At 27.9% G+C, this 144,179-nt stretch overlaps 6 protein-coding genes and 2 non-coding genes across 12 annotated transcripts; 3 read left to right on the top strand and 5 right to left on the bottom strand.

The window, feature by feature from the left end:
* Nucleotides 1-26,354: 26,354 nt before the first annotated feature.
* On the bottom strand, nt 26,355-26,436 carry Trnas-aga (transfer RNA serine (anticodon AGA)). Its single transcript has one exon. It is a non-coding gene; the product is annotated as a tRNA-Ser (tRNA).
* Nucleotides 26,437-64,748: 38,312 nt separating this feature from the next.
* Nucleotides 64,749-88,585, bottom strand: LOC132940502 (hemocytin). The gene is made up of 51 exons (XM_061008150.1): nt 88,235-88,585; nt 86,672-86,719; nt 86,560-86,612; nt 84,588-84,660; nt 84,393-84,520; nt 84,155-84,320; nt 83,858-84,081; nt 83,204-83,401; nt 82,829-83,101; nt 82,627-82,775; nt 82,129-82,549; nt 81,805-82,045; nt 81,263-81,746; nt 80,660-81,062; nt 79,311-79,705; nt 78,831-79,009; nt 78,582-78,762; nt 76,085-76,206; nt 75,892-76,012; nt 75,668-75,811; nt 75,238-75,487; nt 75,055-75,174; nt 74,789-74,948; nt 74,438-74,726; nt 73,679-73,859; nt 73,546-73,611; nt 73,177-73,418; nt 72,648-73,087; nt 72,264-72,558; nt 71,997-72,192; nt 71,755-71,912; nt 71,525-71,683; nt 71,034-71,459; nt 70,076-70,967; nt 69,869-69,996; nt 69,668-69,793; nt 69,147-69,355; nt 68,774-68,979; nt 68,524-68,712; nt 68,319-68,449; nt 68,121-68,243; nt 67,755-68,058; nt 67,393-67,686; nt 66,970-67,338; nt 66,776-66,889; nt 66,494-66,706; nt 66,298-66,401; nt 65,909-66,223; nt 65,660-65,809; nt 65,323-65,599; nt 64,749-65,224 (listed from the first exon to the last, which is right to left on the bottom strand). Exons 1-51 carry the CDS (start codon nt 88,399-88,401, stop codon nt 65,043-65,045), a joined length of 11,478 nt encoding a protein of 3,825 aa, XP_060864133.1. The 5' UTR covers nt 88,402-88,585; the 3' UTR covers nt 64,749-65,042.
* An 8,155-nt stretch (nt 88,586-96,740) lies between these two features.
* On the bottom strand, nt 96,741-96,824 carry Trnal-uaa (transfer RNA leucine (anticodon UAA)). Its single transcript has one exon. It is a non-coding gene; the product is annotated as a tRNA-Leu (tRNA).
* Nucleotides 96,825-97,616: 792 nt separating this feature from the next.
* Nucleotides 97,617-106,972, bottom strand: LOC132940149 (mediator of RNA polymerase II transcription subunit 1). Of its 2 annotated transcripts, XM_061007589.1 has the most exons (10): nt 106,652-106,972; nt 106,373-106,515; nt 104,266-104,399; nt 104,007-104,142; nt 101,750-101,996; nt 101,475-101,667; nt 101,206-101,407; nt 100,805-100,982; nt 100,515-100,737; nt 97,617-100,455 (listed from the first exon to the last, which is right to left on the bottom strand). In XM_061007589.1, the coding sequence occupies exons 1-10, from the start codon at nt 106,674-106,676 to the stop codon at nt 97,926-97,928; spliced, it is 4,011 nt and encodes a 1,336-aa protein (XP_060863572.1). In that variant the 5' UTR covers nt 106,677-106,972; the 3' UTR covers nt 97,617-97,925. The 2 variants fall into 2 exon arrangements, with proteins under 2 accessions (XP_060863572.1, XP_060863573.1); XM_061007590.1 differs by lacking the exons at nt 104,007-104,142; nt 104,266-104,399; nt 106,373-106,515; nt 106,652-106,972 and adding an exon at nt 102,067-102,082.
* Nucleotides 106,973-107,128: 156 nt separating this feature from the next.
* Nucleotides 107,129-128,143, top strand: LOC132940145 (solute carrier family 2, facilitated glucose transporter member 1-like). 4 transcript variants are annotated; one of them, XM_061007582.1, is made up of 12 exons: nt 107,129-107,444; nt 121,273-121,379; nt 121,458-121,562; nt 121,691-121,851; nt 124,743-124,867; nt 124,986-125,126; nt 125,255-125,392; nt 125,510-125,685; nt 125,921-126,139; nt 126,222-126,324; nt 126,391-126,559; nt 126,687-128,142. In XM_061007582.1, exons 1-12 carry the CDS (start codon nt 107,396-107,398, stop codon nt 126,742-126,744), a joined length of 1,551 nt encoding a protein of 516 aa, XP_060863565.1. In that variant the 5' UTR covers nt 107,129-107,395; the 3' UTR covers nt 126,745-128,142. The 4 variants fall into 4 exon arrangements, with proteins under 4 accessions (XP_060863565.1, XP_060863566.1, XP_060863567.1 ...); XM_061007583.1 differs by lacking the exon at nt 107,129-107,444 and adding an exon at nt 107,456-107,680 and having other exon boundaries at nt 126,687-128,143; XM_061007584.1 differs by lacking the exon at nt 107,129-107,444 and adding an exon at nt 116,918-117,022.
* LOC132940146 (transmembrane protein 107-like) lies at nt 110,171-116,614 on the top strand. The gene is made up of 5 exons (XM_061007587.1): nt 110,171-110,938; nt 113,350-113,504; nt 114,530-114,597; nt 115,747-115,847; nt 115,933-116,614. Exons 2-5 carry the CDS (start codon nt 113,412-113,414, stop codon nt 116,088-116,090), a joined length of 420 nt encoding a protein of 139 aa, XP_060863570.1. The 5' UTR covers nt 110,171-110,938; nt 113,350-113,411; the 3' UTR covers nt 116,091-116,614.
* LOC132940148 (uncharacterized) lies at nt 121,540-124,536 on the bottom strand. Its single transcript, XM_061007588.1, has 4 exons — nt 124,118-124,536; nt 123,765-124,020; nt 122,232-122,723; nt 121,540-122,104 (listed from the first exon to the last, which is right to left on the bottom strand). The coding sequence occupies exons 1-4, from the start codon at nt 124,360-124,362 to the stop codon at nt 121,922-121,924; spliced, it is 1,176 nt and encodes a 391-aa protein (XP_060863571.1). The 5' UTR covers nt 124,363-124,536; the 3' UTR covers nt 121,540-121,921.
* A 7,774-nt stretch (nt 128,144-135,917) lies between the features above and the next one.
* LOC132941218 (27 kDa hemolymph protein-like) lies at nt 135,918-143,955 on the top strand. The gene is made up of 6 exons (XM_061009162.1): nt 135,918-136,645; nt 136,818-137,041; nt 141,591-141,712; nt 142,515-142,669; nt 142,809-142,959; nt 143,032-143,955. The coding sequence occupies exons 1-6, from the start codon at nt 136,606-136,608 to the stop codon at nt 143,264-143,266; spliced, it is 927 nt and encodes a 308-aa protein (XP_060865145.1). The 5' UTR covers nt 135,918-136,605; the 3' UTR covers nt 143,267-143,955.
* Nucleotides 143,956-144,179: the final 224 nt, after the last annotated feature.

The following is a 144,179-nucleotide window of genomic DNA, read 5'->3' as shown; positions in this document are numbered from 1 at the left end:
AAACGTATCTGATAGAAAAACAAAATGCAATTGTGTACAAATATTGATAAATATTAAAAATTAGTTTTTCATTATAATCAAATGTATTGGTTTTGTCTATTTGTATACAAAATATATTATTAAAACTAAAACTTATTAATTGAACGATCAAGATTTCGAGTTTATCTTTTACTCTTCGGGATGGTAATTATAAAGTATCATATTATAAAGTATATTTTCCGTGTATATTAAAAATAATAACATAAGGATATGACAGCAAAAAATTGAAATGGATAATGACGTCTTGAGTTGTCCATCAATAACAACTTATATTATAATATTCATGTCTGCACACCCGTTCTAAATACTATTTACGATACAATGCACGGTTATAAGGATTCCAATGGTCACAAAAAACGTTTTAATTATTATTATTAAAATATTAAATATTTGCATTATGCGTGCACAATATAAAACACGTAAGGAATGAGACTGATCGATCATTCTATCAAGACATTATTATAATAGGTAGGTATAAATGTATAATAATATTATAAACCATGGTAAACTAGTCATATTAATGTTCCCAACGACAAGTTGAATTACAGTTATATAGGTACCTATATTTATCACCCTGCACGGAACATTTAATTATTCATTTGAATTGTATTGATCACAAATACAGGCTACCGATAACTATTTACTTTTTACATTATTATTATACTAAAATATTAAATATAGATATTGGATACCTATAATATGGCTATATTTACCTATACATATGTATTAACATAGTACATAAATATTATTATAGTCCATATCTTATTTTTACGGGGGTCATTTATTAAAAAAATATATCTTAGTAAACGCAATTTAAAATAATATAGATTAGAATATATCCCCTAATTTAAGAAAAAGTCCTAAATGACCGAGTTAAAGCTTTGTTCGAAAATGAGATACATTTTATTTAGATACATTTTACATTCAACGATCAGCAAAAATAATCAAGCCCATAGAATAAAGTATATTGAACTAATTAGTTTGTTGGAAAGTATTCCATTTTAAAAACTTTACTTGAACGTGAAGTTCATTTTTACACGATTAACATGCATATTTTGTGTTAGTTAATTTATTTTATATTGACAATAATAATTGTAAAAATAAGTAAAATAATTTGTTGTAAAATAATACATAGGTAATTAGGTGTATAGGTCCTACAAAAGGTATAACATTTCATTATTTCTTTTTTTACTTAACATTCGATACAGTTACCTATCTTCTATCTATAATTTAAATTATAGGATATTGCAATATAAATCCATAAAAATCAAATTATATTAGCTGAGACGTGCACGGTCTGTTAATTATTTTTCTTGTGGCAGTACCAACATTCAATAATAATCATAAACTTTTGTACCGCTAACGAAATTGATAAATATTATTAGCATTATTGATTAGTGATTATAATATTGTAAAATAATTGTATTATCCATGTTAACAAACAGCGTTGTGTATTCTTGAGCTCTCAGTAAAGCGACAAAAAAAAAAGAATATATTATTATAATATAGAAAACAAAAAACAGTAAATCCGAAAATAACATAAAATGTACATAACATTGAACCGAATGGAATTAAAATTCACGACGAATAGCACAATAATAATAATAATATTAATAATTGTTCGATTAAATGGTAGGAATACACACTTCTCAACACGCACGTGAATTTGACAAATGGTATAATACTATAATGTGAATGCATAGCATCGTTTCATAAAAACAACGGTAAAACAAAAATTCGATTGTGTTCGTAAAAAATGCAATTCTGAAATAGACGTTTTATTATTATTATTTTTTTTGAAGTATTTATGATTTATTTATGGTGGGTGGAGAAAAAGAATTCACGTTGCACGCCGTGGTTAGAACAATATACGAACACATTGGTACGGTCTTAACATTCCGGTTAGGTACGGTAATCGAGAGATGGAAATACGAGGGATTTTCTAGTGGCGCTTAATCGTATGCACAACTTTCCGATGCATACGATTGACGATTGTACGAATTAATTTTACTGGTCGGTAGGAGGGTTTCGGTGTTTCCCGACTGATTGAAACAAACTAATTCGGGTCGCGTTTGTTTGTTTTGTCCGTAACGTTGTTATTGAATTACATAAGGATCGGCCGAGCTCTTCTGGGACATGGATTCGAACGCGCGTGTTCCTTTTCCCGTGTAAAACAACTCGCACGTCTCCGGTCCTTTGGCGGTGGTTCGTTAAAATTAAAATATGACCAAGTGGTTTCGATGTTATTTATTTATTGTTATTTTTTTTATTTTTTTAACTATACGAGTACAAAATTCCAAACAACCTCCATAAATTATTCGTTTTCTGGAAAAATAGCTTTGACTGCAAAACCACACGAAAAACTCGCACAAGGTCTACTAATGGTACGACCTCAGAACATAATATACGCTCAGCATAATATATACCTACAATATATAAACTATTTAATCTTATTTTTTTTTACACCATCGGTCAAAGCCCCCCGCTGAACGTATTTTAAGCGTTTCCAAGCACACGAATGTTATATAAGTACCTACCTACCTACCGCATTAAACCATAATGTAATATTTGTAAGTGTCGTATAATTGTACACGCACAGTTTCAGTAAAATTATATTATATAAATCCAATCGCATGACGTACAAAACCAATTGATTATTAATCTAAACCTTACGAACAATTGATAAACCATTTGTTTCGATTTTATACAATAATAATTAGCAGGAACTCAATTTTGAAGATAGGTAGGAATTATTATAAAGAGAACAGTTTTTAGTTTTTATTAATGGTTTGTTTAATGATGCGCAACATTTTAAGTGGAAATAGATTAGAACCGATATAAAAAAGTAAGACCTTTTAATTTTATCTTAATTAAAAATTAAAAAAATATTAAATTTAACTGAAATTTCGAATATCAATATTGAGTATTTTCTAATAATTTTATTATAACAAAAAATAAAAAATAATGAACCACTCTGTTGTATAGTCGAGTATATCTCGTCATTGAGTAGACCATACTGTAATAGTGTAATGGATGTCTTAAATTTGAATTCAGTGATAAATCATTGCATACAAAAAACGATTCTGAAAGGTGAGTGGTGACGGTTTGTGAGCTTATGTTGCCAAGTATATATTTTTATATACTGGTATTAGTAACTTATTTTACTATTAGAAATGCGATGAATTGAATTATTTTAATCATCCCATTTATTATATCAGTGGTTATTGTAATAGTTGAATTAAATTTAAAATTAAGCTTAAAATTAATCTGAACATTTTGAAAATTATATTATGCCTTGTAACTTGTAAGGTATAATAATATATGTAAAAGTTTCAAGTAGGTAGTCACGAATATTTTTGAATTACAAAAATATTAAGAATAACTTTAAATCGTTATTTTTGTTTACTTAACGAATGTCATTCAAATTACATTTAAATGTCTTTAAAAATAAATGTTGCGTGTATATTTTTTTAGATTTTATTTTTCGTGTATTACCTTGTATTACATTTTTAAGCCTACGCTATGTTTAAATTGAAAAATTTTCTAAAAAAATTTCAAATTTTGACGATTTTGACAAATTTTGAACTTCAAAAAAAAAAAAAAAAAACGTGGATATGTTTTTTAACACTTTTAAATGATTATAAGAGCAACTTAGGTATATGGGGTATTGTATTAAATGTTTAAGCATTTTTACAAAGCCCAAAAATTATGATCAATACTTTCAAAACCAAGAAAATTACAAATGCCTATAATTATAAATAACTTAAAATTACTATAAATATTTTTTTAATTAAATCTAAACTTAAAACTAAACTTTGGTTTGTACGTGACTATTGAACTACAATATGTAGTTTTTAAAATGCTAAAATTACAATGTCCTTTGGTTATCACTTATCTGCCAATAAAATAAATGAAAAAATTACGTTTGACATCGAAATGCAAAGGAAATAGCTTCCAGTTATCTAATTATTTAAAAATGTATTTCGATTACAAACGAATATTGTGTTTCAGAACTTTAAAAATCTTCTTCTGGTATAAAATGCTGAAAAAAATAACAATTAATAAAAAAAGTAGGTATCTATAATTATTAATTATGCTGAAAATGACTTATTGCAATTATAAAGCTTATAATAAAAATAGATAAACAAGCAAGATAAAATTTTCATTTTTATTACTACGATGTATGAAATTAATTTTCTATTTTAAAAACATTGATTTATATAGCTTCCAAAAAAAAAATGAAAATTGGTTTGAAATCCGCGCCTTATTCACAACCTAATAAATAATTTTTTTTCACTTATAACAAAATTATTTTACTCCGTTTATTAGATATTGTGTAGCTCAAATAACCTACAGCTTTACTTATACATTTTACATAAAATGTAATCGTTATTGTTTCTTTTGATCTTTTTTTTAAAAATTGACTTTCCTCGAAACAGTTGAATCACATAATATTTTCGTTTAAGCTTTAAAATTAATTTTCGTTGTTTAACAGGTTAGTTGAATTAAAATAAACAATCTTTTTAATTACCTACATCCAAGTATAACATAAATACCTATTCAAAGTAATAAGTACAATGTAACAATAATGTCGTTTAATTTTAGTTTTATGTTATTATATATGTGTATAATATTTTATAAAATTTATTGTGTAAATATTATACAATATATACTGCTCTGTATCTTATATTTTAAATATTATATTATAATTAATACTACTATAATAGTATTTAAACTAAATTTAATAGTATTATGTGCCAAGTAAGTTTGTTCGAAATATTAATTAGCTAACTTTACTATTTGGATTTTTTTTTCTTCAAAAGATTTAATTACAAACATTAGGATCTACCTGGTATAACTACGTACATGGTAGATTTCAATACTTAGAATAATTTTTTTTAGACTTAATACAATAAATATTTCTAAATATAAAATGTACCTGTGTACCTATAGCACCTATTTCACATTTATATTGTATGTGTTATTTGTATGTTTGGTATAGTTAAGTAGGTATTTAATATTTATTATAAATGAAATATCATAATAATGTACAATTACTTTTTATTAACGTACATTTTATCTAAGAACAGCATTATAATGTATTTTTAATACTCATTGCTAGTACATTTACATTAAAATAAACATTATTTAAAAATATAATAATATAAAGAAGTTTCATAAGGTATCTATTTGATGTTTCATTAAATATTATTTTTTTAAACAAATTTAATTTATTTGTAATCCCAGATAATTTAAAATTCATAAATATAAAATAATATTTGCTTTTATCAATCTGAACGTTTTTGATATTAATTTTAAATTGCTCATCGTGCATGATCAAATACTGTATTTTATAGTATTAAAAATCTTAAATTGTTATAGTAACTGCTTATAAGTTAATATAATTTTATGAAGTACAAACTATAAATCTTCTCTGGGGTATCATAATAATAATTTAAGTATATTTTATAATTTTTTACATACCAGTTAGTTTTTTTATTTGTTGAAATGACATAATAAAAAAAAATACTTTTATAATGCTGTTCCTCCGTAATGGGTAATTTATTTTGAAATCTTGTAAAATTCACATCGTAAACCAGGAACCTTAAAACTTTTTACCGATTCTTTTAAGATTATAATGTAACAGAAGTAACTATTATACAATGACAAAACGTATTTCACGTACGTTTTCCAAACTCCCAAGTCCTCACATTCTTCTTAAATGTATAAAGAGACTAAAGGATGGAGATTGGAGACACATTCGTAAATATTCCTGAAGATGTGTTTTTACTTTTAAACTGCCTAAATATATTTAACCTAATATTTCACGACCACATAAACTTATTTATTTATAAATAAATCATAATCACCAGTAGTTTGATTCTTTTTGTTTCACCAACATATTTCTTAAACGTTTAATAAAAATATTTACTTTCAACTAAAAAGTAGAAAATAAAAAAAAATTTAAAAACACACTTTTCCATAAAAACATTTTAAAAAAAATATTTTAAAAATTGCACTAAAAAGACAAAAATAATTTTCTGTACTTAAAAATAATGAAAAATTTACTGATGAAAAATTTAAAAGCCAAGGAAAGTCTCACATACACTTCTTTGTTCAATCATGTTTATAAGATAGTGACTGGGAATATATTATGTCAAGTGTAAGAGCACCACACACTTTTAAATTTTTCATCAATAAATTTTTCATTATTTTTAAGTACGGAAAATTATTTTTGTCTTTTTAGTGCAATTTTTAAAATATTTTTTTTTAAATGTTTTTATGGAAAAGTGTGTTTTTAAAATTTTTTTAAATTATAAATATAGGTATTGTGCACATTATTAAATAAATTATTGATGAATACTTGGGTGGCCAGTGATCACCCATCGGAAAATAAGCAACCGGTTAAACAGTTTAACTTCTTAACAAGTGACAACTTACTGGTGTTCGTTCACTCCTGTCTTCCAAGTTGCAATAAGTCATGAACAAACTAAATTTCATTTCAAATTAATTTATTAGCTTATATTTTTATTTTATTTCATTTACTTATAAAATGTTGTTATTGAAACTATACGTACTTATTTAATAGGTATTATAAAATATGGCTTAAGTATTGAATCCATTTAAATAAAATATTAACGTTTACTTAATAAAATTGACCCGTTGTTCGGTATTGCAAATGGAATGTTGTCATAATAGTGTTTAGTTAATCGGTATTTTCTTTTGTCTTTACAATATTTGTAACCACAATGCGGAAGAGGGTATATTTTATAGATTATTGAACAATGTTTAATTATAAAACAACACTGTAAAGCCTTTTATAATTCTGTTTTAATTAATTTAAAATGCTCAAATTATAATTACAAAATATGTTTCAACACGTAGAATCAAACATGGAAATTTGTCAAACTCAAATGCACAGACCGGTTTTATTTCTTTGATAAAACGTCTACGTAATGAAACTGTGGATACCACTATATGTTTTTGCAATACAAGTTTAGAAGTATAATTTGGGTGTTGATTGTTTTTCTCATTTCACTCGTTTCTGTATTTCAGTTTTTTTTTTTGTTTTTTTTTTAAGTAATAAACAAAATAATATTACATTTATTATAAATAATTATTTAAAATATATATTATTTTTATTTACTAAATAACATAGTAATATGTATGCGTTTGATATACATAATTATAACTAATGTTGCATATCATGTTACACAGTTACACTCCAAAATCAAATATTAGGCGAATAGGTAGGTACAGATGTAGAAAACATTTTAATTTTGTCTTTTAGATGTATAAAATAATTAAAAATGTTTTCAGATTCACTAACATATTCTAAGAACTTTATAATAATATAGTATAATAAGCAACAACTATCGGATCATATTATATTTAAATTAAGACAATAAAGAGCGTTAAAATTAGACATACATTTCTGTATGCGAGTATAGGTAGTGGTAGGTAAACAAATATAAAAATATGTTTTTATCCGGATAATAACGTTGCACGTAGAATTTCATACTACGTATTTATGTTCACTATAGTTACATACTTACATATTATACAATATTGTGTCTAGCACTTTATTTTTCATTGGTACATATTATACCAGTATACCACCATCCTTCCATACGTGTTCAATATAATATTGACTGTGAGATATTTCAGGCAGCCTCGACCTTTTTGATTTGTTCGGGTGGAGGACAGAGCCTTCAATTGACTGTGTCCAAATTTCGGGTCACGCGTTTCACACGGTGTGTTGTAAGTTCAGAATTTTTATATTTGAATCGTGAGTGCGATACTTCGCTCGCGCTGCTATTCGTCCACGTCGTGTTGTTGGGCTCCTGTTTAGTGTTTCTAAAACGTAACGTCTTACGTATCCGTTTCACGTTAAAGATATCTGTTTTAAGCCGCTTACACTTGCCGGAGTCGCTTTGCAAAGGTTCTTTCTCGAGTTTAAACTCGGAAAACCTTATACGGTTATTCCGCGTTCTTTCATTGCATATATACATTGTATATATATTATATAAGATTCCAGGCCTGCAGTCATATTATGGATCAGCACTGCATTTATTATTATTCTTTCGATCGTGTTGAAAAGTTTTTATTTTATTAAATGTGTTCTTAACATCAAAATTGAACATGATAACGGTCTTCTTAACTAGGTTTTTTTTATCAGCTCACAGAATTTCAGACTAAACTAATAACATTTTCTTCTGAAATATCTCGAGCATAGCGTATATTATAGTGAACTCGAATAATAAATTCTTTATTGGCGAATATGATCTTTAGAGTTTCTGTCTATCATTCAATGACCAATGTTACTTTCTGCGTTCTCTTTACATTCTTTTACAAGTATAACAATATTAATAATAAGTCATATTCGTGTACTTTGTGAACTCACTTCACCAAAGACGATTCAACTTTCGCTTATCGATTTGTTCCAAATCATATGAAATTGTTAATATATACGAGCATACCACTCAGCTTATCACCGGTAAGACCACTTATAAAGTATTATTTGGTAATTTAATATAATATAAGTATGTCTTACGATAGTATTTTGGAGAAAGTATCTCTTTGCCATAAAATCAGTTAAAAATATTTTTTGTGTGTTATGTGTGCCCAACACCGAATCAACATTTTTATTTATTGCTACTATCACATAACGGTTAACTAGTGTAATGTATATTGTAATAAATTATTATTTATCATGTTAACATACGTATATATTATATAATATCAAAGTATTATCATTTGCAGCGATCGTTCTCTAGTTGAAGATTGTAAGGTAAATCGGGTGGTAAGCAGGCGGCGAAGGTCCATTGCACGCGGTACATAATGTACAATCCCGCAATAATGTATAATGTTGTCGAATAGTTTGGTGACCGCCAGCCATGCCGTTCAAACTCCGCGCGGAAAAGTATGGCGAAACTAAATCGGTCCGGTGCAAAATGTCACGGGTTTCGTTTTCCGACCGGTCTTCGCATACTTATGCGCTATCCCGAGGACCGCATACCACGTTAACATTGTTTATTAACCAAGTTCCGGGATAGTTATATATTCGGCGGTGGCGTAGGGACAAAACGTTAATTGCCAAACACGGAGGGTGGTGGCCCGAGTCAAACAGTTCTCAGAGACTCGAACGCGTGGGTAGGACGGGATATGTATAACTGCAGCCTGTAGAAAGATTATTATTACTATTATTACTATATATACTACTGTTACTACTATTATAGTACTATTACTACCACTACTGCACGGTACCTACGTGCAGAAATTACACGCTCAATTAGCGTTTTCAGATGTGACCGGAAACCACGCGTGCACCAAAGATACCACACTGTGGCGTGGTGTACTATACTTATATAACATTATGTTATTGTTATACTGTTGCGGTCGACAAGGCCGTGTCCGGGCGGGTGTGCGGTTGATTCAATAACGTCCGCGTTTTATAATTGTGTTATTATTACAGTACGATACAAAATGATTAATGGGTGTGACGAGAGTGATTAGCTTAAAAAATGTTTACTTATAAAATTAATGCATTTAGCGTGCGCAACGGCTACCGCGGATTTTAAACGCAGCTGCTGCATAGTATAATGTGTTACGGGTAAGATCCAAAGACTGCAGGTGACTGGTTCTCTGGCTTCCACCATCAATAAACAGATACAACAAATAAATAATTATAAAAGATCACTCTTTTTTCCTCTATCGATATCAATATCTGGGATGGGCACTCCAGTATAAGAAATTTATGATATTTTTTAATTTACTTAAATGTTAATTGTTTTGTTTGTTCTAACCGGCTAATCTCGACATTAGCCCGTCTATATAGTATCGAGGTACCTATAGGTTATATATAACACTTATATATATTTGTTGACTTGTTATGTTATGGATTCGTGAATGCAACTTAAGTCGCATTAGTGTACGACTATACTACTATCGTATTCGTATATCATATTATAATATGTTATGTACACATGTTTTGGGTTAAGCGACAATGACTAAGCCAATACAATATTCATTTTTAACGCACCACACCTATATGTATATGTATATCCGCGGACTGTGACCTGTCCGTAACTGATCACACTACATTAATATTGGGCAATATTAAATTATATGGTATTCGTTATTATTTATACAATATACATGTTTTTGTAAATTAAAGGCATTAGCAACTATGTGCGTAATGTATCAAGTTCGCGTTGCACCTCCATCGAATTTGTCAAAGTCAATAAGTCCAAAATAACCAGTAACGATATATAAATAATGCACGTCCAGCCAACGGCAATATTATTACCTATACGGCTATACAGCTATACGGCTATACATAATACATAATATACTAAACGCATTGAATTAACTAATAAATAGATGCGATTAATAACACGTGGCGCGGTGTTTCAGTTTGAAATGTACAAAATTATTTTAATAAATACCCAACATTCGTCAAAATAAAAATTATACTTAAGTGTACTCAAAAATTATGGTCTATAATAACTATCCCATTTGCTATTAGTCGAGGACAAAAAACTCGAAAATTGTAGACAGACATACGTCTATTAATATCACTGATACAACTGTGATCTTCGACAACAATTAAAAAGTAAAAGTACCTATAGCACTAAATATCTCATTCGAGTGATCACGCTTCAGTCTTCGGTCTTCAGGCTCATCATCCTTTGCGTGGAAACATACCTAACACTTTCTCTGTTCGACCAGCTATAATAGATATATTGCTAATAATATGTATTATTATATGCCGCGTTCCCTGTTCATTATTAATGTAAACAGTTTGTACATTCGTAGCTAACTTATGGAACGCGTGGCCCAGAGTTTATAGCCATTGAATAACATGCAACATACTCAACGATTGATGTGATTATAATATTCTTGTCTAATCTTTCACACCTCACGTGCCCATATGGATGTAAGGTTAACTAGTTCGAAGGAAACTCGTCGTAATTAATTATATATTATGTAAACGCACAGTAAGCATTTTAGCTGTTGACTGTCATAGTCACTGGTGACAACGGCCAATGGGGTAGATATTGTTCTCACTATCTTAATGGCGGTCGTGTTGGCTTTTAGAATGTTGATGGGGAGTTGTTCAACCGAGTCAATATTATATTATATTGTATTGTATAATATTATAATATAGTATTAGTAATATAGTATAATATACATTACACTTATATCAGTATATGTTATTAATAATATTCACGTATCAGTATATCGCGTTCACCAGCCTCAACAATATTATTCTTTATAATGTTGTCCATATTTTTTTTTAAATTTTAGATAGGTAGGTCAGGTATTTAACACTAAATTGAAATATTTAGTTATTTAAGTACATATCAACTTTGATTTGGTTTATTGACGTTAGTTTAAAAAAAATAATTTTAAAATATCCATAATATCAAAATGTATACAGAAAATCATTGGGTTTATTTTAATACGATTTAAATATTGACTACCTAATTTATCAATTTACAAAAATAAAAACATCCCGTGTTAGGTATTACAATAGTTAAGTGTACTTAAAAAATATTCAAAATGTACAGGTATAATTACGATTATGAAAATTTTATATCACTGTTTCAGCAGAAGTACTAAAGCTTACGTAAATGCGATTATACTTTCTCCCCATTAACGTTTAAACATTTAAAGAACCATTGATTTGAAATATTGTATGTTGTTAAATTGTACGACATAATTTTTATCTATGAGTAAAAGGTTGGTAGTTCGTGAAGGCAATCTGGACAACTTTGAAAATATTTTTAATAAACAATATTTACGGATGGCGTATATGTATTGATTAAAATGCTATGTGAATATTATAATATAGTGTTAAAGATTTATGAACAAAATGCAAAAGACACGTGGAATACCAACCGATTACGAAAAAAAAAATCCTAAAAGGTTGGAGAGCGCAAAAAAAGGAAAAACCCGTTTTTGGAAATCATTCAACTACATTGAATTTGGAAATGAGACGGAGGGGAAAAAAGGTTGAAAATATTTATTCAAACGTCGATTTCCAAACGTTTTACACGTTTAACCCCCTTTCTTGGCATAAACTCTATTTTAGCCTTTATTGAAACACGGTCATACGTGTGCCCTTGGTCGTTGGCGTAGTTCCCTCGCGGGACTTCGCGCGGGATCATGGCCGCGGAATAATTGTCGTCTGTCCCCCGTTGACAATTGTCACTCAAACTGTCGCTCGCAAATAAAATACACCATCATATGATATTGCAGCACCCACCCGTAATATTATACGAACCTATAGTAGCTAACTACCTATACGTGTATTTTTGTCAACACATTATTCACGTGCAGTCATTGTATACGCTCTCTTTACCGTGCGAGTCGATAAAGCAATCTTATTAAAATAAATAAAAATTGTTGGTATTTATCGTCTACCTATATAGACACTAGCTCTCACACATACGCACATTCAATATTTCAAAATCATACAGTACCACCCCTCGGGAAGAGCTCCCTGGAAGCGGTCCAACCACATATCACATTCTTTTTATCCATGTCTTTTATCATTTCGTAATATAATAATATAGACCTATCGGCGGGTGCGGGACGGGGGGTCGTTGTGGAGAAAGCTGTCCCGCCGGGCGACTATATATAATATTATAATATGTACACACACACACCACAAAAGTAGCATATTATATTATTATTATATAGTATACGGCATAGTAGTAGGTATATAATGTATGTATAGGTTAGTGCGTGTTAGGAGGGGATGAGGGTGAGAGAATAGCGTATAAATATATAAGTAAAAAGAAATAACAAAAAATCCAAGAATCTTCGCGCGTTGCTTTATCGCCACGCGCTCGTAAAATATTCCGGTCACGTTTTACCCGTGGAAAATTGTCCCATATTTCATAATACTGCAGCAGCAGCCATGGTGTTTCTGTCCACGATGTCTTTTGCACATATAGCCCTTTCCCGTGGCCCGTAAACACTCCTTTATTATTCACGGTGTGCCGACAATAATACTGTAGAGCACACACGCGCGCACACGAGGTTTTTTCTGTGTTTTTTTCGATTTCACTCCACTCGGCGGCCGCCGTTTGTATACTCGTGTGGTTTGTGTGCTTCCAACACTTGTACCTATACATAGGCCATAATTACGCACATTTTATTATATTGCTTGGTTGCGAATTATATTATAATATAGGTCGGGACGTCGGGTAGATGCGAACATATGGGGAAATTGATAAGCGAAGTAGGTACATCTGGTTTCCCTGAGATTATTTCACAAATCACTTGTAAGCTATTGTCGTTTGGCTTTACGAGTTGACAATTCGTGGGGTCTGGGTCAAGTCTTTCACCTAATGCGTACCGCGCTCATGAGTCCAAAACCCTTTACGTCGACGGATTATCGCGATGTTTGAATAATACGTATATAGTTAATCATATTTTTTTGAATCGTCAAAAAGAAATCCATGCACCGTACCCGATGGTCAATAATATTGTTTTTATTATTGGAGCATTGGACAATGCATATATTATACTATAACGTAGGTTCTCCAGGGCGTTTCATCGGTTTTTCGACAGGTATTACGTGAGTCCACCGCGTTTTTACGATATCACGATGCAATGTAATTGATTAAAACTCTCCAGAGTGTCTTGGGAACGGGTTCGTCGGTCGTAGACTGCAATCAAATTAAAAATAGATATCTTAACCATGTTACATACGAGTAACTACAGTTCAAGCAACACGCAGGATTACATTTCGAGTAACCGACTAAGTTAATATTCCCGCAAGTATAATCAAAACTTTTCGTTCAACTTTACACTGTTGGTTTTGGCCTGCTACCGAAGTATGCGTTTTAATTTTAAAAGGTTGTACGAATTAATGAAACTTTTTACGAAAAGAGTCTTAAGTCTTTTTAACTAGGTACACATTTAGTACATTTAAGAATTAATTGAACTAATTTTAAAAACGTATAGGTAAATCCTATTAAAAAGTATACACGTACTTATACATGTTTTATTTATCTCTTAATTAAATGCTTTCATAAAACGATAAAGGTCCTAACTTTTAATAGTTGATACGCTCATATTTTAATATATTATAGCGGTAGTCTTGTAAAAATAATAAATTACCATTGGCAAGCATTTAACCATGGGCACAACATATCATTATGGAAATATTTTTCTAAGTTAATAGGTACTGTATTTATTATGATAGCCTAATTTAGGACAAATATGGGAAAATAATGTAATGTGTACATATTATTTATTATATTCACTAATTTAAATTCAAGTATTAAAAAAAAAAAGATCAAGAAATTATAGAATGGTGGGGTATGCAGAATACCACAGAATAACCGTATTAATGGTTAATATATAATAAATATTGATATTATAAAATAAAATATTCAGATGTTTATAAATATTTGCATATAGTCAATTTGACTTTACCATAACTTAGCTATTAATAACGTATACATCTAAATAAAACACACAAATTATATTAATTCAAAGAGTTGTATTTTATTAGGTACATAAATAGTAGTGAGATGTGCGAGTACCGATATTATATTTACATAAAGGGAGATTTTTTTTCTTAGCAATCGAATATAGGTACTTAAATAATATTATTATAATATTATACATGTTTAAGGCGATGTAATTCAAATTATTAAAATCCAGCCAACAAAATGTGAAAATCAGGCTTATATATTATTAATCATTATATAAATCCAAATTATCGAATGAATATCTTATATGTATAATGTATAGAATGGGACTTGTCTATATTTTTGCTAATGTCAACAACAATAACCTGCAATCAAAGTATATAATGTTATATTTTCTTTTTAAAATGTGTCTGTATTGACAAAACTTTAACAAACAAATGAAAGCGTTGGTGTTTTGTGTTTGACAACTTACTGAATACTGACAAGACTTTGGTAAAAAAAAATGATTGATTAAATACATATGCTGTAGAAAAAAAATAAATTACTTTTGTCGTGTGAGTGCGTATTTTAATAAAACTATTAAAATTCATAAAAGGCAAAAATGTATTAAAACTGTTCCAAGCAGTAACATCAGAAAATATAACTAAAAACTAAAAATACTCAAAAACTATTCTTCAAGTGTAAAATCCAAAAATTATTTTAATTGGTGAACTAACCTGAAAACAAATTATAAATTATTTTAGTTATACTCATCCCTCGACAATAATTGTACATTTTGTATACATTTTCAATACACTCGTATTCAATGCATTACACCAAAATATTTACGATTATTTGTCAATTTTATACTACAATAATATAATGATTTACCATTATTAATATTACTTAAATTAACATTAAAAAATTGAATTATTATGAATAAATATATTTAATAGGTACTAATACACAGAATTTGCCATTTAGAGTGACCAATAATTGCAATAATGCAAGTACCCATATAATATTTTTGATGAAATAAATACATAAATTAGTACATACAGTTAGTTGTTGTTTATCGATATAGTATACAGAACACGGATACTGCAGGGATATGAATTGAATTTTAATCTTATCGAGTTTAAAACGAATTTAATCCATTAATCATCGTATTTTTTTTAAGTAAGCTTGAGGAGAAATAATGGAAAATAGCTTGAAACATGTCTGTCAATTTGTTAGATAAGTGGTTCTCTATAGTATATTATAAAGAATGTGCAATTTGTGTACAATCGCGTTTTCTGAGTTAAATAATTTATTACAAAGTTCAAAACTATTAATCTAACGACTAACATAATATTCACTTATTATTCTTTTTCAGTTTTTTTTCGTATTACCTACTTATAAAAATATTACAAAAATTAGATTTTAACTTCTCTAGCTTTAAACTTCAATGATTATCTTGAATTTGAGAATTTTATAAGGTACAATTTAAAGAGTTAATGAAGAGAACAGTTTTATAAGTTATAACTAGTTATCAAAGATGATCAAAGAAACAAAATACAAATTTCTTACAGGTACGAAAATGTATACTTAATGGAAACAATAAGTTACTATATTCATTGACTAACTTCCATACAATTTTGTAGTCTAGTGGAATTGTATTTCCATTGCGTGAAATCATTCAATATTTTTTTTTTTTGTTTATAAATCGAAAAATATACGTCGAGTACACCAAAGTATTTCCTGGAAAATCCGATTACTATAGAAGTGGGAATGTGAAAAGAAAATATATAATAATCGGATTACCAAACAAACGTATTTTATTTCTCTATAGCATAGTGAAAAACATATTTACTTTTTCCTTTTTGCGTTTAGCACCATTTTCAAAAAATAACCACTGTTAACCTAAGCTGCTAAACAAAGACAATTTCTAAGCTGAGAAGTAATATAATAATTGGCAGTGTTTTTGAGAAATAATGCTTTCAACGTATAATAAAGTGAAACTAAAACATTAAACCTTATATTTTAGGATACACATATTTATATTAACATACCTACTTAAAATGTAAAAAATTATTTTATTTTATTTTTCAACATTTGAGTACTTTTTTAGGTAAAACATTTGTTTGATATTTTTCATTTTGATAAAACTTAAATGATTATGTAATATTTATAACACTAAAAATAGGGTTATTAAAATTAAATATTTACGGGTTTATTTTGTATTACACGGATAATTTATGAAGTAATAAGGAATCGATAAACCTTAAGACAATGAATCTTGTTCTATAATAAAACAAATTTGAGTAATATATTAGATTTTTCGGAAATCAAGATAAAGGCGTAATCAACTAATTTCAATATGCGTGCTAATCTATAATTAATATACGTAATAAATTGTAGAACTCATCAATAATGGGATTTTACGTGATGGAAAACGAATTAATTTATATTACCCAAACACATTCATTACGTCGTATTTTTGTTAGCGGTGAAAATTGTGAATATATTTATTGTCTATATACCTGACCAACCTAAACGACATAATCACTGAGCTTTAAACGGAACTACGGAAGTAATATTTTAGGAGGTATCCGAAGTAATTTAGAGTAACGTAATATCATATTATAATTCATGTTTAATTTCAAGGTTCAACTACTGCAGTGTTACTGATGAAGTGATGAGACTTAAGCGCCAATAATATAATATATATATCACACACATTTTAGATTAATACTAGCATAATCAATTTAAAAAAAAAAAAAATAAAACCATTTACAGTGAAAATCTTTATTTTCTTATTCTTAGTTTTTACAATAGAAATAAAAACTTTGTAATGTCAACACTAACATTATAATAACTAATTAATCAACTAGGTACTCATATTATAATGATGAATTGCACTATTGATGATGACTGAAATATGAAGTTAAATACAATCATATAAAATTATTAGTATAATATTTACACTTTATGTACTAAGTAGTAACTGAAGGAACATTATACTAAACGATTATAAATGAATACCAGGTTCGAATGTTCGATCAGTGTTAGACAATTATTTTTGGTGAAATTAATTGGGGAAATCCGAAACGTCTTTAAGTATGCAAGATTTGAGGGATTTGATTGTGTTAATAGAGACTAATGATGACTAATGATGGGAGTATATTAATTGGTGATAAACGAAATTTGTACAAATACTAATTTATTACTACAGTTTTCTTATTATCGACATAACTTAAATATTTTTAAATAATAAAAAAACACAGTTTTTTTTTAACTGCACTATTATAGTATTTTATTGGGAGAAATTAAATAAATTTTAATTTTATACATAATAAATAAATTACGCTGGTAATTACAGTGTTATATTTTTTAATCCCTTAAAATTTAAATTGATATGAAACCAATAAAACAAATTACTATACTTACTATTATTAAGATTTTCTTTCTGTAACATAGTTATAAATAGTTATACATAGTATAGAAGAATATAAACAATAAAAATATTTTTTTTTAAATGTTATATCATGAATGTTTGTAATAAACGACAAAACTTAATAAGACATTATAATATTTTGTTTACTATTTTAAACGTAATTGCATGGCATTTGGTACCTATTAAAACATAACGAAAATATATCAGTACCTATAACATTATGTCATTGAGCAATGGGATGTAGTTTTAATTTGTAGATAATATGCTCGAATCGTATATGGTCCTGAGCTTGAAAGTACTACCTATACCAGATTCGTTTTTCAAAGTTAAGGTGCTGAATTATTTTCAAATTAATTCTATCACTCTTGTACAATGTACAAGCTTAACCCTTGGGTATTAAGAGCAAAACAGTTTTAATCTGCACCCCGAACTCTGGCACTGACGTATTTAAGGAGAAGTTGATTAATAGACGAAAACGAAGAAATGGTATCAGGGAACGAGAACCAACGTGAATAAACGGGTTATGGCGGTGTTAGGGTGTCGGGGACCATGGAGGGGTGGAAGATTCACCTCCTTTTTTTCGATACATAAAAATTGAGATTTATTCACAAATGGCGACGGTGTAATCCTACACGGAGAGGCATTAAGACAGATTTGGGATTTTAAAGCGTCTGCAGCAAGTTTATTGTACACTTGGGAACGGGAAGGGTTGTAGTTTCTTAATACCATCACTTTAAGTAGCATTGGCTGTATAGTCGTTGTTCAAGTTTACCGGATCGTTGATGAATTCAGCAATAGTTTATTATACAGCCGGCCAAACAGTTCAACGGGCATAGTCCATTCGTTTTCGACTGACTAAAAATGTTTTGAATCAGCAGACGACAATATTTGGTCGTTATCATATTATTATATCTCCTGATAAAAGTATGTACAGAACAATATTATGATTTGCGACGTAAACGAAAATTACGACAAAGTCAGTACTACAATATCTAATATTATACTGAGTGGTGTTAGTGATATATAATAATATTATTTTTTATGTATGTTTAATGAAATCCATATACAATTTTAGTGTGAATCCCACCATCCCAATAATAATTTAAATAACAATAACAATAGTATTTTAATGTTATGTAAAATATATCACCGAGGCACTATTTTGCAAATTTACATAATTATACATTTTTATTAATTATTTTTTTTTTAAATAAGATTTAAAATATATTAAGTGAAAGTTGTAACTCATGACTTAAATTTAAAAACATTTTTTTTACCATTTTATTGTAATTGTAATGTTATTTTTTTGCCATAAATATCATACTTTTACCGTGTAATTTTATATTTTATACATACAAATTGTATATGAAAATATTTAAAGGTAATTTATTTAGTTAAAATTCCGTAATTTATTGCAAGATTAATAAATTAAAAACTATAGAATTGGTTTAGGCGATTTTAAGTTTCTGAAATAAATGCATCTGGCACAAATCCATTATATGTTTCCTGAGCATTGTATGCGTATTTTTTACTGAATTCATTTTATTTATAATGATGTTAAAGTGAACTGTATGCATTATAATAATATTGCATAATATTATATTGTATTTATTCTCAAATGTTCGTACTAGTAAATTTTTATGGTTCCATAGTTTGAATTCACATAAATATTTAGTTCGAACAGCCAAAACTATTGTTATATTTGTTTGACTTATTAACTTATATACCGATGCCTATATCGACTATAATAAACATATTTTAGTCATAGGTAAGAGCACTAAAGTTGTGACGTTCTAACTTGTTATAATTTGTACAACTTAATGATGGTACTTATATAATATTCAAGCTATAACAATTGACTATAAATACAACTTACAACTTACAAGTAACTTTAGTATTATTTATATTAATGTTTGTTATATAAAACAAGAATTTCTAACCATTGCGGGTTATAGCTTATAAATAGTTATAATACATTATACATTGTATAATATTATGTCTGTATTTCTTGTCTTCTTAAGTGAAATTCATAAATACTAACAATAGAGTTTTAAAATGTATGTAGGTAGGTACATTTTTTTAATGAGCTTTTTCAAATTTAAAGTTTTTTTTATGTGGTTATGATTTATTTAGTTTACAATATTTTTACTTGTTCTTACGTATTTTTGCTGTTACTTTTCAAGTAAGTCTTCTTAAATTTAATAACGTTTTTACCATTTTTCTTTTCTTTTTTTTTTTTAGTAGGTAGTTATAACAAATAATATTTTGTATTTGCAATAATAAGCGTGATTATGATTTAGGTTCGCATTATAAAAGCAATTAGAATAACATTTTAGTATCTATATAAACCGTTTTAGTTTAGTTTATAAATGTCTTTCAAATGAAAACTGGCTTTTACGAGTGAAATGGCTCCCTTTTGAATATTAATTTCTTACATTTGTACAAATGCATATTATTTATTATACATATATAGTTAGGTGTATTAATAATATAATAGTTGTAATATGTTTAGTCAATATACTCATAAAATATGTGGCTATATAACACGCTGGTTAGTAGTCAGTCAGTCCTTTCAGGTTTTGAGTTTAGATTCTCGTGTGTTAATTTTATACATTCTTTATTCCTTAACTTAATCAATCTACATGGATATTAAATTTCTCTACAAAGATCAAAGAACATATATTATATGGAACATATTGTTTCCGTTTACAAAATATTAAAATATTAATATCAAGGACATGTAGTAAAACATTATTAACTTAAATTTGAATTTGTACAAAATAAAATAATTATATAATTTCGAAAAACTATTATGTAGGTAAATAGAATAATAATATTGTAATCAGATCAATAAATTATAGTAAAAAACACTTCTGAATCCTTTTGTTGCAATTGTCCATAATGATCGTATACCGAAAAGGGCAAAACGCCGGCAATCGTACTCCACCCACCACCGTACCAAATATAGTGGCCAACAGATAGGTGTGACAGGGGTACAAGAACCCACTGCCACATCCGGTCACCGGACTGCGAATGTGTCCAGCGTGTGTGCTCATGTGGCCGCCTTCCACGTACACTCCGCACTCTCCAGCCGCTGCTGACGACGACGGAGTGCAACAAAAGTCAGAACAGTTCGGCGACGAGTACCTACCGCATAATATTGGCACTTCAAGTTCTGCACCATTTACCATCCGATCGACATGTGTGGGTCGCTGACTCGGTGGTCTGCCTGCACTGGTTGTGCGTGTGTGAAGTCGGCCGACTCCATAAGATACAATGAACTGGAAACGAGCAGCTTATCACGGCCACGAATGTATGTACAAGAGGTAAAGTGCGGGGGGGGGGGGGGTAGCAATGGACACCCAGTTTACAACGATGTGTGTTATTTTCGTGTCTAGAAATATGTTTTTCTTCAATTTCGATGGGGGTTTCTGGTAAAAAATGTGATCTAGTTGGTATACTTTTCGGAGGTCAAAATTGAAAATTCTCGGTACTTCTTAAATAATCAGGAAATACAAAAAAATATACCTACCAATAAAAATAATAATAATAATAATTGTATATTTTATTAATAATAATTGTATATTTTATTACTAATAATTGTTAAGATTTTAGTATTTATTATAACTTAAGTTACTAAAAAGTTATACTGTCTTCGTTCAAAATCATTTTTTGTCATTTACAATGATTATGATTTGTTATTGAATTTACATGTCATCAATACTACTGTGCTTACTCAATGACGATTTGCACACGACTTCAACTGTGCAGCAGAGCAGGGCCATCAAATTTTCACCATTTTTAAATTCAAATATTTAATGTTATTCATCATTATTAAAACAACAAATACAACGACAAAATATACACTTTGTATATAACATGTATAATAAAACATTTAAGATAAAAAAAACTTATTTACTAAATGATATTTATAAGAACTACAACACAATTTATAATAGGTAACCTACACAGGCACACTATTTAGTGGTTTCTTTAAACGTTTATTTTATCATATAATAACATATATAAATATACATTTATTTATTATTAAGTAGGCATTTCATGAAATTTATTTAAGAATTTTTATTCACTTGAATGTATTTTTAATGTAATTTAAAAAATATAATATGGCTGGCTATATAATATATATGTTATATGTACCTATAGGTTATACGTAGTCTTACAACGAATGTACACTAAAAAAATCAATCGAGTAGGTACTCACATAATAATAATACATTTAATACGTAATGCAATTTTTTTAATATTTAAATTCTACTTGGATGATATTCATATTTTTTATACAAAATTATGCAATTTGTAGTAATTATTAATTATAATCAAAATTATTGGTACTTTATATTTTATTTTATTCTGATAAAGGAACGGGACAACTTTCTGATAAGATTTCTATATTATGTTCTGTTGTAATATATACCTACATAAACAACTACTTTGTGCATCGTACTTTTGTTCTCTGTTCAATCTAAGAATTATTTAAATATTTAATTAAAAGATCTAATTAATTGTTATTCCGACTTATTCGTTTAGTATAATATTCTTATATAGGTATCTACTAGCTATATAGTATTCAGATTATATTTTTATGTAAAATATAAGCTATTCAGTTATTTCAGGTTCAGCAAATTGTTGGTTTCTTGTTCATAATATCTAATAGTCCAAGTTAATTTAAATTTAGTTATTTAAAAATATGTATCTTTATACATTTATTTTTATTTTTACAAATGAAAAAATTAAAGTTACCAAAACATATTATTGAATTATTATTCAGAAATTGTTAAATTACTGTCAATATTATATAGGTAATATAAAATTAAAATTACTAATTCAATAATGTTGTGTAAAATAATTATTTCATAATTTCATATAAACTTTCTTTAGTCTTACAAAGTTAGAAAATACTTATTGTTATGCATGTGTAATGTGTATGGAAATATATATCATTTTAAACCCCTTACAAATAATATTTTAAACTTTATAATATTATACATTTAAAAAAGTAAAATAAAATTATGTACAAAAACTATAATAGATTTGAAATTTTAGAAACTAACATGTAGAACGACAAAGGAATTATAGAACGGAAAACATGTATATGTACATGAATCGGTTGTGTAAATATTCAATGCAAATGTGGCCCAATCGTATACAGAGAGGACGAAGGCGCACATAATTAAGATACGATTTTAATTACTTTTCAACCCGACATAGAGAGACGTTTGAATTTGAAATGATAATTATTATGTATAGCAGTATAATATGTTTCCTGTAAAAGAGGTAAATTAAAACATAAAATTAATTTTAATATATTTATAATATTTTTTTTTAGCATTTCATAAAATATATTCTCCAGCATATTTAATATTTGCATAGATAATTGATATGCTATATTTCTTATTGTATTTTATATGAATGTCTTAAAAAAAAAAAACTATTTTAATTAAATCGTTATATAAGGTCATTGTCGTTATAGTAAAACTAAAACTAAAACTTTATTTTTAAAATATGTTATATACGTCATATGTGAACCAAAAGTTAGTAGTTGAAAGTAGTTTGTAACAAGAAATAATAACAATGATTACATCAATCGAATTATATCATGATAACATTTTGGTATCACATTATTACGACATTGTATTAATATATTTATTATTGTATTATATCAATATATATTATCCTCTCGGGCTTCAGCTCTCGCATAATCTCGTTCCAATACTGTAGATGCGGAAAATTTATCTCAAGATGAAATTAAACTTTAAACACACATTTTTATTTCTTTACATTAAAAATTATATGATAACTATTGTCTATTGTTACAATAAAATAATTAATGAATTGCAATACTATTACAAATATTTAATAAATGGGGTCACACTGTCACCATTTCAATCATCGCTCGATGATCTGTTGAATATATAAATAAATTAGGATAGATAATAGTTCGAATTGTTATAATATTTAGATAATGTGTAACAAATATATATATATTTGAAAACTATTGGGTTTTAATTTTTATATTAATCAAATAAAGGCGTTATTGACATTATTAACATTATATTTAGAATTAATTTTAAATTTGCAGTAGGTATTTTTACTCTTTTACTTCCATTACACGGACCTATTATATGGACCACATTTTATGTATGAGTTGAATATACCTACTTCAATATTAATTTTGTATTTGCTTAAATCATTAAAAAAAAAAAAATTGTATGGTTAAATAAATATTTAGTATTTCTATTCGTGACCATTCGTAGGTTATACAGGGCCAATATTATAAATAATTTATAATTATCAAATTTTAAACTGACTTCGTATATACCAGCTATGGAGTAAAATAAAATGTGTCTACAATATGTATACTAAGGGTAGTCAATATACTATTTCGACTTTTAGTTCTTAGAAAACATTAAATAAAAGATTAAAACAAAATTGATAGTTACCACCAACAACAGTATTAGGTACAAAATATATTCAAAAAATAACTATTGATCGAGTAAGCAAATCGATTCCTCGGAAAGCGCGAACCACTGTGGCTGCCAAAAAAATTTACAATCAACTTAACTATCTGCTCGTCTAACAAACTCTTTAAAAGAATGTATTTGGCAGCTACAGAGAAATCTGTTGATTTACTCACCACGTGCATTGCGCACGGGTACCTATATATTCAGTTTATTGGATTGGTTATCTATAATACATAGCAGTAAATAATCGAAGAGGGATTATTGCTTGTCATTGGAGTTTCCATGGCTTTTTTTTGGAAAAGGTATCTTTATTTCAAAAATGTATAAACATATTATTATAATGTAATGTTGCACGGAAAAAAAAACAAAAAAAAAATAACCCCTATATTTGGTATACATAAATAGGTTTTTAATATATCATTCATTTTGAGGGAGGTGCCTATGACATATATTGGTACCTTGACTAACGGATTTTGTTTTTAAAGTTTGATCGAAAGAATTCTTCTATATTATTTGAATTACAGATAGATAAATACTATAATATTATATTGGCACCTATACAGCTATACTTATATAAAATGAGACGTAATTTAATTAAAAAATATTTATAAAGGTTCATTTTATGATGAATGTACAGTTAGTAGTTTAGTACTGCAATATAAATCATACTACATCTATTTCTATACTCAGTGGCGGCTATTGTCATTTACTATAATATGTGTATCAGTCGGTATTCTTGAAATATATAGGATAGCTGCCACTATCTAAACCAATATGTAATATGTATTATAAATAATTATAATTAAGTATTTAACCATAGTAATATTATTAACTACAGCGAGTGTACATGCCTTTTGTTAACATTATTGCATGATTAAAATATTAAATATGAATTTTATAATGGAATTATATTTTTATTTATATTATGTAATATATAAAATATACTATATACATACATCATCTAACAAAAATCAATGTAATCTTATTTCGAAATAAATTTTGTTTTTGAAACATTAAAACTCAATCGGATAACCAGGCAACTTTTCAAATAGAATTTGTGTTGATATAATATAATAATAAAATAATTGTACGCGTATATAATATTATTACGGTTTATGGTTTTTAGATTCTTCAAAGTTTCAATTAATTTTTGTTTACATACACTTTTCAAATACTATCAGCTTACAGCGAACTTATTAATTCTTGATTTAAAATTGAAGTAACATTTATAGAGCCAGCGCGAGGGAAGTGTAGGAAGTGCGACCGTACAGGGCCTTACGCCCAGTGCGACGACAATGGTCCTCAAGCTTCTTTTATGAGACTTGTGAGTAGGGGGACGAATTTAAGTAAATTAAAAAAATACACATGTTAGTCCTTACTCGATAGAAAATCGCATAATATATTTTATAAATAAAAAGATGAATAGTAATTTTTCCACTGTATAGGAACTTATACATATTATACAATTTTTGTAAGACCTAACTAATTGTTTACCTGTTACTCTCGTGTAGGAACTTACTAATTCCCTGTAAATCATACCATCACTCGCCGGCATTGATTAAACTGATAATGATCAATAAATAACAATATACCTACAATATTAAGTTACAACAAAAATATTCACATAACCAACCCAGTACCTAGGTACATCATTTAAAAAGCACGCATATAGAACTCTTGTCATTACTCACTAATAAGTACTGAGAATAATATTCTGATTAATGTTTTTTTTATTCTTTAATACCTAAAAATTGAAATATATTATAACTAAATTCTAAAATATTAAATACCTATATAGTAGGTATAGGATAGGTATACTGAACAATTGTATCATAGGTATTAAAGAAATTTATTTTTAATTCTAACTAGAATATGAAAGGAAGATACAATAGTAATAAATAGTTAAATTCAATAATAAATTCAAATTTGATAAATAATTGAAACAATTAATAAAAAGTAGATCGCAGTCGGTAGGATTCGAACCTACGCTCCCAGAGGGAATCTGATTTCTAGTCAGACGCCTTAACCGCTCGGCCACGACTGCCCTGTGATAGAGGTTCGAAAAATACCACTATTTAAATAATTTTACCGATATCAATCATAAAGATTTTAATAATTACTTATTAACTAGTCGGTTTGTTTAAAATGTATAATTCTGTAATAAAATTTTAAATTTTAATATCCACTTACTGAAGACTTAAAAATGTTAAGTCTCTCATATTAAGTTGTTCTATATCATATATAAATTTAAAAAGGTGGATAAGTGGATGTCGCTCTGCTGTACGGTAGGTTACAAGTGGGTCGCTGTAATGGATGGTGTTAAATTTGAATTCAATGATATAATATCATTGTATAAGAAAAACGATTCTGAGCGAAAACGGTCAGTCAGCCATGATTTTACCAAGTATATTTGATGATATTATTGTGAATAAAGTAATTTAAATATAACCTATTTACGTGGAGCCTTGTTTTAAATTTTCAATCCTTAGCCATAAAAGTTAAAAATTTATAAATTTTTAACTACAAAATAATTAATAAATTATAAATTTGATAAATGTTGTCAAAATTTGAACTTTAAATGCTTATAAAAAAAAATTGTGCCTATGTATTTTTAATATTCTTCAACTGCTATTAGAACGATATATCAGGAGCCTTATATTAAATTTTCACGCTTTTTTACCCAACAAATAAAAATTTATTGATATTTATAGAAAAAAAACTAAAAAAATTGAAAACTGACAATGTCCGTAAACAGCTCAAAAAGAGTCAAAATATTTTCAACATTTTATGGTGTATAGAAAATGCTAATATAAACATTCAGTGAAATTTTCAAGTATCTACAGTCATTCGTTTTTTAATTACAATAAAATAAGAAAATTGTTACATGAGAAATCGAGTAAATATCAAATGTTGTAAAAATATAAATTTCAGACGCTCATAAAAATTTAATTTAAGTTTCTTCTAGACATTTTTTTTTTGATAAAGGTAGACAAACTTATGAGTAATCTTATATTACATTTTCAAATCTTAGATTTGAAAAGAAAAATTTTTATGAATTCTCATCAAAATAATTTGCTATTTTTCGTGATTTTTCCGTATTTTGTCAAAATTTGAACTTTAAATGCTTATAATTAAAAACTGTGACTAAGGATTTTTAATTTTTTTCATCTGCCTTTGAAACAATAACCTAGGAGCCTTCTATTAAATTTTCAAGCTTTTTTACTCAACAGATAAAATTTTATTGATATTTATAGAAAAAAAAACTAAGAAAATTGAAAACTGACAATGGCCGTAAACAGCTCAAAAAGAGTCAAAATATTTTGTAAATTTTATGGTGTATAGAAAATGCAAATATAAACAACCAGTGAAAATTTCATGCATCTACGGTCATTTGTTTTAGAGTTACACCAATAACCAAAATCGATTTTGTTAAAAATCGATTTTGCGTAAAAATTCCCGTTTTTCCTTAATTTTTCTTTTGTTTTTCACATCGCTTTTGAAAACTACTGGGAAATTAAAATTTTGACCTCCCCAATGCACCAACGATATTCACTTTCCCATCGAACAAGATACTGAAGTCGAAAATCGAAGCATTATTTCGACTACTTATCGTGTACACAGACACAAAAATAAAAAAATAAAAAAAAATAAAAAAAAAAAACACACATCATTGTAAAATCAATACATTCATCGTTTCACTCAGAATCTAAAATATCGAAAATATGTGTGCAGTTTATTTGTCCATCTACTAACTACTTTACTTAGAATCATTTATCGTATACAATAAATAATAATTTATTGAGTTTATTGAATTGATTAAATAAATTAAACTTAGGTACTATTCATCAAAAGCAAGCTCTCCATTTATTTTATAATTAATTTTTAAAATAATGGCAGATGGCTGCTGTTCACGCGAGTAGCTCATGGAAAATGAGGAATTGTTTTTTTCAGTCACATTATTTTCCACTTTTACTAAGAAAATATTTCATTTATAAAGTAGATACTACACCACTTTTACTAAGAAAATATACATATAGTACTTTATATTAAGTATTTTCTCATTATATTTTCTATAGACTTTTTGGACAATATTTATAAAAGCAAATATTACAATTATTTTTCATTTGTTTTTAGGGGCTAAATTAAATACAATTTTGAGTAATCTAAGACGCTATAATCCACCTCCCACCGATTTTCACCAATGCACGTAGATGAAATATTTGCAGTCTATTATTTTCAACAGTATATTTTTTAATCTCTTTTGAACTTTAGTATGTACATGAATTTTTACTTAGGCGTTGTAGTGTCGTGTATTCAGATATGTATTTATAATTGCGGTGATTGTTTTTATATATTTTAGCATTTTATTGGTGCTTATAAAATTAAACCTTATAATTAAATTTGGGAAATTTGACAAATTCGGGAATCAATAGTTATAGTAGTTTTAAGTCCTTATATACCTATAATAGTATAATCTATGAATCCGTTACAGTAACCCACTTGAAACCTACTATACAGCGGAGCGACGTTCACTTACCCGCTTTTTTCTACTTTAAAAGCCATTAAAATAGTAACAAATTATCATAATATTATTAGTAGTAATTTAGTACTATTATATTGAAGTATTTTAAGTAGATCAAAACGTAGATAGTTAGGTACTAGATATTAATATATAGGTAACCTATAATACATTATTAAAAGTACCTAGTGCATAATACACATAAAATGTATAAGAGTTTGATACATTTAAATATCAACACAGCTTTTTATAATTTTTTTTACTTAATACTATATATAATATGTATGTATTTTAAATTGTAAATAATTATGCGTTTTGATTGGTAGATAATAGGTATTTATAAATTATCATAATCATTTATATTACTTAATATATAAATAATAATCATCTGTAATTAAATTATTTGGAATACGAGAAGATAGGTACTATAGTGTATACATTAACTGTATGTCATAGTCATATTTTATAATTTTTATAAACAAACATTTTGTACTACGATGTAATATTTTATTTTCCTATAAGAAGTCATATAATGAATGAGAAACACGCACATAAAAGGCAGTAATTTTTAGATTATTTGCAATAACATAATTCGAAGGGTATAGTAAGTTTTTATAGACTTGGATAGTTGGATGAAATAAATTACTTTTGTATGGATTTGAAAATAATATTCCTTCATAAAACTTTTATTCTAAAATTTTCTAGTATAAAATTCAATCACAAAATTGAGTTTTCTCATTTATTTCTATAAAATATTTTATTTTATTCTTTAATATGGCATAGATACCCGATTTGAGTGATTAAACATTCAATTTTAAACTTAATTTAATTTTACATTTTGATCGCTGTATAATAATTATAAGCTAAATATTATTTTCCTAAATGTTATAATAACGCATATATTATTCTATTCATTATTAAACTCTCTATTCACTGGATAATAATTGATATAACATTAAAAAAAACCTAAGACAGATGCGTCTGAAAACTTTTTAGTCATTAATTTATAAACAGAGAACTTTTTTTTTTTATTGATATTAATCTCGCATTGATGACTTGGTCATTAGCACTACGACTACATAGATTTACGTTATTTTAATCACATATTTATATTGTAAAAGTTTTGTACGAACTACAAATAATAAATTTAAAAAAAAAACAATTAATTTTACCTATATATTCAATATTGTGAAAAAAATTAAATGTATTAAGTTGGATAATATTATGTTTATATTATTTGATAGGTACAGCAAGGCGGTTCACTAAGCATGCTTCCTACCATTTTTTTTTTGAAAGTTTAAACAAGAGGTACATTTTTTCAATTTATTGGTAATTATTTAGAATTAATTGTATCTACATGCATTAGTGTGTGGTCTCCAACTTACTAACTAGGTATTATAATATTATAACAAATTTTACGTTCAGAAGTGATTTTACTCTGGTATTTTTAATATGAGAATGAATTGGTCTATCGTACAATTTAAAGGTAAATATTAATATATTATCTAGGGTCCCACGTAGGTTTTTTATGATGTTTTAATTTTGAAGTAATTGCTATGAGCATTTAAAAATGTGTACATCAAGTTCATCAATTTTTAAAACTTAATATGTTATAAATTATAATCTATTTAACTTTTTTCTATGCCTATATATTATTTACTTTGTCAATCTTTGCTATATGCACCACAGTTGGCATTCTAACCCCCTAAACGATTAATTATATGTTTATGTTGTACCGCCACACCTGAAGAACCGTGTTAAGACGTTGGTGCCGGTAGGTTTTAGTAAAAAGTAATGACTATTTCTTTTGAATAACATTTGTTTGCGCTTCCCCCAATGTTGATTGGACGTAAAACATTGTGTACCTGGTACTTAACGTTAACGAGCTTTTCCATTAGAGGGAAAAATTTAATTATTTCACAATTATTTGCACAACGCTAACTGTCATTAACTTTGATTTATGAATTCTCTTTTGTGTCCACACTCTTGGAGGCGTAAGCACCGTTTACAAGACGACCTATCGACACTTTCGTTGTATCGTGTATTATATAATAGATAACATATTGAGTCATATGACCTGTTATAAAATTCAATACTTATTAATACTATTATTGTTCATTTCATTTTATTCGAAAATATTGACTATTGGAAATAATTTGCAACTGATGGGCATAATATATTATATAGAATGTACATAACCATTACATTAAAATATTAAATTTAATCACAATGTTCAAATTCGTACCTATCTTTATGTGGTAGGGTAGCGACTACATTATATTTTGTTACAAAATCCTTTGGTAGAAAATAGTTATATATCTATGCTAATAATGGACTGTGTGTGTCATATTATACCTCGGGCAGCAATCGATGATTCAGTGATTGTCCGGTTCAGTAAGACCACACCCCTCGATAAATCGATTTTCGTCGCCAGCTTCCGTTGCCGACGATCGGCCGTGGCCAGAAAATCGCTTCACTAATGATACCGAAATATAGGTGGTTGCTGGTAATTGGGGTAGTGGCGTGTTTATGTGTTGTATTGTCGATTGTAATGATTTTAAAAATCCACCGTTCTATACATTTTGAACTGCAATCACACAGCCAACAGGGTAAAATAATATTATACAGTATTTATTTGCAAGTTTTTTTCATAATTATTATGACTTAAATAGGTTAAGAATCCGTTTTGTGAACTTATTATCTTATTACGGATCGTGGTTGATTATTACTATTTCTGATCATTATATTTCAAAACTTTGCCTACCCATACTATAATATCTGTATTCTATTTTATACCGTTTATTATACCTTATACGACTATAAATTGTATTTATTTAATATTATGCATCACCTAAATCCATAGGTTCTAGGTTTCTCTAAAGTATTAGTGATCATTAATGCATATGATTATCGGATTATTCTACAATTATTATTGTCTTAATATGAATGATATTATTGTGAACTTTTTATAATTATATATAATAACACAATTATTAAAATATTATTATTATGACATTATAATAACGCAATAAAAAATTGAAAAATGGCATATTCTGATTTGGAATACTTATGTACCTATACGTACCTATATGAATTTTAGGTTGTCGTTTAAAATGCAAAAATCTTATAATAGCTCAATGATAAAAAAAAATTGGGAAAGTCGCTCTGCATATGTACTTACATTGTTATTGAGTAGGTCACTTTATATAAATGTGCGACATTTGAATTCAATGATAAATCATTGAATAAAAACATCGATGTTGAGCGTAGATGTTCTGTCAGCCAATATTTATACTGCTACTAGTAGTTAATTTTCCTATTACTTATACCGTATAGATTGAACTAAATTTTAACAAAAATATTGCATTTATTACATTATTGTTATTAGTTATTAATATGTTATTTATAACACTATAATAGGTATATATTCAATATTGTATTAATATAATCAAGGATCTCTAACCCTTTACTTATATAATTATAATGCTATTGTACCTAATGTACATTAGTAATATACTATTGGAAGAAGGAGTGGCTGAGCGATTAAGGCGTCGGTTGCGACGCGTACCGTCGCCGGTTCGAACCACGGGCGGCATTTATCTTCGGACAGTCACGGTGTCTGGAGAGAGAGACCACCATCCCCTACGGGAATGGCAGATACCTACGGGTGCCCACTTGAAAACTCTGCCAAACTAAAAACACACGTGTTTAAACCTACAATACCCTCCCCCGCAGTTAAAAACCACCTTGTAATGGTTTAAGATGCCACGGGTTAATTATTGAAAAAAAAAATAAATATAATATTACAGTTACTTACTTACTAAAATGTTTATCTGATTGAATAATAGACTAATATTTTTGGAATTCAAGCTCCCCATAATTACAAAAAAAATCATAGTATCCCGTAACGATTTGTTTAGGTGGAGAAAATATCATATTTTTGAAGTATAATTCAGCTTAAAAACGATGTATTTTCCGGACACGTAAAATAGAATTTTAGAATGTTTAGCCATTGCCCATTGGCCATTGTATATGAACTAGTATGCCCCGGGGACGTTGTTCACTAAAATGAATACATAGATATGCGTTTTTTACTTCTTTAAAACAACGTGATACACGACTATGGTCTGAAGGTCATGAATCTTAAACGCAAAACTATCAAATCTTTTTTTTATGTATTGAATAAAAACGCAAGCAATCTTCAGTAGGTAAGTAAATATTTCTGATCATAATATTTAAAAACCATATACCCACACTGAACTCAGTTCATATAATAGATAAGGATTTTAGGACTATACCAGCTATATATATACCTATTGATTATATTTCCATTAACTAATTATAGTTAAGTACTAGGTATTTCAGAGGTATATTATATTCAAAGATAAGAATATCATAAAATTATAGTCTTGAAATGTATAATATATATTATAAAAAATATAAATAATAATGTGTGAAAGCATACAAGTATTTGTTTTATAACTAGGTCCAGTATAATCATAATTCATAATAAATAATTTCATACTCTGCTTTGGAATACTTATTAGTAAGACATATTTTGAGTTATAATTCTAAAAAGTAAAAATCTAATAACAGCGCAATAATAAAAATGAGATTTTTGGAGAAAAATAGATTTATAATGGGTAGTTCTTCAAAATGTGTTCAAATGCATTAAACACGTATAATTTATCGAAACTACGACATTTCACTGAGGTAATAAATAATATGCTTAAAAAACTCTCCCAACATATTATGATTGATAAGAAAAAAAACATTTCTCATATCCCATTTAAAATTAAAAAGTTAAAACATTTGTTAGATAATTAGAGTACTTAATTTAAATTTAAATATATTATGTTGAAAACTTTTACTAAAAATTGTTTACAATAATTTATTGTTAGTGGTTATTATTATAGTACCTAATTATTTTGATGTCTACTTCACCCATAATAGTTCACGTTATTTTTTAAGATTCACTGACAATATAATAATATGTGTTACTGTTTTTTTTTTTTTTAATAACTTCAGAATATTTTTTTTATAATGTAACGTATTACCATCAGAATTATTGTTTTATTCTTTGGAAGATGAAATTGAAAAATATTATACTATACTATATATGTCAATATTTTTAAAACAAAAATAATATTTCAAGTATTTTTAACATTTCACAAAATACGAGTGCAACAATAATATAGGCCATCAATTCAAATAAAATGTGAAAAAAGCCAGACGTTAGTACAGGATAGTTGCATGGTCATAGTTTTATTTTTACGATTATTATCATGATATTTAAAACACCAATATGAGTGGAAATCGGTAAAACTGCAATTACTAATATTTTTTCAAATGTTTTACTGTGATCAGCATAATTTTCCTAATTTCCTTACGCCTAGATAAACAACTTAAACATTTAAAAAATATCTATCTATCTATTTAATTAATATCCTTAATATATAGGGCCTTCCCATTCATCATTTGGATGTATTACATTTTATAATATTTTTTAATTACTACTACCAATAACTAGAATATTTAGATTACTGTTGTGCATAATATTAGTAAATAATAATAAATAGTATTTATATGATGTGAACAAATTAAATGCAAATGAAATTAAGTTACATAATATTATTCTAGCATTTATGAGTATAATTGAGGAATTTGTATTTTTATTGAGAGTTTGGGGGGGAGGGGGGACGACTAGATTTTTCTAAATACGCTACTTCTTAAAAGTATTACATTAGATTTAGTATTACATTGATTCACTAAAATAAAAATAATAAAAACAATAACTCTAGACGTGATTAGCAGACAATAAAATTAGAAATACAAAAGATTAAATAAGTGCAAAAGGCTCCACGAACTGTCCTTGTCATATAGTCATATAGTCTTGAATGAATACATTTTCAGACATTTATTTTAGTAATTTGAGCTTATAGAACCTTTTAATAAAGTTTTAACGACTTTAGCATAAAATATCATTTTTAAAACTACGTAGACGATGATTTTAGGTGTAGATAGTTTATTCATTTTTGGAATTTAAACTTAACATGACTTTTACATCAAACCTATAATATTATAATTATTACCTACAGTGACTTAATAGGAAGTTAAAAGTTTTTTTGATTCTTGACTTTTCAAACCAAGAAAACCATTAACTAATAAATGTTACTTAATAACACAAAATATTTAAAAATTTCGTGAACACAGTCAAATCGTTTGTTTCACAAAAATGTACAGATAAAGCTTACTACTTATTGTTTATTTGACTCCACTTGTTAACGTAAATACTGCTCTTGATTATTTTCCACTAGCCATAAGACATGGAACTGTTCTTCAGAAAAAAACTTTGTAACGATAAAACAACGTCGGATGACGACAAGCCGATTACTCACCAACATCATTAGTGAATATATTTTTAAAAGTTCGTCATTTGAGATTTTTAAATTATTTAAACTACAAATTTCAATTTAGAATATGTTACATTACAGCATTCTACTATTTTTCGTATTATTAAATAAGATATTAAAAACTGTTTCGTAAATCTATATAAGATAATATAATAAATGTTTTTTTTCATTGATACATCTTAAGATTTAATTAAGTGTATTATATTATGTTCTTCTTATTTATAAACTTAAAATGGTTAATATTAAAATTAATGTTTGTAATCGTATAATTTCCTACAAAAATCATCATTCATCAATAGGTCTTACATATTTCTGCTGGAATTCCTTAAAGCACAAAACTAGGCTCATCACATTTTAATATTTCATATACACTATATTTTGCGAACAATATTATAACAAGTCAATATGAATATTGTGGTATTGTGATTTGTGAATGTGTCAATTTTAAATATACAAAATTATATACATGACGATCACATGTCTATTTTGTGTAAGCATTATAACAATTATAATTTAAAATAGTTCATTAAAATAGGAAACTATGTGTAGTAGATACTTGTTAGTTTTCAAAAAAGCAATATTTTAAATTTAACAAGGAATTTCTCTTTTGGCTGTCGTCAGTTAAATATATTGGATGAATCTGTTGGATAAATCTTAGAATTTTAACATGGTGGTAAGATATAGTAGTAGGTACCTACAAATTATAATTTATTATTAGTTTACGAGATCGTTATTTTATGTTTCATATATTCGTTAAGCAATAAGTAACTTATTAAAGTATTACCTTCAAAGCACAGTTAATACATGACTAGGTACAATTATTAATATATAAAATTATTCCATACACTTAAAAAAAATATCATAACCCCACCTCCCCAAAATATTCCTTCTCTGAAAACATTACCTATAGTATTCTATATAAATAATAGGTATTACTTATTATTATAATAGAAATTGCACTGCATTAAAATAACTAAATAGGTACACAATAACTGGTTTATTATGCATATTGCATTAACTGCGTCAAAATTAAATATTGCTTCTCAGCCTAAATAACGAAAAAACATTTCAATTGATTAATAAACTTTTAAACGTAATTTTACTCAAATATTTCTAAATTCTTAGACAAGCCATAATGCAATTGATTTACCTATATAATATAATGTACTTATGGAGTTTATCATAATATTATGTATCAAATAAATAAACTACAATAAATATTAACAGTTAATAGTTATAGGTACTCAAAATATTGTATTAAAAACAAATTTTTTATATAATTTTTAGACTACTTTAAAATAAATTGTTATTCCTTATATTATTTTTTTTTTTTATAAAATAAAATGCAGTTATTCATTGAAAATTAATTTTTTTTCAGTACTCATTAAACAAGAGATAATTTAGTGATTACATAATTCTGACTTTGAATCACTTGATCAGCGAACCTACTAGATACCTACATAATATGGTAGATAACAAATAACAGTGGGCTGAATTTCAATACATTGATGTCCAGGATAATTTGAACAGATTTTGGTCTTTGTATTAGTTTCGACTGAGTGACCTTTGGGAGATTGTCTGTAGTGAATTTGACCGGAACAACTGGGCCAGACCAACAAGGTTTTCATTTTAAAGTTTTAAACCTTTTACAATGTCAAGTAGTATTGGTCAAAAAAACAATTCATGGACAAACATTTTCCAAGTGAAAAACATTCCAAAGGATGAAAACGTTTATATAAAAAAAATAATATTATTACGTGTGTGAATTCAAATATCCATGCTTTCGGTTATAAACAGGCAATTCTCAGATGTTTATTACACATTTAATAAATTACAGTATAACCTAGATAGGGACAACAATAATTTATAATATGTACATTGTACATAGACACTTTTATTACTTCTTTGTTTTATTCAGATATTATATTTTATCAACAATAATGAGGGACTTCATCCTCACAATGGTTTATTTTAAGTTGAATATAACTATAAGTAATCGATAAAAATATAAAAATAGAACTATTAATTCAGATATAGTTTATATATTATAAGCTATGTATTATCTCCTGCAAGAATATATCTTTTAAAACGTTTTAAATAAGGTTGGAAAAATGTGTTAACTGCAATAAGGAAAGTTTATTAAAATGAAAACTGTACTTCTATAAGTCATACCTACAGTTATTAAAAGCTGGAACTATCTATTTTAGATTCTGAGAGGAAACTAGTGATTTTACAATGGTGTTTTTTTTTTTATCCTGTATACAAAATTTCAACCAGAAGGAGTGCTTCGATTCCAACATATAGTACCTTTATTGGATAAAATTGGATCAAGATGGTACTTTAAAGAGGTAATGTTTCAATTTTCTCAATAGTTATTGAATGCCACGGGAAAAACCACCGAAAAATTACGAAAAACCGCTAAAAATGGGATTTTAATTTCTAACGCTTTGTTTATCGCCATAGAAACGAATAAAAAATAATAATATTATAATATTAATTCAACTTACAGGATATAATAAATAATAACAATATAAACCAGACTGACAAACCGTCTCCGCTCAGAATCGTTTTTCTTATACAATGATATTATAATATAACCATTGAATTCAAGTTTAATACAATCCATTATACATTGACTCACTTGTAACCTACTGTACAGCGGAGCAATATCCATTTGTCCGTTTTTTGTTTTTTTTTTTGAAACGTGTCTTGGAAGCTGGGAACTTTTCCGATTCAATAACAAAAAAAGAAATTCCTAGACTCTTAGTTATTAGCTATTTGGTAAAAAAATAATTTAAATAATTCCATTTTGTAAATACAATTGTACAACTAGACTTTAAAGTCCATCCATAGTATCATTATATCGTGGATAGTGCTTCACGAATGTTTTAACATTATAATATAATATGATTAATTATTTCGTAGTACTTAAGTACTTTCTGCTGTATATGCGTCGATTACTTGGAACGCCCGACGTATACTGATAAAACATAACACACTCAATTACTGTTTTGTTCTATAGTGACTACTTCACATTATTACTGAAGAAAACCCCTTTCCTGACTTCTCGTCTCTCTTACATAATATCATAGCTTCGCAAAATTTTAAACTATTTTGGTTAATAATATTACTAATATTTACTGACTAAGAACAATATATTTGTTATAAAATATAATATATTACAACATATCCGTATCTTAACTTAATACAACATAAATACAACTAATGTTTTATATACATTCATACGTACGAACAACAAATTTACTTAATTCCAAATTCACTTCACGAAACACAAATAAATCTAGCTACCTTTCTATGAATTGTAGCACAACTAGATAAGGACATGATCAATTATTACTATTATGGTAGTATGGTGTACTTATAAGTTATATTATAAATTTTAATATACGCTAGTCGCTAACATTTTTGGCTAAATACTAGTAATATAAAAGCATATTTTGACAGTTACTAATTTTTTTCTTGTTTGCGTGTAAAATATGTACATAAAGTCTTCCAATTAATTGTTTCATTTTCATCATTTTTATCACTTGAATAAAAGCCAAGTTATATATATATTATATTATATAGTATAATATATCACAAGCATGGAATACAGTAATTATATTGAAAGTAAATTGGTTAACTATTTCATATGATTGTATTGGTTATGATATGTATCTAGGACTTCAATATTAAAAACTCCTTCAATGTTTAGTGTATACATACCTACATCACGCATACTAAAGGTTAAATTCATATTAACATTAATTATGTGTATTATAAATAATTGTATAGGACAACTAGTTCAATAGCTCTATTAAATAATTAACACGTATGTAAGTTAAATTTTTCGAATGTCGATTTATACTTTATAAACGTCGCCCAAATGTATTCACTACTTTAATCATATTATAACATTTTTTACACAAAATATAATACGTTATTTAACCATTTATTTTGAAGCAATGATATTTACAATCGCCTAAAGTCATAAAATGTTGGTAAATATTTTCACAAAACTGTTCATATTATGATAACTTTTGTGTAATGCTTTCATATTGTGTAACACTATCGGCTAACAAATTTGACTACTATACTGTTATTGTTACAGAAATGTTATCCTTATCGTTTTATTTTTTACAGACATATATTTTACACAGGCAGTTTGTTTAGAAGTACGTAATAAAATTGCATTTTATACATATTAGACGCAATGACACAAACTCATAACCTATAGAAATAAACAATAATAGAATAAGCAACAAAACTATTGAAAAATAAATCTAGACAAGATAACATCACGTATAGGCACGATATATAGTGGATAATTGTTATCATATATTTAATTTTCATATTCACAACAAAATAATACACTGTTGGTTAAGTAGTATGGTATTTACTGGACTAATTAAATACTTTAAATTATTTATAAATATAATTTATGAAAATGTGTGTATCAACTGATTAAAGTAATGATTATAATATATTAATATGCAGCGTATTGAGTAAACACAAAATAAAACTAATCAGAAAATCCAGAATTATCTTCCTTGAAGTATCAAATAGATACAAATAATATGTTCATTGAATAATAAAATAATAAATAGATAAAGAGCAAATGAAACTTGAGTAATCCTTTTTAACTTAAATAAAATATAATATACAAAACTTGAAAAATATATTTCTTTACAAACTGAATTTCTCCAATAGGCAATACCGTCCATATATTTATATAATAATTATTCTATTGCTCGTGATTTTAAAAACATACATGTTTTACATTATCTAGTTTATTTAAAATGTAGAAGTTTTATTAACTTAAAAAAATATCGTTTGAGTTCATGAAATATTCGCTCTTCAACATACTATTTTCCGTTCACACTTGTAAATTCAATACCTACATTCAGTATTCTTTATACCTCGTCATTATAGTTTATACGTAATGTATCGGCAGCATATATACTGTCTAAAGTCTCTTCACCCACCCCTGTATATTATAGTATAATATAATAATATTCAATAGTATACATTATGTGTTCTGAATAAAATTGTCGCATTCTAGTTTATAAACTTAAAAAAAAAACAAACGTACTTATTTTTTAAAAATAATTTTATATTCCTGTCAATAACCGCGGTACATGTATGCCTTACTATGTATTATGTATTATATATTATATACAATACGAATATGTATAGCTAGCGTATGTGTTTGTGTACATTTCTTATACTATTTTTTTTCTTTATATTTTATATAATATCATTATTCTTTGGAGCGTAAACGATTCACGCCTCTGCAGCGTTTTGAAGATATTGATATTATGATAATGTCATTCCGGCTTTTCTCCGATGTATTGGTTTCAATCCACGCGCGGCTCTCCCAGTTTAAAGCATATAGATATATATTATATACATGTATACATGTAATACATATATCTACCTTAATTCGGTTTCATGTTTCCAGACGTGTGGATTTGTTCCATAGTGGCAATATTCATTTATCTCGTTCAAGTACATTTACGTGATATGATTCAAAATATTCCCAACACATAAACAAAGCACACGCATGCTTATATTCATACATACATCCCATCTACAATAAAATACTTGTTATCTCCGCCCGACGACTTGATGAGTTGTTATCTTAAATAACGCGACGGGAACCTTGAAGTGTCCATCCGAATTGAATTCAAGCCAAACAGACATTAATTCGCTACCTATTCCTACGACAGATTCCTTTGTTTCGCTTTTGCGTACACATTTAATTTTCGATTATGTGTCTGCAAGACTTTACCTTAACTTCGAGATAACTGAATAATAAATTCACTTTTTGTATTAAAACGAACCACTATTGCAGATATTTGAAAATAATAATAATATATTCATAGTATATCAACTATAGTTATAAGCTATATGTAGGTACTTACGAAATTATAAATCTTTTTTAATGAATATATTACATTAATTTTTACCGCTAAGTAGGTAGAATATGCTAAAAGTAAGAATGATGGTTTTTGTAACGATCATACTGTTTCGTTTCAGAATTTCAATTTTTTATAGTAGGTATTTGGAATAGTTGGATTAATTATAGGTACATATTAAAATATACTTATATACATATATCTACTCTTGATAACAATTTAAAAAAAACAAATGTTTTGTTTATTTGTCAGTTCTTTGGAAGAAACTGTCTACTTTTTTTAATTGTAAAATTATTAGTTAATGTATTAATATATACAGAATTTTTCTGGTCACAATTTTCCTCTGATTATCAAAAGAACTATAAATAAAAACTCAACAATGAAATTATATTTCCTTAAATATAGAACCAAGCGTAATCAAATGTAATTTATTATGACTATGTTATATTAGTCTACCTACATATATTTTAATAAGTTTTCGTGTTTTTTTTTTTTTAAAGTGAGTTTTTGTCTCACTCAAAACATTTTTGATATCAGATTACCACATTACTGATGTAATATAAAATACAATTATGATAATAAAATTAAGTATTGATATTCTAGTTACTTGTTCTATTTTGTTATTCTAAATGCTATCGAAACACATAATAAAGTAGGTATAGACAATATTATTATACACCTACACATTTTTTTCAAAAGATTATCCAATGATATTGAAGAAATATTGAATTGTTCTTGACATTAAAATAGGGATCTAATAGATTTAAATAATGTTCTGAACTATTTAATAACTATTTATTCACATAAGAAATTATTTAAATCCAAACATAATTTTACAAAATAATCAGGAAAAAAAGCAGACGTAAACTACTTTTCTTCTGTTTATCAATAACTAATAATAATTACTCTGTAATTTAATAAGTTATCTAGAGTATTAATACCAAATGTAATGATATTATTTTGAGCAAATAACTTATCCAATTTAATTGTTATTATTTTAACGAATGTTATGTTTCTAATAAATGCACAGTTCACAAAAAAGTAAATATAATAATATATTCATATATAATATTAATTTTTATAATGAAAAAATACTAGATATTTACCTATACCGTACAATCCATGAATATTATTTACATATTAATCTTTTAAATATAGAATATTTTTTAAATATTGTTTAAGATTTCATTACTCTTGACTCTCAAAGATACGATAACCTTTGAGTTTTTACATTTTTATGTTTAACAAAAAAAAATCTTGATCTTTTTATATAAATTATAAATATAACTTCAAAATTCCCCTTTTTATGACAATCGTTATGAAATATTAGGTGAGTTAGCCTTATGTTATGTAAATCACTATAAAAGTTCGAAAGCTTTTATTGCAAAGACTTGTTGGTCATAAGGAAAAATACAAAAGAAAGGAGAAGGTAAGGCATCTTGTAGTCGTGTCACGGCATGTTAGCTTTCTCCACCCAAAGAATTATATTTAACAAGCACCAAGGGGAAATAAATTGTACATATTTTTTTACCGAATTATTAAATGTAGGATATTTAAATATTTCATACAAATAGTAACTACGTTCATATTTCTATTAATCGAGGACATTGTACATCAGTGTAAAACTATTAATGCATATTTCAGTTTAAAAAAAAACGAATAACGTGAGTACTGGATAAGTAGGTAAATAGTTTCTAAATATGTACCTAAGCCTGGAAGAATACATAATGTGATTGAAGTTACGAGTAGACGTAACTGGTCAAATTGTTTGACAATAAGAAAAGTTAAAAAAAATGTCTCAATACCTGCAATATCAGAAATATGTGGAATAAATTGTATATACTCGAAATATAATATAACAAGTATATTCATGGACGCATGGTGTTCCAGAATAAAATCAAAATTGAGCGTTCCAATTGAAACACATAATTATTCGTTTTTAAAAATATAAACGAATATATTATGATGGTGTTTGGATTTCATCTTTCCTCAATATGGTTTATCAACGTGTATTGTATTTAACTTCAGAATAGTGAAAACAATTTTTTTCATTTTTATTACTCAAAATATTGTTGATAAAATGATAATGTAAAACGGTTATTGTGCTTTACAAGGTTACTCATATAATATTCATTACTTTACTTAATACATTTTGAAAATCTTTACTCGTAAATTGTTTTATGGGCACTTAAACTTGTAAAAATGTCGTACAAACACTATAATAATAAACCAATCCCCACTCAGTACGGTCTTTTTTTTTTAACAAAATGATTTGTCATTGCTTTCAAGCTTAAAATAATAACGTAATACTGGCATTTGTCGGGGTGAGTGAAGCGAAACTAGTACCCGCACCCAGTTACCGGTCTTGTCCATTTGTTTATTTTTAGCACTACTTTCATTTTCAACATGTTCTACAAAAAGTATATAGTTAACCAAATCTGCCATTTTTGTTGATAATCATTTTTTAACAAGATAATATTTTTTTCATCGATTTCAAATACCAATTATTAATCAAGTATGTTAGGTTAGGTATACTCTCAGCAGTAGCTGTAGTGTAACACTGTAACATCGAAACGTGTGAAGTAAGACGAGTGCGCTGCTCATCCATACAATACATACAATTTCCATATGATAAAATACATATACGGATATACCTATTATTTAAGTATGCGAGTGACTGTAATTATAATATGTTGAAACTAGATGATTTTTTTTATTTAATCAAAATATCAAAAACTAACGGATTTATATTCATTGCTACATCTTTGAGAACTCTGAGACTAACTTCATTGGACTTAACAAAATTATCATTGTAGCAGTATTTGTATAATAATATGATAAAACTACTTTAATATTAACATTTTGTATTTATTAAAAAAAATATATATAAAAACACATATTATGTTGATCAAAGCATGTTATACACGTACATTTAAATTAGTTTTTACTCTACGGAATGAATACCAAAACATAGTAATAGTTTCTTTACTGTAATAAGTTTTTCACAAAGTAAAGAATACGTACACAACACATAATATATATATACACACACCTCTTTTCAATGGTTACATGACTTTTTTTATCGGATTCGTATCATTATTTCGTTATTTTACATTTCGTTCGGATACCAAAATATATGTAAATAATATGTGTATACACTATACCTATACAGACCAAGTATATTGCGTATTGTTATTAGTTTTTGACTTTGAGATACAGTGCAATTCAAATTTATATTTTCATTACAACAATTTAATTCACGGAACTAATAAATACGCACAATATAAATACATTTCAAAAAATGTTGTGAATCACAGCTATGATCAAAATATACTGAATACAAAAACCAAAAAAAAAGGTGTTGATATTACTCATTAGTCATTACGTATAAGTTAAATTTTTTTGCCATTCATACATATTATATTAATATGTTATTATATATAATAAGCTCATACAAATTGTCCTGTAATGACATTTTTACAGTAGTCTAAATTAAAAATTTTTTCATGCAAAAGTAAATAGCTTTATATGGTATAGTTCCAGGAAACGTGTAAAATTTGATAATGTGGAATGGCAAAAAAATCTCAGAAAAACAAAAACTTATGAGTATTACAATATGGTTTAGTCAGTACAAAGTGTCAAGAGTTTCAATATAACTGTCATTAAAATTTTTTTAGTAAATGTAAAACTTTATAAAATAATTTTACACGTAATGGTGGTAAAAAGTTTGTAACAAAAAAAATTATTGATTTATATTATTAAAAAATATAGTTCAAAATAAAATGATTTCAGTGTCATTAACATTTAAAATAAAAAAAAATTAATTAGAAATTGAGTTGATTGACTTAATTCAAAATAAACAATATATCAACGAAAATAGACCTTAATACAAAACCATTCATATGATTTTAATTATAATTAATTGATTATAATCAAGTATCTTTAATTATCTATTATTTTAGGTGCGTAAAAACGTATAGCAACTGAAAATTAAAAAAAAGGTGGACATTTGGGTATTGTTCAGTATAGTTGTCGAGCATGTTGTTCTAATAGATGTGTTATATTTGAGTTCAAAGATAAATCATTGCATACGAAAATCGATTCTCAACGAAGATTGTATGTCGTCCTGGCATACTTGTACAAATAATCTAATTTAATAATTTTAAAAAAATAATAAAAATCGAAAATATCTCATGGCTATAAATAGCGTAACTTTCCAGTGAACTTTTTTTTTTGATAGAGGTAGAAAAACTTGTGTGGAATCTTCTATTAAATTTTTAATGTTAGCTATGAAAATAAAAAATTTTGTAAATTTCCAACTGAAAAATCATAATTTTTTTTTGGATTTATAAAGTTTATTTACGTTTATCAAACAATTAAATATTTAAAATTACAAAATACATACATCAAATTTGATTTTAATCAAATAAATGATCTATTTCACATAATAAATAAATTGTACTGATAAAAATTTTAAGCGATTGGATGAGGTAACTTATGTTTTTAAACTTAATTCCTTTAAAAAGACCATTTGTATCGTATTATGTTTTACAAAAAATATATAAAATTAAATAATATTTAATATTACAAACTTTCAAATTACTATCTCAAATCCTCTAATATGATGTACCCGAAATGTTGGTAGGTAGGTACCTACATGAAGATCTAAACTTATTTATTTTAAAACGAGGTAATAGTCTAAAAAATTCTCAATAACTTACTAAGTAATTCATATTTAAATGAAAAAGTTTAACAAGTCTTAAGCAGACGTGTTATAAGTTTTCAAGGGTATAGAGTACAGACTACAAATTACATTTATTTATGATTTACTGTCATATTTATATAATTTGGAGATGTGTCTAAATGTTCAGGTTTCCATATTTCTCAATGTAATATTGTCTTTTTTGCACTAAACGTATAGAACTTAATTAAATTTCGACAGAACTAGTAAAATGAATACTTGTACATTGCTCAAGAGTCAGTTTATATTTTTCTTTCATTATCTATTTTGGTATTTTAATTTTATTATTATTAAAATGTATGAAGAAGTCGTTTGCTGTTACAAAGTTTACAGCTTTGGGTCGTAAAACCTGTCAAACTCGAAGGTGGTTTATTCCATCTAAACATGCAGCCTGGGTTATACGTCATTACACCGTTCCATATAGTTGCATTTTTTCTTTTTGTATTTTAAAATGACAACGGTAGTTTGTTGAAGTATAAAAAGGAATTTAGAAGAATTACGTTATTATAATATTCTGTTGTTACTGAAGTTTAAAGGTTAAATTCCTGGTTGAGATTAATTTATAACTTTTTATCCTTTCTTTACTCTGTATAATGTATGCTATAAATTATCAACACTCAGACAAATTTTAAATTTGTATAAACAAATAAAATACAAATGATTTTTATTTTTGACCTGTATCAGTTTTTTGTTTATCAATAATTGTATATAATAAAATAACACAGACAATGAATGCATATATTTTCCAGTTGCAAAATAACTGTGAAAATATCCCATACAATATACGTACGTAATTATCATTGTATAATTTAATACAAACCAACAAATATATTGAGAATGAGCCACACAAAGCTATGTTCTTGTATCTCCTAAAAGTCCAATAACCTGTAGAACACAATTAACAATAAAATATATTATATTAACTGAATATCACCAATATAAAGAACAAAGATAAGAAAACTATATACCCGACCAACTACGCAGCATCCCGGGATCACAAATAAAACTACAAACAAAACTACTTTTAAAACAAACTAATTTAGATAAATTAATATAAATATTAAATAAAACAATGTAGAAAAGTTTACTTAAATATAAGTAGTAATTGTGGCTAATAGTCATCAATGTAGTTGAAGCTTGATGATCAATAAAAAAATTAAAACCTAAAAATAATATTTTATTTGTTAATTATTTTAATTTTAAATAATTACTTATAAGTAAAAATAACCCCCATCAAAAACAAAGCCAAGTAAAAGATCAATTTACAAAAAAAAAAAAATCAACCTGTTGCATAACACGGAGTGTAGCAAAAGTCAATTTAATAATTAAGCAGTTTTTCGATAACAAGATAGCGGGAACCGACTTATGCCACTCTCTGTATAGTGATATATATTATATAATATATACATTGTGCCATACTACCTACTATTTATTTAGTCTTTGACCTCATATAACGTCTATGATATATTAAAACGCTCATAAAAAATTAGTTTGACTTTCCGGTAAATTTCTCTTTTTTTAAGGGTAGGAAAACATATGAAAAGCTCAAAAAATAGTCAAAATATTTTGGAAATTGAATTGTACATAAAAAATGGTATTATAATCATCTGGTGAAAATTGTAAGTAACTACGGTTATTAGTTTTGTTCAAAAGAACTAAGTCGATTTTGTCAAAAACTGGTTTTTGCGTAAAAATCCCCGTTAGTCCTTTTTGCTTTTCCTAACGTTATAAACACTATTGTGAATTTTCCATTTTGACCTTTCATAAGTGCCGACTAGATTCACTTTCCCATTAGAAAAGATGGTGAAGCTGAAAATCGAAGCATTACTTTGAGTACCTACTTATCGTGATCGTGTATACATAAACAAACAAAAATAAATAACACACATCATTGTAAAATCAATACATTTATCACTCCTCAGCTCAGAATCTAAAATGAAGCATAAAACAGACTTAGTCACTTGTCACAATGTGGTATATCTCCATTTTGATAGGTTGACTTTTTTAGAAGGGGTCTTAAATTTTTTCTTTTCCTTTGAGTTTTCTCTTCTTCATCACACGCTCGTTGAAACTGGCCATGTGGTAAGCAATAAAAATTAAAGAGAATTTTTGTTCACGAAAGTAGGAGTGAAGTGAGGTTATGGACTAAAGAAAGAGCAGACTTGGCCACAATGGAGATAATATCACTACTATATAATAAGTCGAATTTTTTTGTCAAGTGGTCTTTATCGTGGTCTTTTTTAACGGTTAGGTTCTTGAAACAATTTTTTTTCGTATATCATAAACTAGTTGAAGAGTAAATATATCATTTTTATTTTAATATTAAAAAATATTGATTACAGTCAGAAATAATAATATTTTCACATACAGTAATAAGGAAAAAATATAAATTATATGGTTTTCATCTTTATTTGGTTAGTGTTTAAAGCACTTATACTATATTTCATAAACATTTAAACACGTGTATGGTATGACTCGACTTTCCGACCAGAATACAAAATGACGTCGCGTACCTACCTATATGATAATATAATTATTATTAAATATGCATCATATCATGTCATGTATACCTACGTATTTTCATTCGCGTACTATATTAACACGATGAATATAATATATTGCGATGATATTTTAAAGGCAACATAATATAGATAGCACCGCACATAGGGGCTTTTGTACAAAATATTCCTTCGGGAGTTCACGGGTTTAGTAGTACTCAAATATATATGTATATTGTATAAATATTATAACACGTATATTTTATTATAATATTATATACATATAAATGCGTTTTGTGACCTAAATATTCTACTACGGTTGCTGTTGAGTGTTGACACGGCTTGCGTTGCACTATTTGGAGCTCGGTGAAAAACTATCGGCAAGTGTGTGTGTGTGTGTGTTATATTATATAGGTAGGTACTATATAGTATATTATATACATGATCGCCTGTTGAAAACGACGGGAAAAGTCACGTTTGCATTGGAGCGGAGAGGAAAACGCAATGGGTCGCTGGGGGTTATTAATGACGTCCGCACGCAAATCGACCTTCATTTGTCAGGTCCGGTGCTGAGGCCCCAAATCGTTTTACCATTTTGTCGTTCCGAACCGTTCTTTCGGAAAACGTTTTGGCGCGCATCAGGCGCTGCTGCTGTAGCAGCAAAACTATACGGCAAATGGTCACTCGATCGTCATCGGATCTTTTCAAGACGTCGGTTTGTGCCTTTTGACGCGGTCCATTCTTCGAAAATATTTTAGAAAGAAATTAAAATACGTACAAATAAAGTACATAAAGCAAAACAATTATAAAATATTAAAATATATAATTTAAGCGATGAATATTGTTTTCCAAAGAATATTTCTTAGACACCGATCAGTATATTGATGAGTCATATTATGATATGATGTGGGATGGGTTTAGTCATTTTCCACCCCGATATGCTATTAATATTACTATTTCCTAATCATATTACTCCTAAAACATATCAAAAAAAATATTCATGCATAAATAATATATTTATCGTATATTTTGTATTTTGCATATTAACTACATTTTTAAATAAATGTTCTGTTTCAAATATATGTACAGACCGTTTATTTTTATCAAGTATGTAGCACAAAAGAACATCATATACCTAGGTAAACCATTTTTATGTTAACCTTTCATATTGGAAATGGTGTCGTGACCATTTAAATTAAATATCCCTCCTTAATTACCATAAACAAAACACCAAGCTAAGTGTCACTAATGGGTAGCATCTTATTCAAGAAATTCATGTTTTTTTTCAACCATTATCCTATATTATGCTTATTGTACAAAATTGTATAGATTGTGTATGTGCGTTTGTGAAATAAAATTTAAAAAAAAACTCTTCATATACGTAGTTATTGTTTAGATACCTATAGTTTTTTTTAGATTCCATGCAAAGTTATTAATACTAAATCATAATAGAATGATGACCTTAAATAAAACTTTCTATGGCTAATATGGCCAAGCAATTTAGTCTTTCGTGCAACATAGTTTATCTTAAATACATTTTAATTACCTATCTTTAAACTGTAATCGAACGTTTATCGATGAATTTAGTGGCTATAGTGTTGAAACAAATAGTTGAAGTGCTACATACTTGGGTGTACGATATTTAATAATATTTCATATTTTATTATATATAAAGTGTACAGTTTTCATTTATAAGTAAGTTTACACTTACCCAGCTTAAAATTATAAAAAAAATATAAAAGTTTTTTTTTTTTATAATTACTTTTTATTAATTTACCTACTTATAAGTTATTTATTTTGTAAATTCAGAACTGTAAGTGTTGAAAAATACATAAAGTATATTTATAAGTACTAAAATTTAAATCATAATCCCCGTATTTTGACAAAATTAGTGTAACATAGATTATTATATTTCGGTAACGTTGAGTCTCGAGCGTAATCGTAAGCTTACAATAAACTATTGTGAGTGTTACGTTTTAGAACATTACCTAACAATAATTTTATGCAATAGGTAAGTGTTTTAATTTTCTCTTAAATTAGTTAACATATTATAACATAAAAATAACAATTAGTTGGTATGAAATAATATTCCTAGGTCACCCTGGTGTGTAGTAAAATTGACTAAAACACCTTATGCTTTCTATTTTCACCAATCATTGCCCGTACAGCCACACATGTGTATCTATAATCATAATAATATGTGTGGAGCAACTATTGGGCTGTCGAAGAAGTAATTTATACGTGCTATTTTATTATTATGACTTATAAATCGACGTCGTGCATACCCACGCAATATCATACTAATAATCGTATAAAATATTATAATAGTTTACCTCCTAGCATGTACCCTATACGTCCTGATACAGTTTTATAATATATAATATAATATTTTAGATGGATGACATATTTCCACGTAGATACATTAACACAGGCATCAATATTATGTTGTGATATTATTATAGTAGACTATACGGTCTGGAATAATAATATGATCGATGGTAATCCGACTATCCGAGTGGCCGAATTCACATCACAATCACAATATTAATAATTTTAATACATATTCAGTTTATGGGTACCTATACCTATTTTATACCTCATCTATATGATTTTAAAAAATGACCTAAACTTACCAGTTACCATACGGCAAACATACGCGTGTGTGGCGTGTGCACCAGGCACCTTACATTATGTAAATGGCGGTACTTACTTTGATTCAAATAATTAAAATTCTTGAAGCGATTTTCGTTTCATTTATACCCGTCGTTTAATAGTATGAAAAGAAACACTTTTTATGTTCATTATAACCGTAATTAAAACCAAATTAATCCATAATTTTGACACTTGAATAATAATCCTTTAATTCCATGTATACGTATACCTCATCTTAAATGTTTTGTAAGCTGTATCTATATATATCTATATGTATATATACATTGTTATTCAAATCAAATTAAAAACAGAAGTTCCATCCGTCTTCTTTCTTGTGAGTTGTTGTGATCGCGAATTTCCAACATAAATTAATTATAAATAAACAATTAGTGTCTCGTTTCACGTCCAACCAGTGTGAAAGTTATGTTAAATATATACATATAAATATAGAATATAAATATAGAATCATAAAAAAATATAACAGATTTATTAATAATTAACGAGTAATCAACGTTTATATGATAATAAGTATATAAGTTATAACAATAAGACTGTATAGCAATTAGCAAATTGTATAAACCAGTAAACAGTGTACCAACTACCTACCTACCTATATATTACTTTTTAGGATTGTCGCTCTAATATACGTTCCAAAGCAGTGTAATAACTTATGAATATTAATAATAAAGCGCAGCCTGTAATAATTTTAAATTTATAATTCAAATTAACAATACATCCACTGTCCGAACGAAATGCACGAAGCAAGACTATTGCTGAAAATATAATAATCTGAAATTAATCTCTGAACGAAAAATTTTGTTTCAAATTATTTATTTATTTATTTGAAAATAATAAAACCAACATGGGTATTGAAACCGTTTAATTTTAGAGTTCAAGTGTAGATAGTGTATAATTATTATTAAATGTTATTTTATTCTTACAATATACGCTATACAGTGTTTTTCGATGTTAGCCTTATGGGAAAATAGAAAAACGCTGTGGCTTAGTCTGTACTTTGTGTACCTACCATTTTTACTTTTATGGTAAAGCACATAAGTATATTTAATGTTGATATAGCAACATCTAGTAAAGTGTGTCGAGTAAAGACCCTAATAAACCTGTATTATATTATATACTATATAATATAGCATCTCACCCCACTACCAAAAATATTTTATAGTTGAGTAAATATTATGAAAATAAAATATATTTAATCGCCACAACGGTTTAATATTTTAAAATTAATTTGAACGAAGCGTTTTTCAGTATTGACATTTATTATTTTAAAACTGAGAAATTTTTTTTTGGTCAGCTATTGTCATTAACGAAATTTAATATTGGAAAATACAATTTTAGTAAACATCATGGGCAAATTAATAATTTTTAAATTATAACTTTTTGTATATAGCAGACAGATTCGTTTACGACTATTCGAACATTATTTAAAATCATTTATAAGAATACAATTAAATTATAAAGTTGTATTTTATTCTTAAATCTAAAATGAAATATGTTTTTTTTATTATACTTATAGCTTCGGCTACAAGAGCGAATAACGTATACAAGAACTTTTGTATTAATATATATATATATATATTTTTTTTTTATTAGATAACATACTAATATGTTCGATCGAAGATAACATTGATAGATGAAATAATTGTTTGCTTTATTTATTATTAAATTAGTTTTTCCAGTCCAGTTTCCTTGAGAAATGTGATAAAGTCGTCCGTTATATTAGACCCAAAGACTTATTGGCTTCATACAGGTTTGTAAATTGTATGTGTGCTTTATTTTCTTCTATCGTCATCAAAAGTTGGCAGTCTACAAATACACGTTTGACAGTTAAAACAACTCAAAAATAAGTCAAATTTTTCTGTTCTTTATGTATCCCAGTTAACAACCGTATGTTAAGCGGTTATGGCCTATTCTTAAATAATAAAAACATTGATTAATTAAAGCAGTTTTTAACTATAATGTTTAAGTGTTTTCATTGATAGTTGATACACTGATGATTTTTATGCACTTTAATTTAATCTAAGATACTAATATAATGTAAGATTCTAAATAAAATTTAAAGAATTTAACTTACAATAATTAAGTAAAAATATATCGTATATGTAAATACATTCAAGTAAAAATAATGCAATTTTTAGAACTTCGCGTTACCGAGCTGACATAAATTTTTGTTTTATTCTTATATAGGCTATAATAAATATTATTGTATTCAAGTATTTCAAATTATGTTAATCCTAATATTATTTATTATTTATTGAAACTAATCATACCTAGTTCATAAGTTACTAATACAATATTATTAGTATACTATGGTAAAATATTTTTATTTTTTTAAACACGTTTCATAAATCACGATATAATTAATATACAACTTATGTTTGTTATTCATTAAGCATTATTAATAACAGCTCCCATTAAAAAAAAAACCGATAAAGTTAAATTAAAAGTTTTCCTCCGTAGTTAAATCCGTTATTTGATTTGGCCACATGTATGATTTTATTTTTTGTGTTACCTATCAGTTTAAAAATGACAAAAGAACGTAATCCCTTTAACATTTATACAAATCAAACTGCACGTTATAACGGAGATATTTTATAGAAATAATTCACACTAGAGTGTTTTTGGTATGACTACGGTGTCGGAAATTCTCAAAAATTGGGTTAGATATAAAAATTTGAGTTTTTTGGGGAGAAAATTCTCGTTGAGTATTTAACAATTTTTCATTACAATAAGTTTAAAATTTAATGGGATGTATTAGTAGCCTCGAGAATTCTATAGCATTTAAACGAAAAATCAGTGATTCCACTTACTGTCATGTGATAATATTCACGGAACAACTTGAAATACCACGTACGAAATATGCACTATTCGGTATTATATTGTTATGTTTGTGCACAGTAAACAAACATCTGACAATAATTTTGAAAAAGAGCAGTCCTCAAATGTACAAACGCTATGATAATATTTGTGTGCTTGTAGGATATTATTACTTTTAGTTGTTGGGTTTATATAAAACGCGTATAGTATATACTATATACGAACCCACGATAAATCATAACGTAAACGTTTTATGTCCTCTCCCGTTTATTATGCATGAAATAGTTTTAATAAACGTTAATTCAGTGGTTTTTGCAAAGTTTTATCTGCTTACGGTTACAAAATTATCATTTAAAAGAAAAAAAAACATGACTTGAGATTTCACGTGTTTCCGCTTTTCCACAACGTTTTATGACTAATGAATGCGAATATAATTTTCGTTTTCCTAATTGAATCATTGTTATGGTTGCTGTCGGTAATAGTAATTAAATAAATTAGTGCAGTTTCAAAGTGATGTCTGAAACAACCCACGATATGTATTAAAATTAATAATATTATTATATTGTCACTTTGGTGGTGGTCCTTGTAACTGCTGCAGTCTCTTTCAAAGCTATTTTGATGTCAACGTCGTTTTAGGATTCACTAGTCTTTTTGTCCGAATTAAATTTACCAATTCACCTTGGATGAACGCATATTTCTAGGGACAAATTATATAATATTAGGATTATACCTCATGAATATTTTATCACGCCGGAGTGCTGCAAATTTAAATCGGTCAAGACCGGTGCTAATGAAGATTATATGCAAATTGTACACCATTGTTAGTATAAACAAATTAATTAAGCAGTCCAGACATAATATTCCATAATCACTGACACTTGATGCCAATACGTTGTACGTGAACTTGTATGATTATTCAAAGGAATTCTCGTATAAATCACGCATTATAAAAGCTGTATACACACGCAAAATACAATACGTATGGGTATATATTATTATTGTTATTATTATTATTATAAAACACGAGTTACAACTTTTAAATACCCAAAACTTTTTGGACAAACGTTATTTACGGCTTTAAAATTAATCTGTAACCCATTGAAAACACATGGCTTCACTATTTTTGAAGTTCGTTATTTATTTTTATTCTTTTTGAAGTGTGTTACATCAAACACGCATTTTCCACAAGCATTTTGTACAGTTATAAAAATATTTTTTTTTGATTATAACAATAAATATGGCATGATTCAAATAAACAATTATAAAATAAACATTTACTGCAGATTACAATATCGAAGACTGAATTTATGCAAATTAAAATTTATCAAGACAACTGAATTATTTCAAAGGAAAATATTATGTTGTACAAATGAGTGGTATAGATAACAAAAATTATATTAAAATATTTGAATAATACCCTATCTTGAATCATCTAAAATCTTTTGGTCTATACACAAGAAAAATTCCCATACAAAAATATCAAAGACCCTACACATTCAACCTTTTTTAAAAAAAAGTAATAAATGCATAAGATATTATATATAATATTATATTATTACGTTTCATTTTCCATTTCAGTATTTTAAAAATGTTTGAATTAATATTTTCCTTGTTTTTAATTATTCCTTTACTATGCTTTGTGGAAATATATATTTAATGAAAATAAGTATTTCTCGTAATTTTCATTGGACACATTTATTAATACTGTTTTTTTTATCTTAAAAAGTGATTAACGCTGCTTTAGATTTACTCAAAACATGTAAAAATATACAATATGCCTGTCAGTTTATTTGATATTTGAATATGCCAATAATTTATTCATGTTTACTTTAATATCAATATCCAATTCATTTTTTTTTTTATTCCGGTCATTCCCGCCATTGATACAGTTAAATAATATGTCATAAAATTTAATATTATTCATATGACTGTCAATACAGCGCTATTACAATAAGATAAACACACCCAACCGTTTTTATTTAGTGATATAGTTCTATTTTAAGTTCTATCAAGACGTATTACTTCAGAAATCATATAATAATAATTACACTTGTAACTTTGTATTGTTTATTTATAAATAGTTATCATCTGAGCCGCATCCGACAAGAAGATCGTTACGCTTTGATTTCGAGATATCCGGTCAGACTTGTTATAATAAACTCTTATAATAATGTGACGTGTGAGAGCGGGCGACACCCTTTCCAATGTCTTCACTACCTTACAAGTGCGTGGAACTACTTACAAATCTGTACGTCCGTTTCGACTTTTGACTTTTGATTTTAAGTTTTATTATTTTAAATACTTTATTCGATTTATACAATTTCAGACTATAGAGTATAGTGTATTTAACTCCTATACGTATAATAGAGGTGTCATTCGTTGTATTTTGTTTACATTCAATTTGATTCAATTACCTGATAAAACCTTGGCTGTTATTTCAAACGAATAGCCTTTGTTTTTTGTCTTATAATAGAGCCAGATGGTTCGTATGCTATTTATACATATTTTGTACTGTTTTAATATTTAAATACTATATAATGCCTATTTAAATACTATTTGAATTATTGGATTAGATTCGGCAGTATTGCCAATATTGTGAATTGCAGAAACTTATTTTTATTTTAAAATGTTAATTCAAGTTAATAGAAAGTGTCACTACTGGATGGCTTCTTTCATCAATCCCAGTGATGTTAATGTAATATTTTAGCCTATATTCTTATTGTGCCCCCAGGGTACCAGATTGTATATTTCATTAAAAAAAAAAAGTTAATTAACTCATCAATGCAAACGTACAATAATTTAACAAAATATTACACAGTTTTATTCTTGATATACATATTCATGCGATTTATTGCGAGTGTAATTATTGAAATATAAATGAATAACTAGGTGTTCAAATGCTGTAAAAAAATGTATTTAATTGTTGCAGGTATATTATTAGAAATAGTACGATTTAATTATTTTATTTTATTTTATTTTACTTTATTTTATGATAATGTATATTGTATATGTTAGATATTATTACACTCTTATAATATTTTATTGACTTTGAATATATATGAAAATACAACATAACATTTTATAGTACCAACTATCATTTCTTACATAAATCTAGATTTGATAGTCACATAATTACTCTGCAGTAATATGCAAAAAAATATTTTATATTTTGTTGGTTGTAATTTATTAATAAACTATTAGGTTACAAACTTTAAAGAAAAATGTCATCTGCATATCAACATTATTCTACATTTATAATATCAATAAAATATTGAAAATTAATATACCTGTCTTTCATTAGAATTATACATCTCAAAAATACGTACTACTAAATTCTTTGAAAGTATTTACATTGTATAAAATAGTTAGGTACTATAATAATATATTTCTAGAATAACATTAAAAGTTTGAGTATGTAAGTACATACCTATAAATATGAAAATAATATACAATGTTTTAAAAAGTAAGTTTTTGAAGAAATTTGTTCATCTGTTTGTTATTTGAAATAATAACATTTCATGTTTCTTATCTGTATTGTGTCAACATATTTGTGGTTTATTATTCCATTTCGGTCCAGACAGTCATACTGTAGTAACAACAATCAAAAATGATCTTTTACCTTTTTGGAATTAGAGAAACGCCAAGGAATAAGAAAGAGTATGGTTTATTTTTTTTGTTCTATTCCATTCCAAATGTTGTTGTTGGGGTATTCTAAAGGCGGTAACCATTTGGGAAATTAGAGCGAACTCTACTAAAATGTATACCCAGCATTATTTATGGTCACTGATGAGCCACAATAATGATTACGCTTACAGTTGCGAGCCGGTTAGGCCGCAAGGAGAGAAAATGGAAATTTATAAATTCTGTCGGTGTCGTAGAAAATTATTATGATTGTTATTGTTTTAACAATATTTTCTCAATAAAACCATGGTAAACATATTCACCACTAAATTACGCAATAAGTTTATTCACATAAAATTTGGAAAGAAGTTTAAACGTCTACATTGCCAATAAATAATAACATTATTCTCAACTTAAATATTTATAATTATTTGTATGAACAATTTACGTCCACATTAAAGTGTTTTTTTGTTTAAATGATCCTTGTTTTTCTAATACTTTATAAACTGTACGTAAAATAACGCCTTAATGGAAATTACAATCTGTATATAGTATGTAGATCAACAAAAGTTATAAGGCTTGACAATTGTACAAACTATATAACATGTAATATTATATAGTATTGTAATTTCTGAACACGTAAAATATCTTTAATAATTTTGCTTTACTTAAATAATATAATATGCAAAATGCACTGTTTTACAGTTGGTGACGTTGTCTGAAGCTTTGATCTCTAATAAATTATTTCCATTCACAGTTGCATACCGATCTTTTGTTACTGTACTAAATAGTTAAATGTTTACACGATGATAGCGTTATTTTTTTTAGTCACAATGCGATTGCCCAACCACCAGCCAAGTTTAAAATTCATAGTTATTTATGTGTGTTGCACTGTTTTTGTCGCCATAATAAGAGATAAGCGAGGAAAGTTTTGAATAAAAATTGATCGAAATCTTAAGTGAAGGACTTGAGTGGTACAAGTGAAACGCCGGTAGTAGGAAAGGTTTTTTTCTTCCTACAAAATTATTTAACAAAGTTCTCCTGGTTGTAAAACTAAAAAACCTGTTATATAGGTACTTATATCAATATGAAATGGGTAATTTATTTTCATTTATTTTTTATTTACTATCTCAAAAACGATTCTTATTGCAGCAATAACACGATGATACCCTTTATTCTTTGACTATTGCACGATTAGGCGTCGGACGTTTGAGAGTGTTTAGATAAAAATGTAGTTCGTGTTAAAGCCGTTTAAAAGACCAATTTTAACGTGTTGTGTGAAGTAGTTGATTTATATACAGGTAGATAAGTTCAACATTATAAGTGAGAGTGATTATAAAATGTTCGAACTATTTTATATTCATATAGCATTTTATTTCCAATACATTTATCCTACATGCGTTAAGTGTATTATTTGTTTGGTACGTTTAGTATAAACATTTCAATTAATCGTTACAACTTATTTTGTTCAAAAGTACTTAATAAGTGATGAATGTGCAAAAAGTAATACTTAATATCAAAGAAAATACCTTTTCATTGACGATACAAACACCATATACACGTACCTATAGATTATATAGAACTTTTGATAAAATAAAATAAACAATAATTTTTATTAACTATAGTTTTGTTTAAAAATTTAAAAATAAATGTTCGTTTATAATTTATATACACATGGAAATTAATGAAAATATGAATGAATTTTTCCTCTAGAAAAAATCTTCTTCTTAGACGCATCAGTAAAAATCCACGCTCAAATAGAGTTCAGATAACTTTTGGTAAAAATAATACCTATATGCTCGAATGGGCTGAGCAAGTATGCATAAATGACTTATGGAAATTTATTCTAAAAAAGCCACTAGCTCTCAAACAAGCGACGCCCGTACGAGTATGTCTAATACCATTCGCTAAGTAGAAACTATTTAACGTAGTTATGATTTATACAATACCTATAATATATTAATATTATATAGGTAATATACATATTCCATAGAATTACTATCAATATTTATTGTAATATTTTAATACATTTTATTATTATTTATTATCATATATTACCAAAATATAGTAGAACAAAATATAACTTCAATCCCGGTTTGGTGCAACTAAACATAATTTCTAAGTTATTTATAAATAAATTATATAATGACAAAAGCGCATTGAAACATGAAATTAATACTGCAAACACAGGCGCTTCAACTAAGGGTTCAATTTCAATTATTAGAATAGTTTGTCGTGTTCACAGGACCGTAAATAATAATACGAGTTTAGCTATTATTACTAATATTGGTTTTAACAGATTAATTGTAATTCCTCTCTAAAATTTTAGTATCTCAACAAATGTTACCATACGGTTTCGTATAAAAAAAATGTATCCAAATTGAGTGAAACAAGATATGCGAATTTTTAAGAAAAAATCTTTTGAATGAATTCGTATCGTAACAAAGTAACACTAATTATTATGATAATAACAAATATAATGTAAAAAAAGAAAACATAATGTTACGTGGATAATTATATTTGGGAATATTAAGAAAATTATAACAATTTAAAAATATGATTTTAGAATGATTATTATCCCTCGACGTTACTAATTTTTAACGAATTGGAATAGTTTTGAAAATTGGACCTTTTGAAATAAAATCTTCTTCTATCTCACAATTAGTTTAATAACGTATTTTAGAACACGGACGAATAAATCAAAATAGAATTACCATAATGTGCCCACTATAGCGTTAATCTCCGTCTATAGTTGGAGTATGACTTGACAACGATTTTCGTTTTCTAGTATATGCCTTCTGTCATGTTCAAAGTAATATGTTCATTGACTCTTGACAGCTTTGCGTTATCCGCACTTTTGCGTCAATCAGAATTTCACCATAAATGAGCAAAACCATTCAAATTATAACATCTTTTGTAGTAGTTAATACATTTTTAACGTGAAATAGAATATTATAGAATGTGATACTGTAGCTAAAAATAATTCCTGCTAGGTAGGTAGTTCAAATTGTACATTTTACGATTTACGGTTAAGTCTACTCAATTAAAATATAAGTAATTAATACACAATATACCAATATAGGTACTATAGTATGGATTATGGAATATAATAGGTTTTGACTGTTAGCTTTTACAGGACCAAATTGTTCGATATTAATTAATAATAGTTATAATACAGAAGCTAATATTATTGCGTCGTATTATAGGTAGGTAACGAGATGCAATTAAGAGGACGCCACATAATAGCTATTTAAAGAGTGGTTTGATATAGGCAATTTTAAGGACATTTTGAGAAGAACAATTGAAATCTTAAATCTTAAATATATTTCAATACCAATTTAAAGTATTTTAAATATGGTTCCAAGCCAGTTCAAATAATGACTTTTGCGTAATAACAATATTATTAAGTGTATAGAAAAACGGTTAGGCGCGTGGGACAAACTCACGAGTACAATATTTACAGAAGATTTACCTAATGTTAGAAGATAACTTTATCTGTGTCGTAGCATTTTTATTATTTTTAAATCAAAATATCAATACTCGCAAATCTAAAATTAGTTTGTCTTAAGATTTTCAAAAAAAAAAAAAACCACAACAACAACTCTGTGACATAGATAAAGTTCTTCTCAATTCATTGTGAACATTTGGTAAAGCTGCAAATACATTCTCGGTAAGTTTGTCCCGGAAAAAAACATTTTCGTGGGTAGATTACGGATGGTGTACCGTAATCTTAATTGTAGAATATTAAAACATAATAATATATAATATTAGGTGCTAACTGGTAAATAGGTAATGGAGCTACCACAAGATCCTAATAATATTTTACGAGATATGGGTAGGTACTTTACTCTGCTTACAAGATACTGCAATGTATCTGAGTGGGTTTACTAAAATATATATATTATCTACAATATACGTACCAAAAATGAACATAGACCCATAGTTTGAATGTTTTATGCGCAAGACTTGCTTAAGTCTTCATTGACCTAATAACTTCTGATACAGTCTATATGCATATAAAATATATAAGTTCTATTATACATTAGGCCGGTAAAATAATAAACAATAATGTTCAATAACATGATATTGCTCTCCAATTCTCGGAAAACCTTCCCATAGAGTATTGTCGTTGGCATAGATAACTATATTATACTATAAATGCCACCAATAAGGCAATAACACTAATTCAACTTTAAATCAATACAATTTTAAACCTAAAACATATTTTTAATTACTGAAAATATTATCTCGTTTGCCGTCACATTATATTATTTGTATAATATATAATATTATTTCATGCATATTACTAACTATACAGAGTATAAAATATACATATAGATATAAACGCCTGTGCATTTTGATTTGTATTGTACCTGGCGTCCTGGTTGCATGTTACCATGCATTTGACAGTAAGTTTTGATTAGGTATTAATATACTTGCATATAATAATATGTTACATCATTACATCAATAGTTATTAATTATGCCTCATACATGACAACATTAAAATAGATACTCGCACTGTAGTCTATATTCTATAATAATATTATGATCACTATATTATACGAGCTAGGTATAGGTTTAAATGCACAGCATAATTTTTAGGTAAAAGTAAGCTAAATTATTAATGATAAGTGTGTTTATATCGACTTGTCGTAAACTTTCAAATAATCGATTTAAGACCTTTTAACCATTAAAATAGCAAAAATAAAATAAGGTTAGTCTTAACCATCCAAGAAATAATGATAATCTTTAATAATTCTATTGATTTCATGTGGTTTTATTATTTTTTTTAATATAACCAAACAAACGATCTGGTTTAATTAAATATCGGGACTTGTGTTCAGCAAGTAGAACCAATTAGTATATGTTATATCTATAACATGTATTATACACTAAAAATACTGATTATTGACGGACTGACTGATATTATGTAAAATAAAATCAATATAATTTTTCTACTATAAATTATAATACTAATAAATGTAAATAACATAATTTAATATATTGTATAATAAAGACAAATAATTTATTAGTATGTTGCTGACTTCATAAAATTGATTACTGTCAATCCAACTACTCATACGTTTTAGTTTAGTGCTCAGTTTTAATAGCAATATGCAAACAGTAGTTCAACCGATGTAAACAATACACGACAGTATTGTTAAAATTAATTATTTTGTAGGTACATAATACCTATATCATAATTACTTCATTACCAAACACAATGATTAATACAGTGCAAGTAAATTTCAGCATATTAATAGTTTTTATCTTTTATAAAACTCTAATTGCTTAATGAAAAATATTATTTATTTATCACGTGTATACTTATAAATAAAATTAAAATAAATATATTATTTTGTATTTGAATAAATTAGTTTTTTTCTGGATTAAGTCGATTATTTAAAATGTTGAAAAAATTATTTAGAAAGGACATAATATGAAATAATCAAAGAACTAAAACACCTTAAAAATGATTTAGATTAATATATATTTTTAAAAAAAAATCTAATTTAAAAATTATAGAATTTTAGATAAGTTTCCGTTTCAAAAAAATTGATACTTACCTTTATGTATAGATTTATTAAGAACGTATGTAGGTCTAAATGGTCAGTGATGGATGTTTTTAAATCTTCAAAGTTCAAACTACGGTGACAATTTATAAAGTGAAATGCACACAAAAAAAATATTGTAGGTACAATGCAAGGCATTTTAAATTATAATTCTATAAAATATGTAAGACATCATAAATTCTAATCAATTCCGGCAGTTGACATTGCCCATAAACCACTACTTACCGAACAGATGCGTGAATATTGTATTGGAACACTGGGAACACATGCCGTTTTTGTCTTTGGATGTATGTAATTCCGAATCTTGAAATTAATTTTAATCTTCATAATATAAATGCAGACATGGGACATTACGATAATATTGATTCTGTGCCTCAGTGGTATACTACATGTCTACATAACGCTCACCAGCCATGCATAATATAATGTATGTGTACAAATTATTAGATCTGCAGTATGAAAATGCAATAAATATTGAATTATTACCACATAAAATACATACACTGTAGATTTAGCATTATGTTTTACTAATGCGTTTTCAATCTTATAAGATACATCACAATCACAAACTATTCAACTGGAATATTGAGAATGATACTTATTAAATTTGGCGAATAAACAAAAATATACTATACAATATACTAAGTAACTCGTAGTCTGCTCAGAAATAAGTTCAATATTTTTATTAGAAGTTTGCTATAAAAAAACTATTTTAAAACAACACTAGCTTTTTACATAAAATTAATAACTTTTTATAAACACACATTTTTAATTTGTTTTATGTTCTAGCAGGAAAACTGGGTTTTCATATAACTATTCATTACGACTTATTTTATGCAGTTACTATTTGACTCTCAATTTTAAAGTTAAAAGTTAAAAAGTATTGTATAAGAATACAAATTGTTTCTTTATAATCAATAATACCTATAGATTGTTATGATTACTAACTGGATTTTAGTGTGATCAACGCTAGGCTACCTACTAATATTATAATTCTATGTAAATCGTCCCCAACGTATACAGCGAAGTTATACATAAAAGTATAACCTCATGTTTAAAAACCTATCATAATTATTATTTATTATGAGGTATGGCCTTAGATATTATGCGTTAAGTGTTTACATATCTTACCTAAGTTTTAGTCACTGTATATTTTTAAAATAAATTTCATGTAAAAATGAATAATATTTGTCAAAAATAAACTGATTTCAAAAATATGATATAATATTTATAATGTTTAAAAGCCAAAATTAAAAATAAATCAAAAACTAGGCAACTATGAAATTATTCTAAAATACCTAATACAATTTAAGGGAATTGTTTTTTGTAATTCATCTTTTAAATATCAATCTAGATTTTTTTTTAAATATTACCACGTTTTAATTGCAGTAAATTTACATTGAAACACAGCAAAAATATTTTTTCAAGATATAAATGATACGAGAAAGGAAAAGACAATTTATGACTCAGAATAAAAAATGCTAATGAATATGGCTGACAAAATGATGATACGCCATCAAAATTTTACTCTTAATTAAAACATTCTTAGTGTTGTTAATGTATTAGATAAGGAAAAGTCAACAATTTCTTTATATCAAGTTTAATGAAAGCGAATTTATATGATGTGTAATGGTGTGTACAACGCACATATACTATATTATATTTAAAGCAATGCGACAGAAATAAATTGCTTAGTTAATTAATACATTGTAATATTATAATAAATTATGATACTATTATAAATACAACCGTAAAAAACGTACAAAAAAAAATGTCTCATCTAATTATTTAGACATTAAAATAAATAAATTGTTTTAGTATTGGGTTAGGTATGAGATAATATTATTTTCATTTTATTGTTACAGTTCAAGTCTTGTTTTAAAGTTTCCTGGATTTTTTTATCGAAAAGCTCTCTTCACCGCACGCCGTACAAGAGCAAGCCGACGGTACTGGGACAGGCTTGTTATACTGATAGCCATCCTTGCACTGCAACACCACCGACAATTTATCGAAGCGGATTGGCTGACAACATTGACATTTTGAATCGTGTCTTATTGTTTCTGAAAACAAAAATTAATTTGTTTGTGTATTAATATTTCACCACGTGTATGATGTTGAACAGCCACGGAGTCAAAGTCCAACGACTATCGACGCTCACTTTTATTGAAGTACGTGTATGAATCGCAAAGGCCCCGACACTCAGTGAACCCAACTATGGCTTCTGTATTTGTGCACGTGTCGTGGAAAGGATTGTCTTCTGTTACTAGACCAACTGTTTGATTGATGGGTAAACTCTCTGGAGCGCAAATGCTATGGTTCTCAGTTTCAACGACCCCTGTGGAATTGCACTGTTCGCAACATCCGTCGTAATAGATTCTGTTTTCCGGACAGTCACCAATATTCGGACACGTGTGGTATGCCGGTAAGATGTTAAACTGAAAATGGTGTTTAATTTACAATATTATAATGAGTCTTACAGCGAACTAAACGCTTACTTCATTGAACTCAGACTTTGAACAAATAAACGACGTACAATTATCGTACGTCCACACATCATTATCAGCATAGGTCTTATTTTGCATCACACAAGATTTTTGTAAGCACGTTCCGCAACAACTGTTTATCGAAGGTGTATAAGTCCACCCCTAAACAATTCATACAATAATCTGTTATATTACATTTTATATAATTAAATAATATATTTTTATCATTTATTTTGCTAATAGCCGTAGAAGGTAATTTACCAGTGGGCACTCGGTGTTGCAACTTTTTACGGATTCAGTAATAAACGCTTCGCCATTGTTATCGAGTTTACAGCTCATAGATACGCAAGGATCAAATGAAGACCATTCGCTTCCGACATTATAAACCGTTCCATTAAAAATACATGACTCTTTTTTGTAACTTGGGCAACACTGCCCATATTTTGTGTGCGACACTATTACGTAGTCGGAACTCATTAATGGAGCAGCACATTCAATTTTGTTACAAGTTCCTCGGGTAGACGTAACATCACAGTAACACGATCGGCAAGGACCGTCTTCCCAATTATCGTTCACCTTAAAAAAAAAATAGAAAATTAGGTAAAATCTTGAACATATATATGCTTGAATATATTAACTGGAAAATTTACTTGTTTTAGAACTACAGTTTTCTCATTTTCAGAGCGCTTGCGTTCTCCGCCTTCCGTCGAGGCAATCCACTCATATTCGTACACACATGTATTATTCGGCAATTCTAATAACATAGAATAATTAAATAGTTAAATAATTTTTTCAGTATTCTGATGATAATGTATAATACATCTAATGCATAATAAATTCACCTACCACACTTAAATTGTGGACAACAACTGTGATCATCAATAACAGATTGTTCATGGTACAGAGGACATGGTTTTGGTGAAGGACATGTGCCTGGTGCACAAATCGCTTGGAATGAAGGACAACACCCTTGGTTATTCATAACATTAATCATACCGGGTAAAAGTTCCACATCTTTGTCTGGTAAACTCGAATAACATTCATCCTTAGGTTTGCATTCTGATAACAATTTGCATAGTGTACATTAACGGCAATATAGTTAATACAATTATTACAAGCTATACATACCACAAATAAATCTCTTACAGCCATTCGGAGTCAATTCCATTTTTACTACTTGATCTGTTGCACATACAGGCATTGCAATATCCGTACAGTTTTGAACGATATTCTCCTCTTGTACTAAAACATAAACTCGTCTCGTTAAAAATATAACATAAATATAAAATATAAACATTTATCCGAATGTAGATTCCACTTACCACATTTATACTGTACACAACACTCGTCTGAGTTATCTTCATCTTTTACCGATTTGAATCCAGTTTGGCAAATTGCAAACAATGATTGGGTGCATTGTTTTTTTTCACAGTGTACTGTTTTTGAAACTTTTGAACAGGTGCATGTAGTGCATTTGTCAGCAAACCATGTGTCTCCGACAAAATGATTTTCAGTATCGCAAGGTTCACAGCGGTTTTCGTTTACACATATGCTATTATTAAATACTTGTCCAGTTGGGCATGTACACATTTCTGTGGGTAGATTTTTACACAATGTTTCTCCCGACCTTAATGCTTTATAATTATCACAGGTCTCTTCACAACCAGATGAACAAGCCTTATAGAATAATCCTAATAACATTCTCATTTAGAAATCATTAACACAAATTTTCTTATTAATACTACCTTTTGGACAAGAATAAGGACATAGGTTTGGAGATCTCCAATCTAAACACACGCCAAAAGATTGACATTCACGAACATAAGCTTCTAACGAATGACAAAATGATCCTTCGTGACCTTGACATAAAATGGAATGACATTTTTTCAAGTACAAATTCACATCAACAATAGCGTGACATTGGCCAAATAATTTAGAATCCATTAACTTAAGACATGGATCGACATCTGGATTAGGAATAGAACACGATTCTTCTTTTTCTTTAACTTCAGTTATAATGGCTTCACACTGTTCGAATTCTATATCAAAAATAAAAACCGCATTATTTTTATTAAAATGTACATGATTAATTAATTAACTTAATTACTAGTTCCATTTTCCTTCCAGCTTATTACGAACTCATCAGCGTTTATTGGAATATTTCCATCTGGAGCTGCCATATCATCTGTAGAATCTGCATTACAACTACCACAGAGGCCCTCAGTTTTATTGTAGTATAAATGCGATGGCATTTTTATTGAAAAACCTTGATTCATAGTCATAAATATAACTTCTATTTCAAGAATTGGAATACTAGCAGTTACAGATTTTCCAGGAGATTCTGTTATCGATAACCATTTATTTGTAAATGGTATTTTACTGGCTTCATTCCCATCAACAATTGCTAATATCTATACACGTCAAAAACATTTTATAAAATTATTGACAGTTACGTTTTTAATTCCAAAAATACTTTAGAAGCGTCTTCATTATAGTATAAGTGCAATTCGTGAGCTGCATGGATAATAGTTAGATTTTGAACACACACTCCATTTGAAAACAGTGGATTGGAGCATTTCCCAGTAGTCTCTACAATCTAAAATATAGTTTATAACTTAGAATTTTAATGTTTCTATGAATAATATATCTAAATTTATTAAAAAAAACATACAGTGAAACCAGGTTTTAATGAATTATTTTCTTTTGTAGTTTTTACTAAAACATGAGAACAATTTTGCTTGTGAGTAAAGTCAACCTTATCAAATGTTGTATAATGATTGGTACCCGATCCTTCGCATACACCTTAAATATATTTAAAATAGCAAATAATATTAAATCCATCAAATCGTTCTAAATTTCAATATTTCTATATTTACAGTTTCTGCATTTTGATGGTTTTATACAAGACCCTAATTCTTTAATAAATCCTTCTGGACAATAACATCCCGGGAAACAAAAGCCAGGTAATTTTGGACATGGATCACTTTGAAGTAATGAATCACAAGTAGGCTCACATACTTTGTTAAAACATTCTTTGTACACCAAAGGCGTGGGACAATTAACAGCTAGAAACAAAAATATAATAAGTAGAGTAAAATATTTTTAAAATTATTTACTTATAATTACGGCAATCGTGTAATATACGCCAATCAGAAAGTTCAACTGATGAATTTGATACATAACATTGCGTGACTAATCCTGAAATAGCTTTACATCTACATTCAGAAAAGTCATTTACTGAGTTTTCAGAACATGAGCAAATGCTTTCTACACATTTCATTACAAACTCTTCGATATTCTCATGCCCACCACACTGATTCAATGGTTCCGATCTAGAACAAATACATTTTATAATTTATATTTTTTTTCTATATTTGACTACATATTTAATGGATTTATATAATAAAAAACTAGGGGGAGACCAAAAAAAAAATAAACAGTTGTCACATCTTTCATATTAATATAAAAAATAATATAATTGTTAAATATTATTATTTACCTAAAAACATTACAAGCTTCAAGAGCTTCTTTTTGTATATGTAGTGGACATATTTTGGCTTCACATTGTACATTAGAATCAGCCCAAGAGTTTCCGAATTCCGGAGTAGTTGTAGCAATAAGTCCATCACGCTTAAGCTTATCATTTGTAGGGTTGTTATCGAAAAACCCACAAAGACCATCAATTCTTCCAGTATAATATGCATTTGCCTATATAATATATACAATAACAATAATTTTAATAACAAAATAATTTATAATATATTAAAAATATAAAATAAAACATATAAATAAAAAAATAAGTGTAATATATAAAATATATTTGAATCTTGATAACTTTTAAAGTCTAAACCTAATATACCAACAAATTGAGTATTCTTAATTTGTTAATTAGGTATATTCAAGTATATACAAATGTTTTTTGTTTTTCTATTACTCTGTAATATGAAAAATTTAAGAAAATATCTGGTCCTCTTCATATTAAGTCATTAATAATCTAGGTACTGTGTAATTTCTTTATACCTTTATTTTAACTTGTCCATTAACTTGCCAAATAATATTAAAACCTAATGTACTGGCAAATATAATGTAATCAGTTTGAACTTGTTTCACGGCAAATTGCGTAGCTTGACTTCCTATAATTTGAAGCTGAAAATATATGAATAATATTTTAGTATATATTTGCATTATATAATTTTATATACATTTGTTATTGGAGTTTACCTGATTAACAGTATAAGAATATCCGTCATATGTTGTTGTCATATTTGGAAAAAATTCAATAGTGTGATTCAGATGGTCTATCCATAAAGATACCTGACAAGCACCAATATATGGACAACGGCGGATTTCTGCAATATAATTCAAATTAGTAAAATATAAAATATAAAGAGTACATAATAAATACGTTGTTCTAATATTTATATTTACGTTTTATCATAAACTTTTTATGTACTCGATCTCTGACAACAATATGATCACAAACTTCATATTTGTACGTAACTCCATCGAAGGTTTTAAATACTCTGCCATCGATTTCACATTCACTCTCATCCAATGTATTCGATACACATGTATAAACTGGACAAATGTCGTTATCATTTGGCGTGATTTGTAAGAAATATCCTTCTTGGCATGTAATCGATGGTGTATTACACTTAAATTGTTCTACTTGTGCTTCACAAATCCATTGTTTACATATTGGCTGTTGATTATCGTTTTTAACACCTCCACTTTTAACACCAAAATTAATACCTCCTTTACGCCGAATTGTTGTTCCTTTAGTACTAAAAAATGGGTCTTGATGATTTCTTTTCACTGATGCTGCTAAATTAGTCATAGGATTAAAAGGCGATGGCCACGGATCGTCTTCAATAATTTCCGGACTTCTTGTCTTTCGAGCAAATTTAATTGAATTGGTTTTCACTGGTAATGAATTTAAAATTTTTGCTATTTGTCCCTCAGGACATTTAATTTCGGGACATGGACCTGGGCCTCTTTTTTTTGGTGGTAAAATTATTGGAATGGTTGTTTTTATTTCCTCTGTAACTGTTGGAGCCATAGTTGTTGTTGTTGTTGGTGTTGTTGTGGTGGTGGTTGTTGTTGTTGGTGGTATTGTTTTTGTTTTTGTAGTTGGAGTGATAGTTGTTGTTGTCGTAGTAGTTGTTAAACAGTTAATTTCATCATCTGGGCAATCTTGAATCCCATTGCACCAGAGTGATTCTTCAAGACATACATTAGACGTCGGACATAACTTTGTGCCATTTGTACACGGCATACATTCGCATTTACAACTTGATACTGCAGTATTGGAAACCTCTCCCTAAACACACAATATATTAAGGTACACGTTACTAGTTACTACATTCAAAGACTTAATATGACTTACGGGAGGACAAGAGCCGCACACCTTTGGTGCACAGTCAGGCAATCCACCAAGAGTGCATGTACACTGTTGACAGTTTTCTAAATCGTAAACTGTACCGACTTGGTATGTCATAATTCCTAGAACACACGGACATTCGGAACGTAATCCACAATTCTCGCCATTCCACCACGTGTCCGATGAGCAGTTACAGTCATTATTCGTTATACCAGGACAAATATTGCAGTTTGTGAGATGAATAGTGGGTTTTATTGTTGTCTGAATAATTGTTTCTTCAGTTGCGTATGCTTCAAAGCATCCAAGAATTTCTAATCTTAATGCCGGCATATTGTACCATTTTTCTGGATGAAGTCTGATATAACGCGTTCTAATTGGTGTTTTGAAAAATACAGTATTTGGACTTTTCCCGTCAAAGTTAGCTGAATAAATCTAAAAAAAAAATAAAAAAGCTCAGCACAGTGTTAAATAAAATTAGCACTTATTTTCATTAAAACCTGTTCATCTAAGTTAGAATCCAATATTTTATTCCAGTTTATTAAATCATTGCTATACACTATTTTGTATGCTTCAATCCATGCTTCACCTGTTTTGTTTGTTGAAGAAATACCTTTAGTTACAATACCAGTTATAATTCTAGGCTCCGTAAAATCTACCTATATAAATATATAGTTAAAATTGTAATACTTATTTAATTGATGATCTAAATGTATATTATCAAATTTACTTGAATCCACTGATTGGTTGAAGCTGTAAATGGTACCCATGCTGATTCGCTATTGAGTGACACATTGATAGCATTGAAATTTTCAAATGTGGACGAAGATACCGATATCATGTTGTTTAACAAGCCAGATTCGATTCCCATTGGATCGGAACAAATGGCTTTAAAAATAAATTATAAATAAATCAACTAAACTAATTGGTAAGTGATTACTGATCGTTTAAATAAATTTTAAATGTAATTACATTTGTTCGATGGTTTTATAGTAGATTGAGTTTCATAACCAAGAGTAGTAGATGTAACTGGACATCCTAATAAAGAAACTCGCATCGCAATATTATTTCGCCAGGTCATAGGTATAAGTCGTACGTACTTTGCTTCAACGGGAGTAAAAAATATTTGTTTTTCTATTACATTATGCGAATAAGGACCTCGAAACGCCTAAATTATGAATTTACACGATGTTTATAATACATTTGATTAATATTGTATAAATAAAATTTAACAATTACTTCAGGTTGTCCATGATATAAAACATAACTATAACTTATACCATCCAAGCTATATGCTACTTTGTAACTTGTTACGTATTCATCAGTTAAAGGATTACCAGATACTTCTACCCCATAAACGGTTTCCGGGTACCCTAAATAAATTTGTAAATATTCGTTTTCGCTTGTCTTAGATGGTTTCCAGTAACCATTTTCCTCCGAATATAACTGAGCGTACTGAGGTGCAGTAGTTTCGTCAAACCATGAACTAGCATCAAATGACAATGGTTCTAAGGTAGCAGTTATTGGTTTGATTCTACAAAATCGAATAGTGGTATATTAAAATTTTTTTGTTATGATGTAATATTACAACAGTGCAATCTAAATAATAAAATATATATTTACTTGTGTGCATCACAGACAATTATTGGCGGAGTCACTGTAGATGGTATAAAAATAATTTCTCCAATTGTGGTTTTGGTATCTTTTACAGTAGATAATTCTTCTGTCGGTAATGTAGTGGATACAACCAAATAAGGACTTGAAGTGCTAGTTTCAGGCCATTTGACTGTGCTTATATACTCTGTAGTTAATATCTTTGTTTCAGTTGTTGATATTGGCTTTTCGGAAGTATACTTGTGTGAAACCGAAGAAGAAATATTATTAATTATTTCTCTATACGATGTAGTAAATTCTTCAAGTAAAGTAGTTTGATCAGATTTTTGAGTTGTGAGTTCAATAGGTTCTGTAGTTAATTTATAATTACAAGAAGAATCATCACAGATATAAGCGTTGTTTATACATTGACACACAGTGCACCAATCTTCTTTAAAAACGCCACCGGGCTTAAAATAAAATTTACCATAAATATTAAATAACAATTTTAAATGCTTGTTTAAATTTTATTTTATTTTTAAATAAAAGATAATCTAACCTTCACTTGAGTACCATTTCTAGAGAAACAAGTGCAGTCATCCTTGGACACACACGTGTTCTTGTCCCTCCACATTGACCCAACGGGGCATGCTGTGGACTGTTTATTTTCTTTGACACAACCTCCAATACATTTTTGTGGATATATACACATATTTTGGTGTTTGAGCTGATTTTCAAATGAGTGGCATACTTGGTTACACATTACCTTGCAACCTTGCCATCTAAATCCATCCAAACAAACTAAAAGAGCGATAAGCCAATAATAATATTTAAAATTAACATTGACCAAAATTTCAAAAAAGTTCAAAATAAAATAATATATATTTTAATAGTAATGCATTTTTAAATAAACTTTTAACGCTCTTACCTACTCGTGTTGTATTAATTATTCGATCTTCATCAACAATACTACCAAGATTTTCTTCTTCGGTATCTATAAATATAAAATTATTAAACTACCATAATTTATTTTTTACTCAAATCATAACATTTATATTTACTTGATTCTTTATGACATTTACAATGTATACGAATCTCATAGTCACTACATTTACCATTACATACAAGTCCTTTCTTTAAGCCACAATCAACATTTTCTATTATATTTTTAAGACCTTTTATCGTCTTCGTTGGTCTACATTGTATATTATCCATTTTATCATACACACAGATTCCCAATGCCTAAATATAAAATTTTAATTTGTTCATTTTTGTAAAACTAGTCTGTTTAACAAGGCTAGGCATTAACGAGTTAAAAGTTAAAATTAAGTTAAAACGTAAAGTTTTAGTAACTCGTTACTTTTTTTCAAATTTACTTTTAACTTAATAAGTTACTTTTTTTAAGATTAACGTGTTAACTTCAAGTTAATTTTATTTCAAAAGTATCTAAATTAAGTTAATTTTTGTCCGAAGAATAATGCACATTTTTGAATGGGTTTTTGCTTTGATGTATCATTTTAAATTTCCCCAGTAATTTTCTTGAGCGTAAAGAAAAACTATCTAATAAACCATATTATGTGTCTTGAATTTTTTATTTTTGCAAATTAACAAATTTTAGCTTAACACTAAGTTAAGTTACTTTTTTTCAAAGTTAACACTTAACTTAACGAGTTAACGAAAAAAATACGAGTAACTTTTAACTTAAGTTAACTTTATTATTTTAAAATAACTTAACTTAACGAGTTAAAAAAAATCGTTAACTTGCCCAGCCTTGCTATTTAACATACTTGTATGTTGATTAATTATTATTAAGTTCTTACAGTGTTTTTTAAGCCCTCTACTCCATTATATTCTATAGATTTTAGATCATCAAACGTTGGCATGTATTCAAATTTAGTTAAACTTTTGCTTTTTAATTGATTCACTTTTATCCAAGTGCTCCAACCATCAGAACATGATTGTTCGATAGTTTTATTAATGTTTTGGTCTGATATTGGTTTATTGGTTGTAGTGGTAGTTATATCTGGGAATGTAGAAGTTGGTGTAGTTATTGTGGCTGGAGTAGAACAGGGTTGACCTTTACATATTTTCTTATTTCTCGAACAAAAGCTAAAATTAAATCAAATAATAATTTAATCACCATTAACAGAAATATATGATTTTTAACATACCATGAATGACATTTATCTTCAAAAACAATGTCACCATCGTTAAATAAACGGTCAGAGCCTTCAATTTTACAAGGCATTTTGCATTTGTTTTTGGAAACACAAATATCAGATGTAGAATTAAGATAAACTTGACCAAAAGGACAATGAGCTTTAGCACAACCTAAACATTTAAATTGTTTAAGTATAAAATAAACAAACTATATAAGAAATTTGATAAAGTACTTATTAGGTTATCAATATGCCTACCTACTAATCAAAATATTTACCTTCAATGCAAAATTTGTCATCACATAATTCAGATGTTTGAGAAGCGTAGTCGTCACACGATTTTCGAGAACAACGCGGTATGCAAGAGTCATAAGATGTACCATTTTCACATTGAATAGCTATATAAAATATTGTAATTTAGTATATCTATCAATAAAATAAAACCTTATTATTATATTTACGGCAAAGGTCTTGAGATCTCCATTTTATGTAAACCCCACGACTACTACATTCTTGAGCGTATGCTGCAATTGCTGTACACAAACACTCACAATCGCCTCCCTGGTCACAAGCACAAGTGTCAAAAATACACCTTTCGATGTAGTTGTCTATAGAAACTTGTGAGTGACAAGGTTTGAATACAGAAGATTTAAGAACACTACATTGACGAATTGCCCATTGCCTACGATGTGGATGTAATACACAAGCATCCTAAAAAGTTAAATAGGTATTATAGTTTATTATTAACATAGAGTACAACTAAATAATAATATTATAGTCTATAAAATAAAACCATAAAATCAATGTTATAGTCTAAAATTATGCATATTTATTATCTTATGTAAAAGTTTGTAATGTTGCAATTTAAACATTTTAACATTTTTTACTTACTCGTATTTCAGACGGTTGAGTACAATGAGGCTGTAGCTTCCAAGAATCCCCAAACAATAATGCTGATACTTCAGGTATACCCCCATAAGGTGTTTGGAAATCATCCATTTGATTGTCATTATAGTTTCCACATAACCCTTTAATCTAAAAATAAAATATATCTATTTTAATAATTGACATTATTGTGAATAAATGTTTTAAGGTTTTTAATGTGTTTATCTTACATGAGTTTTCCATTTTTGGTCAACTTGTAAATTAACTTTGGTACCTTTATCCCAATATATTTGTATTCCTAAATCAGGGACTTCGACCACCACAAAATGACCAACTTCTTTGACAAATATTCTAAAATATTAAATATATTTTATAGATCCTTTAAAATATTCTTATTTGTTATTATTGTTTTTTACAAGTAACCTTTTGGTATTAGAAGGAGTATGTTGATTTTTCAATTGTATAAATTCCACCTCATCGCCACTTCCAACCGTCAACGTTATGGATTTTATACATGTTGCTCCCGTTGAACCACAAGGTACGACCTAAAAGTATATTTTATTACAAACTACTAAAAAAAATGTACGAGACTCATATTGGTATTTGGGTTTTTTAAATTTTTATTTCCCCATTTTTACTTCTTATGTCGTCCTTATTCATGGTCAGTATTTAAAACATTTGAGAAAATAAAGTAAGTATAATAGTAATAATACATTTTAAAATAGGTAACGTCATTATATCAAATATATTTTTATTACTTTTAAAATATAATAAAATACTTTTGTATATCTTGGATATCAGAGGTCTAAGATTTCGGGTATAACCAGTGTATGTGGTAAGTTACTCGTTGCCTAGATATTAAAATAATTAGGTAAGTTACTTTATTCGTAAGTCTAATCAAATTGTAATAAAATTACTATACTTTTATATCTAAAAAGTAACTACGTTACTTCCACGTTACAAAAAAAAACCAATTCAAATGCATTTCTTTAATTCTTTAACTCATTAAATACAACATAAATACATGTCATTCAACAATCAACGTTAGTAGATACTACATAAGTAAAATAAAAAAATGTAAATAATAAACAGTTAACAACTATAAATATATGTACGAAAACCTAATAACACCATTCCACCCGACTTTCTATTTATAGGAAACATTATACATATATATTTCGAGGAAAATTCATTAAAAATATTATTTATTTATTTAATTTGTACTGTAATAATTTAAGCGTGGTTTAAACCATTGGAAACTGAATTGTGACGATTCAAAATTAAATATAATATTTTTATATTATTTATTATTTTATTTGTATAGGTTAGGTTAGATTAGGTACCCATTACCAGAATTAACATAAATAGTATTAGTATTTTTTTTTTTTTTAATTCAAAATACTGAAATAACTTGAAACAGTAAGCGTTATATTATAGGAATTACTTATCAAAAAAATGTCCATTACATTTGTTCTTTATATAAAAACAATATTCTAACTAAATTACGTAACGCGTTACAAATAAAGTAACGTTGCTACCGTGACTCGTTACTGTCGTTACGTTACTACCCAACACTTAGTATAAGTAACTGTTACCACTTACCACCCAATGTGTACCATTCCCTTTTCCAGTATAGCAATGTCTATACCAGTGGTTAACCTAATTTGGTACCACCCGATACTTATATAGGGGAGGGGGGTTTGATGGTGTATTATATCGAAAAAAATTACTTCTCAGGAATAATTATCAGGTCTTGTAGAATTATCGAATTTTGATACATATTTTTTTACCTAAAATAAGAAGACTTCCACAGGCCGCATTCAGTACAATTTTTTTATTTTAAATAATAGTGCAATATAATTTGCAAAAAAAAGCTTAAAACTGTATTATTTTTGAAGCCATATTATAAAGTTTGAAATTAAAATATTGAAAAACGGAGTTCAATGCAGTCTGTAGAATATTACCCTATACCTATAGATAAAAAAAATTATCAAATTTGGTTGATTCTATGAAACAGGATCATTATTCCCGTAGAGCGTATTTTTGTGGACAAAAATATAAATATATAAATTTAACTTACAATATTATGCTGTATCTGATCAACTTGCAACTTCGATACCGGTAAAGAGTTCTTATTATTGTTTAAATATTCTAACGATATTAAAATGTATTTTATTTTATTTAATGTATGTATTTGTATTTATTAAAATGCATAATATGTTATTTTAAATATTTTATTGAAATTTAAATAAAATTACTGTATAATAGATTTTAAAAGTTTTCTTTATTTCCGAAAAAGTGCTCTTTGAGTCTAAAAATAACATTATTATAAAATGAAAAAATATTTGTAATACATATAATTATATGTAAGTGTATTATTTGTTTAAATAATTATATTTAATTGTATAAATATTTAATGATATCGACATTTTTGTGTTGGAAACATGGATCAATCAATATCACATTTTGTGAAAACTGGTATTAGTAATACAGTTTTGGTGGAAAAAGGAACGGTACCTACATTTTTGTGAAAACATGTATCGTCCAAGGTTTCAGTCGTTATAAGAGTACTCGTGAGATAGCCAAAAATATACTTATGACCGTGGTTTAGATAAATATAATATTCCGGGTTATCAAAATGTTATTATTTAAAATTAATGTAATAAAACGTTATATTATAAAAGCTGAGTCGTACAGCACTAGTTCCTAAAAACAAGTGATTTTTTTCATATTTTTTATTTCATTTTGTTATTCTTAGATTGTATATCCCTTGAACTTGTCAGTTATTACTTTTTTATATATAATATTATAATATATTATAGCGGTTGATATAAGTACCTAAAGCTACTGAAGAGATTGGAAAGTCAAACCAAATCTATCATATTACAATATAATAGCTACTAAAAAAAATACAACTCACCTCTATAGAAGTCACAAAAGATTCATAACTAGTTAATGTTCCTTTGGATAAAATATATTCGCATGCGCCTTGAAAGTCAAAAAACCGAGAATCAAATGTTTGAAAATGTGAATCTCCCCATACTGAACAAATTCCAGGACATTCATTATTCGTACACTCCCATTTTCCCAAATTGCATTCACTGTCAAATAATATTTAACGGCAAAAATATATTTTCAAACTTATTTTTTATTTAGACAATGAACGTACCATGTATTGCAACCTTGGTAAAATGTCTCATTGTTATTATAACTTTTACCTCCATGATGACATGGGCACTCATTTGGTAATACACATTCTTTTGTGAAAGAATCGAGAACATACGGTTTTTTACAAACGCATCCTGAATAACATATTGCTGGTGTTGATTGTGGAGGGTCATGCATATTCTATAACAGCAAATATAAATTAGTCATTTAATTAGTTAAGTTGTTTTTTTTTGTTTTTTTAATTGATTTGTCAAACAATTTTCAATTAGTCAACATTTACCCAACGTTAACTTATTTAATAATAAATTCAGTAGAGTACCTACTCGTATAAGTTAAATAAACAAGTTTTGCATAGTAGAAAAGTTTCATTTAAAATAATCTATACCGCTTAACTAAATTTACTTCGAAGATTCATTTAATAAAAAGACCTTGGAAAAGTGGCTTATTATAATGTAATTAATGTCAAAATGTACAATCTTACACGGCAAGTTATTGGTTCTGAAGGTTCGCATTCAGTAAATGTTAAATGTTTTCGTCGACTGCATGAACTTTCCGATACATCTTTCCATTGTGCTAATTCATTTTTTTCAGCAGAACTGCATTCCCATGCTGCACTTATGCAAGTACAAAACTGTGGACCCTTTCCAGAAGTTTCGATTCTTTTTTGGTTAGGTTTAAATTTTTGCCCATTGTAATAACACGGGCATTCTGCGACGGGTATACATTCACCGAACTCTGATAATGTTAACCCCTTAGGACAGTAACAACCTTCAACGCAGTTGGATTTGCAATTATTAATAGTAGAAATATCTTGACACGTCCGCTGGCAAGAATTTCCACAGGTGTCATAATTTTGACCTGCTGGACACTGTACGCCTGGAAATTAAAATAAACTATTATTATGACCAAAAACTAAGTATTTTGGGATATTTTGCGAGGTGTGAAGTGATCGTGAACAATCTACCTCCATAATTTATAATTTGTAATCAAATTAATTACATTTATCAATGACCACATGATTACCCAACTATGCAAAATTTATCGAGTTTTGATTGGTTCTCCAATGTTCAAATCGTTAGAAGTATTATTGATTGGTAAGAAAAATGTATTTTATTCGTTATTCATAAACATATTATGAAAAAAGTTTCAAAAATGAAATTTTAATTTAAAAAAAATACTTAAAATTTGATTATAAGATAAAATTACACGAAAATAGCAAAACCGTTACACTAAAATATTTAATTTACACTGTACTTTTCATGAAACACATTTATAGCATACAAACCTAGCTATAATACTCAGTGCTAAAAATGTTTCAAATGCAATAAAGTTCGAGTCCTAGATATTTACTACATTGTATAATTTGTTTTTGACATTATTTTTAATACTTAGATAGGTAATCGATGTAATAATTATATATATTACTAAGTGTTTCGTTTTTTTTTAGCATTATGAATAAACTGTCTGTATTATCGGTAACATATTTTATTTATTAAATCCCATAATATAAATACATAAATAATTTGTATAATATTAATAATTGCTCAACGTAATAATATTAAAAATAAAAAAAGGCTAATTGAATAGTTTTCAGTTTTATCATTAATATACATGTACAAAAAAATTGTATACTTTTGTACTATTTTGATCTTAAAAATATATGTAACAATCAGTTTATTATTAGACTTTAAATTATTTCATTAAATATATTAACGATTAATCTTCCCCGCGAATGATTTTCCTCGCGATCAATAAATTCACCGCAGTCTGTACTCTGTATAATGTGTGATGGACATAAAACGTAGATTAGTATATATATATTATACATACCACATTCTCTGACACCTCTTCTCCAATCAATGATCGTATTTTGATGAGAACATTCGAGAGCATATGAAGCTAATATTTGACAATAGCAACGTGAAAATTGACCAGGATGACAAGAACAAACATCGTAAAGACAATCATCGTAATAAGGAATTGGGTCTACTTGAGTGTGACAATCTGAGAATAACTTTCCCGTGATATTGCTACAATAGCTTTCAGCCAAATGTTTATATTGTATATTTTCATCGCAAGGATGAGCAGTTTTTATTACAGTTTCTAATTTGTTATTTGCACAACTCTCTTTCGTCTTCCACTTATTTGCAAAAGAAACGACGTTTGTCTCAACGTCCCCTTCGGGAGTAAACATATCATCTTTCTGGTTACCATTATATGTACCGCATAAGCCCTGAGATTGAAAAAAAAAACCACTAATTAGTTATTATGTAAATATACCTACATTAATCGATAGTCAGCTATATGATAGAATAATTGTTTTAATGAATGCAGTTATAATTTAATATGACATGATATAAAAATAAAGCATTGCTATCTAATGGCAATACTTAATAGATTCGATTATTTTTATACAGTACATAATCAACATACCTTAGTTTTTCCTTCGAGTTCTGGAGTAGCATAAATATATGCACGAGTATCTCCATCCCACCATACTTCAACGCCATTTGTTATAACAATTTGAAGGAAAAATGTTGACTGTTCTCTAATGTAAGCTACACCTTGTACAGTTATCGGTAATTTTTCTACAATCTCTCCATTAACGAATACTATTTTTCCCTGGCCCAATTTAATGGTTGTGCTATTTCCTATTCGTATTGTAAGTGTTTTAGTGCAAGTGGCTTTTGCCGATAAATTTGGTACTTCAAAACCATGTTCTAGCGACATTGTACCGTCGCATGGGATATTTTCTGCTTCGATCGAAAATTCAGGTAATACAACGAGATAATAAGAACAGGATCCCATGAAATTGAATTTCAAGCCGTCAAACGTTTTGTAATGTGGATCTCCGATTGCATAACATTCTGCTCTGCATTTGGCACTGGTGCAACTCCACTCTCCACCGATGCAAGTACTTAAAATGTATTTAGTTAAATAATATGATAATAGAAACTAAACGCGTATCAACTCACCATTTATTGCAATCTTTAGTGATTTCTTCTCCGGGTAGGTATAATTTATTTCTTAACTTACAGGGACACTTTTCTTTGACTACGCATACGCCATCGTTTAAAACAGTCCCAAATGGACAAACGCACCCTTCTTCACAGTACGAGTTAATATTTTTGGATTTTACTTCGGCTGCGATAGTGCATGTTTCTTGCACGACTGGCAAACACTGTGAATATACTTTTCCACTAGAACATTGATAAGCTAAAAACATTATAAACAATATCGCAATGTTAATAAATAATAGATAAAACGTATTAGTATTTCGAAAAACAGTAATGACTAACGGCATATTTTATCATCTCTCCACGAAATCGTCGGGTCTTTTCCGAAACATTCCTCCGCAAAGACGGCGATACTGCTACATCCGCAATCGGATCCATTTACCAAATGACATTGAGTGTAATCCATTTTACACGCTTCGATATAGGCTTCAACATTAAGATTTTTACTACCACAAACTTTGTACCGATCATTTTTAATGGTGGAACAAAACAGTATAGCTTTTAGCATAATTTCATTGGAAACTTTTAAAGTTTCTGTAATGGGTGATTCACATATATCGTTCAGACCATTCACTAGCCACTTGTTCGCAAAACTCGTGACACTATTATATGACAAGTCGTTTTCCGATATACCGTCCATTTTTCCGCAGAGGCCATCAGTCGAGTTCCATAATTCAACACCAGCGTCTATGATTAAGGCACCCTAAAATAAATAAAAACAAATTAAAGTATTATATATAAATTATATTTTTACACAATTATTGTATTCATTAAGCTTACATTAGATTTCCAGATTATTTTCAAATTGGTGGCACGTAAATTAATAAATACTGTTTGACCACTTATAATTTCAAAACTTAAATCTGCCAGCTCATTTGGTATGGAGAGTAGTTTTCCATTATTAATCAACGACACGACATTATCATCAGCTAAAAAAAATATGAATTGTTTATCGATACTAATATAAAATTTATTATCTTACCATTTCTTTTTATTTGGTACAGATTATCAACAATATAAACATTGATATAACTAATCATTCCGCGATCAAAACGTGCTTGAACATGAAATAAATTGGTTTTAATATCGCTAATAAGTGTATAGGTGCAGTCACTTTGGAAACTATATATCTTGCCATCAAACGTCTTATAGTTTCCAAAACCCCAACGACTGCAACTCCCTGGTCGGCTTTTATACGTATTAAATACTTCAACTACTGAGTTAAATTCATTTATTAATTGAGACGGTTGCTCATCTGTATTAAAAAATCACACATACACACAAAAATAAACATTAAATATTATCCGAAATAAAATAACGATAACACTCCAGTTTCTATAGTGTTTGACGTACTTACCAAATATACACTGAGGTATATGTTTTGGTTCATATTCCCCAGTTTTATACAGACAAGTATATTCAACGTCGGTGGTCTTAAATGGTTCTAGAACAGACCCTTGAGGGCATGAAAGTGTGCATACGTTCTTCTCCATATCATCGGAACATTTATAATTTCCGTTGAAATTTAATTTTGTCACGTCACATGAACTTTCCGCTATAAATAAGTACATAATATAAAAATGTATGAATACTGGACAGTGCAGAATGTTTATTCTGTTGTTCTTTAAATAATACCGTTAGCCATATGCAAAATAATAACAATATATTGTCCTACTTAGTTAATACATTATTTTTACAAATGTCTTCCGTGAGTGCAGTGCAGTTATTTTACTTTTTGGAGTATTAAAAAGCCATTTTGAAAGAGCCTCCATACTCAAACATGATGAACCATATGATAATTATTTAATAAATATTATATATAATATGTAAATAAGATAATATTTTTTTTTTAAATGTGGAACTTTCGTTTTTAAAAAAGTATATAGGTAGTGACGTAGTGTGAAGTATGTATAAATATTTTATAAATTAAATTATGCCACAAAAACTGTATCTATTGATATTTTGTTTTATTATATTTACTAGAATTATTGTCAATTAGGGAAAGACTTACAGTATTGACATGTAGGGCCTCTAAAGTCAGTCGGACATTGACATTTTTGGTACCCAATACAATTACCACCGTTTAAACAAGGTGGATCACACACTGGCATACAGTCCGGAACTGTGGACCATTCTACTTTCCCGGGTGTCCAAGATCCATTTTTACAAAATACGTTTGCCACACTAGATGAATCCGGGAACTGGTATCCATCAACACAACTGATCGTACACGCTCTACAATGACATAACATTTTTAAAATTAGTTTCTTACTATTAGCAGTTGAATTATCTTAAGCGTTTTCCTTACTCTGAATTGCATTTCTTTTTTGAGTTCATCGGTGTATTGGGAAAACCATGGCAGTACTTGGGAACGATTAAATTTTGACACGACGGCCCATCATAATTTTTTGGACAACTGCACTTGTTGGGTTTTTCACATGTACCTCCATTTTCACAATATGGATTACAAACAGCTAAACAAATAAACAATCCATTTATTACTGTTCCCTTATAAACGATAATAGTAAAAGTAATAATTTACTTACGAAGACATATCGGCATGGCATAAGAAATTGATCCTTTGACTTTGTATCTTTGACCATCACACACAAACGTAATTTTTGGAACGCCTTTAGGAAATTTGTAACCTTCTACACAAGTAGCCTGACAATTTCTAATTAAATACATTACAATAAATTAGTTGGTATGTCTATGCTATTATAGTAGTATCTACGCCTTACTTAGATATTGTAGAGCATACGGAAATAGAGTTTTCAGGTGATTTAAAGGTTGCAATGCATGCATCTAGATTCTCTATAATTCAGATAGAAAAATAATAATTAGGTACTCCAAAGTTATATTTTGTGATATAAATCAAAAATTGTACTCAGAGTAAGATCAATAGACCCTATGGTATTACAAAAATAGGACACAATCAATCAAATTACGTAATATAAATTATAAACATATTGTTTAAAACAATCAAATAAAATATAATACGAGTATATGTGTATGATACTACACATAAAACCAGTTTGTTTATCACAGCACCCTAAAATTGAAATGTTTGATTCAGTTTCAACTGAAACAAAAAGTGACGCGGTTGCAAAAGTAACATAATATTATATTAAGCGTGATATTAATATATTATATTATTTTCACAATCGTTGTATGCAAAATTATTATGACATAATAAATGGTATTATGGTTTATATTACAATTTTTTCAAAATTAAAAATGGAATAAGTTCTTTCTCAATAGTATAATAATTATTATTATAGTACCTACACTACGGTTTAAAACTGTAGTGGTTTTAATTCAAAATCAAAAATCACGATTACATGATAAAAGATAAATATAAAGATAAGAAAATAATTAGGTACCGTCTCACAAATGGCCGTTTATATATTAGTTTTTTTTTTTTATCAAATTTTAAAGGTTTAAAATAAACATTGAGAATTTAAACCAAAAGCCGCTGGGTTCTATTAAATTTCAAAACTCTTAGCTAAATCACACATTGTATTTAATTTTTTTAAAACGACATGATTAATGTGTATACATAATCACACTAAGCAAAAACGCGTACACAATTATAATAGGTATTGTTTAAATATTTAAATAACGTGTTATCTACCTCGTTTCGTAATGGAAAAATAAAATAAACACACTATTAAGATTCGTGTTACACGTAGGTGGCTACTTATTTATGAACTTGGAAATGTGTATCACTACACATTCACATTTTATTAAACCATCTTAAACCTACGATCATTGTTTTGCATTTGGGAACTAATTATTACTACTACTTAAACTAGTATACTTGTCCTCGCGACACATCTTAACGTATGGACCTATTATAATATTACATTATATTTAAATGTACAGCGATAACATTTGTAATTAAATCTTGTCATATATTATCTATTATATTGGCCTCATTAAAGCAAAAAGAAAATGCATACGAAAAGTAAAGAGTTTCGGTGTTTGATTTGATTAAAACGTGCCTCCTCGACTAGGTGATGTACCTATATTGCCTATATATTACGCCGTGCTACTAAATATGTTAAAAACAATAGGAAAGTATTCACAACTGTACAACGTTGGTGTAGTGATGCGTAATATTATTAAATTTCAAAACAATAATAAGCCTTGAGATAAGCTAAGCTCCCTATAGTGTTTAAAACTTTTTTTCGTTAATAGGAAGTTCTGCATAAACGAAATAAGACAACATTAATTTTAGGAACATATTTAAGGTATTGATTAACCAAGGAAAATGTCAATCTCTAATAAGATTAAAATTTTTGGAATTGGAATAATCAAGCTCTATTTTGTTTAAAATTGACCGTAATAATATTTCATTATATGTTTTCCAATTTGTTTATCATTTTTTTTTTTTTTTTACTTAGAAAAAGTGGATGTTTGTTTTTATGTGAATTGATAAATGACATGTCTTAAGTATCATCTTAATAAAAACTTTTTTATAACAATGTCTGTTTACAAATTACTATTGCAACACTTTTGAAATAATATTTTTCTACAGAATAATAAAATTGATCACGTACCTACATAATAAAAATACGTAGTTTCTATTAATTTTATTTCATATTCATTACTACCACACGAGACATTATTATAACTCATAAATATAATAATTTTATTTATACAACTTTATAATAGATTATCAGTTTGCGATCATAATTTATATGTACTGACCTTGTGGTTTGGGATTCGTTGTCTTTGATGATTTAGTTCCGTAACTTGAGTATCTGAAACACAAAATTATCTGTTTTCTAAAACTATTTGAAAAAAAAAACCTAAGGCTTACCTAGACTGAGATTGAGAAGGTTCATTAGGATCATCGTTGACAAACAAACTAGTTAACATAAAAATAAATAAAATAAAATGTGTTTTAATAATTAATATCTATATATTTTGCACTTAATAAATTACAATGAGATTCAAAAATAAAATATAATAAGACAAGATTTCTAAATTCATAAACGTACTTTAAAACCATTTTCTATGGATCATGTCATATTAACAGTTATAGGTTGGTTTAAGTTTCATTACTCAACAAATTACTTTTTTCCATTATTCATCGTCTAAAAGTGAATGAATTTATATAAACAATGAATCATGTTGTCAAAAATCATGAACTAAAATGTTAAAATTCGCTCCAGAAATTATGGTATTGTTTTAACCATGTACCCATATTTATATATATGAATATGATATGTACATCAATGTATTGTGTACATGGTAGGTTATACGATATTATAATTTATAACATTATAATAATATTATATTGTTAAGTACGTTCTATCGATATGTTGACAAATTATTAATTAATAATATAATACAAGAGAATATCCCAAAACCCTCTGTTACTATAGTTATAATGACTAATGACATACACATATTATAGGTACAAGTACTGTCCAACATATTAGTATCGTTGAGTTGTGCGTAGTAAACAATACAATATGCCAACAACGAATCTATAACTATCTATAATAGTTTATAGACTTTACGCCCTGTCGTCCAAATATTTTAAATGTGTAGGTAAATATTATAATACCTCTTAGTAATGTATACGAATTCTATTATCATTTATCATAACCCAGGATGTTTATGTTCTAATCATGTTGAATATAGAGCATATGTGGGTAATTTATTTTAAGTCTATAGGTACTGAAAATATCGAAAAATGTTTTGAAATAAGGCGATGCCTGTTTGTACACTAATATTTAATACCATTCATATATTATTTTAAATTATTAACTATTTCCTTATTTATAGTCAAAAATATAAAAGATTTTAAAATAAAAACAGAAATGTTTAAACACAATTGTATTATTAAGACAACAAATATATGACAAGAGTTGAAGGATTATGATTAGTAATTTCTGTTATATTTGTGTTGTAAGTAACCACCATGACGTATAATATAGATGTATCTAAGCTATAGCTGTATCGTCTACCGAGTAAAACTTTTGCTGCATATCCAGGACATTTTTTAAATTAATTTGCCAGATTATATCATTGATATAATTTGTGTTCTTCGTATGTTTTCTTTGACTCTTCTAAATGGTATAGTAAAAGTACCGGGCATAGACTAAGTCCAAGAATACAAACTTTAAGTAGATACCTAGGTAGTATATTTGACTTGGGTATTTTTCTACAAAAAATATTTTGCACCTGTTTAATTATTATTAGATTGATCTGGGACCAATGAATAATATTATTCAACCCACTGCATAAAGGTGGATATAAACGTCCACTTATGACAAACCACATACAACCAGACAAGAATATAACCATTATGAATAATAAAAAAAATTTTTTTTTGTAAAACGACAAAATAGTTACACCCTTAAAATATACTTACATCGAGTCATCAGATGAGTCATCTAACAAATCGGACGTGTAATTGATGTGACTGCTGCTGTCGGCACCCTCTGACGGTGACGCTTGGACGACCGTCTTCGCAACCGTGGTCAGCAACAAGTAGGTGACAGCCAGCCGCTGCATGAGCGGTCCGGAGATGACGGTCATCACGTGAGGTTAACTGCAGGTACTTGGTGTGGCGATCGTCTCGATGCCAGTTTTTGTTTAATGACAGTGGTAAATACAATAGTTATATTTAATGTTGATGTCTGTTATAGGAAATCTACAATACGTCTACGTAGACGTAAGGATGAAACGACAATGATCCATGACTGCGTTGTCGGGGTGTAATATAATATGCATCACAAGACTATCAATTGTTTAACATTATAAGTATACATATTATTATCATTTATATATGCGTCGGTGGGGGGAGGGGGCAATGTCACACGGTAGTGGCGACCGTTCAAGTTGCGATATTCCATATTATAATGTTAAATTCGATGATTTGTCAGTACATCCATTTTTTTTCTAAGAGTTATTATATATATATCATTATTATCCGATACGCCGAACGTAGGAAAATCTGTCTGCGTGGGTTTTTCGCAAAAAAAAAACACGATAAGACTATTACCAGTGCGTTGGTCGTGAACTAGTTAATTATAATATATATCATATTAAATAATTACGCCGTTTTTACGCGCATCTCGACGGACATTCGACATCCGGGAATACGACGCGACGGCCCCGATTAACACGCAAAAACGATAATAACTATGACCTATAATTACTTGGTACAAAGTAAGCCATGATAACCGCTGTCAACGAATACTACCTATGAAATGTGCAACTATAGGTATGTTAGTATGTATATAATTCGTTATTGGCTATTAGCCACATTGTTGAAAATAAGCCTCCCAATTATTATAGTTGATAAAAGATTCGCTCCGATGAATGTATAGATTTTACATTTTGGAACAGTAAAAATTCTTTGATTTTCTACTTCACCATCCTTTCTGGTAGTGAAGTGAATCTAGTTGGTACTTTTTCTTTTTTTTTTGGTGGGGGGGGGGGGGGTATAATTATAAAAACAATAACCGTAAATACATTTTATTTTAACCGAACGTTTATATTGGCGTGCGTTTTCTATACTTAAGTCTATACCATAACATTTAAAAAATATTTTGAAATATTTATAGATATTTTCAGTTTTCTATCTATTTAGTTTATTTTTAATTAATATTGATAAAAATTTTTTTGCTGTGTCAAAAAAATTAAAAATTTATTGCAGGGTTCCTCACAAAAGTTATTATAGCTATTTCAAAATCTTAAAGATACATTGTTACGATTTTTTGATAAGCTTTTGTAGTTCAAAGGTTGAGAAAATTCATCATAATCTTGAAAATTTTCAAATTATTTTGTAGTCAAAAATTTATAAAATGTTGAATTTTTATAGCTAAGAATTAAAAATCTAAAACAAGCTTTATCAAAAGTAGTTAATATTGTAACCAAATTAATCTAAAAATATATAAACCCAGTTTATTTTTATAGACATTTTAAGTTTAAATTTGGACGAAATTATGTATTATTTAAACGAAGAATAACGATTATAGTTATTTTGTTGTAATTTAAAAATATTATTCGTGGGTACTTGAAACTTTTAAATTATATTTTATATTTATACACACAGTGACTTTTCAACTGCATTTTTTTTCGGCAAAAATCAATTTAACCTACTGTACCTAGTACTAATGCTCAATAGTAAAATAAATTACTTTAATCACAATAATATCATAAAATACACATAGTAATATTATAGGTTGACAAAGCCACATAGGTACCGTCTTCGCTCAGAATCGTTTTTCGTACCTATACAATGCTTTTATATCATTGAATTATTCAAATTTATCACATTCATTACAGTGACTCTTCTAGGCACCTAATGTACAACAGATGAGCGACTTCCTTGGTTTTTATAAATAATTAACTATGTATTATTATTTCGGTTGGAAATACATACATTTTTACGTGTGAAGTCTTAAACAATAATTTAATTGTTGTTATTTATCATTTTATAACAAAATATAACATTATAGCAAATAGTTTGTAAATGTTTGACGTTTAAACAACTATAAATTCAAAACGAAGGATTGCTGAACTTAACCGACCTGATAATACTATGTTAATGACATTATAAATTATACTACCTATTGTAATTGATTATTATTATTATAGGTTTGCCTATTTCTCGAATAACCGTGGTTTTGTTTTATGAGTGAAATTGTCTTAAGGCCATAATAATTAATATCAAACAGATGAAAACAGTAGATAAGTGGTATTAGTCATTAGGTAGGTATAAGTATTCATGAGTATACAGATTCCTGAATATTTAGTTTTATTCGTGAACATCACCCTGCATAAGTATAATTCTCAACATATAATATAGAGATTAATAATTTAATGAGAATATTTTGTAATCCGGTGTTCAATCAAATACCTTGTTATATAATATATTATATGGCAGATTTAATGATCCTTTGAAATCGGGCCAAATAAACAATTTAAATTCCAATACGCCATCATTTTATTGTAAGCACTATTGACGAGATTGAAATGTACGATTAACAGCCAACAGGTTTCGTATTTTAGATTCTCCTAGAAGTGAAGAATGTATTATTGGTTTTATAATGATACAAAAAGATAAAAAAAAGTATTTCATTGATAGATTTTTTTTGTTTATTGTTTTTTGTATTTACGAAAACAAACACTGCGAGACACTTCGCACATTATATTATTATTCAGTCTTATATAGAAGTATTATTCATATATTTTTTATTTGTTTCTGTTAATTATTATAGCTGGCAGTTAGTCTGTTTATTTATATTGAAGTATTGAACCCATCAGCTACCTACCTAAATACCTAATCGCCAATCGGTCACCTGTGTACTAATTTGAAAATATATAGTTAGGTATATTTTATAGGTACGATATTGTAAGAATAGGAAGTAACTAAATCGGTTTTTGTTCAGTCAAAAACTATAATATGTGCCTATATATTTTTTTAAACAAAATTACATAGAAAAAGGTGGGTAAGTGGATGTCGCTCTGCTGTTCAGCAGGTTATAAGTGGGTCACTGTAATGGATGGTGTTAAATTTGAATTCAATGATATAATATCATTGTATAAGAAAAACGATTCTGAGCGAAAACGGTCAGTCAGCCTATGATATTACCAAGTATATTTGATGATATTATTGTGAATGAAATAATTTATATATAACCTATTTATGTGGAGCCTTGTTTTAAATTTTCAATCCTTGGCTAAAAAAGTTGAACATTTTATAAATTTTTAACTACAAAATAATTATTAAATTTTAAATTTCATAAATATTATCAAAATTGGAACTTTAAATACTTATAAAAAAAATTCAACAGCTATTGGAACAATAAATCAGGAGCCTTGCATTAAATTTGCACGCTTTTTTACCCAACAAATAAAATTTTATTGATATTTATAGAAAAAAAAAACAAAAAAAACTGAAAACTGGCAATGTCCGTAAACAGCTCAAAAAGAGTCAAAACATTTTCAAAATTGTATGGTGTATAGAGAATGAAAATATAAACATTCAGTAAAATTTTCATGTATCTACAGTTATTTGTTTTTGAATAACAACAAAATAGCAAAATCGTTACATGAGAAATCGAGTGAATATCAAATGTTGTAAAAATATGAATTTCAAACGCTCATAAAAATTTAATTTGACTTTCTTGTAAGTCATTTTTTTTTTCGATAAAGGTAAACAAACTTATGGATAATCTTGTATTACATTTTTGAAATCTTAGATTTAAAAAGAAAAATTTTTATGAATTCTCCACTCAAAATAATTTGCTAATTTTCGTGATGTTTCCGTATTTTGTCAATATTTGAACTTTAAATGCTTATAAATAAAAACTGTGACTAAGGATTTTTAATTTTTTTCATCTGCCTTTGAAACAATAACCTAGGAGCTTTCTATTAAATTTTCAAGCTTTTTAACCAACAAATAACATTTTATTGATATTTATAGAAAAAAAAACTAAAAAAAATGGAAACTGAAAATGTCTGTAAACAGCTCAAAAAAAATATTTTGAAAATGTTATGGTGTATAGAAAATTCTAATATAAACATTCAGTTAACATTTCATGTACTTTTTTTTTTTTTTTTTCGGTTAAATCGAGGACCGGAGGAGGAACCGCGTTAGCATTACTTACTCCTCCGGACTTACATTTCATGTACCTACGGTCATTTGTTTTTGAATTGCATCAAAAACCGAAATCGATTTTCTCGAAAACAGATTTTGCGTAAAAATTCCCGTTTTTCTTTCATTCTAAGCATTTTTACTGTCCTAAAAAGTTGACAGGCACAAAAAAAAAATAAAAATAAAAAAACACACATCATTATAAAATCAATACATTCATCGCTTCGCTCAGAATCTAAAATGTAATTACTGTTATTAAATATAGGTTGAAGTGTTGACTCATATAACAGTTTTACGATATTTTTAAGTTATTAGTTATTACATTCATTTTTTTCTCTTACTATCATGACATTTTACTATAGAGATTTAATTATATACAATAATGTATTATGTACTATTTTCATATAGTAGCAGAATTGTTTTTTTTTTATTTATCGAATTCCACAGAAAATAAAAGAAGATAAATAATGTTATTTTAATAACATTTTTAATCGGCAAATTGTATGAATTGCCAAACCGACGTTGTAATAATTATTAATTAATAATAATATATTATATATTGTTCTTATGCAATAGGAAATAATCCATATCAGTTTTCGGTAAACATAATATAATAATGAACTATAATACATAAATAACACCTACATATTATATATTATATAAAATATAATAGCGATCGACCCACATAGCCAAATCTCTTGACAGTCGTATTGGTAGTTGTAGTGTACGTTATTATATGGTTATCAATATTTGCAATAACAAAAAAAACGTGTGAAATACGTTTCAGGCGAATAATATTTTTTACGTTTTTATCAATATACTAAGATTATAAAAACAATTATAATATGTTAATATATCGTATGACGTGTCCGTTAACGATAAATGATCAGTATTACCTACGGAATACGGATACCTATTTATTTAATTTATTTAACTTGTGAAAATAATAATTTTTAATTAGCCGATATCTTATATTATTATAAAAAAACATTCTTGTATTAAACAAAGCAGTAGGTATTAGGTACCATAAAAGCTGAATCGATTATTGGTTGGATGAATGGCAATGTGGTGGTAAGTGGTAACTACGTCATGTCTACATGTAAAATTAAACATCAAATTGATACGTCAAGTATTATAAATTAATTATTATTAATTAATACCTATATCACCAATGTTGTGGTGAGGATGGATGAATGGCAGATATTTCAACATAACGCCTTCTCATTCGTCATATATAGATTTAGAGTATTTCAGATGAGTTTTGCGCCACTGACGAATATTATTATTAGGTATTACAAATATGTAGGTACCTACTTATCATGTATATTATTGATATTCGTCATGACAAAAGCTGTTTCTAACTTTTTAACCCTTCAACACCATACATACATACATGTACCTAAGTATTTACTTTATTATAATGGAGAAAAAGTTACCTGACGATAAAAAAAAAATTGGCCTGTTTACATTAAAGCACCCCTGCTGTGAAAAAACTTGGATGGACCAAAGGTATAATATAATCAAGTGGCACAATTTCGCTGAAATCAATCCAGTGTAGGTATACGACCGTGGTTTTAAAGTCTATAATGTTGTATCCATTTAGGTTATATAGGTAATAATAATGAATACTATAATGACTGCATAATTGAACGGACCTACAGCATAATTCTATGGTTATGTTATTATATATAGGTAATATTATCTATTTAGCTGACTAAGTATAATTAGTTTACCCTCTGTTGGACGCATCTCGCTCAATGTCACCTCCGATACAGGCAATAATTAAAACATAATATAATGCACAATAATTATTATTATTACGTCAAATAGTTTCAAACAAGTTTTTGTATGAAATAACTCATTTGCAGATCGTATTAATCGCACGATCGATTTCCCTTTACTCGTCATAACGTATCTCTTCGCTGCAGATTAGAATGATTATATATATAGGTATTGTATCTATGTACATAAATCTGTGTTGATATTCACTCGCGTTTGAAAATTAATATATTTTATGGTATATAATATTATAAATGATAAATTTTGACTTTTCAACTGATGGCCAACGTAAAATATTACACGGAACGATTCCGACCTCCCCATCACATATTTTATATTGTTGTCGGTATATATATTATTTTATGTAATCATGTTGTGCTTTCGTCGAAGAGAAAACATTTCTAAGAGACGTAAAGGATAATAATAAGTATAGGTATACCTATACTCTTCCACGAGCTGTATTTGTTATGGCTTTATGATTCTGCAGAAAAAAAAAGTTTGTTAATAAAGGATCGTTACAATATAGGAACACTTATAATCAGTAAATTCCAAATGGATTATTATAGGTAATTATCACGTGTTCAAAGTAAGTATAAAAAAAAAAGACGGAAAAATGAACAATATTATTGTAATATATTATATACCTATGATTGGGTGCACACTGATTCAGTGTAACAAAAAGTGGGCACGTATAGGTGTCGAGTGTGGAGTCACTGTAATGGATATTGTGTTAAATTTGAATTCTATGATCATTGTTTACGAACAACGAATTTGAACTGAGATATAGAGTGTCAGTCTAGGATATTTTATTTTACCTTTATTAATGTTGCTATTTGTAATAACTAATAATAATAGGCAAGTAGGTATAGCCGTATAGGTTGAATTAAATTTTGCAAAAAAAAAATTTACATTTGCATCATAATATAATATAGGTTAGGTCTTAGGTACCAGCTATTATAGTAGGTATTATTTTAAAATGTTCAGTACTTACTTTTTGGCTGTAGTATGCACTATACCTACTTATGATCATCCCTCGAGGAACCTTGTACCTAATACATTTTCGAGCTTATTAGCTAAAAAAAATTGAACAGTTTATACAATTTTAAATCAAAAGAACTTGCACATTTTCATGATTTTCATGAATTTTGTCAACGTTTGAACATAAAATGCTTAAACAAAATAGCGTGCGTATTTTATATGTATATAAAAATATTTTTAAATATAGCTTTAATAATTACTCTGACTTATAATAACCGATAGGTTAGGTTAGGTTATACCTTACACTGTTAAGCTTTTTTGACAGCGCAAACATTTTTGTATCCATTATTTAAAATGCTTTTATTGAATTTGTTAGTAGGTAGGTACTTATACAGTAAATTATACACTTATACCACTATACTTAATAGCAATTAGATACCTATATGGCTATATGGGTCAATAAAATAATACCTTAAACACATTTTATAGTTATTAATTTTGTTGAGGATTAGTTTCATTTAATGCTTAACAAAATTAATCTTTGAAAATGATTGCATACAGGTATTTAATCATCAGTTGCGGATTTATGGAAAAAGGCCCAGTCGGCGTTTTAGTTTTTATGGGCCAGATATGATCCGAACATTTTCAATTAATTGTAGGTATGTTATTATAAGTACCTATATCGGTTAGGACCCTGTCGTTAAATCCACCACTGTTAAATATGAAATAATTATAGGTATCTACCTACAATAATGACATTCAGAACCTAATTAGTGTTTTATTTTTAGTCAAATCCTTAAGTATTGACAAATGTATGAATTTCAAATACCTATGTCATTATGTCAATATTATGCATAGAGTAAAGAATATAGGTATTATTATTAATTAATATGGTATTTTAAATTATTTTTGTAACCTACAATCGTCAATCTTACAGTTTTTTGCCGCATTGATTGTTTTTAGAAACGGGCTTCCAGTTCCACCTTTATGGGTCTGTGTTCGGTCGTCTGTAGAAGTAGAATTAAATACCTATTTAAAACTATAAATTCATATCGAAACTGGCGAACAATACATAGATAGGTATGTACAGGTATAGGTAATAGATATTACTGAAACTCTAGCGATTCCGCCGAAATAATTGCCAGGTGATAGGCCTATGTGAATACCTACCTAGGTACGTAACTAAGTCTCAGATAGTCGACGACAAACAAACTATAAAAATAAGTTTGACTTTTAGGTAGATAGGTACTTATAAAGAGTTAGAGTGGACTGTATACCAACAGGCTAGGTAGGTGGTATAGCAAGTGTATAACACCTATTAGAAAAGTAAGTAATCAGAAGTTAGTCAACTGATATCCTTAACCTAATGAATAACGCTTTCAATTTCAATTGTTTTTTATACGAACAATAAATAAAAATACAAATCAATGTACAACAATTATTCAGATTACACCATCAAAAAACGCTATACGTAAAACTAAGTAAGTTCTTTCTTGAAAAAAAGCAAAAAATTTGTCAGGTGTGGGGTTCGAACCCACGCTCCCGTTTGGGAACCAGAGCTTAAATCTGGCGCCTTAGACCGCTCGGCCAACCTGACAGATATGAAACTCATGGTTTTTACACTCATTTAAAAATGTATACAAAACTAAAGGCAGACAGATTGGTTCAAATGTAATCTTGAGCTTCTTTTATGAAGAAACTAAGAAATATTGTTCTAGAAGTCTTACAGCAAGTACTATTCCTTAAACTTAAAACCAATAGCAAACAAACTATAAGTTTGAATAAAGAAAGTCTTGTGAAATTATATTATTGTTTCAATTATATCAAATATTGTATTTACTATTTATTAAGTATTTTTAAATGAATTAAACACCTTAAAAATAAATAAAATAGTGATGTGGATCACATGAAAAATGTATTCATTTAAAGTTCAATAAAATGTAATGGACTAATCACAGGCCTCTAAATCATGTTTATAATACCATTAGCTCACTATTGATACATTAAATGCTTAACTCAGCATAATTAGTATTCTAATAACCTAATATATATATTGGTGTTTTTTTTTTTAAATTTTTTTTTCGAGTAATTTTCTTTACTTAATTTATTATAAATAAAGTACTCCAAAAAATGTATCTTAATTAATATTATATCAGCCCTATTGATATTTAATGAACTGTTTAATTTGAAACATAAGGTATGGTTATTGGTTAGTCAACTTAAACAAATAAATTGAACAGTCTAACTTTATCTCAAATATATTTGTTATCTCTAGTATTCGAGATCAGAATACAAAACATTTAGTTACTTACTTTCTTAATTTGAAATAAAATACCGATTTATCACAATTTTCAATAAAACATAATTAAAGTTGACAATGCTTTTAAAATATAAAAATAAAACAGTGGATTTTATTCATTTATTTTTTTCATACAGTGAAAATAACTTACTTTAAACAAAAATATTTAAATATAATATGTAATAAGTTAGTTACGTAAAAGAAGACACTAAAAAAATAAAACAAAATTAATATTGAGAATGATAACATATTAAGGTGTATATAGTTTTATTTATCAAGAGATTAAATCAAAAAAAGTATTGTACAGTATTTACATTTTACATATTAATAAATTGGATATTGATTTTGTTTTTGAATACAAAAGCCAATCGGCTCAATCGGCTTTTGTATAATTGACAATCATTTACCAACACGCACGAATGCATCATCAATGAGTTCTTCATCTGTAATTGAAGGAGATGCTGAATGTGGTGAAGGTACTAATAATGGTGATGGTACAGGAGATTTGAGAATATGTACCGATACAGAGGGTGTCGTCGCGTATGTTGTAACAGGAGTAACAGGCTTTGGTTGATATACAGAGTTATTCGGTATTTCCTCTTTTTTTTGTGAGTAGTCTTTACATTCTGACATTTCAACAGTTGTGTCAGCTTTTGGGGTATGGAAAGAAATTAAAGGTAAGTCAATTTTTAGGCTACTCAAAGCAGATTCTTTGGGTTTAAGTCTTTCTTCAACTGTCGTAACTGTTATACCAGGTAATGAATTTAATCGCTCTGTTGTACTTTTTTTCTGGCAAATATAATCACCCTGGTTGTACTTTTTGTCCACATCGCTCTTCTTCGCTAAATCCATGGGTTTAGAAGTATCGGCTTTTGTTTCAGTACATCTTTTTTCATCAGCGTTAGCTCGAGCAGAAAGTTTTGGAATTTGAAACTTACTCGTATCTAATTTATGTTTAATAATGCTCTCAACAGGATTAACTACTTTTAAAGATTCTTCGTCTTTAGACGTTGGACTAGATTTTCTCATCTCAGCTCTAGCAAAAATAGACTTTTCACTTCTTATTTTGCCCGATCCAGATTTTACTTTGGTTACAGTCAAGTTTGACTTATTTTTTGGTACACTAAATGATTGTTTAGATTGAGAAGAACTCGGACCAGGTTTTGGGATTGAATAGGTAGTCTTTTTACTGTTTAATCCACTGAAACTTCCAGATTTTGGTCCAGGTTTAGGAGAACCAGCCACCGAACTTTTTTGTTTTGACTCCTTTGTTCTTGTTTTATTTATTGTTATCTTCATTCCATCAGAACTATGTTTTACCTGGTAAGAGTCAGGATTTTTCATATTTATATTTGTATTCAATGCTATTCCTTTATCAAAAGCTTTTGGAGTAGATTCTTTATTTTTAGGTACTTCAGAATCAACGGAGTAATGTTGAGCAGTTTTGTCTTTTGACAAACGATCTATCACAGCACTTAGCTTGCGGCATTTCATTTGAGCCTTATTTGAGTCCGGAGGAATAGGAGTTCCAAGATCTTCAATATCACTTTTCTTAGAACTCGATTTTGAACTTTTAGGGCTTTGGCTCAACGAAGAGTTACTAGAAGCATAACTTCGTTTTTCCTTGTCCTTTGAAAATTCTTTACTTTTTTGCTTTGATTCACTTTTTGGACTATGGACAGACATTTTTAACGCAGACAGACTAGGCTTGCCAGAATTTGACTTTGGTGAAGTTACTGTATACTTATTAGAATTAGGCAATGATACACTGCTAATAGATAAAGTAGGGGATGTACTTTGTTTTAATTTTTGAGCTGTTCCCAACTTCATCATCATAGTACTTGAAGGTAACTGATTTGAAGCATAATCACTTGGTGATGATGACCGACTGGAGTCTGACATTTTAAGAGACCCAGAGTGTTTTTTTAATTTTTCAGGTACATTGGTTTCAGTCTCCAATTTCCTCTTCCTTTTCTTTTCTATTTTACCTTCAATATCTTTTTTACTTTTCTTAGACTTCTCTTCAGCTATAGTCTTAGCAGAAATCGGAGTTATAGTTATAGAGCTAGGTACATTTGGTATGGGTATAACTTCAATATTTGGCCTTCTGTCAACAGTAACTTGTGGTAATATTTGTGGAGAAGGAATAGAACTTAAATCCACAGCTGTTATACTAACTGAAGGCGATTGGTGTATTTTATCTGAAGTAATGTCTTTTTTGTCTTCGTCTTTCATAGAAACTAATGCCTCTTTAGCTGTCATTTTAATAAATTCTTTAACATCATTGAGATCATGAAGATCTGGACCATCATCGTCAATTTCAAATAATGATTGGCTGGATTGTTCAACATCTTCATTTATAGTGTCAAATTCTCCAGAAACTGTAGAACTACTTTTTTCCACGGAGTCGTCACTTGATGTTTCTATTATGACTTGACCTGTGTCTGGAGGAGGTTTTTCGTCTTCACCTTTTCCATTATCATCTGCTAATATGCTTATCAGTTCCTCAGTTTTAGTTGGTGAGTTTTTTGGATCAGGTGGATCTTCTTGAAGGCTGGCATCCCTAAAAGACGACTGCTCTTTTTGTTCTTCTTGATCAACATCCATTGGAAATTGATTAAAATCTATATCAGGCAAAAATGAGGGGTCTGAAATATATTGGTCCAAATCCCTTTGAATCATGGATGCTGGAAAACAATCAAGAGAACTAGCTCCATCCAAAGGTTCAAGTTTGACATCTAGATCAGATGAAAAATCAGGACCAGCTGAAGGATCAGCAAAATGTTGATTTAAGTCAGAGCTATCCCCTAAATTGGTTGATCCTCCAGTTCCAGATAAATTATTTTTAATATTAGTTTCAAGGCTCTGTTGGTTTTCTCGTTCCCAAGTTTGGATAAGACTTCGCATTGTTATTGGAATTGAAAAACATCTAAAATAATTATAGTTAGTAAATTGTCTTCAAAATTGATAAAATATTTAACTACAAACCTTTGCAGTACTCTACTCGCAAATTCAGGTGAAGTTAAAACCGATTCACCGTTTGTTTCTGATGAAGATGTGTAAACCTGACACTGCAGTCTAGATATATCAGATAGATCAAATTCAGCAGTTGCTAAACTTTCTTCAATCGGATGTTCAAATGAAACAACTAAATGTTGCCAAGACATTTCTTCATATGCAGCAATTTCAAATACTGTTGTATTGAACATTTCTGGAAATCAATTTACCACATATTACAATAAACTATTATAACAAAGTTAAATGTTAATAAAACTTACCCTGCTGACATTCGGGACGCACACATGAACGAATCAAACAATTGAATAATGCTTGTTGTCGGAGATAAGCTATAATTCTAGTTACTTGAGATGGATGAGTAAATTTTATGTTTTGTATAAATACACCTTTTAGATTGGAATCGGTCAAAAAATAGCAATGCTGCTGATCTGGTAATGTCTAACAGAAATAAAACAACAAGAATAAGTAACAACAAATAAAAAGAATAAAGATAGTACTTTACTGTTTTAATTCAAATTGGGAAAAATAATTGTAAAAATATAAATCATTAGTTTTAAAATTAAAATTTTAGTACAACAGTTTAACAAAGCTTTAGAATTGTATGTACTTTAAGAGAAATATAAGAAGTGAATTACCTATATTAATTTTTTATATAACTTACAACACTGAGAGGTTGTGAACTTGGTTCAATGATCATTCCAAGCAAAGATCTAGGTGCAGACATCTCTAAATCCATTTCAATAACAGATTTTATATTTTCAGCTAATTGGAGGCAAATTGGCATTGGTTCGTTTAATCTCAATACAAATACTGCAGGAAGAGTAATACTGTTTTGAACTGTAAATGGTACAAATATTGGCGTACTAAAAAAAATATTTAAATATGATTATTATATTTATAAATAATTTGTTAATATAAATATCAAAATACTTTATCCCGGTTGAACTTCTAGAAGCACTTAATAATGAAGTAGACTGAACATTAGTTGTGGTAGCTGCTTCAATGCATACCGTGGCATAACAACCAACATCAAGAGTTTCCTTGTCTAAATTCATCATAGTATTATTTTCTACATCCAATAAATCATAAGGAGAAACAAAAAAAATTATTTTCATTGGATGTCCTATAAAAATAATTATAAATTTGAATTAATTTAGTAATCATATTTTAATTGTGTATTAATACATATTATTTAATTTAAGTACCTCCTCTTCTAGGTTTAACTACTCCTAATGGAGTCTTATGTACCATTGATATCAAATCTTTATGATAAGTGTAATGAACTTGGGCAAAAGTTTCTAAATCAGCTTCTAGAGTTTGAAGAGCATTAAAAGCACGACACTTAACCATTTTATCTGCATTCAATTGATAAATAGATGCTAATCCTTCAAGTTGAGATGTAAAATCAGCAAAGTCACAGTTGGCAAGACTTTTTATCAGATCAGCGCAACTCTATAACACATAAATATTTATCAAAACATATATTTAAAAGAAATATAATTAGGTAAATAAATATTGATACCTATCAATATTAAACGAACACACAACACAATTTTTTTCTCTTAAATAATTATTGTAGACAAACTTATTAATACGATCTAGACAAAATTTGAAAAAAAAAATATTATTTTAGGAGATAGGTATTGAAAAACTTAAAACAAGCGCAAGATATCATTAAGCCAGACACCACACAATTGTCTATCTTATATAATATTTAAAAGTTTCCAGATTACTTAGCCTGTTTTTAGGTGCAAAAGTAACCCACTTCATACGATTATTTACTTATTAGAAATGTATGTTATTGTTTTTTCCATAGTCAATTTGATATGTATTTTCGTGCTAATGATGATAGTGGAACCAAAGTTTTGCATCTTTTTTTGTTTTTAAAATAGCATAAGCCTGGCTTGTAAAATGTTTTTTAATATTGAAAAAAAAATGTAATTTCTAGTTTCACTATAAACTGTCTTCAGAACAATAAAATAAAAATTATATTATAATTTTCAAATCAGTAAAATATTATTGTTTGAGGTGGAATCTTTAAAATATATAAGATAGATGATTGTGAGGTGTCTAGCTCAATAATGTAATGAGGTTTTTTTTTAATTCCCCATAAATCAATGAATAATGTGAATAAAAATTAAAAACCTAGTTTCAATAGGTACCATTATTCTAAGAAATTAAGTACTTAATACTTATGAGCTAAAAAGAATCATATTTTGTGTAGTGTACTCTAATACTAAAACATAATGTTGTATATGGTAAATTAACTAAAGATAAAATGTTGATGCATACACAGACTTTCCTTTATTGGTTCTTGAATATAGATAATAAGTTATGAGTTATTTATAAAAAGTATATTGAACGTAAAATATAGAATTTTAATACAAGATTTAACATTAAAAGTTGATTCAAAATTACTGAGCAATAGTAGTAAATAATAATTAGTAATTGCATAATCAAATGGTATGAGATTACACGATTACACGTATGAGTAAGAGTGTGAGTTGAAATTCAATGAGAAAACAAACTATAGCACTATTAAAAAATTAATATTTGCAGCAAATATTTAAAAATTAAATAAGTACATTATTAAGTACTCCAGTCAGTCGTGTTTTAAAGAAATTAATATAGGCAATTTTACATGAGGACATTAAAATGAGTTATAAGTGTGTGAAAAGTAAATGAACATTAGTATGTGTGAGTTTAATCTGTAATCGTTTTCGGTCAATATTTCCTAAAAATGTCCTGAATTATAACAGTAGGCCTGCATAATACCGCCTGGTATATCGGCCGTTATTTATATTCGTCGGCAATTAACTTACATACGCACAGGCATTGACAGATATTTTAAATTATGATCAACTTTTTCAATTTAAAATAAGCGGTTTTTAGACCAATAAGCTAGACTAAACTGGAGGAATTGGTTTGATGGATTTTAATTTTGAAAACGGATTAAGATTGATTAACAAGTTAACTAGGTTTTGCCAGAGGTGATTTTTAACATTCCTTATAATGGTTAGTGTTATGATGATTACTATAAATACAAAAATATCATATTTTTATTCTTGGATATCACAGTTGAAAAAATAAATATTCAAAATCACCTCTGGCATAACCTAGTAAACTTGTTAATTAATCATAATCCGTTTTCAAAAATAAAATTCAAACCAAATTCCTCCAGTTTTGTCTAGCTTATTATTGGTCTAAAAGTCACTTTTTTTTATCGACTGGAGCCTCTTTAACCTAATTTAATATGCCCATATATATATATTTATTTATTTATCAATTTTTTTGTTTTCTTTTACATCAAACTGTTAAGGAGTAAGAGAGTTTTTATTGTTTGTATCATTACATTTTAGTTTAGTTCTGCTAATTTAATATTGCAAGAAACAAGAAAAATAATAAATAAATAAATAAATATTTAATATGAAGATGTTGTAGAAATAGTATAATTAATTGTACTTGTGGTTCTGATTTTCCATCATGATGAATCTTCACATCTTTTACTCCTCCATTGTCTTCTAATATAATTTCCAAATAAAACATATCTGAAGAAACAAATATATCTTTACCAGAAGGACCAACAGTAAACTTTAAACTAAAAAAAAAAAAAATATATACGTATATCTATTATTAAGTTCATAAATATAGAATGACTAACAGAATACTAACAATGTAATATTATAGTATAAACGTGTCAATAATAAACAGTTAAAGTTACCCTAAATGCCTGCTGACACTGTCTAAACGTTCAATCATTGTCTGCAAAGTAGTCACCTTGATATTTTGTTGTAGTAGATCCAGAGATTTTTGAACAAGACATTTTTCATTTGGATCTACATTAATACGTTTTTCCTAAGAAAAAAAAACATTAGTAAGTTTTCTAAATTTTTTTAGAGTTCATAATAGGTCTCGGAATAGGTACATCATAAGATATATTAAATAAGGTGTACAATATACTTATGAACTTAATTTTAATTATTGATAAATGAAATCCCAATGTTTTAATCTTAAACATATTTAATTCTCATTACCTCAATCACCATAGGTAGCTTACAGGGTACAGTCGACTCTCAATAATGCAAACCTTCGATAGTTAGAAACTTTCGATAATTCAGAGTAATTGCTTGTTCCCTTAAAAATCTCACAGTAATTTGAATAAAAATAATGCATTTAAGTAAAAATAATGCATTTAAGTAAAAATTAAATTGTTAATTTGTAGTAAAAATTTAGGGAAAACTAGCTTTCAACACCCGACAATTCGAAGTTCAACACTCGGCCATTCAAAGTATATTCACCAAAACATATTTCTTATAATCTAATTGTTAATAATTTACCTTAAAATTGTGAATACATTTAGCTTATTATTTACAATAACTATCAAATTATTATTGTAAGTACAACATTTATTTGTCATAACTCAGTAAGTAACTCAAATTATTTTTTTGCTCTATTGATTTTTAGAGCCACTCAGCAATTCAAGCTCTCAGTAATTCAATTTTTTTCAGAAATCCTACCAACTTCAAATTTTTGAGAGTCAACTGTAATTAGTCATTTTAGTTAAAAAATGTATTTATTCAATATTCAGATTAAGCTTGTCTATTGATTATTAATTAAAAACTTAATAATCATTTACGATCCCAAAAATTATTTATTTTTTTAAAACAGCTATACCTATACATATTTTATATGGTTATGAATAAAATATTATATTATGTGAATAATCTTACAATGAATAAATATCTGATATCTCAAGACAAATTCTCTCTACTGTGAAGTTAAATTATACTATCAATTATCTATGATTTTGGTTTTTGGGTACTTACGTGTTATCTCGACTACCCAAATATTCCCAAGACTACCTGTTGGAATCATCCGGGTTATCTCGACTACCTCCGTAGACCGTAATTTATTAATAAATATATATTCCCCGCGTTGTAATGTACAATATTTAATTTTGTCTTCGATGTACAATGTACCTACCTACTATAAGCAGATTAGTTGACATTAACCACTTTCTGTTTGGTTATTCCCGAACTGTAATCTGTATCATTGTTATGTACAATTTAATTTTGTCTTCATTGTACAATGGTTTTTATTTCGTCAGTCATTCGACAATCGTCCTATTTTCCGTATTAGCGCTACGTCTAGTTAAATATATCGTTTAGTCAATATGAATTTTTTTAATTTGCCATCGTCCGAGAAGGAGGCTGTTAATTTTCTCCAAGAACGCGGAGTGTTGCCAAGTGCACGGATTTGTCCGAACAATCACTTGGCAAAATTGTATTTTGGAAAAGAAATCTTTTGGAAATGTAATATTAAAAAAATGCCAAAAAGGGGAAAATTGTCGAAATTGATGAAAGTTTGTTTTCGAAAAGAAAAAATCCTGTTGGGAGAGTACTTCCCGAATAGTGGATATTCGGAGGAATTTGTCGCGAGACAAAAGAGTCATTTTTATTAAAAGTACCTGACAGAAAAACAGGAACTTTACTTACTAAGTTTTTTCTTATAATATTATAACAAGCATCATATTATACACACATTGACATGATACATGTGTATATGACATATTTATAAACATACACAGTATTTGAAAGATTCGAGGCTAGTAGTTAAGATTAAGCTTAGTTAAAAACAGGGTTAAAAATGTACACAGGTGAGGGGCATCAAATAAGATTTTCTCCAGGCCCCCATTTCTGTAAAATAGGCCTTGATTCTAACACGACAATCATTATTGTTGTTCATAGGTAACAAAATACTTTTAAGTAAACGTTACTGATGTAAAATGCTATCAAACATAAATACTTAATAACTATTTGTCAACTCACCAGTAAAGCTAGTTTGATGTTTTTAATAGAGTCCGTCAACGGTTTGTACTGGGACTGAAGTGCTTTGCTCCGCAGCTTTTCCATCATCAACTGCATTTGAAGTTTTCTCGATTTATCCTCTGATATCCCATTATGCAACAGGACTGTGGCCGACATGAACACCAAATGATATGTTATTTAATATCTCAACATTTCCCTACGTTCTTTATCGTCGACTGAAGTCTAGACCACCTAGGTGGCCGAAAAAATACTAGCTAGAAATCTAGAATACGATCTTACCTGCTGACTGTGTGGCGGCGTTCATGATCGTTGAAACTAGTTTCGAAGAGAAAGGGAACAATCGGCAAAATACTTAGACAGAGCGAAACTGGGACACGCTTTTCAGCAGCTGATAGTACAATAATAATAATAATAACGTATTCGTAGAAAGTAATAAAATTGTAAATGAGTAATGAATGTAGTTGCAGTTGTATATACTTCAACACGTCTTGTATATTCACTAAATTAGTCCAGTTCAGTAGTTCACCTCTTGTATTGCTATAACTTATAAATAAGGTTTTTTTTTTATTGTTGTTTTCTTTTTCGATAATATGATCTTTTTTATAACCTCAAACTTGATGTTTTTAAGGATGTAATTCTCCGGTACACCGAACCGAGCGCCCTCGTACGTAAACACTATTATCGAAAATGTTTATCAATTTTGTGTTATCAATAATAACATAATGAATAACGGTATGGGGTAGAATTGTAGAAAGTCGATCGGGAAGGAGTGTTCGAAGTTAGTACTTAGGGTACTCATACTCAGTACTTATACAACCTTATTTAATACGTATTTCTAGTTGCTAATACAATATCAAAAATCTCCAAACAGCCTAAACCGAGAACCTACCTTGACAAGTGTCGCCATTAATTTACAATAACACATTGACGAGTCTTTTTATCGGAAAACAAATTACGATTTATTGTGAATCGACGTTGGTGTTATTATAAAATATTTTGTTTACTAATATTATACGGGTTACCATGGCGACCCACAATAATATGAACAACGATGATCTGCGAAGACTATTAGGTAAAGTAATATTGCATTTTTCTGTATGACTTAGTTCACGTACCTAATCATAATATTGTAAAATCAAATAGAAATTTTTAATGGATACTTCATATACAAATCTTTTATATTTCTTATTTATTTATAATATAACAAATTAAAAGTTTACACAATTTGTTGTTAATTGTAACATTTAAAACTGAAACTTATTATTTTATTAAAGATTTGTTTAATCAATAATACAATGTGTTTTTCGAGTAAGTAACTTGTTGTACTGTGCTTTTATGTGTATAATATATAATTTCATTAATTTTGAATATTTGTAGTTGTAGTGGCGTTCGTGATTCATTTACCATAGTTTTATTGTTTCCAAATGTAGTCGCATATACCTAGTATAGTATAGGTACCTAGGTATAAATATATCATACCAAATTTTAATTATTTTGTCTTTCAATTCTCAACACTAGAGTTTAAAAAAACTACTGAAAATAAAACTCCTTCACAATTCAAAAATATATTTCCTAATTATTCGTTAATTTAAAATAAGTTGTAATAATATAAATGATAAGCACATGAAACCTCTTAATTTTTAGAAATTCTTTAACGATCTCTAATGATCCCTACGATACCAGCTATACACGACACACCACCCACACACGTTAACCTACTGTAGTTACTACAATCTAAATATGTTTTAGGTACCGCTTCTCATATTACACATCTCCATAATGACACTGGATATTAATGATATTATATACAATTATTTGATAAGGACGGGGTGCACATGTACCTAGTTCCAAAATTATTGAATATTATCGATTGATTTGATGTTATAATTGTTGTATCAATTTTTAAGGTCCGAAACCGAAACGTTTCCAAAAATTGTATACATGCCAGGCCGCCAGGGCGTGTATTGTGAGGCTGGCTTCCATCTAAATTAAAAATATAAATTAAGCATATTGTGCATAGCCGCATAGGTATTATGTTTCTGTGTATATTATAATAAATTTATTATAAAACATAATCTACCTAGCCACCTAGGTATAACATATTTTGGAAATTTTGTTATTTGTATTTTGTTGTAATCACGGCTTTAGATAGAACATTTCTCTATCTAAAGCCGTTATTGTAATCGTCTATCGATGTTACTTTTTTAGAACTTGGCACATAGAAGGATATAGAAATATTTAATTGTGGAATTATGTAAACCTATTTTTTAAATAGGTAGTTAGAATAACAAATGGTTTTATTCGTATTATTAAATTGCCCTGTTTTCGAGTTGAATTTACAATATCTTAATAAATTATATTGTCTATTAACATTATATTGTATATTCTAAATTCAATGTTATTTCGTGCGGTATTATAACATTTCAATATTTTTTACGGACGTCGGACACACCTCAACTTTCTGTAAAAACATATTTTAGTCCTTACAATTTGTCCGTATAATTAATAATATAAACATATAACACATGTCACATGTTAACTATATAAGTCTATGAACAATTATTTCATATCGCCATACCGTGTACATAATGCCATAATGGTTTATGTCATTAAATTTATTATCCGTACGGAAATGATAAAAACGTATGTTTAGCAACATCGATAACACGTTTTGTATATTATAGGTACAATTTATATGAAATGTTATTTTTATTTTATGAGGACGCTATATTATACACCCGCATGTGTTTTCTCCGACTTAAAAATGTAAAACATATCAAAAACTGTTTTGCGAGTAAGAACCATTCAGGATGTAGTCCAAGCTGACAAGCTAAGCCACCAAAAGTCCACACTATAAAGAGGAAAACATTTAATGTGACCTACCTACTGTTTTTATTTTTTCAATATCAGAACTATAAAAAAGTTATTCAAGTTCCCTAAACTCAAAAATAATGAATTTTTAAACAATAAGAAATAAGAATAGGATAAAACCTTTTGTAAGCATTTGTTTTAGAGTTACACCAAAAACCAAAATCGATTTTGTGTTAAAATTCCCGTTTTTCCTTAATTTTTATGTGGTTTTTCCTGGTGCTTTTGAAAACTATTGGGAATTTTAACCAACTCACTTTCCCATCTAACAAGATACTGTTGAAGAAAATCGAAGCAGTTTTACTGCCCCAAACGGTGATGACAGGCACGAAAATAAAAAATAAAACACACATCATTGTAAAATCAATACATTAATTGCTCCGCTCAGAATCTAAATTCCAATACCTAACTATGCGAATATATCGGTTTTTTTTTAATTTCTCATCTTTAACAAAAGCTCATAATAATTCGGACAGGTATAATTTTTCAATTTTTTAAATGTAAGGCTTAAAATACAATCAAATCTTTTAAAGAAGACCTTCTCAAGTTTACTTGAATTAAAATAGGTTTTCAAAATCTTTATCACAGCATTGAATCAACCAATCGCAAAAGGTATACACTAAAATTAAGATTTTTAAAAAAAAATTAATTGATAATGTAAATTTTCTTGACCCTAAAAAATACGAGAAACGATTTTGATTATCATTTTATAGTAAGTATAGGACCTATAAAAAATCTCGTATTTGTTTATTGGTTATGAAGTTAATAATAATTAATAACAAAAAATATCAAATTAAAGCAGTCTTCAATTTATCAAACTCATTTTCATAGGTTTTCATTAAATCTTATTAATATGTATTATGTTTTTAATTATTTAGTAGACATGATTTTAATGTATTCTCTCAATAGTTAGTTAATTGTTGGTAAGTTCCTTGATCCTTGTATAAAATATTTAAATCTTAAAACAGTTCTACATAAATAAAAAAAACTAAAAATTAGTATTGACTCAATTTACATTAAAATTTTGTGGGCCATTATTGCTAGGGTGGCCAAACACTTAAACATGTCTTTGCTAGTAAATCATTCTATAGATTATATAGCCACGATTGATATTGATCGTCACATTACGATTAAAGTTTTAATATTTAATTACTGATATTTCAAATATATTTATCAATAATTTTTCGAAGTATAAAATATTTACACCAGTTTACACCAAATAAACAAATGTTTCTGAAAACAAAACTCTATGATGGTGTTTACCGCTTTCGATAATGATAATATATATCTTCAGAAACATAAACACAGAGCCGCCTAATCCCTACTTAGGAATTTTGGGGCCCGCAAAAATTTTTTGGTGAAACCCCTCAACTTAAATTATAATTTTACTATTTTTTTTTTGCTATACCTACGTATTTTTATATTTTATTTATTTTTAAGATTATAAATAAATTATATCAAAAGTCTATAAGTAATTATTTAATGTTGATTAGTATAAACAAAACGTATTTGACAGCATTACAGATATATTTGGGAGCCATAAACAGACCGCTGGGGCTGCTGCCCCCCTAGCCCCCTCCAAAGTAGGGCTCTGCTCAAACATTGTGTCTTCAGTATTTGTATTATGCCGTGGAATTGAATCCATTTTGTCTCCTATATGTGTCGGGAAACAGAGTGTTGCTGTTTTGTCGGACTATTGTAAGTCCAGTAGTATAATACTAGAATCTAGAATATTAATTCTGATGATAACTAAGAGGTCCTTAAAGTAAATTGTATTTTGCCCACATATCAACCGACAACTGTGATACATGTAGATCATAACAATGTCATCCTATGTGTTTATGTACAAGTGCAACAGCAAATTCATTATGTGAACTGTGAATTATTAAATTAAATTATTAAATTCCAATACCGTACCAATATCATAGCAGGATGGAGTCAAACTTTTTTGGAATTTGTTTGTTTAAAATTATTGTAAATATTATAAGCTATTATCGTTAATATTAATATAATACTTACTACATACTTATGCCGGGCTGCACAAAAACATTTAATGAATCAATAGTGAGCTAATACGATTCGTTTAAACAAGATTTAGTGGCCCAAGATTGGTCCATTAAATTTAATAAATTGTTTATGCAGCCCAGTATTAATCACATATTTTAAGGGAAAGTGTTACAATTTTTTGACATATTGTTTTAAAAAATTTGTATTATTTAAAATTAAATCTTTGAACTCTTATGAAATTAAATGTTTATAATCGTTTTTTGTGATGGTAGGATTAGTAATAATAACATAATATGGACAACCTTGTGTTTAATTTTCCGGTCGTATATACTCTTATAGTAAAAAATCAATTTTAAGAAAAAAATTTCATCATTTTCCTATTAGTACCTATGTCTATTATATACGTATGTAAATTCCGTATGATATTGGTTTTTGCACTTTCAAAATGCTGAGTCCTGGACCAACATTAGAATATTATATTACACATATACCTATGCACGTAATAAGAAATAACTAATAATAAATAGTTGTTACTATATATTATTACATTGCTTCATCGTTTTAAATTGTGTTTCTTAATATTTTATTTTATAGGTACCTATTTAGATCAGTTTGAACTCGTAATTATTATTTGATATTTTTAATTATTTTAAAAAACTTATGAGATTCAAAATTGTGCAAGTATGAAAACCTATTCCTATATTCTATTAATCACATAATATGCGTACATCTCCGTTTTTAAATGTAGGTACTACACATAATATGTTATAAATGTTTTATTATAAACATGTAAAATTCAAATTTTGTAACCACCTGTCTCTATCAAAACATTACTAACGAGTGACATTGGGCTACAAGGTTTTACACTTATTAAGCTACTATTGTGAGATCTAAAACCAAAATATTAACATTGAAGTTTATAAGATTTAATATGTGCTAAAATAAATTACGTGATCAATATTTTACTTGTAGATTAGTATCTATATAATGTAATAATTGGGTTATTAAGGAAATAACTAATTTAACTTGCAAATGTGTAGATACCAAGTTATGTGTGCCTTGTAGTCAATTACATAACTAAATTTATAAATATTGTCACAATATTATAAATGTAGAAAATATTTGACAATGACCTAGCTCCATTGTATTCATCGTATTTCTTAGTCTTTCTTCAAATGTGATAAATAGGTAGTAAGTGTTCTTTATTTATTTATTATACTTAAAATATATTATAAACTTAATCTCTTTGGTGTGATGTCAGTTATATATGTACTATTTTGGATATATCAACATTTACCCATTTATTTTTTATTTTAATGGTTTATTTTACGATTTTAAATGCATATTTAATCTTTTAGTGCATACTTAGGTGTTTTTTTTTGGAAATTTTTGAAATAATCACGAGACAGTTTAGTATAGAAAAAAAATAATATTTTTATAGTTTTGATTAACTAAATTAAATAAATGAATAGTTATACTCATTACTTGTAGCCTGCGTAGGTTGTGTAAACCGCTTTCCCAAATATATTTGGGAATTAATTTTTTTATCATATCCCTAGCTTAAAACTTCTTATAGTTTAGATATTTTAAAGAAAAGTATTTATAGAAGCAATACATAATTTTAAATTTACTATTTTAATTAAATATTCAGAAAATAAATGTCTTGCTAATTTTTGAGTGCATATTTATTTGTTTTCATGCGTATTTGAACATTTTAGTGCATATATTTATGCATACTTGAGATTTTTTAGCGCATATTTGGTTTTTTTAATGCATAAAAATCCATTCTAGTCATTCCTTACGTCTGGTTTTGAATATCATGTAAATAAACATACATCCATGTAAGTATAGTAGGTATCTACTTATAGATTATCGGGAAATTTACAAGACGAATGCCTAATTATTTACCATTTGCATAATAATACCTATATAAATATTACCTATTCCCTAGTGTATTTGTTTTCTTGTTAAATATATAATTGCTCAAGTATTAAATACGTTAGTAGTGAATGTCTAAATGTGTACGTGTAGGTAGGTAACTATAAGTAGCTTTATAGACATTGTTAATTTATGTGTTGAATAATTTAATTTTTCGTCTTAAGGAAAGTATATTGGATAAGACACGGCAAAACTAAATATATATATATTATACTGTTGTTCAACAATGTCGACGTTTTGTGCTGATGGTCTTATTCCAGCGAGATTTTTATGTCTCGTTGCTCACTTTATAATGCTCGTCATGGCTTTAAACCATAGGGTAAGACATTAAAAAAAAACGTTATGCCAAATCAAATAATAACATGCCAATACATCATATTAGGTATAAAACGTATGTAGCGTTGACTTCATGTCCAATGTCTATTGATACCAAATCCTTCAGTAACCACGCAGAAACACATGATTAATATTTTTACAATACAATTATTATTTATCACTGAATTGTATTTAAGGTACATACTACATACGCATTTACTTTATAACGCATCATCTCAATAGTTGTTCATTCCCACACTGGATTATGAATTATGATCGATCCAAGGTGTAAACGCTCCATTTATTATTATAATATTAGGTATGCGCAAATACTGAAACCTGCCACATTGTTCCCAACCACTAACGTGCAGTATGAATGTAATAATATGACTATTGAGATATATAATCAATTAAATTCGATTTGTGTATCTATTGACGCACATTATAACTCACTACTCTGGCATAAACAATTAAAGTTACCGTTCAAGGACTGAAAAAAGAAAAACATTAACATGACGTCATAGCTGACCATATAAAAGTATTATTTTTTTTAAAAAAATCATAATCATTTGATTTTTTAAATCTCATACTAATCTGGCTGTTTTGATTAGTAGTTACAAATATAATAATATGTATATGTATGTAATAATAGTGTAGTGTATTCGAACTTCGAAGTTATATTATGTAACGACACACAGTCTGTATAGCAATAATTACCTCCAGACCTATAGTGAAATGACGTGTGCAACAATTGTTTATGATAATATATTAATATAAAGGTACCGACATTTACTCAATTTTGCATGTAGGTATATTTTTGGTAACAATGCTTTTAACATTTTTTATTTAATACCGAAATACATTATCTAATCTGTAACCCAGTCCCTATCGTCTAACCCGGTATTATTATACTACTCTTAAATGTTTAATATTTTTGTCAACGCTACATTACTTGATTAAAATTTGGCATCACGTGTAAAATTAATTAATTACGGTTTAATGTAATTTTGAATGGTCACAATTACTTAGGAGCAAAACGTAAAAGCCTGTCTACCATACGATTATGACAACGACCTTTACATGGAACAAGAAAAAAGGTAAATTAAAAAAATGGCTTATATATACCTACCAAAAAGGGAATTTTTGTAGACGATATTGTTTGTTATTTTATGTATTGCGTTAATTGATGCACTTTTTTCGTATCGTATAATTTTTCCACTGTAGACATTAAAATGTTTAATTTAATACTTTGGCTCGGTATTAGGTCATGCTTCGTTAAAAAAATACTATGATAGTTTTTTAAAATATTAATCGTGATTTATTAAATATTAGGGGTACAGAAAATATATTATATTATTATAATATTTGCGCCACTTAACATATTAAGATTTCTGCGGAAAAATATCATTAGCACGCTGCACGCTACACACACTTCAGCTATGTTTTGCACATAAATAAATTTTCAAGTTTCAATTATGAATATATCTTTTTAAATGTATTGAAACATATTCAAGTTTTTTTAATTTATATTTAAAAGACGCGTCCAGACGGAGCAGCTTTTGACGCGCGGCAAATACACGTAAACACGGTGCGGCATTTGAAAAAAGTTTATTCCGATAATAATTACTTATAAAATTATTTAAATTCTTAAAAATTTAATGATGCCTCGTGGATTTGTCGAAAATACTTCCACACACACGCGGCATAGGCGAGCGGCAAAAGCCACACGGCTTTCCTTTGATGTAGATCGCCTACTAGGCCAATCGGAAATTTTTGTCGCGCGGCATCAAAAAAAACCGCGGAAAATTTGATTTATGTACCTACTCATCCCGCACAGCCGTGCCACGCGGCAAAAGCTGCTCCGTCTTGACGCGCCTTTGTTGTAAAAATTCAAAAACTGTAAGGCAGTAAACTGTCATCTATTGGTACTCGTTCGTCCTATAATGAAAAGCTTTTAAAAGTAATTATAAATTAAGAAATACTATACATACCATGTTACAATATTAATGTGTTACTTTGTTTCGGACAATGTATTTGCTATTTTTTCCCACGTAAATATAATAAACTGATCATTTTTATTTAACTATTTTGTATAATATGCACATGTTTTTTTTTATTGAATTTCACTTACTTTACATGGAACAAGTCTTAATATATACACAGCATTGAATTTAATTATAACAATAACATAAAATGCTTGATTTTCTTTATTATAAATATAGGTAATTTATTCTTTACATCCATAGGTTGATGATTGGTTACACACTTTCAATTGGGTTCATTGGTATCGAAATGTTTGGATTTATGAGTGGTATAACAATGTTTTCTCCTACCAACGGTTTTATATGTATCCTTTTTCTTTATATTTTGTGTATATCTTTGTATTAATAATAATTAACAAATCTGTTTTTTCTTAACTTATCCAATCTCAGCTATGATTTGCCATGGAGTGGCTACCATGATGATGTTTTATTTCCTTCAAGATTTGTGGAGTTGCGAAATGTTTTGGTCCGTGTTTTTTTTATGCAGCATATTGCCGTGTTCAATCGAACTAATTATGATAAGCTACTCCTTTATAATGAAAAAATGATGACGTTTTTATGAAAAATTAATTTAAGTTATTAATATGTACACTTTTATATGGAACGTTTTAATTATAATATGACTTATTTTAAATTGTTTTTACTATAGAAATTATATGTATGCTATTAATAATATTTTAATATTGTATGTGTAGTGTATCTTTCGTATTTAATTATTAATATATGATATTAATCATTTAGTATATTATAATGATTGATGACAAACCAAAGTCAAAATTTGTATTATATGCATTATATTTTATATTAGATACAACTTTGAGGATTCAAAACCTTAAAAATATATTGTTAAAATAAATTATAAATTATTTAAATTCAGATTAATAAACTTAATATCATTATAATAGTTATTTTTTACTTGTTAACGCATGGTCAGACAAATGATTTATTGAGTTATTAAATAGCGCACAGCATTTTTACTTGGCTATTAAGTTGGCCATTAAGAAATATTGAAATAATCCAAAGAGTATTTCATATTTGTACGCATTTAAATTATGATTTGTTTCTTATACAATTATCCGTGCACAATTCGTTGTAAACAAAATTGTTGTATTATTAATAAAAAAAAATAAAATACTTTGAAATTATAGTTTAATATCAGTTATTAATAATTAAGCAGGTAATATGTTCGTCAATCGGTAACAATTATTATTATTTTTCATGGAATTCGTGGATCAGTAAATAAATAAATTGTAGTAGGTGCCTATGGAGTATATTAAATATGGATAAATACTTGGAGGCCATCACAAAAAATAAAATGTGATGATAATTATTTCTCTTATGATTTAACCCACTTCAATTGGCGTTCTTAAACAATAAGCATTCATAATTTCACGAATACAGTAGTGTCAAATGCGTTGTCTTGTAGTTTAATATAGTAAGTGTACGGATGGATATATCATAGTTATCCAATTATTGATAGGTAAGCCATTGATTTTTCACCAATATTTTTCTCTGATACCAAATTAGTAATTACCTACTAGTTACTCTGATAATTGGACACACGCTTATATCAATTTCAAATCACATGTAAGTGCGAATGTTACGGTAAATAAATTAATTTGATTTTTTTTATCAAAGGCTTCAACAACTATAATTGAATAAATTATTAATTTATAATAGACTACATTTTGATAATTATTATATATTTTTATCTTTTGAAATTATAACTACATAGTTCATACACGTTCACATTACACACTCTATTTTTGTACCTGTGTTATATCTAACTTAATTTAGGTACCTATAAGTACAAATAATGTTCAACATAATTGTATACAATTTTTATAAATAAATGTGTTTTATAAATAACATAATAGGTATAGGAAGTTAAACTTAAAAACTAATATCCGGCGAAGGTAAAAAAATTTGGTTATGTTGTTTTTTTATTATAAACAGGCTAGATAATGTTTTACTTGGTACTTCCAAAATGATTTTATTTTTGTTTTCATGCCTTGCGTTTAGCTGTGATATTCGCAGACATTGCTAGTAACTTTTTCCTTATTAAGTATGGATCATTGAAGTATATTCCTCGTAATATTTTCATTGTTTACAACCAGTTATCCATTTTTTTATATCTTAATTAAAGTATTTGATACGTTTTCTTAAATATTTTAGAAAGGCGTGAGGATAATTTATTTTAATAAGCAATTTCTTATCGCTAAAGTAGGTAAGCGTTAAAATAAATCATCTATAACAATAATAATACAATACAGTAAATAAATTTATTTTCTAACTGGTCTACTTTTAAATTTATATTTATAACATGTAAACTATAATTCGTCTATAATTGTGATGTATTATGTTCATGAATGTTTGTTTTTCAGTATGATTTCTAACTTATCGTAATTTATTATAAAAAATGTTATGGTGTTATACATATATTATGATTTTGTCAAAATTTTAAACCTATTTTGATAACGTTAGGAGAGATCTTGGCTCATCTTTAGAAAACGTAGTTTCAACATTTCTCTGCAGTCAATTATTTTATATTTTACACTTTTACAGGTATAACTGATCTAAGTTTAAAAAAAATCTCTGATGATACAATTACATTACAGCATGCTTAATTAGTCTTGCTTGATAAGTAGGTAATGCGTATGTACGGATACATCCCATTTTTTTACATAGTTTAATAGTTAATACTATATAGTTAATTTTAACGGGCTTATATTATATAGTTATAAGTACATTTGACTGCATTTATATATTTGTATTGTTTATTAATTATAATTAAATAATTTTAAATGGTTTTTTTAAATATTATGCAAATGTATATTGTGCTTTACAAATTACTGATGGTAATCCGGATATCTGGTGTATATATATATCATGTATAGGTTATAGATACAAATCATAAGTCATATTTTCCATTTTCAATTTGACATTTTTGATAATTTTAGAAAAATTAATGAATATTCTAAAGTGATTAACACTTATTAAAAATAATACTCTAACGAGTAATACTTATCGGAGTCATTTTTACTAAGAATTTCCATATTACCTGTATCAACGTCTATAATGTAAACTTACTGCACTATAGCTATTGAAACGATAAGATAGTCGAGTGTTAACCATGTACTTAAATATTAAACTAACCTACGCTGTACAAGCATACCTATTTAAACTTCGTTGAGTCTGGTGCTACAACCCAGTGACGCACAGACTAGTTACCTATAGTAATACGTCTACATTCTACAGCATGTTTCCTCAGGGTTAGAGGTGTTCGAGTAAATTACTGGTATCACGTAGAAGTCTATGTAAATTATAATAATTCATTTCTGTGGACTATTACAGTTATTAACTAGTGGTTTATTTAAATATTCAACAACAAAGGCATGCATTTGTAAGCCATGTATACTAATCATATATACATTTATAATGTACTTGGAAATAGCACCTATACCAGCTATTGTTGATTATTTTATGAAAAATTCTATAGACATGTGTGATTTAATCAAAATAATAATAGCTGATAGAGATTATGAAAAAAAAAATATAACTGGAAAAATTATCGACAGTCTTTGTTTTTTCATCATCAATATACCAGGCATAATAATTAATAACCAGCCGTCAAAATCTGTCGTCTTTTTAGAGTCTGTAGGTACCTACTCAATATTTTATAAGATTTAATTTTAAATAGGTAATGTAATTTTTTACGTATAAAAGTGTTCGATTGGGTGTATTTTGATTAACTGAATATTATGCTCTCAAAATTCCTCTGTGCACCACTGCATTAATACAACCATACACCAGTGTCATTTTTTGATCGATATTCACATAATATTTAATTGTGATATTGTAGGAATGTGTCTGTAATTGTTCGTATCAGTAAACTTGGTTTCATATCTTATAGGTAGGTACTATAGGTACCATTAATAAAGAATGAATGCTTATATTATATAGACAGGTAAATGTATTATGGCATGTTGATTGCTGATATTGAACTTAATATTTTTATAAATTATACTAACATTTTTCATTGTATACATTTAGATAAAACTTACGATGGAATATTTCAAAAACTATATCCGTAATTATTTACGAAAACGTACTGCCCTGCCCGACGTTATCTGTGCCAAAGAAACTTGTAAATTATTAGTTTTTCGTGAGCTGGAAAAAATTGCTTGTGTGAACTATCTTTTAGCTATCTATATAGAGGTTGAACAAATGTTAAAATCTTATCCGTGGTGCACTCTAGCTATAATTATAATAACATAATATACTATTTACGTATTTACATTATTTTTTTTTTTTATTGAGCTTGAGCCCGGCAACTTAGGCCATTAGCTGCAGCTAAACATTTTTTGTTTTGTTTGTAGGTTGTTTGTAGGTTATTAGGGGGAGGAACGGTTGAAAACACGTTACTTGTAAGTGTGGCAAGGATTCGTTGCTAAAAATCCCGGATGGTCACCCATCTGGGAACTATCCAGCCGTCACGTACACTCAGTGCGTTTCCGCAATATTGAGTGCACGCACTGCGCCACACCAAGCCACAATATTTACATTATTATATAATAATAAATTAATATATATATATATTATGAGATGTGTACACCACACACACTGACTCGCGTAGACTTATATAAAGTTACACGTGGCAAAGGAAATATTATTAGGTCCTGTAGGACTTGTAGACTTGTTATTTATTTCTATAATGTCGTAAAAACGAGGAGGAAGAACACGTGACTAGGGTGTGGCGGTGACGATAAAAATTGGGCGCACTCAAATAAATAATTAAATAAGCGAACAAACAAATAATAAAGTTCCTAGTTCCTAAGCGTCCTCCCCCGGAAATATGGAAAAAATTTTGAAAACAAAAAAACAATAAATACCTCGTGTGTGTGCTTCATCCGCCGTCCCGCTGAACATCCTCGAGGGAAAATCAAAAGCAATAAAACTTTACTATTGGGACATAAATTTTTTTTTTTATACTTTGAGTGGTTTTATTAGTGGTTATTGTATACCTAAAACCATCAAAATATCGTAATATAGTTTTGGTCGCACACGCTTTGGTATTTTATAACTTATGCAATATGACTCATACGGCAGGCTATCTCTATAAAAATGTAAAATATAATATCTATTATTATGGTTTTTTTATTCGTCTGTCTCAAAATTAGTTATCCGACAATGATTGACAAACATGTTTTTGTATATTATATTATTATCACGCATACGCGGTCCTCACTCCTTGTATAATAATATTATAGCTGTAAACGTCAATGTCTAGTTTATAATAATATATAGGAGAAATTTGCGTCGCCTTTTGTTCACATGATATAATAACATAATAGGTAATGAATAATGATAGTAATATTATAATCGAATCTTAGCTTACGAATCGAAAACTTAAAATACTTATATATTATACAAGATATTATGGAACATTTATCCTAATATATAGGTAGTAAAAATATTAGTATAAAATTAAAACTAATATTTTTGTAAGGTAAAAATATTTTTTAGAACTTAATGTGTAAAAATACATATACCTATATGAACTGGTACATTTATTAAAAATTACTAAATATATTATTAGTACTTATAGGTGTATTATGATGCCCATTACCCAATATTTATTTATTTTAATAAAATGATTTATGGTTGCTATTAAATTGTCCATTACTGATGATAATATATAAAAAACAATCATATTCAATAACTTTTCAGGAACGTCTAATATGGAAAATGAAATGGTAATAAATAAGGATAACTATAATCAGAAAAAAGAACTAGATCCAAATTACTTACTTGGCGAACAAGAGCACATTAACAAAGTAATACATTTGTAATAATTTATTTTTAACAAATATATTGAATATTGATGTATTAATTTATTTTATTTTTGATTTTAGACAACTAAAGTCTCATGGATTTTAGTCATAACAACAATAAGTACTAGTTTAGGCTGTTCAGTTCCTGCCGGATACAACACTGGAGTAGTAAATGCCCCTGCAGAAGTAAGTGTCCAAGTTTAATTTAACTTCAGCTGAATTTTTAAAGTTTTTATTTAAATTCTTATGTTTAATATTAAATGAAATATTACGAAAATTATCAGACTATGACAAAAAAAAAATGTAACTTATAGATATTGAAACAATGGTGTAATGAAACGATCATGCATCGTTATGATGTACAATTTTCACCTGCTCAACTTGATGGCCTTTGGTCTATACTAGTTTCCGTATTCTTGATTGGTGGCATTATCGGTGGTGTAGCTGGTGGTAAATTAGCAAATGCATTGGGCAGGTAAATCATTTTATAGTTATAGTTATTTTAAGTGCCGCATTTTTATAGTTGTGCAATATTACTCGGCCGATTAATTTTGATCCAGCTGCGGAGGTACGGATTTCCCGACTATAGGTGAGAGCATTATGCTAGCTCCATAACACCCTACCGTGTTAGCTATGTAATCTTCATGGTTACTCTCTAACTTCCACAGAACACCGTCATTGTCAACGTCTATATGTGTTATTGTACGACAGTCTACACTTTTCTTAACCTAAAATTAATATTACCTTTGATACTGACAAGTGACAGTGATATTGCTATTATTAGCTATATATTAAATTATGTTATTATATTATTATTAATTAATTTGGTATGTAATATGGCTGGTATGAATTTACCATTTTCATGTTTTCTTCTAAAAAACTTTCTTTTGTGTCCCAACTATATAAATGGTTCATTCCTTTTATTCGAAAATACATTACTGACCCATATGCAGCTCCTAAAACTACCATTTTGCAAGGTTTCCGTCCAACGTCAATTATACATTTTGGATTGATTCGTTTTTGTAAATCTTTGGTGCGTACCTTAAACATATCCGTGCTCGACAAATATGTGAAATATAGGTAATTGGAATTAAAATTTTCAATCAGGACTAGGTAAAACACATCTTCCGTAGAAAAATCTGTACATGTTGTAGTCGCAGAATATGGCAATTTTACTCTGTAGCCTTCGTTAACTTGAACATTCCACACAATAATTGAACGAGTACCTCCGTCTCCTATATAAATTATTGGTTTATCATTGTTTACATTATCATATTCGACAACTAAGTATTGTAGTCGACTGCGCGAACGACATATTAACGGTCTGAGCGGTATGCTATGTACTATCTGAAATAATTTAAAAAATACATATATCATTTTTTAAATTGTGTACTAAGTTAAAAATATTAAACTAAAAACTTGGCTTGTAATATTATATAAAAATGGCTTTTTAACATTTATTTTAGACTTTTTGATAAGCAAATATTAATCATTGAAATAAGAGTGTACTATAGGTTGGTACAATAGGTACGTTTGACTTTATTGTTTTGTTTTTGGTATAGGTATAACATTACAATGCCTATATTTGCTTTACGACAAAAATATTTCTATAGTAAAAACGAAATCAAACCTCATTGTATTAGGGACTATACGATGATGTCATACTATGTTGACATAAACAAAACAAATAAATCTGAACGTAAGAATTGAAAGCGATATTTTTTTTATGAGTAAGGTGTAAACAATTATAGTTTGTTGTTAGTTAAACACTGAATTTGTATGAGATGTAAATAATTATTAGCCTATGTATAGAAATATAATCATAAAACATATTGTTTCACTTCGATTAGGATTGTATGCGACTGGACGATTAATCAAAATACATTTACTTTTGTTGGAACACTCAGATAAACCTATATATATATATAATAATATGGGTTCGAAAATCATATTATTTGAATTAAACATAAAGTTAACACAAGACAGTAACATGTTATAATTCAATTATTAATTATAATCATATATATTAGACCTCCAATGGGAGACTTCTACGATCTGTTGTATCTACTTTGTTACTTTTATTATTCCTCAATTGTTCTTATTGTTCTTTGTGTAACAGATTGAATAAAACATTTAAAAAATAAATAAAATAAAATATATATTAGAATAATATAGGTAAATATTTCGAGGATGTGTAGAGCATTAGCAAATTGTGGCGTTATTGACACATTTTATAATTATATTTTAATTCAACTTTCAAAAAATAAACTGCTTCAAATAAATTATCTTTTGAAACATCGCGATCGACGACCAGCTTATCTGTATCTTATATACTTATTATGATACAAAAGTTATGCATTTTATTGTATATGTTATTTTGTAACCTACACGTCCATCTCCATAGTCAATCCCCAATATTTTCGCATCGGATTCTGTCTTTGTAGTTTCATCTAAGGTATTTATAATTCCTATATCCAATACCCAAACTATACCATTTTGACCCATGTATATGTCTATGGCATTTACAATGGATTTATTGTCGTCTGCAGCATTCTTCTCTAAGCTAGGGAACGGTCGCACATAGTTGTAACATTCATCTTTATCGTAGAGCATTAATTGACTCAATGTAAATGGCACACCTTCCCTAAATCATTAGACTTTATAGTTTATCTAAATATTGACGTCCTCATTGATTAATTTATTTTTTAGCTTATATTAAAGATATTAAAAATAAGTTTTACTTGTAACGTGGTGAAACCAAAATCACTTGATTTCCACAAATTTGGAACCTGGTGAAAATGATATTTTTTGGTATACAGCGTTTGTCGTGTAAATAATTGGCTTCCGTTCTGTTATTCGGCCATTCAATATAATGTCCATTTAACATGTGTGGCTTGAAAATATTTGAAACATTGCGTACTATATTTTGAGAAAAAACTAAGATATTGACATAATACATTATGAATAAACCAAAATAAAGTCTCATAATATTATCATTAATTTAAATATAAAATACGTGCTAATAGAACACATCATATTTTATGGACTTCGAAAAATTTATTAAATATATTTAGCTTACCTACTTTATATAATGTTGCTTTGGTTACAAAACAGATTATCATAATCTAATTATTAATTAACTATGAGGACTATATAACTATTAGGTATAAATATGTTTTATTTTCGCCAGTGATGTTATTAAAATAAAGTTTATTTGAATCCTAGATACATAACACTCGTATATATATGATAAAAAATACGGTACACATAATATCAATATGATTTCTGATACAAAAATAGTTAATATCGTTAATTGATAATAAAAAAAACTTCAGTTAACATAGTATAATTTGTTTTTTTTTCCAGGAAAGGAACCTTACAAATTATATACCTGATTAATTTAGTATCTGGTATCCTCTTTTTTAGTTCTAAATCATTAGCTCATGTAGAATTATTTTTTATTGCAAGATTTTTATCTGGTCTATCCGCTGGTAAGTCTTATCATTAGTTGTTTTGAATATTATTTCACATATTATTATATCAATATAGGTACTCTTCAACTGATTATAATATTTAAATTGCATCCATAATATTAAATATTTGTTCTAGGCCTCACAATGGCAATGGTACCGATGTATTTATTAGAGTTGTCACCTGCCAATAAAAGTGGTTTATTTGGTGTTATGTTTACAGTAGGCTTGAACTTTGGTGTGGTGTTGTCTCAGTTTTTAGGCCTGGGAAATATCTTAGGTTGGTAAATATTGTAGTTATTGATAAGAATGAATTTAATGATATTTTATATTTTTCAAATATTCAAAATGTATTAAAATTGTTTGATTACAATTTTAATAATTAATAGACTTTCATGTATTGTTTAGGTAATGAGTCGTCGTGGCATTACTTATTTAGTCTATATGGAGGTTTGGTATTATTAGCACTTCCTACTTTAAAATGTATTCCCGAGAGTCCTAAATACTTGTATACTGTACGCAATGAACACAGCAAAGCATTATCAGGTATTTACCTATTATTCAACCGTTAATCATAATTCATAATGCTATAATTATTAAGTTATAAATCACAGAATTGTTATTTTTAGAAACACGATATCATAATTTGTTCATAATTTTTAGAACTAAGCAATTTAAGAGGAATGCCAATATCTGACATAAGCTGGGAATTAGAAAATTTACTCGTTTCTTCTGAAAGGTGGACGCTGAGAAAAGTTATCAATGAACCTTCTAGCCGTAAAGCCATAATAATCACCTGCATAATAATGTTGGGTCAACAACTGTCTGGAATTAATGCAGTAATAATTTAATATTATATAAACATTGGTGTGACTATGAGGGGAAGGACTTAGGGTCATTAGTACCCTTTCAATATTACCGGAATTTTTCATTTTCATTTTTCATAATGACCAGCGATTTTTTACCCGAACTTGGCTAACCTATGTTTTCCCTTATTCAAAAGTCAAGATGCGCTAGTTATTATTTAACGTTTTATTATTTCTACATTATATTACTTTATTTAAATAATTGTAGGTGTTTTATTATTCTACGTCAATATTCAGAAATGCAGGAATGAGCACAGCTGGTGCTCAATATGGAAATCTAGGCGCAGGAGTAATAAACTTCATTGTAACTATTTTATCAACTACATTTATTGACAATTTTGGACGAAAAACATTGCTATTATTTAGCAGCACCATTTGTGTATTTATGCTCACAGCGTTAATGATTTCAATGATTTTATCGTCTATTGTAAGGATTTCAATTATATAAGTTATTGACTTACTGATTATTCAATATAATTTATATTAACGTTTAGAATAAATGTGTTTAGGGTACAATACCAGGAATATCTTATTTGTTGATAGTATTTGTTATTGGTTACGTTTTATTCTATGGATTTGGGTTAGGACCAATCCCGTTCTTTATTGGATCAGGTGAGTTACAAGTATTTTTTTTCAAATTTTAAATATTAAAAACTATAACCCCATAACTTTTTTTAGAACTAACCGATGTTGGACCCAGACCTATTATTATGTCAGCAATGAGTGTTGCTAATTGGTCCGGAAATTTTTTGGTTGGACTTACATTTCCTTTCGTCAACCTTGTTCTCAAACAATATTCTTTTCTTCCATTCATCGTGTTCACCGTTTTTTTAATCATATTTACCTGGTTAGTGTTTACAAATAATTTTTATTGTATAGGTACCTACTATATTAAATATTAATTTTAAAATTCATATATGCATGTAATATGTTGTAATATTAATTATTGTGTATATTTTACATAATCTGTACAGGAAAGTGGTACCAGAAACCAAGCAATCTCTCGGCCAACAGAGTACCGATAGTGAATAAGAGCCGAGATTTTATTCATTTCTCTTTAATATTATATTAAAAATTATTATTGCCTGTGATTTCATCTATATAAAAATAAGAGTATAGAGTTTAACTATTGTAATATAAATGTATACGACATTTGTTATGTTTATTTATTAACATTTTTAAGATTTATTTAGTTGAGATCAGTATATATAATATATATATATTATATAGTTTAACAGATAATATTATAAGATGAATATTTTTAATATATTTTTAAGTATACTATATGAGAGCAGATAATTATTGTTCTGTTACGTCCCAAAACGTGTCGATATATACATCAACTCAGGAAATGAAGACGAAATATATTCAGATATAATATGTTTTAATTACATATTATATTTAATACGAAAATACAATAGTAAACCATGCCAAGACTGTGAGTGGTTTTACGACCGGCCTCCAAATGTCTTGCGTATCTCTAACCGTCTAATCGTTTGCTAACCCATGCTGCAACCATCTGACGAGCTCTTGACATGGTTTCCCTTATATATGCTCTTATTCTTAAAAGTGGTGGTCATGGGGGTGATGAATTTCAGGCACTACAACAATAATATATTTTAACTACCGTGATTTTAATAATATTAGTATATTTGTTTATAATATCATCTATTCCTACATGGTCTATTTGTTTATACAATTTATGGATAAATTAGTAATATTTATGTATACTCTAAGTTGTTAAAATAATATTAACCTATTCAAATTTATCTTTATTTTTGTACAATTATTTTTATTTTTTTTTTTTTTATTCTTTATGCCTGGCAACTATGGCCATTAGCTGTTTTTGTATGGAAGGGGGGTCACGGTTGGATTGGAACACTTGTGTGTATGTGTGTCAAAGATTTGTCACTAAAACCCGTGTGGTCACCCATCCGGGAACTAGTGATACCGGCCGGTGCTTGCACTTAGAAGAACACGGTTCGTGACCGAATGCAAACACTGCGCCACCGTGTAATATGATTGTCGAGCTATACCTAATTTTCTAAAAAATAAATACTTAATAATAATTTAAATTATAAATTATAATTGAAATTTTCAGAAATAATGAGAACTCTAAATTGTAACATAAACTTGTATAGTTTTATTTAATTATCAAATTATAATATAACATATCTAAGTTATAATATTACAAATTTCTGATTTTATTACCTAGTTAAAACCTCTAAGTGTTAAAAAGCTCATATAAGTCATAAACCATAATATATATTTGTTATGATATTTTTATTATTAATCGCAATATATATATTTATATATATATATATTCGTAGTAATTTTACGACCCATATTAATATAAATACTTTTTGTATAATACATTATAATACATACATTATAATTATAATTTACTGTTTACCTAATAATAAACTAAACATTTTTTTTACATTTAAAATTATTTAATTATTATTTATTAGCAATCTTTTTAACGATTGTTAAAGTATTGTCAACTATTGATAAATATATCATAAAGAATATCAACTGATAAACATTGCAACAATTACCATATGAATATTTATGCGCGTGTGAAGAATTTTTGTTAGAATAGTTTTTGCTTAAGTATTTAAAATAATGGATAGGTATAAAAAGATCAAACATAACCACGAGCGAAGAAGTTTTTTTTTTGGTGTATCCATCTAATATTTATATTATTATAATAAAATAATATTTAATTTATATTTCAGTTCTTTCAATGAAAATTTGATTATTTCATTATCATCCACAAATATTAAAATTCTTAGATCAGACTCTCCAGACCTCCTCCTCTCAGAATCGTTTATCATAGGTAAACAATAATTTATTATTATTATATTAAATACAAATTTAAGACATCAAGGGTTGCATCCAAAAACCGCACACTTTTGATTTTAGCCCTAAAAAGGTCGATAGCCAAAAACCGCACAGCTTATCGGTCATTGTATAATAAATTACCGTACATTTATAGTAGGTTAAAACCGCACACTATTTTTAGTGAAAATAGTGAAAAGATAAGATTATATGATATGTACTATATGTACTATTGTTTCAATTTTGGGAAGAATTTTTACGTGACGGACATCGTATAAAGTTTTTAAAAAACGTTGGCAGTCGGCTTCAGCCAATCAAACTTTGAAAGTTTTAATTATTTTTTAAATTAATATTTAAAATTTTTGAATATTCCTATATACATTTTTCGTTTTACATTTTTTTTTAATTATTTAATTTTAAATTATTGAATATATACATTTTTAATTGACATTTTTTTTAAATTGATATTTAAAATGTTTAAATGTATACATTTTTTTTGATGAACTGTGAGAATAATGAGAACAAATAATTAATTATACGTCATATAAATATGCGTTTTTTGTTTATCGACCTTTTTGGGGTCAAAATCATAACTGTGCGGTTTTTGGATACGACAATTTTTAAAATTGTGCGGTTTTAACCTATTAAATGTGTACGGTTTTAACCTACCAAAAGTGTGCGGTTCTGTCCTGTATTTTATTAAAAGTGTGCGGTTTTTGGAGTCAACGCATTAAATTAATACAGTGACCAGTGCCGCAATTAGGATTTTTGGGGCCCCGGACAAAGTCAATGTATGGGGTCCTGAGGTCTAAGTATATAGTTTTTTTTTTAAAAGCCTAAAAATATTATGTGATGGCCCATTACCCAGTGACCAGTGACCATTTATAGATAAATATAGATATTATTATGGATAAATTGGTGCCCCGTTCTTCAACAGCAAATTAAATAGCATAATAAACCATAAAAATAAATATTTTTATTCCATATATTTAATTTGATTTAAAAATTTAAAATAGGTGCGGGGCCCCCTGAGCCAACGATTAGCGGCTTTCTGCAGGAGCATTGCCCCGTCTGCCCCTGCGGTGGTTGCGGCACTGACAATGACTTCCTCATTAATATAGCCTATATATTATGAGTTAATAGTTACAAATGTTACAATAATCAATATAGTGCATTAACGCCTGTTGGGAAAAAATATCTAAAGTGGGAAGACAAATGACAATTGTACATAACAATACCAAATGTTTAACGGGTTATGAAACATGGTAATAAACAACAGTTTAGAAACACCGTCAAGTTATAGGTCAGAGGAACAATTATATTGTTTATGTACCTATACTAGTATGTAGTAACTACACTGTAGTCCCATGTATATAATATACCTAGTCGATCGGACGCCCAGCAGTGGCCACCATAATTATAATTATAGTCATATAGGTCGACTTACTTGACGACACCCTAGCATGTAATAAACACTAAACAGTAATATTAATTTACCCTTGAAAATATTGTTGTACCTACTGCATACATGCAGACATGAATACATGATACATAATTTGTATTTTAGACTAAACAAATTAGAATATAAAATATACACAGAAATAACAATTTTATAAAAACCTTAACGTCCTGTTTAATGAACAATGTATATTGTATACAGGTGCCCAGATATGATCCATAAAAATAATATTTAAAAATTTCATTCACAAAGTGTAAGTATACTTTATGGTTAGGTCTTAGGTACGTCGCGTAGACGTTGTCAGCATGTATGCCACGAAGTGTACTTTAAATTATTCATGTAGCTATTATTTAGTAATTTATTTTGATATTAGGCATACGGCTTAAATCGGAAATAACTTATAAGTTAAAATTAATCTAAATGTAGGCTTTTTTTCCTCTGCTAATGGAGCACTAGTTTCCTATAATAACCTATAAAAAATATTGATGTATTTCATTCCTCTCAAATAGCTTAGAGCGATACCAATTAGTATATATATTATTATAACTATTTTTTATTTAAAATATTCTATACTAACTTATAAGTTATAATATTAGTGCGCTAACAGATTCATTTGTCGTAAATTTCTGTCATCTATGTATTTTTATTGTCAAATTTTAGATTCTGAGTGAAACGATGAATGTATTGATTTTACAATGATGTGTGTTTTTTTTTTTATTTTTTTTTTTTTTTATTTTTTTATTTTTGTGTCTGTGTACACGATAAGTAGTCGAAATAATGCTTCGATTTTCGACTTCAGTATCTTGTTCGATGGGAAAGTGAATATCGTTGGTGCATTGGGGAGGTCAAAATTTTAATTTCCCAGTAGTTTTCAAAAGCGATGTGAAAAACAAAAGAAAAATTAAGGAAAAACGGGAATTTTTACGCAAAATCGATTTTTAACAAAATCGATTTTGGTTATTGGTGTAACTCTAAAACAAATGACCGTAGATGCATGAAATTTTCACTGGTTGTTTATATTAGCATTTTCTATACACCATAAAATTTTCCAAATATTTTGACTCTTTTTGAGCTGTTTACAGCCATTGTCAGTTTTCAATTTTTTTAGTTTTTTTTTCTATAAATATCAATAAAATTTTATCTATTGAGTAAAAAAGCTTGAAAATTTAATAGAAGGCTCCTAGTTTATTGTTTCAAAGGCAGATGAAAAAAATTAAAAATCCTTAGTCACAGTTTTTAATTATAAGCATTTAAAGTTCAAATTTTGACAAAATACGGAAAAATCACGAAAAATAGCAAATTATTTTGATGAGAATTCATAAAAATTTTTCTTTTTAAATCTAAGATTTGAAAATGTAATATAAGATTACTCATAAGTTTGTCTACCTTTATCAAAAAAAAAATGTCTAGAAGAAACTTAAATTAAATTTTTATGAGCGTCTGAAATTTATATTTTTACAACATTTGATATTTACTCGATTTCTCATGTAACGATTTTTTTATTTTATTGTAATTAAAAAACGAATGACTGTAGATACTTGAAAATTTCACTGAATGTTTATATTAGCATTTTCTATACACCATACAATTTTGAAAATATTTTGACTCTATTTGAGCTGTTTACGGACATTGTCAGTTTTCAATTTTTTTAGTTTTTTTTTCTATAAATATCAATAAATTTTTATTTGTTGGGTAAAAAAGCGTGAAAATATAATATTAGACTCCTGATATATCGTTTTAATAGCAGTTGAAAAATATTAAAAATACATTTGCACAATTTTTTTTTATAAGCATTTAAAGTTCAAATTTTGACAACATTTATCAAATTTATAATTTATTAATTATTTTGTGGTTAAAAATGTATAAAATGTTTAACTTTTATGGCTAAAGATTGAAAATTTAAAACAAGGCTCCGAGTAAATAGGTTATATATAAATTACTTTATTCACAATAATATCATCAAATATACTTGGTAAAATCATAGGCTGACTGACCGTTTTCGCTCAGAATCGTTTTTCTTATACAATGATATTATATCATTGAATTCAAATTTAACACCATACATTACAGTGACCCACTTGTAACCTACCGTACAGCAGAGCGACATCCACTTATCCACCTTTTTTTTAAGTATTTTTATTTTTCTGTACTAAATTACTTCAGGCTTCGGACGTGTATTTCAAATTAAAAAATTAAAAAATGTCATTGTACATAGCACATACCTAGTTAAATATGATAATATACGTACGTAGACATTTCTATTCTTCTTGAATTTCAACAAAATAACTAAAACCGTTATTCTTATTGCGTATGAATATCAAATTTAGTCAAAATTTGAACTTCAAATATCTATATAAAAAAATGTGACGGTATATTTGTTAGATTTTTAGTTTTCAGTAAGGAAGACTTAAGAGTAACCATGTATTCAATTTCTAATCCATAGCTATTTAAACTAACCATTTTTAAAATTTTTAACTACAAAATATTTTTATTTTTTTTTTATTAGGTAAAAATAGAGTAGGTATTTACAATCTGTAATATTTATATACAATACAATAAGTAAATTGTATAGCTAATATAGGTACATAACATGAAATAGCGTGAAGGGGGAGGCCCACCAGTGTGGATACCCTCTAATACAAAATATTTGCAGTTTCATATTATTGACGAATATACATACTGATAAACAAAATCATGCTTATTTATTTTTAATATTTTTAAATTACTTAAGAGGCAACTTATATGGGATGTTGACATCTTGTTATATTAGTTGTATGTTTCAAGTTTTTAAACTAAGCATTATATTTTTATCACTTTAAAAAAAAAAAACTAAAAAAAATCGAAAATGTCAAATGCATATATAAAAAGCTTAAAAATATAATCAAAATATTTTGAATATAAAATGGAAATTTAAGCAACATTTGAATTTTTCAAATGTCTTCGATTAATACTCATTTAATTGCTTTAAAATTAAAAAAACTGTAAGTAGGTAAGTATTCAGTATTCACCTATCATTGGAATAGGTACTGGATATATTAATTCATATTTCACTATTTTTGTATTTTCCTAGCGTGCTTTCTTATAACTTTCGTAGAAAGTATTTTAATTATAAGACCAATACAGTAGTGCCATACTCTATAGTGATAATAATAATAGATAAATTAAAATAATGTTTAATACTTTGAGCGAGCGGCCCGGATTGCTAAAATTAAACTATATGGAGTGTAGAGAATACTAGTAAGTTGCTTAGCAGTTGCTAGTTAGTACCTAGGTACTCCACGTACCTCCCTATGTTACCTAACCTCCATATTGTGCCAACTTCCAATTCACGGTGCAATATGTTAGAATATTACATAGGTATATATTAATTAACTATAGGTACCTATATCATCCATGAGTATTTAAGTAATATTGTGTCTACGGTCGTCACTCGTCAGGCGCTAATCGTGGATCGTTACTTGTTTTACTTTACTGAATTAGTAAAATAATAAAATAGATTAAGTAGTTAACCTTATATAAAAAAAAAAATAGTGGACATTACCCTGTCTAACGGCTATCGTGACCTTGCGTTAGCATCATAGACCATGGTCATAATATCAGGTACCTGACCTACTATAACCTAACCTATTAAGATATTATTCCATGCTGCAGTGGTGACATCTCAGAAACGCTTACTTACAGGCTATAGCTAATACTAATAATACCTAATTTACTTACAACCTGCGTTAATGCAAAAAACAAAAACACGATATATAGGCCCCTGTGACCCTATTAACTTATAGATATTATATTAAAATCTTCTCTGCATCGTGCTTATGGATATTGCGCATACAGGCCACATTAAGTAGAGCCATGGGGACATTTTCCCCGGGTGGTCAATTTTGATACATTTAGGGGGGCGGCCAGGCACCAGTGTAATATAAAATATTATTTAACATAGTGTAGGTACCTCAATACCTACTTATTTTATACTATTAGTATAATATACTGTATATATAGGAATGTAGATTTATATTAGATATATACCAATTACCAATATACCATATACGTATTATTACGTATGCGCATCCAGAGCCGGTTCAAGGGGGTGTCGAGGTGTGCCTCGGCACCAAGCCCCGCCTTATGTAGTATTATAATACGTAGTGGTAGTATTCATATTGTATATGTATAATCTAAGGTTATTAGGTGTGACGCCCTATACTTATAAACATCGAAGTACGGTTAGTTTGAAAACTAATAACTTGTGAGTAATAACCAATTAGTGGTGTATTTACGGGGGGAGGAACTGGGGGATCAATCCCCCATAGGCTGTAATATAATATAATGTGCAACATTTTTCGGAGTCCTAACATGAGGCCTCTAGCTTTAAAATCGGGGCTACTGGATAAAATCATACCCCCCCCCCCCCTGACAAAAACCTAAATACGCCACTGTAACCAATAGGTAATCCAGTATAAGTTTAACAAATTCATGCAATTTATTCATTAAACAATTTTATTTAAACCATTATCAAGGGGCCCTAGTATTATCCGAACTATGAGCCAGTAGCCATTTTATATATTTTATTTCAAGTGTTTAGGAAGAGAACCCTTTCATATAAAAAAATTATTTCGCACCAGGCCCCGCAAATTCTTGAGTCGGCACTGTGCGCGTGCACATCAGTCACGTTAGCATAATATAATAAATACATTATACTCACATTAATAAAATATTATGTATCGAAACAAGTAACCACATTGTTGAATATTTTCCTATTGAAGGGAAATCAAATGCATTTTAATATAGTATTATTATGTATCTTTAGATAGATCAATCTTGTTTATATATTAGGTGGACCTACCTAATAACCTTTCTGTAGCCTGTACCTAAGTACCTTGCACCTTGCACAGTACTACAGTACCTACATTACGAAATTATTGAGTTTTTACTTCTTAGTATAATTCGGAAGCAACAATATCATAGTACCAATGGGCAATGATCATTGTCTTCACAACTTAGTCTTTATTAGCGTCGGCTAATCAGCAATTATTTAAAGTTTATCAACGTTGCTACACAAAACTAAAATTATTATGGTGGTACTATAAGTACATTCAAATTACATAAATCAATCATTAATTGAAGATAAATTCTAATAAAACGAACATTAAAAGTACAACATATTATGGGTTGTCTAAAAAACAGTTAAAATAGCTTACAATTAAAAAATACCTTAATAAAGGTAAAGGTTTAGACGGTTTAGTGCATTATCTGGGCATTAGAATTTGGTAATTTGGAATTCGCTAATCCTGGTCCCTGGATGCTGGATAACGGATATCCGCTATCGGATACGACTATACATAATAATATAATATGTGTTTTCACAATTTTCAACTAACTTGGTCACCGATTAAATAGGTTCCAATCAAATATCAATGATAGTGGTGAACGACAAATCACGAATGTGTAGGTATAATAATATTATATAAATTAACAGTTAACACTGACAAGTGACAACACATGTGTCATGTACCTAACATGTAACATTGTTCAATAATCTGTTGAATGTTAATATGTTATTATAAATTGATAATAATATGTACCTGACGATGTACTCATTATTTTAATGTATTTATATTTCATCACCACAGTCCACAGGTCACAATTACAAGTTACAACTAAACTGATGTGCACATCAGAATTCAGAGTATCAGAATCATACTATAATAATTCTTATCACTCATCGAACTTATCAGTCGTTTAAACCTATTATAAAATTGTTCAACATTGTTGACATGGTAAAGTATAAGGTCCTATGAATAAATTAATTTAGTAATCTTAACTTGATTACGTGCTTTATCACGATTGATGGTTGTTGATTTTATTTTTCCTTACAACACTAAGCACAGTAAGCAATAATTAAATAATAATTGAAAAATGAGTATTAACTGCTATTAAGTAATAACAATAATAAATAATAATAATTCCGATTTCCGGATTACGTTCGCGAAATAGGTATTAGGTACCTGCAATAACGTTTTTCTCATTTTCTCCTATTTAATAGCGTTTATTATACCACACCGTCGGTGACCCCCACCTCGAGGAACCTTTTTTACGCACACGAGTCGGTTTATTATCGGCGGAGACGGTGGTTTCCGGTTCACCTTGTGATTATTGTTGGAATAATAATAATAATATTGCGGTTTCGTATACATACGTATTATATTAAACATATTTTTTCCCCGTAGCTTTCCATTCGACCACCGTAGCCGTCCGTGTCCTTTCCCTCTGCGGCTCTACACTGAACACTACACAGTTCTCGTAGATTGTAGAATAATAGCCATTGCCCATTGGCCGTGTTGAGTCACTCCACTCATCCGTCGGTCGTTGCAGTCGCGAACAACGCTGAACGCTCAGCAGTAGTACCTAAGCAGACGTCTCGCCGTAACCTCCGTCGCTCGTTTCGTTCACGTCCGCTTTCGCATTTCGTCATCGCCACACAGTTTCTCTATCCGATTCCTCATTGTATTATGCAAGTGTATCGCAGCCACCGTCGCAAGTTTTTCGAATAAACACAATATTTTACCATTTTGATCGTTGGTCGCCGCTGAACAAACATGAACAGATTCGTTTTGCCGCTGTTATTTGTCTGTCTGGGTGAGTGTTCTGAATTCGCGTCTTTGCGCCTTATTGTCATGGACAGTATGTTCATATAGTTACCTATATGGCTATACACACATACGTATATTATATAATATTGTGCCTACTCTCTTTCTAATATTCCCATTGTATTATGCCAATCCGTATAATATGCGTTTGTATGTTTTAGTTATTGGCAATAACGTTAACTGGGGCGTTAGTGGAATCGAAGGGGATACAGATTTGAATGATTTACAAGACACTGTGAAAAAGAAGTTTGGCCCGTTTGCGTCTGGTTTGCCCAATATCGATCAGCTCAATGAATCTATACCGGCCTTAGACGAAGGTGAAAGAGTGTTGAAAGATAAATGTTCAAAAAATAGCCAAGCCAACAACTCTTATGAATTGACTGTGGTAAGTCGTTTAGTTCAATCCGTTTGATAAATTAAAAACATTGAAAGGTTAGGACCTAATTATAATTGTACTGTTGCCTATACTAAAATTTAGTCTACAAACCGCACTTGAATATAATGTGGTAAAAATGACACAAACTGCTATATTTAAGGCCATATGGTAAAGAAATAACTGGAAATAACCAGAATATTAACTATTATTAAAAATATACATCGTTCTTATTAAAACTAATGAAAATATATTTAAGTAGGTAGATTAGGTTAGGCTAACTTAAATAGTTTTTTTTTATTCATTTTGACTTAAGAAACTGTATTATCTCACCTAAACTAAATTTTAATTTATAACTTGATAACCCTTGTAATATATATATCCAAATTAATGATTTGATTGAGTCTTTCATAAAAAAAATCTCAATAATATAAGTTATAGGTATAAACCTTTTTTAAATGTTTTAAATTAAATTAATTCTTATTTTGTTTAAAATGTAGATATTAAAGTTTAATGACCATCCTGTATAATACGATAACCTTATAACCTATTGCATATAATATATGTACCTATGTAAATTTATGAAAACCTAACACAACTGCTTCTACAAATATGTAGAAATTAATAAAATACAAATATAATTATTTACTAGGCACTAACATTAAAGGATACTTACCTACTAAAGAGTAAAAAATAGTTGGATTCAATAGGACTTTAAATGTTGGAAAGTACTTAATTTTTTAATATACCTTCCTATTATTTTCAATCAGATATTAATGTTATATTTAGTTTATTGTTAATATTTTTAAACATAAAAAAGGGGAAAGTAGGTAACCGCTCTGCTGTACAGTAGGTGTTTAGTATACCTTGTTAATCAACATAGAGTAAATCACTGTAATGTGTGTGCTAGATTTGAATTCAATGATATAATAGCATTACACATGAGAAAATAAAGTAAGCTATTTTTCTATTAGTAAGTAATAATGAGTTAGTTGAATTAATTGTTGGTAAAAAAATTGCATTTAAAAATGTAATGATGTCTATAAAATATAATGATATGTATACAAGTTTCAAGTCCCCACAAATAATATTGTGCCCTTGTACCTTCTTATCTTTAATATTTTTAATTATGTGTAATAACAACTTATGAGGAACCTTGTATTACATTTTCAAGCTTTAAACAAAGAAAAACAATTTTTACCCCAATGTACCAACTACAGGTTAAATTTTCTTCTAAAAACAACTAATATAAAGATATATAGGTACCAAGGAAATTGCTTTGCTATTTACTAATTAATAGGTTTCATTTGTACCTAGTCATTGTGTAAAAAAAAAAAACTATTCCGAGCCGAGATGTGAGTCAGAATCTACTTCTAAGAATATTTTATAATTTATTAATATTACTCTTAGTAATACGGTGGGTACATGCCTACCTTTATTATATTTTAGTTATTGTAATGTACTAATATTATATCATATATTATTCTACTAACCTAACTTATAAGTCAATACCAACGTAAGTACAGCTTAAAATTCTAAAAAATTAGCTGTATATAGAAAATAATAATTTAAAACAATTTCTTTCGATTAATGATTATTGAATTACAATAAAATAAGTAAAGTCTTTATATTTTTACTTTATTGTAAAACCAATACTTACGTTCATTGCACAGCTCATAATCTAAAATAACAATGTTATATTATACCTGTATGGCTGCATGTAGACATAAATACATTCTATAATGACCTTGATGATTTTCAACAATTTTTACCCAAATTATTGTGGCCTTCATTCTAACAACATACATAGTAAATACACATAAATTGTCTACACTAGTAGACAACTCTTAGCGTAGTGATCACTGATCAATGATCATGCTCTTTACAAAATTACTTATTGCCGTTAAATAGATATTAAAACACAATAGTAAGGTAGGTACTTGAGTATACTTTTATGCAATTTCATTCCATACAGCTTCAAGACATATTTTATGTTTGTAAAGTACACAACTCAGTAGGTAACATCATGTTAAAAAAATACTTAGCCTTTTCTTATATGTGATGCTTCTGTTCATACATAAACATAGGTAGTTTAACAATTAATATATTCTTGAATTTAACACAAATAGAGATCAGAATGGACAGTATGGTATGTGGCATAATACCTAAGATGCTAATGATTAGACAGGGCTTTCAACTAGAATGTTGACCATTTTTATTTTTTAATTGGTTATATGGGCTTGAGAAAAGCGTTAAAAATTTAGTTTGGTGTGCTAGGCGAGTAGATGATTTGAATAATGGATTATAAAGCGTTTTCTGTTATCTAGTGAGATTCTTTTTTTGTTTATTGTGGGTTCTAGGTAAGACGTTTATCTAATGTTATTCCAAGATATTTATTTTTGTATGAATTAGGTATTTGTATATTATTTAGGCAATTTCCATTTCATAAATTTGTATTCATTAAATTCAAAGCGTAATTTTTTACCAAACGGAAACCAATTGGCTTAGTTAAACGTGACTGTTGGTTAATAGAAACCTATACCAAACTATTTTATTGCTTCAATAGAAAAATAAGCATTTTTTGAAATGCATTAGTTGTTAATAAACTCTATGAAATGCTAACAAATATAAAATATTCTACAACTATAATTGACATATAAAATATATTGTATTTATACAATCCTGTTAATAAGTGCAAAGTACATTGTGTTTTTACATCACTACATTTTGTCTGATTGCACAAATATTTTACATATATTTTAATGAGGTAGGTCAATTATATTTATATATATCCTTAAGATTTCTATGTTTATGTAATTTTGTATTATGTAATTTATAAAATGCATGTCATACATGTATAAAATAATACAATATACAACATTACAACAATAATATGTTACAATAATAAAAACACAATATATTTCTAGAAAGACTTCTTAGATATCTATTACTTCTTTTAAAATTATCTATAGTTTGTAAATAAAAATAATTGAATAGAGTTTATCATATTAAAAATTGTAATATAGAGTTAAATGAGCAAAATGTATTTTGTGTTAAATCTGATTATAGACCTTCAATTCTCCCAGTTAAACTGGATAAGCAAATTAAACATACAATTATGCCATTATCAATGCCATATTATTATACCCGATGGCCGATGAGTATTTAATGATTTATATAATTTTTTTGTTTTACCTATAAATATATTATGTAATGTATTATATTTCATGGTAATTTTTCAAACACTACAATAACATTGAAAATGTAAATGTCAACAATATGGTTATTAAAATACAAATAGCATTGATATATATTTTTTAATCAGTTAATGTAGGTAGGTATGTAAATGTTACTGATAAAATTATTTGTCTATGTACAATATTAAAAACTAAAAATGATTAATAATAAAATTTTATTGAGATTGGCACGAGAACTTATAATATTATGTTATAAATTAAACATGGTTAACTCATCTGCAACAGTGGTGCAAATCATTTAATTTTTACATAGCAAACCTAGACCAACCGACCCCACTAACAACCATTATTATGAGTTTTATGAGTTAATCAGTATAATATTACTTTTACAATATAATTATTTATTACATAACCTTTACCGGGTACTATAATCCACCATTTAGGTACACACACCTACCACAATTTCCTGCTCCATTTATCATCAATATCAAATTAAATTTTGTTTTTACTATTCACTCAGAGAGTAAGGAAATTGTAATATTTTAATGTAGATACCATAAATGTTATCTACTATAGATTATTGGTTGATTGTTAATTTTTTAAATGATTTATTTTACAATGTATCACAAAAAAGTTAACAGAATCGAAATAAAATTTATTATGCATATAATGACGTATGTGAATATTAAATAATGGTTTTGTTTATTATTTTTTATTTTTAATAGGTAGGTAATTATATATTTTATTTCAAAATACTTAAATACCTATTTCGTATTAAGGTTATCAATGAATACATCAAATTACAAAAACTGTCTGACTAAAATTCCAACTTTGAACTTTAAAATTATAAATCTACTATGTAGTAATAATTGTATACCTATTAATATAACATGAGATTCATATAAGATAATAATATTTTATATATAAGATTTTGTATTTGTTTATTAATACTTATCATTAAAACCATTTAATTTTAACTTTTTATGTAAACAGTACATTTTTTTATAACTTATATAATCTTATTATTAGTTAATAGTTATTGTCTTATTGACATTGTTATTTATATTATATCAAAAATATACAAGGAAATTGATATTAACATATAATTACAGTAGGTAATAGGAAAACAACAGATTGAGTTTTTGTTTTTTTATGGTTAGCAAAATATTGAATTTTTATAAAAGTTATCTTGGAATAATAAAAATGTTCAGATAAAATAATAATAATAATAACTCTAAAGATTTGCTTATTCAAATAATTGTTTTTTTTTTTATTATTATTCAATTATTTACATTTTACCTATTATTTAATTGATGTATATAAATACACTTAAATTGTTTAAATAATTTAATTTTTGTTTTTAGGAGGCGAAGAAAGATTTTGAAGTTTGTGTAAAATCTCTAGTTGATGTTACAGAACTAAAAAAAGAGATAAATGAAGCTAAACCTAAAGGCGATCTTGATATGGTATTTAAAAAATACTGCAGGTAAGTAAAAAAAAAAATAGATTAAGGAACTGGTATAATGTGTGGTCTACCAACAAGTTCATAGTCTAACATGTGATCTACTGGAAATTACCAAATACTTTTTTATATATTATGCTACTTATAGTTGCTTGTAAAGTTTTTACTACAAAAGTGTTCTTTAAACCTGATAGAAAAATCAACAAATATTTTATTATTTTATTGAGTGACACAATCGCCGCTGTATTTCTTTAATAGTGGAGAGGCACTATTCATTTTAAATTGTATTTGGTCTTGTGTAACTTCCACAATGATTCTATTGTTTGAGAATGAACTTTCCAGTATTAGGATACACAAAATATTCAGTATGATTCACAGTTTGGTGTATAAATCCAGGGTCTTTTAGAGTATTATATACTTGATGCTGATCGCTGTGATTAACTGTACCAATTCCTACCTCTCTTTCTATAATTCCTAAGATTGTTTGTCAATCGCATTTTTGTACGATGAAAAATTGTCGTTCAGTTTTGTTGTCATGATTACAAGACAAACCCAATACCTACAGGCCTTGTATTTGATTTCCACAATTACATTGATTATTTTTACCTGAACTGCATTTTCATAATTTGAAGTATCTTGTAGGACATAAGTAAATACTAAATAGTAACTAAATTATATTTTAAGAATTGAATAGGTAAACATAAATCCAGTCATATCAATGTCATAAAAATATTATTATATATCGGTTATTGGTGGATTACACATTGGTCTGGTCTTTAGATTAAAAGTAAATACAAATTAATAAATTGATATTTTTTCTTTTTAGAAAGTCACCAGATTTTAAGGATTGTGTTTTAAACTTCACATCCACCATAGATGTGTGTTTGGACGAAGGTGAAAAAGATAGCAAGAAAATTCTTCAGAGTGTCACAGAAGCTTTATTATCATTTGTATGCCATGATGAGGGTGATCGTATAGCATGTAAGATAAAGTTATTGAGATAATGTTTTTTAATAACTTCTATTCATGTATTACATAAATTATATCATAATTTCATAACTGAATAGTAATTATTTTTCTTTAAACAATAATAATATGCTGTATGTTTATTTTTATTTAGTATTTTATTCAGAGGGTGGTCCAGATTGTTTAATGGATAAAAAGGAAGCTATACAACACTGTCTAAATACATCATTCAGTAAGTACATGCCTAATGGTGAACCAAGCTTGGCTAGCTTACCAGCATTCAAATTTGAAGAAGATCAATGCAAGTATGTATCTTATACCTTGACAAATGTGTGCTTAATGATGAACTAATAGAATTTACTTATTTTATTTCACAGGAGTATGTCTGAGCTACAAGTGTGTGTAATTGCTGAGTTATCAAAATGTGGAGAACCAACACCCGCTAATATTATCGAGTCATTGTTTGAGTTTGTACGTCGATCAACACCATGCTCAAAATTTCAGAGTGCTCAAGTACGGAAAACATCTGCAGGTGTTTCGTTACACGCAATGATCTCTATTACAGCATTATCTAGTTTAACAATCCTGTTAGGTCGAATTGGATTTTACTAGTATACTGGCAGTACTTACAGAATAATTAAACAGTTTAAATAAGGCTTATAATCAAAATCCTTAATTTATAATAAGACCTATGTTAAACCAAACTAAATTTATATATTAAATATAAATATTAGACAGTTATGTTATTATTCAAGAATACTCGCCCCCCCCCTTTTTTTACATATTTGTGTAGCCGGAGTTAACTTGTACAAATCAATTTGAATAGTATAAAAATTGTATTTAACCAGTATATATTTTTCCAAACTACAATCGTAATTTAAAAGTGTTCAAATTACATAGTTATAAACAATATTATGATTTTTAATTTTGAAGCAATATTTTCTAAGAATTAAAATAATATCGGAAAATAAATGTAATTAAGTACACCAATCTAAAGTAATATATTTTTTTAATGAAAACAATATTAAAATTATTTTGTAGTGACAATATTATTTAGTGTTCAAAATCATGAATTAGTTATTATTAATTATTTAGGTGGTTGCAATGGCCTACTACTTTATCTCAAATTGTTTATGTTATTAATTATGGTCAATAAGTTTTGGTGTTTAGGATAATAGCATAACTTTAATGTACACACTAACATAAGTGTGTACAAGAATTTTTTTAATTGTAATTTATGTTTTTTATGTTTATTTATTTTATATGTGTAACCCCAAAATAAAAAAAATATCTATTGTTTAGTATTGTATAATATACTGCTTTATTACCAACTTAGAAACATACACAAAATATTCCTATTAAATACATTATGAGTTAAAATAATTTATGTGATACGAGTTATATTAAAAATAATTAATTAAATTCAAATATACATATATTGCTAAAACAATACATTCTCAAAGTCTTAAGAGTATGTCTTATCCGCTTGTATCTCCGTCTTATGAATGCGTAACATAGCCAGTTT

The sequence above is a fragment of the Metopolophium dirhodum genome, chromosome 3 (genome assembly GCF_019925205.1).
Source record: "Metopolophium dirhodum isolate CAU chromosome 3, ASM1992520v1, whole genome shotgun sequence".
Taxonomy (NCBI): Eukaryota; Metazoa; Arthropoda; class Insecta; order Hemiptera; family Aphididae; genus Metopolophium; species Metopolophium dirhodum.
This window is presented reverse-complemented; position numbering and strand designations above follow the sequence as displayed.

What these genes read in the sequence shown, in the direction of transcription:
- LOC132940149 (XM_061007589.1), bottom strand. Translation starts at nt 106,676, where the DNA reads ATGAACGCCGCCACACAGTCAGCAG. An exon ending in CGCCGCCACACAGTCAGCAG is followed by an intron (nt 106,516 to 106,651) that starts GTAAGATCGTAT and finishes TGTCGGCCACAG; the next exon opens with TCCTGTTGCATAATGGGATA. An exon ending in GCGTCCCGAATGTCAGCAGG is followed by an intron (nt 100,738 to 100,804) that starts GTAAGTTTTATT and finishes ATTGATTTCCAG; the next exon opens with AAATGTTCAATACAACAGTA.
- LOC132941218 (XM_061009162.1), top strand. Translation starts at nt 136,606, where the DNA reads ATGAACAGATTCGTTTTGCCGCTGTTATTTGTCTGTCTGG. An exon ending in GCTGTTATTTGTCTGTCTGG is followed by an intron (nt 136,646 to 136,817) that starts GTGAGTGTTCTG and finishes TGTATGTTTTAG; the next exon opens with TTATTGGCAATAACGTTAAC. An exon ending in GTATTTAAAAAATACTGCAG is followed by an intron (nt 141,713 to 142,514) that starts GTAAGTAAAAAA and finishes TTTTCTTTTTAG; the next exon opens with AAAGTCACCAGATTTTAAGG.
- LOC132940502 (XM_061008150.1), bottom strand. Translation starts at nt 88,401, where the DNA reads ATGACCGTCATCTCCGGACCGCTCATGCAGCGGCTGGCTGTCACCTAC. An exon ending in CAGAACCAATAACTTGCCGT is followed by an intron (nt 79,010 to 79,310) that starts GTAAGATTGTAC and finishes TTGCTGTTATAG; the next exon opens with AATATGCATGACCCTCCACA. An exon ending in ACCATCAAAATGCAGAAACT is followed by an intron (nt 68,450 to 68,523) that starts GTAAATATAGAA and finishes AATATATTTAAG; the next exon opens with GTGTATGCGAAGGATCGGGT.
- LOC132940148 (XM_061007588.1), bottom strand. Translation starts at nt 124,362, where the DNA reads ATGAGACTTTATTTTGGTTTATTCATAATGTATTATGTCAATATCTTA. An exon ending in TTGGTTTCACCACGTTACAA is followed by an intron (nt 124,021 to 124,117) that starts GTAAAACTTATT and finishes CTAATGATTTAG; the next exon opens with GGAAGGTGTGCCATTTACAT. An exon ending in TAGAAGAAAACATGAAAATG is followed by an intron (nt 122,105 to 122,231) that starts GTAAATTCATAC and finishes TATTAATTTTAG; the next exon opens with GTTAAGAAAAGTGTAGACTG.
- LOC132940145 (XM_061007582.1), top strand. Translation starts at nt 107,396, where the DNA reads ATGGCGACCCACAATAATATGAACAACGATGATCTGCGAAGACTATTA. An exon ending in ACACAGCAAAGCATTATCAG is followed by an intron (nt 125,393 to 125,509) that starts GTATTTACCTAT and finishes CATAATTTTTAG; the next exon opens with AACTAAGCAATTTAAGAGGA. An exon ending in AACTGTCTGGAATTAATGCA is followed by an intron (nt 125,686 to 125,920) that starts GTAATAATTTAA and finishes AAATAATTGTAG; the next exon opens with GTGTTTTATTATTCTACGTC.
- LOC132940146 (XM_061007587.1), top strand. Translation starts at nt 113,412, where the DNA reads ATGTCGACGTTTTGTGCTGATGGTCTTATTCCAGCGAGATTTTTATGT. An exon ending in TACATGGAACAAGAAAAAAG is followed by an intron (nt 114,598 to 115,746) that starts GTAAATTAAAAA and finishes TTACATCCATAG; the next exon opens with GTTGATGATTGGTTACACAC. An exon ending in TCCTACCAACGGTTTTATAT is followed by an intron (nt 115,848 to 115,932) that starts GTATCCTTTTTC and finishes ATCCAATCTCAG; the next exon opens with CTATGATTTGCCATGGAGTG.